Source organism: Haemaphysalis longicornis, unplaced genomic scaffold (assembly GCF_048455015.1).
Source record: "Haemaphysalis longicornis isolate Haplotype H1 unplaced genomic scaffold, Haemaphysalis longicornis Haplotype H1 scaffold_5, whole genome shotgun sequence".
NCBI classification, from domain to species: Eukaryota; Metazoa; Arthropoda; class Arachnida; order Ixodida; family Ixodidae; genus Haemaphysalis; species Haemaphysalis longicornis.
The window spans coordinates 185,662,180-185,806,358 of record NW_027526385.1 but is presented as its reverse complement, the minus strand read 5'-3'; the positions used below and the strand labels follow the sequence as shown (position 1 = coordinate 185,806,358).

At 47.4% G+C, this 144,179-nt stretch overlaps 2 protein-coding genes across 3 annotated transcripts; one reads left to right on the top strand and one right to left on the bottom strand.

Annotated features, from left to right (window-relative positions):
* Window positions 1–2,571: 2,571 nt before the first annotated feature.
* On the bottom strand, window positions 2,572–3,186 carry LOC144140044 (uncharacterized). The gene has a single exon (XM_077672252.1). It carries the CDS (start codon window positions 3,184–3,186, stop codon window positions 2,572–2,574), a length of 615 nt encoding a protein of 204 aa, XP_077528378.1.
* Window positions 3,187–60,725: 57,539 nt separating this feature from the next.
* On the top strand, window positions 60,726–128,827 carry LOC144139553 (uncharacterized). 2 transcript variants are annotated; one of them, XM_077671857.1, is made up of 10 exons: window positions 60,726–60,845; window positions 62,443–62,489; window positions 81,404–81,442; window positions 83,982–84,011; window positions 84,521–84,620; window positions 96,983–97,092; window positions 98,422–98,460; window positions 107,311–107,346; window positions 127,732–127,876; window positions 128,695–128,827. In XM_077671857.1, exons 1-10 carry the CDS (start codon window positions 60,791–60,793, stop codon window positions 128,751–128,753), a joined length of 660 nt encoding a protein of 219 aa, XP_077527983.1. In that variant the 5' UTR covers window positions 60,726–60,790; the 3' UTR covers window positions 128,754–128,827. The 2 variants fall into 2 exon arrangements, with proteins under 2 accessions (XP_077527983.1, XP_077527984.1); XM_077671858.1 differs by lacking the exon at window positions 81,404–81,442.
* The last annotated feature ends 15,352 nt before the right edge of the window (window positions 128,828–144,179 follow it).

Genomic DNA, 144,179 nt, shown 5'->3' with positions numbered 1-144,179 from the left:
CCTGCATCTGTGCTCGTCGCGCACCACGCCGAGCCGACCCAGGTTACGGCCGATGTTTGCGCTGCCACACCACCCCCCATGTGTGTCGGTGCTGTGAATTATTCGCAAGAAAACCCCGCCGCAACCATGGAGGAGCCAATGGACGAGACGGCGCTCCTCAAGCGCACGCTGGACGCCTCCAATGGCTCGGATGACGAGCGCGGGGCCAACGACGCCATGCCGAAGGAGAATGGCCGAGTAGCGGCCATTGCTCGCTCCTACAATCACCCGGGCCGGCTCGGGCAAGCCGTCGATGCGTCACGAGCCCATGTGACCACCACGGCCATCCTTGCCCCTCTCTCGTCAAACGACATGGCTCCCCCGGATGAGCTTCCACCGGCTTCCGCCGCCCTCCCAGTGGCGCCACGAGCCACCGTGCATCGGCGTTCGCCTCAAGCACCACCGCCGCTGCCTGCCCTGCTGATCTGGCGGACGCGCAAGATGGCGGCACCCAGGACAACAAACAGCCGAGTGAGCCCTTCCCCATGGAGACCGCGACCTGCGGCGGCTCTTCAGGCGACTCCTCGGCATCGGAACTTTCCCCCGGACATCGTGAAAGCCAGTGCACCATCCAGCAGAGCCAGGCAGTACGACGGAAGGCCAGGAAATTGGCCGCTCGGCGCCGGATTGCGCAGCCGGCCACCGGCACCTGCGTGTTCCGTCCCACAGACCGAGCCGCCTCCTTCCTCACGGCATCGAGGGAGGTCATCGCCCGTGAACTCGCCGCCACCCCCGGGGTGTCCAAGGTTAGAGTGAACACCCGGCTGAACGTGGTCGCGGTTGACGCTGAGACGGAGACGGACGAGTGTTTGGCTGCCCTCCTGGCCACTCAGAGTGTGGCTGGGATTGCTGTCCGAGCCGGCCGCACCGCCAGTCGAGGCACGAGCCGCGGTCTCGTTTAAGGGGCGAAGCTCCTAAAGCCATGGGTCTGTCCATCTCTTGTGTCTCGTGGTACGTGACCGCCGCATGCTTTCGGAGAGAGAGAGAGAGAGAGAGAGATAGAAAACTTTATTGTAAACAGAAGACGGTCCGGTGGCGCCTAATGGTGACGCCCGTGCCGACACTAAGAGCCACAGTTCGGGCGGCCGGCTCGCGGCCCCGAGGGACCCGCCGCGCCTGCCCGCTGCCTCTCCAGGGCCTCCCGTACGCACTGGACGACTAACTTCTGGGTGTTGTAGTCGGACGAGGTGATTGCTCTACAAACGAAGGCTGGTAGCTGCCGGAGGCTAGAGGGTGCGGGGTCTTGGGGAATGCACTGAAGGATATGGGCTAGCGTTCCACGCGCGGCACAACATACGGCACACACTGCACTGGGATACACTTCCGGAGCCACAAGTTGGCCCAACACAGGGGTGAGCACTGAGTCCGTTTGTATCTGGCGCAATAACACTCCTTCACTGCGGGTGAGTCTTGCGTGGGGTCTGGGAGGCGACGCCTGCATTCCGTGTACCAGCGCAGTGTAGAACCGTAGTCTCCGAGCGGGGTTGGTGATTGTAGCCGTGTCTCCGAAGGGTCCAGCAGTTCCGACCCAGGACCTATTAGTGGCCCGGGGGACCTCGCCCGAGGGGATGCTTGACTGGTTAGATCGCGGGCGGCCCGGTCCGCATCGACGTTGCGGTTGTGGGCTCTGTCCCTAGTCAGGGCGTGGTCCAAGTGGGCTTGGAACTAGATGAGGTGCACAGGACTGCTGGAGGGGGTGGCGGTGTTGGTGAGAAGTCTCGCTGTCGGCCACGTGATTGTATTGGCTCCAAAGTTGCGAATGGCCGTCTTAGAATCACTAAGGATCGCAGTGCAGTGCGGATCCGTGGCTGCCAGGGCGATCGCCATCTCCTCGGCTTGCGCCGGCGTGTCGGCACGAAAGCTAGCCGCTGTGGCAATTGTTCCCGAGGTCGCCGTCACGACCGCGGCCGCGACCCAACCCGGACGGGTTTGGTAGGCGGCAGCGTCTACGTAGCGGGCTCCTGTGTCGTTGTTGTAGAGCTTGTCCAGAGCTCGCGCCCGAGCCTGGCGTAGTGCGTCGTGAATTCCAGGGTGCATGTTCTTGGGCAGGGGTGCAACACTGAGGCGTCGGGCAAACAGCGAGGGAAGGGATTGCACTTCTGGTGGCAGGGCACGGATAGGGCGCAGGCCCGCTCTGTCAAGTATGTAGCGGCCCCTGAGCGTGTTGGAGAGGCGGTGGAGTTGATTGACTCGCTGGGCTTCTGCAATTTCAGCAATCGTGTTGTGGACCCCCAGGGCGTCGAGGCGGTCCGTCCGGGCGCACCGGTAGAGACCGAGGGCCTCTCGGTATGCCCGGCGGAGGGCCGCATCTAGACGTTGCGTTTCCGTCTGCGTCCAATCGTGGTAGGCCGCTATGTAGGCAATGTGGCTCACGACGAACGCCTGTACCAGTCGAAGTACGCTGGCCTCCGGCATTCCCGCGTGGCGAGTGGCTACTTTGCGGATGAGCGTCATGCTGGCGGCGATCTTGCCTAAGAGCCTTTGCACAGTGAAAGAATTGGCTCCGTTAGCTTGGATGTGCATGCCCAGTACTCAGATACGGTCGACTTTGGGAATGTTGTTGCCGTCTGCCGTGTAGAGGTTGATGTCGGGGGGGACCGTGGAACGGGGGCGCCGAGGGGTGATGATGAGCAACTCCGATTTGGGCGGCGAGCATTTGAGGCCCGTGTCCGTGAGGCTGGTCTCCACAGCTTGCCGCGCGCGTTGCAGCGTGTCCGCAATGTGTCCGTCGCTCCCACGCGCAGTCCATATGGTGATATCGTCCGTGTATATGTTGTAGCGCGCCTCCGGGATGGTGTACAGGGCTGCGGCGACTTTGAACATCACTATGTTGAAATGGAACGGCGAAATGACCGCCCCCTGTGGCGTGCCAACGCTGCCCAGTCGTTTGGACGGGAGTTGCATTTCTCCTGCGTGGAGGGTGACGGTGCGATCCGATAGGAAGGCTCGAACGTATGCGTGGGTCCGTTCCTCCATGTTGAGGGCCAAGATCTGCTGGAGGATGGAGACGTGTCTCACATTGTCAAAAGCCCCCAGCAGGTCTAGCCCAGGGATCGCCTTGCTGTCCCCTGTGGGTTGGTCGTAAATGTCTCTTTTGATGAGGAGCATGGCATCTTGGGTGCTGATGCCATGGCGAAAGCCGGTCATAGTGTGTGGGTAGAGGTGATTGGACTCGAGGTCGTGATTCCAGCGGTTCAGTAGTACGTGTTCGAGACGATGTCGCAAAGTGGGCCGCGTTGCACGCGCAAGAACCGGCTGCAACCGGCAGCGCAAACTCGGCACCGGGAGCGCGAGTTTGTCTGTGTTCGCCAACGGAGGCGCGAGCGCACGTGCACTGCGAGGGGGAGATCACGCAAGAGATCACACCACGAACGCAGGCAGTCGTTCTCGGAGATCGAACGAGACGCAAGGACCTTTGCTCGTTTCCTCTAGTCTTGTTCGGGCACACGTTCGCCCTAAACAAAAGTTCTTTCTTTACCGTTGTGTCCCATCCTACGTGACAAATTGTGGTGGAGGTGCGGGGTAGTCCTCGATGGCGCGGGGTCTTTCACCAGGTCTGGGCCTGGGACATTGACTCCGAAAATAAAAGTTTATTTGTACAATGTACGCACACAGTCTTACGTCTTTCTTAATGATGTAATGGGCGAACTTTCACGGGAGAGTTACGGTTACCGATGATCTCCCCCTCTCGAGCTTCGCCCCACTTATCATAATTCATTCCGTGGATATGGCGTGATTTTTTTGGTGTTGACCGTCAACTCACCGTCGAGGAGATCCAGGCCAACATCGACAGTGAGGAGGCGGTGAGGGGTGTGGCACGGAAGGCTGATGGGGCTGTGCTGATCACATTTGCGGCCCCTTGCCCTCTCCCGTTTGTGGCTGTGTACAAGCTGCTGCTGCGTGGGCGTGGTTGTCGGCCGCGGCCAACGCAATGTGCGCGCTGTGGTCGACTGGACCATGTGACAGCCTGCTGCAAGGACAAACAGAGGTGTGCTCGCTGAGGTGGGGGCCACGCCGCGCAGCAGTGCCCTGCCTCTACCCCACGCTGCACCAACTGCAGTGGCCCGCACCCCGTCACCGACCCCCGCTGCCCCCGCTGGCAGCACGAACGCAAGGTGGTCGCAATCATGGCCCGCGCACCACAGCCAGTACCCCGAGCGGAAGCCGCAGCGTCAGTCCGCACTGAACAGCCACCAAGCTACGCGGAGATGGCCAAGCGACGTTCTATGCAGCAGCAGGCCAGCCGCCAACTGCAGCAGCGTCCTGCCACACAGGAACGCCAGCAGCAGCAGCAGCCTCCAACTACCCAGGGACGCCAACAGCAGCCACGCAAGCCAGCCGGGCGCCCACATGCCCAGCCGTCCGCACAAACAGGGGTGGAGCAGCTGCCTGCAGCTTCAACCGCAACCGGTCAGGACCAGTTGGTGCCCATCCTTCTTGCCCTGGTGCACAGCCTGGTGGGTCACCTGCCTACTGAGGACCCCGCACGCCTGGCGGCCACTGCTGCCCTGGCACACCTGCGCCCCCCCCCCGCCCCCAAGCATGGCTAAGAGACCCTCCTCTCGAGCTTCGCCTGCGATCGCCGCTGGGGGTGACCAGGATGGGGTAGTGGTCAGAACCCCAGGTGACCGGCCAGCGGCCACGTAGGACCGGCCTGTAGGACCGGCCAGCGGCCACGCATCTTGTAGTGGAACTGCAACCACTTGGGGCCTCGCCGCGCGGAATTGGCAGAGCAGCTGCTGCGGGAGCAGTTCGATGTACTGGCGCTGCAGGAGACCAACGTCTGTGGCAGCACCCTGCGGCTTCCAGGGTACGTGTGCCACGCCAGCGCAACCTGCTGCAGCCTGCGCTCTTGCACCAGCCATTCGTGCCAAGACGCCAGCCGCCCACCAGGCAAGTCCCAGGCAGCTGTCTACGTTAAGGCTGTGCTCAACAGTGCCCCAGTGAACCTGGACTCGATCGTGGATGCCCCATGGAATGTGCCGCTGTCACAGTGCGCATGGGGTCCACGGACACCACTGTGGCCAGCGTCTACGTCCGTCCAACGCGGACCTGGGATGCCACAGCAGAAGGATGGCTGCGCGCCGACCTGGGCCCGGACGTTGTCGTGTGCGGAGTTTTTAACGCGCAGAACTCAGCCTGGAGCAGCCCCCGCACCACCCGCAGGGGACGAGAGTTACTCGACGCTACCACAGCCTGCGGACTGCTCGTTGCCAACACAGGCAGCCCAACCTTCACCCGCCCTGGTCCCTTGGGCATGGTCCAGCTGTCTCACATTGACGTCACACTGGTGTCCCAGCAGTGTGCCTGCACCTGGGAAACCGCCACCAGCACCTGGGGATCTAACCACTACCCCATCCTGGTCACCCCCAGGGGCGATCGCAGGCGGACAGACACCAGGGTCTACGCCATTACCAACTCGACCGCCTACCGCAAGGAGATGGCAGAACGTCTGGAGGACCCAGAGCCCGATTTCCTGGCAGCTGTCGTGCAGAGCGCCAACAAGGCGACATTGCGGGGGGAGGTACCCCTCTACACGGCACTACCGGACCTGGAGCTCCTGAGACTCCGGGCCAGGCGCAACCAGCTGCAACGGCGGGCCATCCGGAGCAGGCGTCCGGAAGACTGGACGGCGTACCGACGGGTGGATGCACAGTGCAGGAGGAGAGCCAAGCAGCGGCGGAGGCAGAGCTGGGAGTCGCTCTGCTCCACCATGGACTCGCGTAGAGATCCGGCCAAAGCTTGGACAGTTTTCCGGGCCCTTCTCCAGCCTTCCGTCACCAACCGGCACCCCCTGCTGGCCTCCGCCATTTCCTTGCGCATCACTGAGGAGGCCTTGGCAGAGCGGCTAGCCGACCAGTTCACCCCGGCTCTACCCGCCGCTGAAGTCCAGGTGCACGTGTTTCCGGTGTATTGACGGGGTGACATACCAAATGCTCCGGAACCTGGACATCACCCAGCTGCAGCCGCTGCTACAGCTCTTCAACCAGGTATGGAGGGAGGGCAGCCTTCCACCTACTTGGCGGGTGGCCCTAGTCAGGCCGATGCTGAAGGTCGGTAGGCCGCCCACCGAGCGTGCATCGTACTGGCCGGTCTCCCTGACGTCCGCGGCGGGAACGCTGATGGAGAACACGATCCTGGCCCACCTCCAGTGGATTGCTGATCGTCGGGGCGTCTTCAAGGAGCAGCAAAGCGGCTTCAGGCGCCACCGCTGCACGGATGACTCCCTGGTAGATTAGGTGTCTATTCTGGAGCAGGCCCGCCACGACAAGGAGGTGGCCTTCTTGCTCCTGCTGGACATGAAGTCGGCCTTCGACTCCGTCCCTCACACGGCCATCCTGGACGCCCTGGACAGCATGGGCATTTCGGGGCAACTCCGAAGATACGTGAGGGCGTTCCTGACTAACCAGACCCTACGAGTCAGGGTGGGCCGAGCAACGAGCAGCCCAAGAGATGTCAGCTCGGGGGGTTCCCCAGGGGAGTGTGCTCAGCCCATTCCTTTTCTACCTCGTCCTGGCTCCACTCCCGGACTGCATCCCAGCTGGGCTTGCATTTCCAGTGGGGATGGCAGTCTATGCTGGACGAAATCGCCATCTGGGCGCACAGACCATTAGGCTGCTCTCCAAGGTGAAGGCGTGTCTCCAGGGGGTGCTGTGAGCAGTCGCCGCCTTCCTGAAAAGCCGTGGCCTGCAGCTGTCCGAGACGAAAACGCAGGCCATGATCTTCCACTCGAGGGGCTACAGAGCACAAAAGACGACACCGCCGCTCACCTTGAACGGTCAGACCCTTCCGTGGAGCACTAGCGCGAAGTATCTGGGGCTCCTGGTCGACTGCCAGTTGTCCTGGCTACCTGCGGTGAAGGCGCTTCGGAAACGCACAACGAGGGTCCACCAGGGCGTGCGGAGGTTGCTGGCGCATGGACCGGGCTGCACACACACCGTGGCCCTGAAGGTGTTCCATGGGATGGCATCGTCCGCCGTCCTCTATGCTCTGCCTTTAGTGCAACTCAAGCCGCGCCGGTGGGAGGAGCTGCAGGTGGATCAGGGCCGGGCTATCCACCTCGGCTTGGGTGGCGGCGACATACACGGAGGCAGGCTTGTGGCCCATCCAGATGCGGGCCCTGCAGGTGGGTCTCCACCACATCCACCGCCTGCAGGGCACACCTAACGGAGTGGCACTCCTTGAGCGCTACCGCAGCTGGCCCAACTCTCGGATGGGCCTACTGCTCAGTACGTATGAGAGCCACATCGCGTGGCCGCAGCGGCCACACCTGGAGCCACCACCCCCAGGCACGGGGCAGGCTCTACGCATTGTCACCACATTGCCGGGGGTCCGTAGTAAGAGGTCGACTCCACCCCAGGCCGTCCACCAAAAGGTGGCTGCCCTGCTGCAGGGCGACGCTGCCCGACATCTTCAAGTGTGCACGGATGGATCTATACAACAGTCGATGGGCAGAGCCGGAGCCGCCTGCACGGCCCTAGAACTCGGCACCAGCCAGGTGTGCAGCCTGCCCTTCACTGCCTCATCCACCCACGCAGAGCTGGCTGGACTCCACTTGGCTGCAGATCTTCTTCTCAAGCAGGGCACCCAAGCCCGGGGGGCCATCATCCTGACTGACTCACGGTCTGCCCTCCTCCGTCTGCGTGCCGCCGACCAGCCAGCCAGCTCTAGCGGCTCCGTTGAGCGGTCGCTGGCGGCCAAGCTTCATGCGGTGGAAGCGCAGGGGTGTCCACTGCGACTTCACTGGCTGCCATCGCACGTGAACATCACGGGCAACAAGGTTGCAGACGCCATGGCCAAAGGTGCTGCTCGCCAGGCAGGGGTTCCAGCCTCCCGGAATGTGGTGTCATTTGACGCTGCAAGGACTATCCTGGCACGAGTGGTGGAGGTCATGCATCCAGATGTCCGAGTAGTCAGTGGCCAGGCCCCACGGGTCTTGCCCGGACGCATTAGCAGAGACGCCCGGTCGCTCCTTCGCCTGCGGCTCAATTGCTGCAACGTGGGAGCGCGCTTGCACCACCAAGGCCGCCGAGCATCCCCTACCTGCGCCGACTGCCCAGAGCCCGAGACGCTCGAGCACTTGCTGTGCTCTTGCCCGAAGCACGACACCGCAAGGGCACAACTCCGGGCCGAACTCCAGCGACTCGGTGCCCCAAGCCACAAGCTAGAAGACTTCCTGTTCCCCACGGGACCGGACGCCATCCGACGGGAGGTCTTCCAGCACCTAGTCAACTTTCTGGTTACAACAGGACTAGCGCTGCGTTTGTAGCCATCGAGTCATAGACTAAACGAACGCGATATAGACTATCTCCCACTCTCCTACCGCTCTTCTTTTCCCCCTTCTCTCTTCATATCCTTTGAAGCCCCAATCTCCTTCCCTGGACTGGGTCGCATGAGGGTGAACTCCCCGTTGAGTTCAACAATATCCCCAGGCCTTTTCTCTTCCCTTCTCTGTTAATAAATCACCACCACCAGCCCGCTATTGTACAGGGCACTTTAGACTCGCCAACTTCACGTGCGTGCCTTGGCTCGCGGGGTGAAGGTCGAAGAACCGAAATTCCAAGGAAGGAGTTCCGGGCGCCCCGCGGGCCAGTGACGGTCGTCATTGCATTGGCGTGGGTCGAGGCTCCTCGACCCACGCACCATGTCGAGGCTCCTCGCTCTTGTTACTCGCCTACCTATCTCTTTATCACCCCCTTTCTCCTCTCTAATCTTTATATCCCCCTCTTCCTCTTCCCCACCGCACTGGGTTGTATGCAGGTGAGCCCCCAGTTGGGCTCAATAATATCCCCAGTGCACTTCCTTTTCCTTTTCACCCGATCCACCTAAGAAGAAGAAATTGGCGTCGGTCGTCATCTTTTGGAGGGGAAAAACTTGATGAGGTGGGAAAATAGGAGTGTAGACAAAGACGTTGACCAGAGAGGTCGGCCGGCTTGATCTGATAGCTGGCGGGTAGCCATAAAGTAGTAATCGCCTTGCAATATACGCAAACAAAGTTGTAATAAACGAGTGATTGCACAAGCAATGACGATTTAATGAGCCGGAGAGTTCAATCTCGTCTAATCATCTAATCTAATCTAATTCATCGTCCGTGCAGCCGCAAGGAGTCCCAGTGTCCCCACGCAAACAAAGTTGTAATAAACTAGTGATGGCACAAGCAATCATAATGTAATGAGCCGGTGAGTTCAATCTCGTCTGCATCGTCGGTGCAGCCGAAACGAGTCCCAGTGTCCTCCTCGGGGGTCAAGGAATCCGCACAAAAATAACGTCAACGATATGACGCGAGTAAATCAACACAGCCGCTGCTTGAGCTGGCGAACATGTGTTTGTCGTGCCCGCTAATTAAATTGACAAAAATGACTGGAAACAGAAGCAAGAAGAGGGCCCTCCAGCCGGTATCCGGACATTTCGGTGTAGGACATGTGGTGCAGGACGTTTCGGTGCGGACATTTCGGTGCACGGACATTACAGTGGGTGGACCACGGAACAACCCGAACGCCCTTTGCCAGTCTAAGAATGCCCCTCTCAAAACAAGCGCGCTATTCGCCTCGAGCGCGAACACAGTCGGCCCCTGGCGGCGGCGGGACGAACCGCTCCTAGTGTGGATGGCGCTCTCGCGTCGTCTGCTTTTTCATGTTGCGTGCGCGCAAGACGCGTGCTGCACAGGACAAAACAACCAATATGTGTGCTCGTTTGGCAGTAAGCAATGACATAGTTACCTCTGCTTGCGCATTTCCTCTAGAAACGCTAAAATCAGCGGCCGTTGCGGGTTAATGCGCTGGTTTAATTCCACGAAACATCTTCGCCCTGGTCACCGCTTGAGTGTGAAACGTGTTATCAACATTGCATCCACCCATTGCACTTTCCTTATTGTTGAGTGCACTCGCCTGCCTTTTCGGGATCATCGAATGGTTATTTTTGTAGGTGGCGTGGTGATTATTTAAAGGATAAAATTTTAGTACGCGAAACGGGTAAGAAGCGACAAGACCTGTGCATACGCGTGCAAATTCCATACCCTTGTAAAATTGCGCTGTGTCCTTATAGAAAGAAGAAACAATAAAAAACATTTATACTGCACATGACCAGTGCGCTATCGCCCATACATTACCGGACACGTATTTTACACCCGCAAGCGCCTGTGTAATCGTGTCCTTCCCGTACATTTTCTAAAATAAATTCCATTTTTGGGCAGTCGCTGTTTATACTGAGGAGCAGGAATAAACATTTATTCAACTGTATCGGGTTGCTAATTTTACTTATTATTTAAAATATGTTTCTATGGATGTGCAAAAGTATTTAGGGGGCATTTTTCGGTAAAATTAAGCAGTTGTGAGTTTGCGTCTGTCATGTGGCATTTCGTGTGTCATTTTCATATATACCATTGTCAAATCCGACATGAATCACCTTGTCCAGAAACGTGTCTCACTCAGCTTAACCAAATGCCTAATATGGTCACGTCTTCACCTCTTAAGGTGGACGTAAGTTTAAAGAAAGAGGAGAAAACGCGCAAAAAATGCACGTTGTTGCCCACATGTGCGAGGGGTGTGTACCATGACTCGCTGTTTTTTTTTAATGTTTTCCCACAATGCTTGCTTTCAATACAAGTTTGAAAAAGGCGAGCCAGAATTCCTGGACAATCCCGGACCAAAGGAGGGTTAATTCAGTTTTGAAAACACGTACTGCTTTTTCACCGCTACAGAACACGACGCCTAGTGTAGTTTCGAATGTAAGTAATACTGATAACCATAGTCTGGCTTTTCGCGTTACATGCGTTCTCTTCTCGCTGCTCTTGAAACGTTGGCAGGACCCCCCCTCCTTCCCAAAAAAACCTAAATGCACAGAATTTCATTTTTTAACCAATCCTCAAGAATCAGGTGGCAAGACAAAGGCGATATTCAGTTTACAAAAGAAAGTAGTTACCGAGAACCCGTTGCGCTGATTCTAAATGAGAAATCAAAAGGAAATGTTTTACTACATCTGCAACAGCGCAACTTCATTTATTCCCATCTTTAGGGTTTGCAAGCGACCTTACACGTAAGAATGCAAACACATCTCGCTGTTGCAGGCACCTGTTAGATTTTAAAAGGAACGCAAATGGTCAACAGAGCAGCCGTAACAGAAAATTTGTGCTCACAGTGATGTCCCAGAAGCTTAGTTTGCACACTGTAAACCTGCTTGTCACTTTGCGAAAACCTAACTAAACATGAGATGTTGATTGTACTGCGTGCGTTGACAATTCAATTTGCAAGTTCACTTGCAACGAAAGCCGTAAAGAAGTGATCCAAAACCGTTATTCATCAAACCTTGATTCAGAGTCGTTAAAATTTTATTTTAAAGACCCGTTAGAGAGGTTACATTTATATCTCTGCGCTGATCAAAATTCAGTAATTTTATGTTGCCTTTTGTACACACAAAAAATATCGTAAGCTCTTAGAAAGAATTTCGGGGCAGTTAAGTAGTGTTACAATTTCAGGGCATCCCACAAATGCAAGAATGCGTCATGCTACCAGTGAAAGCGATTGAGATTGCCGTTGTAAACTGAATTTCAGAGATCGAGGCTTCCTGATATGGTTCTATTTATGCTTTTATTGAAGGCTCAAAGCATAGTCTGGAAAGATCGAGCTTGCTACGAGCCACAGCGTACAAGTTCATTGTCACAATTACGGCCATTCTGAGATTCCCGATGAGTCGTCGCTTTTTTGGCGTAGTAATGACAACTGACTGCCGCTTCCATGCTATACATTGAACGTTGAGCATACCAATCTTGTTTGCACCTTTCGTGCGGACATACGACGGGAAAACGGCACGAAGCGCGCCCACAGTGTGCATTCTTACGGGCCGCTCAGCGGAGCATCCACACTAGCAGCGCGACGCTGTCGCCACCTACATGTCGAGCTCGCGGCGAATAGGGATCCTGCGCTGGAGCTTTTACTGACAGATAGCGCTGCCCTAGTGGGAGCGCCATTTTATTTTGGGTAGTACCTGCAGCAGACGCTCAAAACTAAAGTGGCTGCGAACGCTAGCGGGGGCGGCGGTTGTCGCGACGTTCCCCGCAGAAAGCCATGTAAAGTAAGGTATTCCTGTGACTACCAGTGCCACAATCAGGAAGGATTCGATACGAATATTCGTCGTAAAGATAATTCATAATTGCAACTTTTGATCACGCACCGCTGTACAAATGGGAGCTACTGGGGTCGCCGTTAAGTAGCTTCATGTACATAATGCGCCCTCTGGCCAACTGCCCCGCGATTCAGCCGCGATTCAGCCCGCGATTCAAAACGCGAGTGCGTACGTCCCGTTTCGCTCTCTCCCGTGTACGTGCCTTCGCGCAGTGGGAAGCCCTACGACAATGCACCGTGTAAAACGTTTTCTTCTCGGGCTCCTCTGTCCTGATGTATATCTAATCTCAGTAATTCTAATTAGTTAAACATTTTATTTTTTCTGTTTAGCCTTTCATTCGAGCCACGACCTAGCTAAGATGTTGCAGTCGACAGGATCATGATTTAAGGCCGAGCGGAGGACGAACGGACGCACAACCTGGACGGACCGCACCACGACTACGAGAGTGCAGCACGCAGACATGGGGCACCGACGCAGTCCACGCCAGCGGTGGTCGACACAGTGCTGACTTCAACGGAACGCTACGTCCTGTGCACTACGAAGATACAGCAGTTCGTGAACGCAGTACGATTACGAGGGCTACTCTGCTCTGGCCGTAAGGACAACATCATCTTGCGTCTTCTAGAGGACAACGAAGAACGTCGCCATCTCTCCAAACGAACCAATGTGCCAACGATACTTCAGGCTGCCTCCGACAACAAACGGCAGAGGACCCTGCAAGCGGCGCTGTTTGAGAGCAGAAGGCTGCGTGATGAACGAGATAGTTTTCTGAGATAACTGGCGAGAGTCGGCCGCACGTTGTCCATGGTGCCTGGACTGCACGAGATCAGGGCACAGGCAGAATGCACGACGACACGCACATGAACGAGACGACGCATGCAACATTGTGATTGCGTGTTCACCGGACCTTTCCCAGGTAGTCGCCACGATTATGGAGACGCATCGAAGGTGAGTGCATTTCTGGCGAGATCACGAACACACGTAGCTCTGCTACATCGCCCACGAGTTACATCGGCCACGCGCAGGTCATTCCAGCAACGACGAACGAGACGCGCAACGTACGCAGCGCGCACGAGCCAGAAGGCAGCACGTTCTTGGCACCCGCTCTTCCGGTACATACGTACACGAACAGAACGCTGAGAGCACGGAATGCAGCGGAGCCGGTACGTACATTTTCCGCACGTGCTGTCCCGGTGCGGGTCCACGCAACCAACGACATCGCATCCGGATTTGTGTATATGGCCACCACAAGCGAGCAAGATGCACGGCGCCCGAAATGCACCATACGTGGCGAACGACCGCACCCCAATTATAGGGGAGTTTCGTAGATACAACGAGATGCACAGCGCACGAAACGCACCAGAAGTGACGAACGACATCCAACTTGAACCAGTGGAGCTGACCACGGAGAACGAAATGCACAACTCCCGGAACGCCACCAAGCCAGCTAACACGGAAGAAACTGCTGTACGCGACATCCTCCGCTCCCACTGCAGGTGCTATCAGGACTTGGCCAGCGAATGTTACAACCGCTGCAAATCTCCTGGCCACAAGCAAGCAAAGACCCAGCGCACGCGGTTCAACCCTACCGGAAAGTAGGAGCTCTCCGACACCCGCTGCTCCCGCCCTAGTCCAGCAGACGAACGACATGACACTCGTGCAAGTAGGTCCGTCAACCAGCAACGACACGGCCAGCGCATGCGGCATGTCCGAGCCAGAATTAACAAGATCACCGGCACCCGCGCTCCGATCGAGACTCGCACGACAAACACTATTTGGTACAAGAGGACGCAACCGCGAGCAAGCGGACTCGCGATAAACGGAGCCTGCTTGTATGGGAGAGATAGCGATTATAGCATTTTGGAAACAACGGGTAAAAGACGAGGTCTTGAGCGACGACACGGAAACAGCAAGAACGGCAACGAATGAACTCGATCCAGATGTAGCATCGAATGCCCTGACGATGAAGTCACGCTTGCGACACCGAGGAATGTGGACCGAACGGACGGCACGAACTACGCCCACTTCCCCACCACAACGGTTTCACTTCCGGAACAACCACGGCGACTGCGAGCACGGAGCCGCAACGACTTTGACCGATCAGCCATGCCACCCTACGAAAACGCCCCGCTACCACACACTAAACGAAAAGCCAAACGGCTCCCGCACCATACGCAACGCACGCGTCACTTCAAGCGACGTCCTCAACGGGCCGAACTATGCCATCCATACAGAGCGCAGCTCGCCACAGGACAAACCAGACGTCTACGCCCCCACATGCATCAAGCGCGCGACGAGCTACACGAACACAATCGCCGACAGAAGCGGCGCAACCAACGCAACGCCGTAAACACTGTCAAGTTCAGGTCTGACGAAGTGAATCCCGCGGCACACACACAATAAAATCAAGCAGATTTGAAATTCACTGAAACTCCACGAGACGAAAACCCTCTTAATGAAGTTTCTAGTATCTGGGACAACAAAAAACAAACGCCAGCATCGAGCATCTGTGAACAAGTGGACAGTGATCTGGATACGAACGGACGTCTACGCGAGCGCTTCATTGTGCCTGGGGGCAGGCGCATTTCGGATTCAGAGCACGATTATGATACGTATCAGCGCGCCCAGAAACGAAAACAGACGACAAGAGCTGCCACCCGAGGACACGCAGGAAAACGCAGTTTACGGCCACGGCCGCACCGACAAGCTCCGAGCTCCCCTGAGCCCGACCCGGCCTGAGAACAAGACGAGACGCCAGGCGCAACGCGAGTGCTTACGTTCCGTTTCGCTTTCTCAACAGTGTACTTGCCTTCGCACAGTAAGTCGCCCAACGGCAGTGCACCGCGTCAGACGTTTTCTTCCTATGTCCTGATTTATATGTAACCTGTGTTTTTCTAATCAATTAAACAATTTAGTTTTTCTACTTATTCTTTCATTCGAGCTACGACCTAGCTAACAGTGCAGATAAGTTGATTATTCGTGAGTAATACAAATTGAGTGCTCATGAGTACTGATTGAGTACTCATGAGTGCAGAATGAGTAGTACTCATGAGTGCAGAATGAGAAGCAGTCGTGAGTGCAGAATGAGTACTACTCATGAGTAGTACTCATGAGCAGTAGTACTCATTGAGTACTTATGAGTACAGAGTGAGTACTCATGAGTAGAGATTCAGTACTCATGAGTACAGATTGAGTACGAATACTCGTGATGACAAATGAGTTTGAGTACAAGTGAGTACGATTACAAATGAGTATTTGATGAGTGAGTACGGAGTGGTTTTGTGAACAGACGATCTTTTTGAGTGAGTTTGATTGAGTACAGCGTAAATAAAAAAATAGTGATCGAGTTTGAGTGAGTTCTTTCTGTTTTGCCGACCTATGCTCACGAGTGAGTAAGCAGACCTATGGTCACGACAACCCTCGACGCAATGCTCCCTGTCGACAACGGCATGATAACCGGCACTGAAATTGACGACATCAAGCAGAGAGTGGAAGAGGCCCGTCAGCTCGCTAGATTCCGCATTCGCAATAAACAGGAAACGGACGCTCGACAATACAACTTGCGACGACGACTCAAGCAATACCGACCCGGCGATTTCGTTTGGGTATGGATGCCTATCCGCCACCGCGGGCTTTCAGAGAAGCTACTTGGGCGCGACTTCGGGCACTATAAAGTTATCCGCCGTGTGTCAGACGTCAACTGCGAGGTTCAACCAGAGAGCGAGGCACCTATTTCCCCTAGACGGCAGACACATGCCAAAGTCGTTCGCGTGGTGCGCCTTAAACCGTACCATGCCCGGACGTTTGACACTACCTGTTGACCTGCTGTGCATGCACTATTTTTTTTCCTTGTTCCCGTCCCCGTCTTGCGAACCTGCGTTTCCTCCCCCGTCCGTTTGTTCTGTGAACTTCTTTTCTTCCCTCGTGCCCGGCGTGCTAACGGCATCGGGTCGATGCCTACTGGGAAGGGAGAGTAATTTAACATGTTTGAATATTACGCGTTGAATGGACACTGACGTCACGCATCAGCGAACAAGTGAAAGGCAAGGAAGAAGAAGACCAGTGGCACTAGAGGTAAAGAAGAGGAGGTAGACGACATTCCAGCTCTGGGTCTACGAGCAGCGCATCATTTCTGGGCACAAGTTCGCCTTGTAAATAAATTTTTTCCAGTCCTCTTTCGTAACCATCGTTACAATATCATGGCATAAGAAATCCCAGAAGGCGATCGCATGGCAAACTCCAACGGCTGCAAAATCGTCACCCTATAACGACGTATGTTATACAAAATGTTGGTTGACCAGGTTTTCTGTATTGCTCATGCCGTGATAAACTCTCTATCGATTTATTTTGATTTCGTTTGAATTGCAAACCGATTTTATTACCAATTGCCTTAAGATGCCGTAAGAAATTTATTGAGTTAACTTTTAAAGTAACAAGTAAAACTTCATCGCCAAAGTGAATTTGATTGACTTTAATGCGGCTGCCCATTTTTCATGTGGATCCAAATCATTCTAGTATTAATTTATTTTAATGTCTGTTGAGTGTCTGTTGTATTTATTACGTGGGAGAAAAGCACCGTTTCACGTGTACATTAACAACGTAATGCGAAATATTCTTTTTACTGATTATTCTTTAGATGTGCTCCCATATTAATGTAGGATTGCAATCTTTTTGGATGTATTTTTATTTGTAGGGTGGAATACGTCTGCATAGAATAAATAAAGGAATGTACTGTGGAAGAGTATGGGAGTCTTGTATTTCTGACTCAAAATATAAGAAGACCCAGCGCAAATTCATTGTAGCCGATGTTAAAAGTCAAATGTCGCCTCAACATACCGACTATTCAGAACCTTTTGCACTGACACCTTTGCAATGCATGGTTGTAAGAAAAGAGGTTACCGCAAGGGTGGAAGTGAAATATTTGTTGGTGTAAAACTGTTTCTTCAGACAGTCAATTTTTATTACCACAACCAAAGGGCGTCCCTGCCACTGTAAAAAGGCGCCGCAAGTGTACATTATAGGCAATGCTATGCTTGAAAAGCAAACAATTCTTACTAATAAAATTCGGGTATAATAACATACCCTTGTTAAAGAACAGAGGCTCGTGCAAAGCGATGCGCTCACAAACAATCCCGACTGGAAACTTTGAACAAATGCGAGGAATATATTGGGTTTTAAAATGGTACAAATTATGAGCACGTTTCGGCCAATTTAACATAGGCCGCTGAATATATCACGAAATATTTCTAGATTGTTTTCCAAGCACTCCGCCATAGGGTAGACGTGATTCACGCTACAGGTTTCCGTGGAATAGCAAGTCACAGCGTGGGTGACAAAAGCGCAGAACAGAGAAACGTATTACTGTAGCAATAAAGCATCATTACTACTCTATTCGTACCAAATAACCTTCTATAAAACATGCGATATGGGTACAAACGAGGAAATTAGTAATTACACACCATATGTGTGCCTGCCGCATCGTTGAATATTTTTAAACACATATAAATGCTTGTCACCACAGCGCACATAACAGAAACCGGGCTTTATTTTTTCCAGTGCAGAACAGTTGTCTACCATCATATTTCATATCATCTGCTTTCTGTGGGTTACGTATATACCGCAAAACAAAATATCTCATCAGCCCGTGATAGTCAGTTTTTAAGGTATTTTTTAGTACAAACACAGGTTGAGAAAATTACTCGCCTGCTGCCAAACGGCAGAAATATTCTACATGTTCTACAATGCTACAGTTCTGCGAGGGTAACAATGTCAAAGAAAGTTAAAAAATACGTTTCCAGTAATTAGGTTCGAACAGTATTCTTAAAATCTATACTCCGAAACGTACTAAAGTACTGCTGCGCAAATTCATCCAGATTGCAAAGAGCAGGAGGGAAGTTCAAAGAAGTCCAGAAGAAAAGCCAAAACATATTAAAAATTTAGCGGCTTCAGACAAAGCAAAACGAGACACGCTGCCTGTACAAATCTAGCTGCACACAGTTCGCAGTTGAACCTGCGGTGTTTAGGATGGGCTTTATATACAGTTACTCTAAGCCATAGGTAAAATTTTTTTCCACTCATTGCTTGATTAAGAGATCTGATTTAGTTTGTGCTCTTCTTTTTTCTTTCATGTTGTGTTTTAGGCCTGTAAAATCTTCTACTACATGATTTCCTTCTTTCAGATCCACTGACCTCGTGATTAGGGATGTTAGCGTAAAAACAAAGAGCGGCCGTGCGTAATGATGAAGTTGCCAAGCACGCCCTTCCTGCCAAGCAGCTGTAATATTCCACGCGAGACGATCATTTTTCTTGTTTTGCTCTACAGGTGTACCGAAGCGGCTGGCACTTGCGCTCTTTTTACATATACTCAGAATGCCATTTGTTACCCCTTTTCCGGAAACAAATAACCACTCAAATACAGGCCCAAACAATCTTTTTTGGGCTCAAATAAGGGTAACCGACGACCACTACCGGAAATTGTGCAATTACGAGCGCGGCAAAATCGTCTTTTGCGGGAGGCCGGTAATAGTTGAACAGTTGGGACAAACTTCTTGCTACTGCGACGCTTTGCCTGCCTTAAAAATTTGTACAAAGAGGCAGACAGTATACTCTATATATAAAACCCATTAGCACAGACTATATAGTGTTCTAATAGGTTTTAAATAGCATGCATGTTTCTCAGTGTGCCCGCCTACATCGTGCTTTAAATGAAGTGGCACTTTGAACCCTTAGTTGGGGTTAGCGGTGCTTTATTATTGTGCACGACATCTAAACATTTCAAGGAGCTCTCGATAGCACACCCCAGGGCGCTTCATTGACATCCATAATAATTAAAGATAGGTGCGAAACTTAACAGCAAGTGTAGGTGTAAAGGCCAGTTGAAACGGCAAACTCAACAAGTCTGTTCAGCAGGTAATTTCTAAAGTCAATTAATAAAGTTTTTAAAAGTATCGAAATGGTTGACTTTGAGTAAAACGGCTGTGGGTCGAGCTGTAGCCGCGAAGATGAAAGGGAATTTAAATAACGTATTGTTTTTTTGCAGAAATAAAGGGCGCACATTTTGTCGTTCAATGTAACTCGCTTACTCGTTGATAGACCATAGAAGGAAGGCTTATAAATGACTTGCCGTGTTGAGCATTTTCAGCAATGAATCAGCGTTATTGTCGGTGTTGCCTAAATAGTAGACAAGTCTTTTTTGCAGGCATGCAGTGCGCCGAGATGGTGCGTCTAAATTCTTTGAGTGAAATAATTTAAATCAGTCCTTCAGCTGTGATTGCAGTTAGTGTCGGAAATTGATGCATCGATGCCCGGCTGAATATTGCAAAAAAAATATAATGCATACATAACATTGTTTCACCTAAAATTTGATACGCATACAATATACGCACCTTCCTCATATTGCGCCGAGATGGTGCGTCTAAATTCTTTGAGTGAAATAATTTAAATCAGTCCTTCAGCTGTGATTGCTGTTAGTGTCGGAAATGATGCATCGATGCCCAGCTGAATATTGGAAAAACAATATAATGCATACATAACATTGTTTCACCTCAAATTTGATACGCATACAATATACGCACCTTCCTCATATTTTTAAATGTCTTTCCTAGCTTTCCACTCGTTCAACTCAAGATAGTGCGGGACGCACACAGCCATCTACTTGTATTATGGGCCACAAACCTAATCTCAGGATCAGCTCGCCGTAAAACCTATCTTTTAGTGCAACTCCCCATAAAGTAAACAATTCGCTTTGTAAATATGTTTCGAAAGTATCTTAATTTTCTCGTTTTCTTGCCATTACCGAGAGTAGATACAGTGCATGCAAAACACACTCTCTAGTAACCATCTTGAACATTTTAAGTATACAGCATGGACTGTTTTCTTTTTTTTAAATTTATAGATGCGTTTGGCAGCTACATACAACAAAAGCTACTTGTTCAGGCACACCTAACAAGTGTGTTGTAGAGAATTTTGCTAGTTGGGTACAAAATAAATAATTAGTGCCTGTTTCTTTGTTTAAGCAAGCTGGAGAAAGAATCCTGATTGCAGGTTTTAGCTTCATTTATGCAAGGCTCATGTATGAAACCAGTCTGTATTCACATATTGAAATTAACGAACTCTCACTTATGTAGTCCCCCAGAACAGTATCATTACATTTTTCTTTCTTTTGGGTATCTCTCTTGCACTTCTATTTTATTCAGATGAAAACTATACTGGGAATTCCCGTGCGATTCCCCGTACTCTGAGCTTTCTACACAAAAAAATCAAAAGGTGAGCAGCCGAGAGCTCAGAAAATATTTGCTGCAAACGAGCGCAGGTTAGCATGTGGGTTGGGACAAAAGCACTCTTAGAGCTTCGCCTACAGAAAGCGCGAGGCTGGCGCCTACAAAAAAGAGCAATTATACTCTTATGTCGCCTAGCATCTCCGGTCGAGGGTAATTTGCTCTCAGCCTCAGCCTCAAAGTCTTAGATTCATCTGGGAAGCCCTGATCTCACTCAATCAACAGGTTACATCCTTCGATCTCGCTTCAAGATCACCCCCTTGGTGAGGCTAAAGTATATTTGGGTTTGATGTGGCACTCAAAAGGTCAAAACCAATGCAAGTAGCCCACCGAAAGTGTAATGTGTGTGTTGCGTTTATAAATGCATAACCTCGAGCGGGCATATGTAGTGACCACTACAAACTGCCATTTCAGAATACCAATCCTCAGTGCATACCGGCCCGTCTAAGCTCATTGTGCTGACGGGGTGACGATGTTGCGGATAACGCGAAAATGTGGTGAAAAACACCGCTGGGAGTTCTCAAATCACAGCGCTGGTTGTCAAGAACGAAGCCGTGCACGTGGGCATCATTGCCTACTCGAAGGCATAGGTCGGCGTACTCACTCGTGAGTACACTCATTTGTACTCAAACTCACGAGTGAGTACGATGATGAGTGATCACACACCCAGAAAAAAATAGTGAGTACGATGACGAGTGAATACAGGGGTACGTCCACTACTAGTGAGCACAGTACTCATGAGCACACTACTTATGAGTATCAGTACTCATGAGTAGAGTATTCATGAGTATGAGTACTCTTTTGTACTGTGTACTAATGAGTATGAGTACTCATGAGTACACAGTACTCATGAGTACACAGTACTCATGAATACACAGTACTCATGAGTACACTGTACTCATGAGTATACCGTACTCATGAGTATATGCACTCCTGAGTACCGTAGTGCAAACAAGTTTTATCACGAGTTCGAGTCCGTACGTGCGTGTACGAGTCGCAAACATTTAGCGGTGCCGCTGTGCAGCTTCACTGTCAAGGATGGTAAAATTAGACAACGAAAACTGCACCTCCCTTCTTTCCCGGTCCGTGTTTGACGCGGCAAGCGTTTTTCGGCGGTCGCTCACAAAGGGGTCACGGTGAAGAGGGAAAAAGGAGGGGGTGAGGGCCCGGGGGGAAACGCGGCCGCAGTTGCTCTTCTCTGATGGGACTGGTTGACTGCCGCAGTTATTTTTGTTGACGCGGCTTGTGAACGCGTGGCGGCTTCATTGCGCCTGCTCCCTTCCAATTGTTTTAGGGGAAGGCGGTGGAGGCTACTAACAACGCACAAACTAGGCGTACTGAAGTCCCTCTTTTGCGGTCTTCAGAAGTTTCCGTAGACGCATGTCACGCTGTGTACTCGTTTCGTGAGCCGAACCGCTAATTTCAACAGTCGCAGTTAATTTACGTAACTCGTGTCAAACCGACTGCGTGGTTTGTAGCGTTCGCTGTGCTTATTCAAGCGACAGTTTGGCTGATGTACGTGCGCCCATATGGTTTTTATTAGGTTCCCGTTTTGAAACATTTTGCTCAGGTTCGCTAGTAATATGGTCTCGTAGTATCATTTACAAGTGAGCATATAGCCCCACCGTGAACTACGGCGTGCGAAGCGGCGGTGGAATTTGCCCCAGCAATGGAAATAAAATATCCGAGTACACCTAAGCACGTTTGTGAGTTGTGAATCGGACATCATAATATCCAGTTCAACGCATGCGGCGCCTTGTTTAGCCTCGCATATTTTGTCGAAGAGCTGTGTCATCTTGCCGCTGGAGGAGCGTTTTGCTTTCGAATGGCTTTACTTTCGACTGACAACCCCATTCACCGCTTCTCGTTTATTCCACCGTGTAATGAGGGCGCTGACGATGATGGTGAATTTCGGTGGTTGTTATTCTCCTACCTTCAATACTGTTTACAGGTGGGGCGACCCCCCCTCACTAGCAACTATACCGCCGAGTTTAAGCTCGCACTGTGAGAGGCCTCGTGAAGGAATTGTTTTGCATTTATGAACGCGAACGCCAGACGCCGGAATTGTCGCTTAAGCTCGCATCTTGGAACGTCTTGTAAAACATATGGATTGTACATAACGACGTTACCGCACTTTTTGATCGATCGCTGTCGGCTTCATCCGCGTTGCTCGAGATAAGAGCTGTAGATTTCCACTGTGCAACAACCAACCCACCAACACAGCAATACAGTGACGTCAGTGCAAGCTATCACGCCTCCGAAAAACGCGTCTACAAACTTTGTTCTCGAGTACACAAAGCACGGCAGAGCAGTTCTACACTGCTGTAACGGCTTCCAAGTACCGGCAGCAACTGGGTGCCCTGCGGCCCTCGACTGCGACCGATACCCTCTCCACACCACCGCCCCCCCCCAAACACACACACACACACACACAGACACACACTGTTGGGACTGGGCCATTATAGCTCAGTCACCACTCTTCGATTCACTTCACTTTATTTCCTTAAAGACCCCCAGGGGCGTGTTACATAATGGGCGCGTTGTACAACATAGATACAAAAGCCACAGGTTAACAATAAAGATGCATAGATGTTGCGACGTTACCGTGCTCAGTCCGCCATCGACGCGGCGCAGAGGAGAGCGATGCAGTTGTCGAGCCGACGGTGATTTTAAGCTGCGTTCATATACAATATATACCAAGGTAGCAAGAGCGTTACATGGCTCGCACAAAGGCAGTTCTCAACTCAGTGCCTCCGATGAAATGCCGCCGCACAGCCGCTGATCCAGAGCTGGTTTCATACCCCAGGGGTTCTGTTGCAGCCGCGTGCAGTTCGAATCGTTCCAATCAGGACTATCACTGGCCGCAGTTTGAATCCGGCGAATGCAGGCGAAGTGATTGCGTCAGCCGAGCCACGAATGGGAGAGGAGAGGCGACTCAGCGTCGCCGTCTCCAGAGTCTACTCGTCGCTGCGTGTCTTTTGCGGGCCGGTCGTCGCAAGCATGACTTGGTGCGGCCGTCTCGATGGGAAAAGGAGAGTAGACTCGGCGGCGTCGCCAGTTGCGGCACGTCTGCCGCGGGCTGGCTGGCCAAGGCGCGAATCGGGCCCACCGTCGGCGCGTCGCCAGGTGCAGCAAATTTGTGTCGGGCGCAATGGTTAACCGCACACACACGCATAGAAAAATTAGTGAGTAAGATCAGACCCGTGTGGGTTTTGGCCTAGCTGTTAACGGAAATAGACACAACGACGTGTAGCGCCCGTCCTATCCCTTTTTCGCGGCGGGACGTCCCTCTTTGGCTTTTCGCGCGCTAGCCGGTTTTCGTCTTTCTGTTTATCTCTTACTTTGCGGGCTAGCGGCGGTTGCGAGGGGAACGGTTGTGCAATGTTCGCAGAATTCGGAACAGCGGCGGCAGCGTCTCTTTCCAGATGGTTTTAAAGACGATAGTCTTTCTTTGGCCACTTGAGTGCGACAATGTTGGCCTGTCAGTCTGTCTGTCTGTGTCCGTCATAAAGATAATTCATTATTGCAACTTAATATCACGACCCGCTCTACACATGAAACCTACTGGGGTCGCCGTTAAGTAGCTTCATGTACATAATGCGCCCTCTCTACAACTGGCCAACTGCCCCGTGATTCAGCCACGATTCAGCCCGCGATTCAAAACGCGAGTGCGCACGTCCCGTTTCGCTCTCTCCCGTGTACGTGCCTTCGCGCAGTGGGAAGCCCTACGACAATGGACCGTGTAAGACGTTTTCTTCTCGGGCTCCTCTGTCCTGATGTATATGTAATCTCAGTATTTCTCATTAGCTTAACATTTTATTTTTTTCTGTTTAGCCTTTCATTCGAGCCACGACCTAGCTAAGATGTTGCAGTCGACAGGATCATGATTTAAGGCCGAGCGGAGGACGAACGGACGAACAACCTGGACGGACCGCACCACGACTACGAGAGTGCAGCACGCAGACATGGGGCACCGACGCAGTCCACGCCAGCGGTGGTCGACACAGTGCTGACTTCAACGGAACGCTACGTCCTGTGCACTACGAAGATACAGCAGTTCGTGAGCGCACTACGATTACGAGGGCTACTCTGCTCTGGCCGTAAGGACGACATCATCTTGCGTCTTCTAGAGGACAACGAAGAACGTCGCCATCTCTCCAAACGAACCAATGTGCCAACGATACTTCAGGCTGCCTCCGACAACAAACGGCAGAGGACCCTGCAAGCGGCGCTGTTTGAGAGCAGAAGGCTGCGTGATGAACGAGATAGTTTTCTGAGATAACTGGCGAGAGTCGGCCGCACGTTGTCCATGGTGCCTGGACTGCACGAGATCAGGGCACAGGCAGAATGCACGACGACACGCACATGAACGAGACGACGCATGCAACATTGTGATTGCGTGTTCACCGGACCTTTCCCAGGTAGTCGCCACGATTATGGAGACGCATCGAAGGTCAGTGCATTTCTGGCGAGATCACGAACACACGTAGCTCTGCTACATCGCCCACGAGTTACATCGGCCACGCGCAGGTCATTCCAGCAACGACGAACGAGACGCGCAACGTACGCAGCGCGCACGAGCCAGAAGGCACCACGTTCCTCGCACCCGCTGTTCTGGTACAGACGTACACGAACGGAACGCTGAGAGCACGGAACGCAACGGAGCCGGTACGGACATTTTCCGCACGTGCTGTCCCGGTGCGGGTCCACGCAACCAACGACATCGCATCCGGATTGGTGTATATGGCCACAACAAGAAAGCAAGACGCACGGCGCCCGAAATGCACCATACGTGGTGAACGACCGCACCCCAATTATAGGGGAGTTTCTTAGATAAAACGAGACGCACAGCGCATGAAACGCACCAGAAGTGACGAATGGCATCCAACTTGAACCAGTGGAGCTCACCACGGAGAACGAAATGCACAACGCACGGAACGCCACCAAGCCGCAGCACACACGGAGGAAACTGCTGTTCGCGACATCCTCCGCTCCCACTGCAGGTACTATGCGGACTTGGCCAGCAAATGTTACAACAGCAGAAATCACCTGGCCACAAGCAACAAAAGACCCAGCGCACGCGGTTCAACCCTACCGGAAAGTACGAGCTCTCTGACACCCGCTGCTCCCGCCCGAGTCTAGCGGACGAACGACATGACACTCGTGCAAGTAGGTCCGTCAACGAGCAACGACACGGCCAGCGCATGCGGCATGTCCGAGCCAAAATTAACAAGATAACCGGCCCCCGCGATCCGATCGAGACTCGCACGAGAAACACCATTTCGTACAAGCGGACGCAACCGCGAGCAAGCGGACTCGCGATAAACGGAGCCTGCTTGTATGGGAGAGATAGCGATTATAGCATTCTCGAAACAACGGGTAAAAGACGAGGTCTTGAGCGACGACACGGAAACGGCAAGAACGGCAACGAATGAACCCGACCCAGACGAAGCATTGAATGCCCTGACGATGAAGTCATGCTTGCGATGCCGAGGAATGTGGGACCGAACGGACGGCACGACCTACGCCCACTTCCCAACCACAACGGTTTCACTTCCGAAACAACCACGGCGACTGCGAGCACGGAGCCGCAACGAATTTGACCGATCAGCCATGCCATCCTACGAAAACGCCCCGCTACCACACACAAAACGAAAAGCCAAACGGCTCCTGCACCATACGCAACACATGCGTCAATTCAAGTGACGTCCTCAACGCGCCGAACTATGCCATCCTTACACAGCGCAGCTCGCCACAGTACAAACCAGACGTCTACGCCCCCACATGCATCAAGCGCGCGACGAGCTACACGAACACAATCGCCGACAGAAGCGGCGCAACCAACGCAACGCCGTAAACACTGTCAAGTTCAGGTCTGACGAAGGGAATCCCGCGGCACACACACAATAAAATCAAGCAGATTTGAAATTCACCGAAACTCAACGAGACGAACACCCTCTTAAGGAAGTTTCTAGTATCTGGAACAACAGAAAACAAACGCCAACATCGAGCATCTGTGAACAAGTGGACAGTGATCTGGATACGAACGGACGTCAATCTACGCGAACGCTTCATTGTACCTGAGGGCAGGCGCATTTCGGATTCAGAGCACGATTAGGATACGTATCAGCGCGCCCGGAAACGAAAACAGACGACAAAAGCTGCCACCCGAAGACACGCAGGAAAACGCAGTTTACGGCCACGGCCGCACCGACAAGCCCCGAGCTCCCCTGAGCCCGACCCGGCCTGAGAACAAGACGAGACGCCAGGCGCAACGCGAGTGCTTACGTTCCGTTTCGCTTTCTCAACAGTGTACTTCCCTTCGCACAGTAAGTCGCCCAACGACAGTGCACCGCGTCAGACGTTTTCTTCCTCTGTCCTGATTTATATGTAACCTGTGTTTTTCTAATCAATTAAACAATTTAGTTTTTCTACTTGGTCTTTCATTCGAGCTACGACCTAGCTAACAGTGCAGATAAGTTGATTATTCGTGAGTAATACAAATTGAGTGCTCATGAGTACTAATTGAGTAATAATGAGTGCAGAATGAGAGTAGTACTCATGAGCAGTAGTACGCATTGAGTATCATGAGTACAGAGTGAGTACTCATGAGTACAGATTCAGTACTCATGAGTACAGATTGAGTACGAATACTCGTGAGCACAAATGAGTTTGAGTACAAGTGAGTATGATTACAAATGAGTATTTGATGAGTGAGTACGAGTGATTTTGTGAAAAGACGAACGTTTTGAGTCTGAGTTTGATTGAGTACAGCGTAAATAAAAAAATGTGATTGAGTTTCAGTGAGTTCTTTCTGTTTTGCCGACCTATGGCAGGACCAGGATAATTCGTGCACGGGTTCCCCGAAAGTCAAACATGTTTGGGGCGTGCCTTACTGCCAGTTTAGGATCGCCGTGGCGGCCGCTAAGAGGACCGGTACTGCGAAAAGGTGTGCAAAGTAGTTAGAGTCATGCCTCATCACCACTTACGTCTAAAAAAACCACAGATTTTGTTTTTGCGTTCCTGTGACGAACTTTCTCAAGTGACAAACTGGCCTATGAAGAGTGATCCTACGTGACCAAACGGCCTATTACGAAACGGCCTATGACGAATGATCCTATGTGACCAAACGGCCTATTACGAACCCGCCTATGACGAAACGCCATGTGACGAACGGGCCTACACCCCCAAAAAGGCAAGTCTGGCGGCGTGGTGCATCACCTTGCATCAACCATTGGCTTTTCATTGAACCATGACAAATGACTGTCTTTGGTTCTTGCAATTTCTGGGAATGTAAAGCCATCAGAAACACGAGCGAAAACATGTTTTTGTATTTGCGCAAATAAACTGCATATAGTTGTGCTCAAATGCAATTCCGAACAATAAAGTTTGTTGTTGACGTGGGTGACCAGTTTCGATGAGCTCACCCGTTGCCCTTAGCAATTGTTACGCTCCCGCAACACGCCGGAAAAATAACAAATCATGTTAGCAGCAGTCTTCTAAACCTTGCAGCAAGATACGAGGCGTAATAATAGCTACATTGCATAGTTTTGGACAAAAAGAAAAGTATCTAAGCTGCAAGCTCCCAAATTATCAATGTCCAAAATCATTATTAGCGCCGCTTCGCTTGATCCGAACTGCAGATATCCAAGCCTTTAAGATGGAGAGCGCCGTAACGCAGCTTAGCTGACGAAATATACCATTCATCGTGTAATTTTTTTTTTAAATAGCGATAAATCGGCGAGCGTGATGCACTAGTACAGCTCTATGTTGTCTGATATTCAGCACTACCGGCCCACTCACATTTTTGATACTTCACATATCCTAAATAATACTGCCACTGTAAATAGGCTCCCTGCACAGGCTCAAGTGGGACTCGCTTCACAAGCTTTAATAAATAGAAGAACAATGCAAAGGAATCACGTGAGAAAATAAACGTATGACTACAAATTTATATGCAGCATTTAACTCAAGTAAATTCAGCCTTAGCAAATATATTATACAGGGTGGTTAAAGTTAAGTCGACAGGTTTTTTTTTTAATTAGGCGTTCAATATTACGTGAAGACAACCTCTACAATGAGGTTATGCGTCCAGAGGGACACAGAATGAGGTGCTAAATATTGATGTCGGTGGCTTAATTACCTAAATTGAATAAACTTTTTTGTGGCTGCAGTAAGCAGGCATGTTTGTATTGAAAAGTTGCTAGTAGTTTTATTTGGCAGAATTCTTCTAGCGCATCCGTACTCCGAGATATCGAACTGCGAAGTTTAATTACAGCTCGCATGTTTACGCATGCCAGACAGTGATGACCGGCGCGAAGCTCCTCCCCTTTGTTCTGTTTTGATTGCGGTTCTGAGTACTGTAGATTGCAAAAACGCCAGCCAAGACTGAAAGGGTGCCAGTTATAACTTTTTCTTATGCCTCCTCCTTTTCGTCGTACTAAACATCGTACACAGCAGGCGCGTCACAAAAGGTGGGATCTTTGCGCTGGTCTTCACTGTCTTGCATGCGCAATTTGCGAACGGCAAATAAACTTCACGATTCGACGTCTCAGGGCACGAATGCGCTAAAAGAATTCTGCCAAATAGAACTGCCTGGAAACACGATTGCCTTTAAATGTTCAATACAAACATGCCTCCTTACTGCAGCCGCTAAAAAGGTAATTAATACATATAAGTTAATTAAGCCACGGAAATCTATACGATTACCACCTCACTGTGTCCCCCTTGGCGCATAAGCTCACTGGAGCGGTGGTCTTCACGTACATCTAAGCGTCTAATTTTAAAAATAAATGACGACTTAACTTTGATCACCCTGCATATATACAGATGCAAAATGCATTGTGCACAAATACAGACATGTAAATATAAATACACTGACCCCCTCCCTCCTCTCATAGAGGCACTCATGCATAAGTGCAGTAGTAGCGGGGCCATTTTTTACTACTTTGAAGTTGGGACCATTTGTTCCTGGACTATTTGTTCAGGGACCATTAGTTTCGGGGTCATTTGTTCCGGTCCATTTGTTCCGGGATCATTTTTTCCGCGAACGGGCATGGTGTAGCACCGGTGAACGTATGTTGCGAAAAAATCAACACGGCCGCTGGTTGAGCCTCCGCGCGTGCCCCTGTCATAAACGTGAATTGAAGTGTTGAAAAAAAAACAAATTGAGCGAACGCGTGCCTCAAACGACCGCGTAATTCGCGTTTGGAGTGGCAGAGGGCAGCAATTGTTGGATGACAGAGATTAGAGCAGTGTGGGGGCCGGAATTTCTAAGCCCGACCCGGCCCCGCATGGTAGAGACACGGCCTGGGCCAGGCCCGAGTCCGACAAAACAGTAAGATAAAAGCCCAAGCGCGGCCCGAGCCCGACAGCATTTAATAAAAGAAACCTGAACCCGCGCACTGTTTTTTAAGCTCATCCTGAGTCCGCGAGACTCCAAACATGAGCCCTCAAAGTTTGGTCTTTTTAGCCTAAAATAAGCATAGAGGGAGTAGTATATTGAATTTACACTTGTTCAATACTTAGACCTATATCTGTACAACATAAATATCCTGACCTAAAACATGTAGTATCTTTAGGAAAATGTTGGTGAAACAGGCGCTGCAACTTAATGCACCATGAGGATCGCTTAAATCATGCTGAGAAAAGTGGATATTTTTATTTATGCATTTATTGGACAGATGTACCACGTTTCGGTATTTCATTCAATACGTTTCCCAAAGAACTCTCTTTCCTACTTATTTTCGACACCACCACACTCTGCCGACAGCTAGTTTAACTTGTAGTTCTCTCAATTTAATTTGCCAAGGTTCTTTGTAGGTTTGCACCAGGTGTCTATCCAAGTAGACATAAGTTCCTTTAATGCTCACGAAGTTTTCTACTCAAAAAGTCGCTTTATGGGCAAAAAGGTAGGTGTATAAAAGCTTTAAAGGGGTCCTGAAATGCCTTCAGCCGATGCATGGATGTACATGTAACCAAATAAAGCAATGTATTAGCAATCTCCTCCTGCAAGAATTTTGTTAAAGCGGTGAGTATTAGCTGAGAAATCGTAAATCAAAAACCGCGCATAATCGTCGCGCCGTATTTCCTCCTCCTTTCAACTGTTTCTTCGCTGTTGGCCTCCCCTCCCATGATGCTCCGCTCCTCAGCGGTGACGTACTTCCTCTATTGCGCTCCCACAGACTGCCGTCTGCTACGCGCCAGCTCTTTCGGCTTTTTCATCTTTGTAGACACCATGGACACTCCGCTAAAGGCTGGAAAAGCGAACGAAAGACCTGGCCGCATGTGTGCGGCCTGGCCTTGCCCTTTCGCGGTGTACGTAGCTGCAGTTGGTATCGGCGGCGAACTCGCAGCCGCGCGGGGAGAATCGTGCGCTCGTTCCCTTTGGTGCACCGCGCACTGTTTATCCAAAAAGTGCGGTCTCAGATGTGGCCCCGCTGGTGCCAGGTGTTATTTTGCGGTGGTTGTAATTCTTACTACCGGCGGCATGTGAAAAAAGACATTTTCAACCGACACAGAACCCGTGCACAAAACGCGCCGGATCGGATCGCTTTATCAGCGGCGATGAACGGGAAGGCGCAGAGCAAACCAATGCCGCACTCGATCAGCGAGAACCAGTGTTCTGGCAAGCTGCACCCATGTGTTGCATTCAATACTGACGGGAAAGCGTTTGTTTGCACTTGTTTGGATAGTCGTAAAATGTCCAAACACTCCGGCACTCCGCTAGCAGATCAGCCGGCGAGACATTTCGGAAAACATTTGACAGATGGCGCCGTATGCATTAGTGTGTCGCTACGCAAAACTGATGAGACGCTCTACTAAAACAAACTCCCCTCGCGGTGTTTACGTAGCGGGACGCAAAAATTTAGCATTTAGCGTATGCAAAGGCCACAAACGATGTACTAAAACTCTATTAGCAGCAAAATAGCGTGCGTATGTGAGACCGCTTGCGTTTACAAAGCTGCACGCCGAGCGCGTACGTTTCAAACCTAGTGACATCGTTTAAATACACTGGCAAGCACAGTGTAACGTAGTCAGATATCAACCGTATGCTCAGGCGACAAGCAAGAGCTTGTTTTATGTGGGGCGGAGATTGCGCATAAAGGCCCGTTCGCACTTGCGACGAAAGCGAGTGAAAGCGGCAGGAATTCCGTCGCTTTGTCGCGCGACGATCGTTTTTGTCGAATGGTCGGGACAAATTTTCGTCGCGCGACAGAATTCCCGTCGCTTTCGCTCGCTTTCGTCGCAAGCGGGAATGGGAAGTTCTGCCGCTGCCGTCTGCTACGCAGCTCGGAGGTAACCGCGCGATCTGCTCGGGCCGGACGAACGCGCACACTCCCGCACGGCAGCGCCCCAAGCGGCAGCCGTCCGCGTACATCGCTCCCGGCGTCCGCCTGGAGCCCGCCCTCGGCACAGTAGCCAGTATATTTGAAAGACACTATAATGGAGGAGATTTTTTGCTTCCGATGAACGTAGTTCTTTGCCCCTGTGTTTTTAAATACGTGAAGTGGTTAGCACGTCGTCCTCATGCAGCTCTGTATCGTCGTAGAATCGCTGATTGTCCGAACGAAGCTTGCAGCTAAGCCAATGCAGCGACCGAAGCTGTGTGTGTGTGTGTGTGTGCATCGCCTCCTGTGTGTTGTGGACGCCTTCGTTTCGCGATGAAATGCGACATTGTACTTCCGCTGGTGGATAGTGCTTCCCATGGTCTGGATTATCTTTCTCGAACGACGTACCACTCAACCTCGCGTGGGGTATGTGTAGTGTGCCTGGCTAAAAGCCTTCTCGCTTGCGCGCCAGGGTTGTGACTTGCTGTTCGTCCCCGCAAACCGGGTGTAAGGTGAGTGCCGAATTTACGACGGGCAGGAGGAGGCAACCCATCGTCTGTCAATCGCGGTTCAGACTTGAAAACGCATGTTGTGACGGTGCGTTCGTTCGAACCGCATCTCTGGATTGTTTTGAAGTTGAATAAAATGTACGCGCCAAACCCGGGCATTCGGTTTAGGGCGTTCTCTGCGATTGCACCAAAGAAGTGCCACGGGGCTTTCTTTATGGTACGTACTCACGTAAGATAAAATCCATGTCGTGTTATGGCCGTGTTGCATTCAATACAAACGGTTAAGCCTTTGTTTACACTTGTTTCGTTTGTCGTAAAATGTCAAAGCACTCCGGCACTCCGCTGGCAGATCAGCCGGCGAGCCGACGCTGAGCAGACGACACATCTCTTTGCCGGAAGTGCGTGAAAAAGCCGCCCAATAGCAGGATTTCTACCTCGTGACGAACATCAGGGAATAGATGATGTTGACATGTGAAGATGGCGGCGTCCAAAACACGAAGGAAAGGGTGAGAAAAGGGCGACAAACTTTGCAACAAAAGTGTGAGCTTTCCGCTGCGCGTAAAAGAGTAATACTTGGCACAGGTGATGTTGACGACCCAATCTAACGATTGCGCTATTTCATTTAGTGTGCTCAAAATGCCTTTCAGGGCCCCTTTAAGAAAGACCCAAGGGTACGTTAGCTAATCTTTGGTAATGTGGTCTTTACAAAGTGCAATGTCCAGGTCACATTTGTTAATTTTTTTAGTTTCAAAAACACAGGAAAGAGACAATCATGTACTCTACTATCAGAGTGCTCTCGTTTTCTGACCCGTTCTCTCCCACGTTGCTGATGAAGTCCGTACGTTTTAGTTTGTAGGCTCGAAGGCTTTATAAGTGCAATACGTCATTTTGTTATTTTTTTAGCGTCGCCACGGTGACAGACTGACACCACTTCGCTTTTTTTGTTTTCATTTCACCTAAACGATGAATGAGCCGAATTTTTGTTGTCTACATTCTAAATTTGCGGCACACGACTGCCGGGATTCAGGGTCTGCCCGGGTCGGCTCAGCCCAAAAAGTGTTTCCGTTCAAGCCCAAGCTCCGCCCGGGCCCGAAAAAATGCGTGCTGCCCGGCCCGAACACGGCCTGCGGGCCGGGCCGGGCTCGTCCTTTTGGACCGTCCCGTGCCCGCGCTGTGCCCTAACTAGAGCACTACCCGGTCCGAAATTTCTAGGCCCGGCCCGAACCTGCCCGATAGAGACACGGCCAGGGCCTGGGCACAGCCCGGGCGCGGCAAAGTTTTACTAAAATATGGGCCCGAGTCAGACCCGAGCCCGGCAGAATTTGATAAAATAAGCCCGAGCCCGCCAGACTTGTTAAATGCTGCCTAGTCCGACAGGCTATAAATATGAACTCAAAAAAGTTTGCTGTTAGCTTAAAAAGCGTAAGCACAAAGCGAGTACGACTAATTTGGATTTAAATTTCTCTTAAACTTGGACCGAACTTTGTACAACTTCAATATCCTCACCTAGAAACTGTTCTTTCAGTAGTCGCGAGCTCCATTTGCCCCTTCGTTTGCCAGTTTTCGAAATCAGGACACACCTAGGATACTGTAAATGATTCGGAACAAGAGGATAATTTTTTTTAATATTGCAATTCTTTAGCAGATACTGCAGCTTTCGCTGTTCCATTACTTGCCGAACTTTGAGCAGACGATGCGTCCGGTTTCACTGCTGCATTTTAGTATTTTCCTTCAGTTACGTTGGCAGGAATATTTTATCTGCGCTTCTGTTCGTGTTTGCCCCTTTTCATGGTTTTGAAAAAATTCTTCCCGGAAGAAATCATGGGCTCTGCTTCAAAAATTGCTCCTTCAAACTTCGCACATAGTCCAAAGTCCTGGTCACATTTGTTCTGTTTGTATTTGTTTGAAAGCAAAAGGGAAAAGACAATCATGCTGTACTGTGTGGCTAGAGTGCCGTCGTTTTCTGGCCCACTCTCTCCCACTATGCTGATGGGTCCCAGATACTTTTTTTAGTGATGTAAAGGCTTTCTAAGCGAAGTCATCTTTTATCATATCCTTTACAGCGCCTTAATGAATTTACGCGTCACTTCTTTTTGTTCTCACTTAACCTGAGAGATCAACAAAAATATTTTTGTTGTCAACAGTTTATAATTTGCAGCACAGGATTGACGGGCCTCGGATGGCACGGCCCGAAAATTTTGGTTAAAGCCCGAGCCCGGCCCGGGCCCGAGAAAATGCGTGCTACCCGGCCCGCGCTCGTCCCGTGCACTACGTCAGACTACCCAGCTACGCCACCACATCCAACTGTTTTAGGGCTGTGCCCTTGCGGTGTGCTGTTTTGTCGTGTGCTGTTTTGTCGCCGTGCTATTCTGCGCGTGCGCTTTTGTCGCCGTGCTTATTTGTCGCTGTGCTTTCCTGTCGTGTGCGCTTTTGACGCTGTGCCCTTCTGACGCTGTGCTGTTCTGTCGCGTGCTGTTTTGTCGCGTGCCCTTTTGTCGGCGTGCTGTTGTGTCGGTGCTCTTCTGTCGGGTGCCCTTTTGTCGCGTGCTGTTCTGTCGGTATACCTACCTGTGGAGGCGGTTGGTCGGCAGTGGCCATGGGGGTGACCGGCGTTGGTAGCTTCCGACTGCGGAGTTCCAGGCTGTACGACGGTTCACCTCAAACCCCGGCTCCTCCACAAATTGCAAAGGGGTTTATTGGAAGGAAGACCGAGTTCGCTGGAGAGGGATCAAGAGGCAAAACCGTCCAAGGTGAACCAGCCAGAGGATCAGACTCGAACCGCGCGATCACGCACCGGTGATGACAGCCGCTGATCCGTGCTACATGTTTATTTGGGTATTGACCGGTCGGTGAAGAGGAATTGGATGGCGAGAGAACTTCAAGCAATTCCCATTACAGAAACAATACTGCACAGATCTCATAGAGATGGAAAACAAATGTATTTCAAGGTTTCCTCGGTATGTCATAGAACCTGCCACCATGCGTACTAAGAACGAAGGATCTCGTGCATTACCAACATATATTCCAATTTCCGGTGTGGAATTAAAGCACGTACGCAAATTTTCACTTGTTGTACATTTTATTGCAAAAACATCATGTGACACTGAAGGCTTGCTTAGCAGGCTCCTACAACGATATTATGATAGAACAACGCCTTACCGGTGTGTACTTTTTAGGCGTCGCTCAACCAAAGGGGTTTGCCACGCGACTGGTTGACAGTGAAAGTAATTCCTGTTCCGAAATCAGGAGACCCATTAGAGGCAAGAACAAATGAGCAATTTATTGCTTAGTACCTGCATGAAAATATTCTTGATATAGCGAAACCCCTTCAAGGTAAAAATATTTTGTTGAGTTTCAACATAAATTCAGGCGTAAATTATTTGCAGTAACAAAACTAGTAATTGTCAGTTATGACTACGCAACAAATATTGATAAACAAGAACAAGCAGATACAGTAATTTTAAATCTGCCAATGGCATTTGACTGGGTGCCGCACAATTTACTTGTGACTAGGTATACAGGGACTGGTTTAGCCCATAGAAGAGTTTATTATACAAAGACTTACATTGCAATCCGTGCCCACTTGGTTGAATGTCATCCTAGTATGTGAGATAGTCGGCATGTCTCATCAGCACAGACGTAGGGCTGAGTTTTGGGACCGCTTCTCTTAGCGTACATATTAATATTGCTGACGTTATTGGTGACAACATCAAGGTTAAATTGTTTTCAGAGATTAGTGTTATTTACACTGCGGATAAGAACGATTCTTGTCAGGCTGCTATAAATGAAAATATTCATAAGCTCGTGGACTGGGGCGATAAGCAGGGAATAGAAATAACTTTTCCATATCGGTGTCTATGGTCATAACAACATGGAAATATCCGCTATTTCCACTGATTTTATCAGAAGCTGTGTCCTGACGGATGATGATGCTTAGCTGCTGATACTTGAAACAAGGTGGGGTTGCACAGCGACCTTAGTGGTAACACAATTGTACAATCATCTGGCTATAAAAACAATTTATGGTATTTTTGTGGTAGTCTGACATCTTTTCGAGATGTCTTCCCATGTAATTTTTAGAGGTCTCAGCAATAAAACTTAGCACTAAATATTCCAGTGTAGCAGGGAATAAATACCCCTGGAGATTTTTTGTCTGGTAAAACAACATTCAAAGCTGAGCAGTTAACTTTTCTGTGTGGACGGTGTAGACGGTGATCATGAGTACTACACGAGGAAGCAGAGGGAAATGTTCAGCCGCAATCCTTAGAAAAAGACATTTTTCAGGACTTGCTTTGGCGGCTAGGCGTGATCGGCGGAGAAGTTTAGTGGCTTTGCCTGAAGAACAATAATACCACAGCCGTCCACCACTAAGTTTGTTCTGAGAATTACGTTGCGGGAGCAGTTTGGAAGTATGATAAAAATAGCAGGCTGCCTGGTGCCATTCATGGTGACGCACGATTTACGCGTTCCACTCGGCGTTACGAGGTAACCTCTTGCTGTGCGATATGCGGATCATCCTAGCTGGTAGAGTCACAATTTTTTCAGCTTGTTAGCGAGTGATCCGCTCATCCCTTAGTAGTCGGCTCCCGTGTCTATTAGAGCCACCACTTTAAGGTGGTCGCTGCACCGCCGTACGTTGGACGTTGTCGCCTTCCAATTGAGGTTGTATCGGGGTGTCGTGTCTCGGCTTGCGGATGTTGTCGGTCTGTCACTACGCGTCCTCGTTGCAGCTCTGATGATTTTGCCATGGTTGGGTTTTGTTATAGTTGAGTTACATCGATTCTCAACTATGCGGAGTTTTTTTTTGTTCTTTACACCAAGCTGCCGGCCTGCAATTATGCAACCAGAGTGCACAGATCTGACTGGCTTGTTGCTTTTTTCTTTCGGCTTCTACGAATACAATTGTGCAGTCATTTCCGCAGCGCACGAGGAAACCCTGCCTGCAGCCGTTCTTTCTTGTGTAAGGCCACGGTTACCTCTGCAGTTATTTCCACAGCGTACCAGGAAAACCTGCTTGGAGCTGTTCTTTCTTGTGTAAGGCCACGTTCACCGGTGCAATTATTTCGACAGAGCCACAGGAAACCCTGCTTGCAGCCGTTCTTTCTTGTATAACGCCACGTCCACCTGTGCAGTTATTTCCACAGCGCCACAGGAAACGCAGCTTGCGGCCGTTCTGTCTCGTGTAGGGTAACATTCACCACCGCAGCTTGATTGCATCTCTAGTGTCCCGTTTGCGCGTTATGTCTTACATTTTGAATGACTCATAAAGTGGTAATTTCTTATTTCGCCCTACGTTTTAGTGTCGAGCCCCTGAGGTGGTTTCGTTGTCCGTATCTGGAATATATCGTGGGAATTTTTCCCCGCGTTTATGTGATTGCGTCTTTTTAATGGGGTCTAAATGCGAATGCAATTAAGACGTTATGTCGGATAATTCTGAGTTGTCAATTCCGTAAAGCGAAAGTTTTAAAGTTATTGGTGATAGTGTTGATTATATTATAATATTATTCGTTGTTATACGCCTCGAGCGCGGCCTGTAGGGGCGCCACTGAAATCCCCCTAGCGGCCCGTTTCGAAAGCAGGCGCGGGAGTCCCCGGCCCGCTCCCCCCTGTCGCCGTTGCTTTTGGGGCTCGTTCAAGACAGCGATTTACCGTTTGTCCGCGTTCGAAATACCGAATAACGTGTAGCAGGCACTCTGTTTGCAAGCGTGGTGTGTTCACGGGAGTATAAACGTTTATGACGCGATCTTAGTGAGATGTATATGAGCGCCGGGCGTGTGTCACAGGCCGGCGTCCCGAAGCCAGCATTTGCATGCAGCTGATTGCAATTCCGCTGCCCTGAAATTTAGTGGCAGTGTCTCCGTAAGCAGTGTTTCCTCCGATGGTGATGTAGCGGCCATACACACTATGATGTAAATCGACTTTGTGCACTTAGAAAATCCAGCGGAGCACTCATATCTGACAGCACGCAAGTTACGCCTGCCAATATCACAAATCAGATATTGATCAGTACCATGAACAAGCCAATGCGGCATAAATTTCACAAACATTTTACCAAAAAAGTACGATGGATAATGCAAAATTACACTCCGGAGTCAGCACACGACGACAAATTTAATGCTGTGTCGTCTTGTCCCGAGGTGAGCGCTCGCAAAGATTCATCTGTTACATTTATCCTCCGCAGAAGCGCGAAGATGGGCTTGTAGAGTAATCCGCGTCCGTGACCAAACTCTTCTTCGAAACATCGTCATATGACACAGGGAGACTGCAGAATATAGCATAAACCGAAATCAGAGACTCTTATCAGATACGACACTCTTCCAACGAGCCCGTGTGTACGAGATTTCGGCGCACGTTAAGGATCTCCAGGAGGTCAAAATTAATCCGGAGCCCTCCACTACGGCGTGCCTCATCGCCTCCGTTTCGTGGGCGCGTTAAACCCTGCAATCAATCAATCAACTCTTCCAACGACACCTCGTATCGCTTGTGAACTGCCTACCCTGTATTCTTCAAAAAATGAGTCCGCTGAGTGATCAGCCATTTTTCAAGGCGAAAAACAAACGAAAAGTGAACACGCAGCTTGTGTGTGTGATTACTAAAACGTCCATTCGTTGATTTCGCTCCGCATTTTTAAACAACTATAGTTGAGCGTCCTCCTCCTGATGCCCCCCCCCCCCCAATGTCTAGCGAAATATCAGTGCATTTCGTATCTAGTTGGTCTGGTGAATACTACCTTGCTCAAACAAACGTCTTTAGTATTTCACAGGCTGCACTCGGTTTTTTTTTCATTCCCGTACGACTATTCTATTCATTCCTGACTTGCGGACCATTCATTTTCCCGTGGTTTCATTAACTTATATCTTGGTGCTTGCTATAAAGCTTCATTGGGCACATATTTGACAACGCACGGCCTTCGAGTGTACTTAACATTTTCGCGTGGCTTATACTCCCATAAAAGGCACAAGTTTTTGTCAGCTATTGGGTTATCACATCCCCGAAACATTTTTCTACGGCGTACATATTCGAAGCAAAGCCGCATTTGTTGTCTGCGCTGCAAAACGAATCAACCTCTTACAGTGCCAATATCAGGTCTAAACGAGGCGACAATAAATAGAATTCACTTGTGCTGACGTGTTCGAAGGTGACAGCGGTGATATGCTGCTGCCGTCGCCGACGCCCGCAAGAGCGCCCAAGAAGCGCGCAGAACCGCCTCCCCGGGCAGCTCTTGTTGGCGTTAGAGCGCTCTACCAAGACACAGCTGTTTTTTTAAGTGCCCTAAACGTGCAGTTTGCTTACAGACGTCACCATAACAAGTTGTTTAGTGCGCGGAAAGGCAAAGATAAGCGAAAGAGAACCAAAACACTGCATGACCACCTATCAGCCACGCAGCGCTAATCCCGCAAACGCCGCGGAGAAGCGGCGGCAGGCGGCGCAGCGATCGCGAATCTCGAGGCGTATACTGTCAACGTCACAGTAATATGAAAATAGAGATACTACGTACGGTAATATTGCCTTTGATTCTATTAGCGTACGCGGACTTTTACTCCATTCTTGAGCTGACTGTCCCAATTGTGGGCCTAAATTTGAAAGGGTCTGACAACCTCCAATAGTTTTTCTGGGGTCGTCATTGTTGCACGGCTAAAGAAAACACATTGAACGTTTCCCTGGGCATGCGGGGTTCTACCCGAAAAAAGGGACCAAAGAACAGTGCCCCCGGGTGTCTGAAGAATTTACAAGAATAGACTGGAGAAGCGAAATATTAAACGTTTCCCGGTGACGCTATCCTAGACAGTAGTATCAACATATTTCGCACTTAGGTAATCCCCCTGACTGAATATTGGTTGTTTTCGTCGTGTTTGTATATTTATATTTCTGCTTCTGATTGAACAAATCATAACATCACAACGTTCATATGCCGTCGCAACTCCGCGAGGTTGCCCGGGTACATGTGGCATTTCAAGAGTTCCATTTCAACTCCCTCTTTTACCATGGAAGATAAATATTGCATTATGGTCAGTCACAATCCACTCAGACTCTATTCCGTGGAATTTAACCTTCCTCGAATAATATTTTTCTTCAGTTGAAACGAATGTCATTATTTCGCCCATTCTGGCATCTGGAAGAGCGTAGCAGTTCCTATCAATCCCTGTAACCCACAAAGACGTAGACACTGCCTTCTGGTACATGTGTTGAGGTACTAACGGACGCAACATCAAACTGCAGTTATTAGAGGTGTTGAGAAGTTTAAAAATATATACAAGCTGCCAACATGAGCAGTGGTTGCAGCTTTGCGCAACCTTGACCAGAGCCACCTCCTTTTTAAATATACATATGACCTGTATTGAAGATTCATTTTACAGTAGTTTCATAATGAGCACGTCTTAATAATTTCATATTGGCCTGCTCTAAAGGAAGAATATATTCGGTCTCATTGTTCCAGTCTCTGCAATTCTTCTAGCGTGTAATCTTGCTTTGTGCTTCATTTATCAAGACACCTGCACCATTACACACCCGTAGCAAACTCAAGTGCACATCCTACATACATACACGTTTTCCACGTGTACATGCAGCCAAATTCCTCAGACTACTGATTACAGTACTTGTAGAACACTGAGTGGAAATGCCATCGTGCCAACGAGAGAAATAATACGGCGGCGTTACGGAACCACTTTAACAGTTCTCCATGCATCCGCCACCTCTGATACATTGGATCATCAGACTCTCTGCCTTCTCTGCTGCCATCAAATTAACGCTAACTGTTCCATTCAGGTAATCATTTATGACAGCTATCGTTACCCCGAGAGAGGTGCCACATTCATGCGCTTTTGTCCATGAGGCTCACTCAATGCTGTACCAAATGTAGGGCGCAGGCAGGCTTTTAGAGGACGTTTCCGGGGACGGCTCCAGCACCAGCTTGTTTTCAACCTGACGGCAAGAAATCGAATACTCCGATTTGTTTATTATACGTGTGGCGTTCGAGTTTTTGTGAGGACCCCAAGAGCTTGCGTCCGCTGTTTTAAATCTCGCTTAAGAGAAATAACGTTCGGTCTCGTAGCAGCCAACGCGTACATTAGGGTTCACATACTCACACATTTACATTCTCACAAGTAACACAAACATACAGCCAGCAATTTGAAACTGCCATGCCTTCCAAGTAGGTAAGTATATTTTTTGGTGTTATATTAGTTAAACTATCTTCATCCGTTGACATGAAACGTTTTCACTATCAAAGTGAAGCAACTGTGCCATTTATTTTCAAGCAGAATCATTTCTTCGTTGCTTTAAGTACAGTTAAACAAAGGCATTGGTGGTAGTTATCTTTTAAGTAGTTATAAGGCATAAATTCCTTTCGGTTTTTGTAATTTCAACGAAAGTCTACATAAGAAAAACGCGTGCACCAGATGGATGTTTTGGACGAGGGGGACGAGGTGGATACTATATCTTTTCACATTGTAGAGTACCGATGATGTGGCTTTGAACAAAGCGGAACACCCCATAAAATCTTCTATGATTTAGCAACGACTTCAAAAAAGTAAAGAATGTCACCCACAATAACAATGTACGTGCGTTCACACTTTCTTCATCGGACCGATGTCTGAATGACGTGGTGTTCTGTGGTCCGCATCCACGGAATGTTTCTATGTTGTTTTAATGTGCACACGAATGGTGACTTAGAGTACACTAAAGGTGACTCAAAGCTTCTACATTTTAATCTTCGTCATATAGGCTAACATAAGAGCCACCTTCACTCTCTTCACAAGTCGCTGCATTAAGGGGGCGAGTAAAGTTGGGAGGACAGAGTAGTAAGCCATGATGAAGGCTCACATGCGCGCAAAAAAATTCCCAAATCAGGGTGGCTTCCGCTTTCTCTGCTAGCCGCAGTCACAGAGAGATGTGAACATAAAAATAAGCGGGTATATTCGAAGTACCCACAACGGACTTCACCATCGCTAGTGTTGGTTGAGTGAAGAAAGATACATTCACTAACGCGGTCATCTATGAGTTTGCATTCATTGCGATTGGTTTGTGTCCACAGCAAAGCACAGATAGAGAGAGAGGCAGAGACTTTGAAGTAAGGTGCATTTCTTTTCAACACTAAATAATTTGAGAGTGATAACATGCATGTAGAGCGAGACAGAGAGAGAGACTCTTAAGTTGCATTTCTTTTCAACACTAAATAATTTGAGAGCGAGAACAGCTGTGTACGCTAACGGCGCCCCACACTTTCTAACAGACTGCTAACTCACCTACTCGGGCGACGGCTTAGCAATGTTCGTACAGGACACATTTCGTATAGAGTTAAACATCGATGTAAAGAACCTCTACGCAAAGAATTCCTGGGTTTAACGAAGCTTTTCAATTCCCCATTGCCGGCGCCACTTAAGCCCATGTGTTTGCGACCTCGATGTACCGAAGGCGTTGCCACGGTAACCTTGATGTAAATAATTCGCTACGCTGAACAGTCGTTGTTTTTTGCGCTTCTGAAAAATCGGCTGGAGAAATGCACCGTTTTATTGAATTTCTCTGCCCCGCAAGCTATTGTGTGTTTCCACATCTGAGCGCAGTGTCGGTTCGAGACCTAAGTTTTGAGGTGCTGGGCGAGCCTGTCGGACTGTAGTCACGCGTCTGTACTGCTATCTGTTCTGTCGGTTCTTCGGTGATAAATTGTGTGGCAAGGAAGGAAAAATTGTCGTCTTTTAAAGACAACTCGCAATCCTCAATGCCGTCTCCACCACTTAGAAAGAATTTTGTAGCCAGGTACAGTATCCCAGTTCGCACCCTTTCGCTAATTTCGAGTGCGGAAAAGAGCGTCAAATTCGCAAAAAACGCGGCCTTTCGTCATGCGTTTGGTCCTTTAAACGCGTTAGCCACCGAGCATTGTCAAAGTGTGGCACTTAAGTTACGTTTGTGAATACGGCGGTAAGTGACCTTCCTTCTTTGGAGGCCAGTGTAGGGGCTAAGCTCGTGGGAAAGCAGCAGGCCCCAATCCCGCACCTTTTCTTTGTGGAATAAATTCTTCAATTGTGTGCTCACCGTCTAGCATCTTGATTTAATTTCTGCTGCATTCACGCGAGCCTTATTTCAAAGCGTTGATGTCGCAAAAACCTGCAGGTAACAAAAACTTGCAAATTTTTGTCAACATCGTTATATCCAGGTTTGACTGTAGATCAACCGACTAGTCTTCCCGTAGTGGTAATCAACGTCATCAATGTTCCCATGCCTTTTGTGATCTTGAGTTAGGTTACGCGGGAATAAAGGAGCATGAATATTTGCTTCAGGAATTCGAAAAGATGGCAGTACATTTCAAATAACTACAGCGTGTGTAAGAAACAAATTTAAGCCAAGGCCGTTCAATGATGCGAGCAATTATTAGTTGCAAGAAAAATTCGCAAACGCAGGCATAGGTACGCCAGTTATAGTGTAGCTTTTGGAGTGCTCAGAGGTCCTGCATTGGCATCGGTGTAACTTGCCCTAATGGATTCGGTGTTTAGTATAAGTGGCAAAGATTTTTGATAAAACTTTGAAATTCCTACTAGGGCAGACCAGAATAAGCCGGTAATCCTCCATGCCGCGGAATGCCCCAACGTATGATTTTAATAAATGTAGGCCTAAAGTTTTACTTTCTGTAGGAATATGCAGTATGTCAATTTTTGTACCCGCGTGGTGGCCTCTATACATCTAGTACAGTTCTGAAAGGCCAATACACGTTTTTTACAACTAGATTTATGCAGTGGCCCATTGATTGCGAAGAAATAATTACATGCGATCGCATCGCAATTTTTATGCTAGGAAGGTCAAACTTTTTATTCCTTTGATAATTTTTTTCTCTTCTCTTGTCTATCATGAAGCACAATGAGTCTTCGTGGCGTTTAAACCAATCACAACAGAAACGGTAGCCAGCAGCCATACTTGCTGTCATTTCATCAATGTAGATGGCCGTGAGGTGGGAGAAATTCGCTATATTTGCTTTATGGCCAAGCAATCAATTATTGTCGCTTGGCGTCAAGGTAAATCTGCTCAAGTGTGAACTTTCATTAAAAAACAGCTCCGCCCCAGATGATTGCACCTTTTCGTGCGATATTGCCAGAAGATATTGTACCGCAAACCGCCCTATCAACATAGATATTCCTTCTTTCCCCTCCAGGTCGGTGGTTTCTGGAGTGGATGATTTCAACGTCATGGGGTTCTTTTGCTTTTATACTTATTGAATGGCCCTCTGAACAAAAAGACCAGTGGTCAAATTCTCTCTCTTAATATTATTGCCCACCCTTTTGTGCGACGGCAATTCCTAAAATTTCTCCTTGATCCTTCCACCTGACCTATGGTTATCAGATCTGTATACCCAAAGTTTTTGCTTTCTACCGCTTCGCCTGAAAATATTAATACCAAACCGGTCTTATCAGCCTTGATGGAAATTTTATAAAAGCGACCAAAAACGAGACGGATATTTGGAACCTATATGGTATCCTCAAACATTGAGTTGAATCATGATTATTGTGGCGCGGTCTGAAGCGTCTCCTTTATGTATGGGCAGCAGAACTGATTTCTTTTTTTTCGTAAATTCTTCCGTCTTAAACTTGGCACCGGGAAAGTCAACCCAAAGGCTCCACCCTTCTTTCACTGTCTCATCTATTTTGTTTCACAACAGCTGCGTGTGGCACCGAACTGATCACAGGCCGACCATGCGGGTAAGACAGGGATCGCGAGTACACGATACTGTAAGGGTAAGGAAGAAAATAAATGTTCAATTATGAGATGAATAAAAGTATTATGGGGAAATCATAGATTTTAGCACCGCAAGACAGGGGAGATGTAAATTTATTGGAGGGTATTTCGTTCTCCTAAACACCAAACAGGCCAATCTTGCTATTGATTGGTGGAGTTGTGCAAAAAAAATTGCAATGGGTCTCCTTTATTGAAGTTTTTAAGTTCTAGATAAACAGAGCATGACAAACACGTTTTCTATAAACGCTGCCGAATTCAGCATGACATGATAGTATTTCATCAAAAACAGCGCAGCCTACTGTCGCCACTAATGATAAAAATCGTAAATTAGAGCTTTCAAATAAAAAAGAAGGGCCAGCTCATTTTTGAATATCTTGATGTTTACCGCCGGAGTCTAAGCCCTGTTTTGCGCGGTTTCTTCCACTTTTATATTGAAAGAACCACCTGCTTGCTCTTTATTGCGTATTTGAATACCCTGTTGAGTCTATAAACCGATAAACAAACCTCCTGACGCAACAAGAGGGAGGTAGGAACTGACTCTGGTAGACGTATTTTGAACACGATTTGTGAAATGACTTGTGTGTCTCAGTTTCTTTGCTCAAGTAAGGCTTTAATCGGTTTTGCATCGTCAGGGAAGGAAAGTGCTCACTTGTCCAGAAATGTTGTGTCTCCGGTCCCCGGATATTCTAATGTATCAGATGACCATCCTAGCGTATTTAGATCGAGTTGTGTTTCCATCAGCTGTAATGGAATTTTCTAGAAAATATACGTTACGAAGGGCTGAATGGTCTAATCCAAAGAATATTCTCATAAAATTTTGTTAGAAAGCTCAATAAATTTTACGTTTCACAGAAAAGCCCTGTTCCCGATGAAATAGCATCGTGCGTTTCGAAATTCGTGCTTCAGTTCGTGCTTAGTACAACAAGATTTTGTTTCGTGAGCACTGAAGAGTATATGTCAGCCACAATTTCCGCACCGAATAGTAAGCGACAAGAGCATAAAGAACAAAGAGAGCGTTCGAAAGATGTGCCAAAGACGTCTAGAGGAGCCGCGAGCCGGTGGCTACTTGGCTGCGCTTGCGCTGTTTTAAAGAACGTCGTTTTTTTATCTTAATAGCGAAAATTTTGGTCTCTCTTGTTGAACCATTGCAGTCGTCCTGGACAGCTAAAGAAATTCTCGATCTCGATGTTTACATCGGCTCAATATTTAAAGACATAATAAATGAGGCAGCATAGTTTTTAATTTTGTACATTGGTCAGAAAATGAAAAAAAGTTACGCATATATTCAGCGAAACATAGGTAACTATTATAAGCAGTGTTCTTTTATTTTGAAATACGAGGGACGGTAATTAAAGGGAAGGGTGAGCGGAAACATAAAAACTCGTTAAAAAAAGCATTTTGGCTACAAATATCAAGATAACCTCGCGCTGTATTTTGCGGCTGGTGACACAAGGGCCTAACCATCTAGAAAATTAACAATACAAGGTCCCAACAGATCACGCGCACGCCGTCCGAGAGCTGGCGCTGATAATTAAAGTCTGGAAACCTCGATAGCGCTTACCTTTGGGGAGCCTACGCCGCAGGGACACATTGTATGAGGTGGGAGTTATAGAGGAATGACAATCAAGCGACAGATAAAGCTGAATCTTCGCATCTGTCGTCCACATTTGCAGTCATGCGAGCACATAGGTCACGCGACCAGGGAATCAGTCACGCTCTTCTGGGAAATTGACGCTCGCCGAACACTACGTAGATGCATACACAAAGAGCGACTTCGCCACGTAATCAGCTCATAATACTCCGCCTCAAGCGCCAACATCGAGTAAATGGAGCTTTCAATAGCTCTCCGGTACCACTGAAGTACAACCGGTTTAATACCCAATTGCAACAGTACAAGAACAGGCCAAACGGCAAAGGATTTTTTTCCACCCGAAGGTGGAGGGAAATTAACAGGGAAAGCTATCTTGCGAGCCACAGCCAGGGGGACGAGCCCGGGGGGACCCGCCTTGTCTCCCCTAGGAAATAGCCGGATGGAATGGGTTGTTTGGAACGGGAAACGGGAATCGGGATATGTTTTGGGAAAAAGAAAGGGAATGGCTGGAGCAATTTTTTTCTGATCCAGATGTCTGACTCTTTTTCAGGACTGATCACTCAGCGTGGGCATCAGGCAGTGCCAATTGCCGAATGTGCGGGCTCTGCCACGGGTTACTGAGCATCCATAGGACCCGTTAACTTGGCCCCAACCGTCGGAGACCGGAAGTACCCTATTTGGTGGCGACGGTCCAGGCACCTCCCCCAGCCCCCCCCCCCCCCTACCGACGCTCAGCTCTGCGGCCGATGCGTACTAACGTCCTCTAACGACGGCCCCACACGAGGTACCAACGAATCACCAGTGAAGCTTTCCACTATATACGGGTACTTGCAACACCTGCTTTTCACGGTCTCCGAACAACGGAAGTTTGTATGCGAAAGTTAACTGAACGACACGTTCGCAAGGTCCCCTTCGGCAGGATAGGGGCCTTTAGCTTATGTCCTCCTCTTTGCCTACTCTGTCGCTCAATGGAACAAGCGTATTCGGGCTTTGCCGTTGGGAACGGACGAAGAGATCGGTCCGGGCCTACTACCCATTACTAAGCCAGGAGTTTCCCCGCTCGGTGTACTAACCTCCCCTTTCCTCATTTTTCCCGTGCGGGACACCAAGTATCTCGTAGTAGCAGGCCCCTGTGGCTTTGGGTGACGAGGCTCGCCGACTTCCTCAGCTAGAGATGATCAGTCCATAGGCCCCTCGCAGCAAGGTCACAGGGGGGCGCTACCGCCCCCACCCCCGGCCATACGGAATGTACAACATCTAGCCCCCAATGATGTCAGGTTACAGGGGTCTGTCACTCCCCCCGACACACTATCGATCAGGTCGCTGGCCCCGCCAAGCTTTCGGTTACAAGGGGTCGCCAGTCCCTAGGCCTCATAGTGGTTTCCCGACTATTAAAATCGATTCGGCCAACAACAAACGACTGTACGCTGGCATCACTCGCTACTTCGCTACTTGACTCGCCGGCCTCCTCTCACACTGCATTACAGGGGTGCGTTATTTCCCGCAGCCAAAAAAACTCACAGGTGGTCGATCTCGACATGATTTCCAACTTCAGCCGCATCGCCAAGTGCCGGGTTGACACCCGACCGCCCAACCTCCGCGTAGGACCTGATTCCAATTGACCAGGAACCTCCGCAGGGTGGCCGTTTTGCTCGCTCCCCAGGCAGGGAGGTGCGGCCTCCCCGATTCCTCGAGGAGGTCCTGTGGAACTCCCCGTATCTCCACGCTCTGGCACCTTTGACATTAGGTTACAAGGGTTTGTCACAATCCCCCACCTGCAGACCAACTCGCAAGTTCAACCCAACGAGCCCCAATCTATGGTTACACGGATGTGCACGCGCCCGGCTCGGTAGTGGTTTACCCATCGCTTCAGCAATGGTACGCCAACACTACGTGCGAACTGTACCGCTTGAGTGCAGTGGTTACTTCGCAACATTGACCCGCTGGCTTCCTCTCACGCTGGATTACAGGGTCGCGTAACCAACACCAGCCTTTGGCCGCCTCCCACACTGGATTATAGGGGCTCGCTACTTCCTCTAGCCAAGAGAGTCATAGTTTATCCACAAATAACACCATCTTTCGAATCTCACGGGGTCCTCTGAGGAACTCCCAGTAACTCCACACTCTTGCCCCCAAGACTGAAGGTTATAAGGGCTCATCACGTTCCCTCGGTCAGCAGATTAGCTCGCATTAAAGGCTCCTTCCATGCTCTGGTTACAGGGGTTCGCTACACCCCTGGCCTCATTGTGTGTACCCATGCTTCAGCATGGCACAATAAAACAAACTGTACCGCATATACCCCTATGACTTGGGTTAAAAGGGCTCGTCACCTCCCTCGGTTCATGTTTGTAGGCCCCTTCCAAGCTGCGGTTACAGGGGTTCGCAACTCCCCCTGCCTCATAGAAGCGCTCACATTGCTTCAGCAACCGTGCGCCACTATAACACAAACTGTACCGCATGAGTGCAGTTACACTTTGCAACATTGGCCCTCCGGCCTCCACCCATACTGGATTACAGGATCGCGTTACAGGATCGCGTTACAGCCCCCGGCCAAAGAGAAGACTAGTTGATCCACATAAATTTGCGACCGCAAATTTTGATCGAATTTCTACTCCAAGGTCCAACCTCGGTAGCCACCCAGGCTGTCCGGGCCTGCGTCCGCATTACGTATCGGTGTTCTTGGAAGGCACTTGCCCTCAAAGTACCTCGGGAGTTGCTCAAGCTCCCATGGGCGTTGAATACCCAATACAGTGGGCCTGGCGCCTCACTGACTCCTGTCTTTGCGACGGGCCAAAGCAGGACAGCCGACCCGACCGACATAGCCCAGTCCAGCCACAGGGTGTGCCGTTTGCAGGCAGACAGTAAGATTTCCCCCCCTCAAGTGCCAACAGCAAGACTGCAAGTCCCTGTACCCGGCGAGCGCTGCGCTCACACAGGATGGCACGCCCACCGCCGATAAAACAATGGTTGGCTTCGCCCTTTTTGTAGAGGGTTGTCCAAAAATGTCAATGAGCATTGAAATCACGTTCAAGACAAATGGCGAAGCGGCTGTAGGTGAGCATCGCCGGACACATAGTTAAGTTTCAGTAATAATGTTTATTTGCACGGTTGAGGTGCTGATAACCGTCGTCATTTGTATCGAAGAGGTCATCGTATTCATTGGGGCGAGTGGTGGATGCAAAGTCATCCTCGGGATTGTGAACTTCCACCAGCTCTGCGTCATCGACTTGAGGCAGCTGTGGCGGTAACTGTAAGTCCTCTTGGAAAGAATTGGTGAACTTGTAACCATGTCTCCAATTATCCATAAAGGCTTCTAGATAATGCGGTGGCCGTGGTGACCTCACCCAAGCAGGCTGCCTTTCATCTTTAGCTTTAGTGCTGGCGATTTTTCTTAACTGCGCGGTAGCACTTGACGACAGCGCCGGAGTTTTTCGGTATTGTCGCTGGGCGACCCGAGGACGCGGCAGTCACCGCGAGGCACGCGCTCACGAGCGCTCGCCATTTTCTCTCTCCTCGGGATTGGGCCAACTTTTTTGTGCTGAAGCCACTGCTTGTGCCAAGGACGCTTGGCCATTGCCACGAGGCACGCGCTCACAGGCGCTCGGCCTTTTCTTGGTGTTTTTCCTGCAACGGTAAACTAGGGGTTTGGAAGACAGCTCTGCTGTTAATAATGATTTGTTTACCTTAGCTCGCATGGTGATAATAGGTGTCTTATTGTCTCCACATGCACTAATAACTGTGTGTGCAAGATTCAAGTTGCTCGTGGTGTTATTTATTTTGATAGCTTAGGTCGTGGAAAGAAATCCAGGACCTAGCGATAAAATACAGGGTTTTAAACGAAACGCTAAGATTTCGTGAAGAGTTCATTGAAAGGTGTCTCCTCGCCTTTGGCGCTAAAAAAGGCAGCAACGCAGCATTTCAGGAATTGATTGACACGCCCAAACGTACCTCGGAGCACTCAGAAGGAATAAGCCCCTAAACATTTGTATTCTGTATTTGTTCTCGGGCGAAGGGGATACATGAACAACAAACTAAACTAGACGACTGAAGTTGGCGAATTTGGCATTCCCGAAATCACTTATTACATCCATTTCGCTTTGGACAAACAGGTAGGGCGCTAAAAGGTTTGCGAAGAACTGTAAGTTCTAGAGAAACTTCAGAAAAGCGCACAGATTTGGTAAGAAAAGAACCCAGCAGCCGCTTCTTGTTACACTCAACTTTTTCGAAAAAATGGCAATGTTCCGAAGCTGGTCCGAAAAGGAACGAACGTATCTCTGGACCATGTGTTTTGCAAAACTACGTGTATTAAACGCTAAATTTTGCGGCGTTATGGCACACCGCGTTAAGAGCAGGGGCGTAGAGTAATGCTTGAGTATGACCTCCTTCGTGTGTACGGCACTACCTATGTTTGAAACGAGGATAATTGGCATTGGTGGAATCAAGGTAAAACTGTTTGCAGATAAAATGGGGATGTTTACTTTGGTATTAGGATTGGGCTTTATAAGGCTAAAGCGTTGGTAAGCTCGAGGACTGCTTGGATGAGAGGGAATTTAAAATAATATTTTCCAAATCAATGTCGATGGTGGTAACAAAACAGACATATCCGCTTATTCGCAGTTACGTTATCAGAAACCGTGCTGTCTAACTTGTGACGTCTGGAAACTATTTTTACTTGACAATTACTGATAATCTCAAATGGAATATACATATCGATAATATTTTCATTAAAGCCTGCCAAAATTTACCCTTCCTGTGAAATAAACTAAAACTCTGTCCGCCCAACAATAATCTGGAAGCCTATCACTCATTGATTCGGTCACCCCTCGAGTACCAGTGAATACTTTTGACCTCATTTCATGTCACAAATAATACCAAGGTTGAGCGAATCCCGCGCGTTGCTGTTCGGCTCATATTTTTGAACTAGAGGACGTCATGCTGAGTAACAAACACGATGAGGCAGCTCGGCTTGTCTCCACTTCAACTCCCCCGCCAGGTGGTGCGCCTAAAAGTTTTGCTCCTACTCTACAACAACCAAATCGGCTTTCCAGCGAATGTTGCATACTTCCCGCACAAGCGGAATGGTCGAGGACCAACAACAACAAAATTAAATGAACGTAGGTCGTCCGAAATACAATGTTCCCGAAGTATTTTTTTCGAACACTCTTGAACAGTGAAATTGTTTCCCCGTCTCGATAATGGATTGTACAAATGTTGGTACGTTGGAAGAAGCTCTGTCGAATTATCCTTTGTAACACACTCATGCCTGGGCAGCGATGCTGCATGCTGTATTTCTAAATAATTAATAAAGATACGCGGCCGTTTTGTTTCAAGCTGGCTTGGGAGCTTCATTTTTAATAGCTGGCGGCTGGCTTCCGGCGCCGGCACTTTAGTTGTGTCAACACTGCTGGACATTAAAATGAGCAGAAAGAGGCCAATGCCTCGACCGAATAAAAAATCTAGTGTCTTTTTTGGATGAGAACTTAAACAAGAACTTGCGAGAAATGCTGAGGGCCGGGTTTCTAAATCCGGACTAAGCCGTGCACACCAAGCGAAGCCTTCAGTTTGTGGAACAAGAACTGAGAGTTGTTCAGTGGGGTTAAAGATAGAAAATGTGCGTTAACTGTAAAAAAGCTGCGAGAATGAGAATTAGTCACACAAAATTTATTAGCGTGAATTTTTCTGTTCCAGAAGAAAGCCTCTGGATAACAAAAAACTCAAGGTGGATCTGTCAGATTGAGTATTTTGCAACAAGTGCTTATATAAGAGGTTCGTTTTATGAAAAGCTTTAAAATTTGCTGCTCTTGGTGACCCCATGACCACATATGAACCGCTTATTTTGCGTTGATTAGGTTATTGGCTATAATTTTAGACCCTGTTTCTATGACCAGTATTAACAAAATAAAAGCCTGCAAAAACGGGGTTTACGATGCATACTATATAACAGCATTGGTTCACTTGTATTTCAACCAGTTTATTAATAAACAGAGTACTATAAATAACTAAAATAAACCGTTTATCTCGGGTAAAGTTACGCATCGAATTGTAAAAGGCGACTAGAAATAAAATGTTTGATACCTGATAACATTTCTTTCCAGGTATACCACTTGACAAGGACACCAATCTAAAATTGCTTCTTTTCATACACCCGGCAAATTTTTAAATACATTATTTTCTGCGAACTATTACTAAGTGGAACCAGCTTATTAACACAGAAATTGAATTGTCTTGACCAATATTGTTCACGCACTATGTAACTTAGCACCGACATTAAGCCCTCTGTTTTATTTCGTACCTATGTATTTGCTGTATGCCTTTTTGCCGTTTTTATCCCCTCTGCTATCCTGCCAACATCCCCAAAACAGGCTTTCAAAAGAAATTAAGCATTTTGTTAGCCCTTTTGTCCAGAATTGTTTCATTTTAACGAACAATTTTTTTGTTTCTTTACTTTCTGCGGTCGGTGATCCCGGAAAGCAAAATTATAGCGGTTATTGCAAATGTTGACGCATTTATTTTTTTGGTTATTACAAAAATCACACATGTATATTTTCTTGACTGAGGAAAAAGATGTGTGCGTGCTTTCCTAAATTTTCGTACGGTATATGCCAACAAGTAAAAATAAAGTTCGTAGAGGACACAATGAAACATTAACATATATTGAAATAACACTAGTACGTGAAATCTAAAGTTTGACGAAATCTCGTCTGGTCGTGCTTCGTGCTCTGGTCGTGCTTCGTGCTTCGGGCTTATTTCATCAGTGAACAAGACTTCCGTACGGAAGCCGAAACGTCTCTTTTTTACGCTTTTACTAAGCTTTTGGTCGGTGACCGCAAGTTTTTAACTATGAACACTAGTACGTCCGTTTTTTAGCCGCCATGTCGTCGTTTTTGTCTTCCCAGGAGATTGTTCTGCTTTGTGGGGTCTCGCCCTTCTAAAATTCAGCAGTGCTAATGTATATCGCTATAGGCGGTTTTAACAACAATCTCCAGGAAAATCGTGATAATTTTCCTTTTGTGCTCTACGTGCTCGATGATCGTTTGTTTGATGGTGTCTGTCGACATCACCACGGCAGAAAATGTTATTAAAAGTAATCAGTTCAAAGCGATCTTTAGTTCAGAGCCGCATCATATCATCATCATAATCATCATCACCAGCGTACCCGGTCCAGCACTAACTGCGACCCATATATCTCCGCAAACTTCTTGATCTCATCTGCCTATCTAACTTTCTCCCTCCACCTGTCACGCTTGCCTTCTCTAGGGAGTTACTCTGTTACCCTTAATGACCAACGGTTATCTTGCCTTCGCATTCCATGTCCTGCCCACGTACATTTCTTCGTCTTAATGTCTACTAATATGTCCTTAACACGCGTTTGTTCCCTGATCCATTCCGCTCTCTTCTTGTCCCTTACTGTTACACCTGTCAACTTCCGTTCCATTGCGCGCTGAGTCGTGCTCAATTTATGTTGAACGCTCTTAGTGAGTCTCCAAGTTTACACCCCGTAGGTGAGTACCTGTAAGACGCAGCTGTCATACACTTTCATCTTCAGGGGCAATGGTAGGCTGCCATGCATTATCTGAGAATGCCTGCCAAATGCACTCCACCGAATTCTTATCCTTCGAATTTGCTCTGCCTCATGAATGGGATCCGGGGCCACAACTTGCACTAAGTAGATATATTCGCTTACCACTTCCACGGCCTCGCCGCCTCTGTGAAATCGCTGTGCTGTCCCTCTTCTCCATTACAATGTAATTCCTTTCAAGCAATTTTCTTACCCGATTATTCTTTCCGTAACCTGCGTGCTGCTTTGTCGGTATTGTGCACGCATAGGAACCGCCCTTATATAGTACTTGCGTTAAAATACTCAATCGTTCTTTTCACGTACGTCTGGTGAACAGACAAACTTGAAGGCGCCCCCTGTGTTCATTTCATACAGTGTACACGCTCCCACAAATTTGGCATATTGTGCGGCACAAGGCCCTTTTTGGGGCTTTACATTCAGCCTGTGACCTGTGTGCTTATTTGACCGTCACCTAGTACCATATGATTTTATTCTAAGCCTAAACGTTAAACTTGGGAGAGTCAAAGCAGTGGAAACCCCACCTAAAACATTGGCTCCGTTTGCGCTGGTGGTGCGAGGACAGAGAAACCGCTGATCTGGCGGCCCCTCTCCCATCGTCGGACACCCGGCTGTTGCACATCGCATGGATTTCCGAACTTGCCGCTGAATGTTCCCTGTAAATGGTATGCCAGCATCGTTTTGTCAGGTTGTCAGGAGGATTTCATACCTCTTTGAAAGTGGACCACGTTAGCACGAGCAGCAACAGCCGGAAACCGGCTTCGCGAGCATCCACTTCATGTGCACATGCACGTGAACCGGTAAAGAGAAGAGCACACCATAGATCACCCCACGAACTCTGGCCAGAGTGCTCTCGAAGGTCGAACGGTGGCGGCACGGGCAATGACATCATAGGCAGGCGAAGCCTGGCTCTTTTGTCGTGGCTGGGCGGAGGTCGGGGGGGGGGAGAGGGGGGCGCCTTATGCTGGAGTAGCTTTTTGTAATTGAATTGTCCTACAAACGCAAACGGACCAATCTCAAGCTTAAGCAGCTCTGGTCTTAAAACGATAAAGCAGCAAACAAAGCAACACAAAGCATACTGCCTAGTGCTCCGTATTTATAACCATTTTCTTCCAAACAAAAGGTCACCTTTTCCACTTTTCGAATGTCACGGCGTATGCACGAGTCCAGGTAACTAGTTTTATTGTATAAGAAAGAAAATAATGAATGTACCTAATTGAGCCAGATTTCAGGTTTACTGGTCATAGCGCTTTTCAAAATACAGATCGAATTGGTCTAAAAAAATTTGCTCCAATCCAGGCTGTGAAGGTGGTTGGAAAGAAAAGCTGTGAATGACCCCCACTTCAATTCCACCTGTGACGTCGCCTGAATTAGCACACGTGGCTCGAGAAAGAGTGAAACCAAAGATTCTGCCAGCCGTTGACTAGGCATCGCGATGCACCATTCCGAACGCAGCAGCGTCGTACGGGGCCCGGATCGAGCGCCGGACGCAGCCGCTGTAGCCCGGCCATGCATCGAAAGAAAGAAAACGGAGAGGAGCGTGTTTCGAATGGGGAGACAGCGGAACCTAGCCATCCTGATGTGCGCGCTCGGACTAAACCAGCGCGCGACACAATCGCAGACACCGAAACAATCCGGCATGTGAGCTGAGTGATTCCCATTTCTACAGTTTAAAATAGTTTTTTTACTTTCGTAAGTTTGAGAATTGCGAGAAAGCTGACGGAACTTTATTAATCGCTATTTATCACAACCAACCTGTTAAAACATAACCGAATTGGTATTCAGCAATTTACAAAACGCAGTACCGTTCGTGACAAGCAGTGCGCAAAAGGTGACCTTTGTCTAGCGGCCAGATGTCTGTAAGTGGTGTCTACATTTTGTTTTCCCGCCCTGCAAACCACTGCTTAACGTATCTTTGTCGTACGACCCCTTAATTCTGTCGGGTCCGGGTTACCCATGAGGTGACGCCAAACAAGCTAATCAAGCCGTGCGAAGTAAGAGCGGAATGGACGCGAGGCTGCGCCAAAACAGGCCCAACAACATCGCTAAAGCAGACGACAAAGCCGACGGAATGGTCCCGCCGATGCTCCCGTCCGGGTAAGCACGGGGAACGCTGGGTAATAGCGCCCTTTCGCCGTGCCATATAGACTGTGGTCCGTGAGTGAAAACCCTCCGCTTCCACAGCCGTGTTGGGAGTTTCTTGTCCCTCACGCCACGAAAGAACCGTTGCCTGGTGGAGGTAAAAAGCTTTGCTTTAAAATCATGCACTGCCATGCCTTGCAGGTCTTTACCACGTACTATGTGTAGTAATATGTCAATATATAGTACTGAAATATTTATTCGAAATTACAACTTTAAGAAAGCGTTAGCCATTTCACCCAGTCGAGAGAATGAGGCTGGCCCGTAAACGCACGCCGTTATCTGGCTCCAGTAGCTTACTGCGGGAAGTTTCTCAAATTGCTCTCGCTCAGTGTGCCAGCATTGATTAGTGTGATAACCATCTTGCGGGTCATTTTATTCTCTGTAGTGAGTGGCATTGGTTGCCACTGGCTCATTTTGTTGCAGAACACTTTCCGTATTTTCTGCCGAAATTTCTGTTCCATCCCGTTTTGTCGCTTGTGGAGCCGTGCGCTCGCGGTACAGTTTATTTTGCTAGGCATTAATGGCCCACTCCACGGGAGCGCCGGACTGAAAGCTGCCAGGCAGCAGCGCTTCCACAGGGCGTCTTCGTAGTATCTGCGACAGCGTTGCCGTGGTGACAACTGCCGTATGCTACTGGTGGCGCGCAAAGCTCGATCTGACGGCGTATCTCTACAGCAGTCTCAGGCATCGGCTTGAGCTCTTTCACTACACCCGGGCTTTGTCGTTGTCTGTCATGTTGCCGCTTGGTGGGGCCGGATGGAAGATGCAGTCTTTCCCCAGGTGACGCATGTATTGCTCTCGGACTAATTGTTAATGCAGGTAGCGTGGAAAGAACAGAAATGGCAAATAAAGGCAGAAGAGCTGAATTCCTCCACGTTTTGCTTAAACAGGTGTACCTGCATTAATGAGTGTTTTACCTGCTTACTATTTGGTCATTCTAAAAAAGAACTTGATTTTTACCTTTTTCTTCTACGACGAAAAGTGATCCTTCATTGAAAATGCCGGACCAAGCAGCCTATATTCGGATTTCAATTTCTCACCGGTAGCACACGACGTTTATCATCATCATTTTCATTATGCTATTCACAAGCTCTAATATGCTCTCGGGTCTGCGCCGGCAGGCGCCCGCTTTTCCTACTTCTCCATCACAGCCTCGTCCTATCAAGACGTGTCGCTCAGCTTCCTGAGTATCGCGCCGCAGCTGGAGGACCCAGAGGTCGAACACATGGTGCCGAGAACCCGGGACTTCTAGACGACGCCAAGGCCATCGACGCAGCTAGCCGCGAAAACCCACAAAAAGACGCGACACCTGCGGCCTTGGTGAGTTCTGAGCTGCATGAGACCGACTAGAACGACAGCTTCGACGGCGCCGCATCATAGTAGCGCAGCTGGATGGCCTTCTATCTGGATCGGAAGACCACATACGGGGAAATCGAGAGGCTGCGGTAGGCGCGCTGAGTGTACTACTCAAGCGGACCACGGCATTTTATGCCCAGATAGAGAAGCTGGACGAGGCGATCTTTGATAAGACGGCAGATGACCTAGTGGACAGCGATAGCTTAGATGCGGGACAATACTTCGACAATGTTGACAGCACGACGACGAATATATCTCAACTCCACGAATTCCAGTCTTCAGCGCCACGCAAGACGACCGTCAACCAAGTAGCAACTTGCAAGTGCAAGCTTTCCCAACTAGAGTTCCTCAAATTCGACGGGAACCGCAGATCGTTGCAGGGATTCTGGACGCAGCAGTTATTGCCTACGCCATCGATACCATACTGTCGGTGCGATCGCTCATTTATTGTGAATGGTGCAGCAGTCTCCCAAAACATCTACGTGTGACGGCATGCATACAACGATATGTTAAGAAAGAAAGTGATTGAAGTGGGGATCTGTCTGAAGCTCAGCAAGCGGAGCGCTACTTGCTTCGCGTTGAGCAACAAACGTACTTCAGTATTGAAGCATATTGCGTCGCTACCTTGAAACCGTCTTCCGCACCAAGTCCCATCGGGCAGTTGAGACCTTTTTCGACAATGATGGGCTACTTCGAGTTCAAGGAATAGCAGAGAATACTGACGACTCTTACTTCTCTCGACATCCTATTCTAATCCCGAAGGACCCTCGCCTCGAAAAATTGACAATTATCAATTTTAATTCATCGGGCTCATACAAACGTCTTCCATGCAGGAGTCCAAGATACTCTGAAACATGTACGGGAACAATTTTGGATTATGAACACGAGGCAGTCGGTGAAAAAGGCAATACTACAGTGTGTCACCTGTCAACGCCTCCAAGCTAAACCAGTCGAGCAAGTGCCATCTTCACTGCCCAAAGACCGCTTTAAGCAAGCCTAACCGTTCCTCATCAGCGGAGACTACTAACGCTCCTTTGTCGCCCTCGTTACGCGCGCAGTAACAAGGGCTGCTTACATCGAATTAGCCGGAGAAAGGATGACAGAAGTTTTCAGGTGAGCCATTTGTGGGTTCATATCCAGACCTGGTCTCCATCAAACTGTGTATAGTGATAATTCACGAACATTTGTGAAGACGTCGAAAAACGTCACAAGCTTTGAAGAACGATTAGATACCCCCCGTTCTTGCCTCCTTTTCATCCTCGACAATTGAATGGAAATTCATATGCCCGAGCCTCCCCTCGTGAAGTGGGTTTTACGATCTTTGAAAAAAAGTGTTAAAAGAAGATGCTTGGAAGGCGGCTTGTAAACGAGACAGAACTGGCCACGCTACTACACGAAGTGAATTCTCGGCCTTTAACTTACGTTTTCAATCACGTTAAGGAACAATATCATGTGTCTCCAGCAGAGTTTCTCGTCGGACGGCGATTGACGGAATAACCACCTTACGACCCAACAATCAACAGCGACTCGACCACCGATCAAATCTTTGGCGCAAAAGAGAAGATGATTGGCAAGCCTTCTGGTGGCGTTGTTTCGAACAGTACATTATGAGCTTCGGAGTTTCACATACAACAGAGCGAAAAGGGCAGATTGATTGAAAAAGGACAGTATTGTTCTATTAGGTGAACGACAGCGTCCAAGATAACTGTGTACCTAGGCGCCAATGGAAGAGTTGATCGCCGGACGAGACGGCATTTTCTGCTATCTACATTTGCCCTGTGGCACTACCGTCAAGCTTCCCGTAGCGACACTGTTCCCTTTGGAAGCCACGTAGCGTCATCTGCCGGCGGAAGAGACTGTTGGGGCGTCCATTTTTTCACCAGCAGCAGACGATGTTGATCATCATCATTTTCATTAGGTTTCTCACGAGCCGTCGCATGCTCTCGTGGCTGCGCCGGCTCGCGAACGCTTTTCCTAGTTTTCCATTATTGCCTCTTCATATGAAGACATGTGGCTCCTCTTTATAAGCATCGCGCCGCAGCTGGAGGACCCACAGGTCCAACAGGCTACATGAAAAGTCGAACCAAGCAGAGCACGGGCTGATTATGAATTAGCGAGAGGATCAGTTTGTTTTGGCCAAAAGAGATTAGTTTGATGAACTGCTGTTCCTATACTTTAAGCAGAGGAAAGATTCGCCCACACCATTTTCAGCTTATTGGATATAGGCCGAATGTGTGCGTTGGTCTTACCGTGGTCGTGTGTGAGAAACCTGTAGAGGTCCGGAGTGTATTTGCCTATAAAGGCACGGAACTCAATTACAATTGTTATGGCTCAGGAATGAAATTATTATGGACCCCGTTGGATTGTTCCACAGTGTCGTTCGCAAACTTTATTCTTCATAATTATGCCGTGCTAACCTAGAGAGATGCTGATAGTCCCACCAAGTGTTTCGGCTGCCACATTGACAAAACGGCCTCGTGAAAGCAGGACACTGAAATCATGCGAGGACTTAGGCGAGTACTATCTCACCAACCTGCATGCTTATTTGTAGGTGATTTCGGAGCCCAAAACAATTCCAGTTGCCTAAAGGCGGTTTCAAGCTTTGATCTACCACTGTCCTGATGCCTTAAAATTCAGTTGACTTTTTTTATGCTGTGAACAAAGAGCAAAGGAACGACAAATATTCCAGCTGGCGCAGCAAGCATTTTCTGTCTCTGGTTAGGACAAGTGAATGTGTAGAAGTACTTGTGACGTAAAGCTCGTGCAACCTAAAACTTGACAGGCGCTTTTCCAGGAAGCACCGGGTTTGGAACTACTGACGTGGAACGGAAACACCTGCTCTTCTTTAGTTTATTCATTCGTGCACTGCTCAGTTTTTATGCATTAAAAGAAAGAAGGCATAAGCTAGACAATTCTAATAGAAGAAAATAAAAAAAGTGAAGCAATGTTAACTGCTGTTGTAATCCTGCACTGCAGGAAAAATAGGGCTTCAAAAGTTTAGAAATACTTGGTATATAAGCAATGTGAGAGGGCCGCATCCTCCATAAAAAAACTGCTCTGAACCGGAGTACTTCAAGGCTTCGTGTTTAGATTGGGCGACTTAATTTTGAGGCCACGAACTTTAAAACATGCTTTGTTTGACGTTAACTCTTTTTTTCGCAACGCTCCCAGGAGAAACCGAACGTATGTAATTGTGAATATACCCAAAAATTGATTTGAATTTTAGGTGTTTGGTGTGTTTTACCCCTTCCACCAGTTCTATGGAATGCAAGATGGAATATTACCCCCCATTTATTCTTACCCAGCGATCTTTTACATTTATTTCATATTAGATATACCAATTTTATCTCATGGATACGCTCTAACTTTTTCTCTAATGGTTTGCCAAAAGATGCGGTTACGCCAAAAGTTGCTCGTAGACACTAATTATGCGTATAACTGTTGCTCTGCTGCATTCAACAACCCCCAGGGGCTTTTTTTGGTATCGCCTATTAAGCTATGTAGGTGTGGTAAAGGCCATTTGAATTCATTTCATAACATATGTCCATCAATGGCGCATATGAGCTCATTTGTCTGTAGACTGAAATGGGAGCTCACCCCATTCCGATATATGCCGCATTTGTTGTTATATAATAGATGAGGCAGTAAGCAAGAATGTCGCAGTTAGTCGTTCTTTTTCGCTCCAAGAGGAGTTTTTTTACGATTTCTATTCGCCCGCGGGAAGTTGCAGCCTTAGGCGTTCGTCTAATATGTATTCAGTGCACCCACTCGACGAGTGGGAGCCTCCTTTCGACAGAGGTAGGAATTCAATCTTTTACACAAATTGTTTGGGACTATTTTTGTTCCACACATTTGCCCCTTCAGTTGTATCGACTGATAGGTAATATTTTGTAAAATTCAAGGGGGTGCTTTTTCTCGGAATGAGCTCGATTTTCTTGAAGTAGCGGGTAAGGCGAGTAAATACACCTTAAAAGCGGGTGTTAACGTGTGACGGTGTTGAATCTCGTGTTCCTTGAATCTCACCTGTTGTTCGTGAGTTCCACTATTATTGCCGCGACTAACGGCAGCTGCCCTGGTGATTGGAAAATTCCTTTGGTTGGGTATTTGATTCGACGGAAGGCTGCTCTAAACTCTGTTCCTAAACAGAGTTTAGAAGCTTTCTAAAACAAGGAAGAAGCACAAATATGGAGCATAGCATACAAAAGCCATAGCGCGTTTTTTTAGGTCACTTAAGAACACTTGTTTGCTTAAAAACGTCCTTTTGTGTGGATTTATTTTAAAGCAGTGGTCTACTAACTGGCCTATACGAACCTGATTAGGTTATCGTTACTACCACAACACTCTCTTCGTGGCAAAGGTGAGGGCAGTTTTTGCCAATGCGCAAGTCACAACACAGGTGGTTTTTACTCGTCGACTAGTACGTGTTTTGATTACAATATTTGTGAATAACACGTCTTCTTTGTGATAAGAATCAGTCCCAAGTTGATGTGTGCGTTGTTTGAGAATTTTGCGTGTAAATAACGAGTGTGCCCTCAGATCTTGCTGCCCAAAGTTATATGCTCATCCCTCCCGTTTTTTATGTAGTTTATTTACGTACTTTTCACTTACCACTTCCAGCTCATACGCGCAGGTATCATAAATGACTCCTACAAATCTAATCATACCTTTTTCAAATAAATAAAACAAGAGCATACTCAATTTTTAGTATTTTGGTGGCTTCGACGGGAAATGTCACGAGTATTTTCGCAGTTATTTACAGAAAACATTTCGTCTTTTTCAGAGGCCTGCTCCACTCGTGCTCTGCCTGACGTTCACGGACTCTCAAAGGTGATGATTGTTCTGTAAACACGTAGAAAACTAGCGGTTGCCCTAAAGTAGTCTAATAGACAGACCTCTGCGAATGGAGGTAAACTCCTTAAGGGAATTCCAACCATTCCAAGTTAGGGGAATTCCAAGTGAAGAAGAACCCTTTATATCAATTTTTTTCAATGTAGGATTTTTCGTTTAGTGTAGGTGAGGTCGCCGGGTATTACACAAAATTGTTTGGGATGCACGCTAGGGCGAGAGGAAATGTTGCAGCTGAGGCAACGGATTCGTCAACTGGAATGGCCACGGTGACTTTTCAAACGACGCAGCACACATCACAAGGAAACACAACCCCACTTCTTCGCGAGAACATGCGTAAAATGTACAGACGGGTATCTAGGATTCGTCGGTTTGAATGAAGGATCTTCGTACTACTCTGTTCGGTGGTACGCTTAAGCCCGCAGCACCCCCCGTTTCTCCGCTAAGCGCATCCCGTTATTCCACTCACTATAATATTACCGTACTATCTTCTCCTTAAAGGAGCCATGAAGACAAAATACAAGTATGTGTTATTCGAAAGATTTCGTGTTTTTAATGCCCCCAGCGCTTATTCGAATGCAAACGCTGCTTTATTCACTGAGAAATTAATCAGTTTATGTTAAATTTTTGATTTTCCCGTTTAATCGTGTGTTTTCGTAGCTGCAATGACATCACAGACCGTTCTGCAGCCTAGGATCCCTTGATTTGCGATCCGCCGTACAGGGTAGAGACACATACACACTGGGGCCGCCATTTTGGATCGCTCGCTCACCGCCGAAGCAAGTCATTGTATCAAAATCGCGCTAAAAGTATCGCCGCAACGCGGTTAACTGGCGAAGTTTGAATCAACTGATTTGTATCGCGTTGCTTGGTCGCGTGGGAAATAGAACGAACAACGCGCTGAGCACGTTGACCCAATCGCAGAGGCATGGGACCGTTCAAAGGGTGTCTCCACCCTGTATGGCAGAGTTGGTATCGAGGTATTCGCGCGTTTGTTTACGTTACTGAACCTAGATGGCGCCACCATACCGTGCCGTGTCGTTTTCTGCCTTTTTTGTCGTTCTGGGAGAAAATGGTTTCGTGAAACATACTGCTCGCTCGACAACAATGTTCACGTAAGACACCGTCGCGTCAATCAATCGGCCAGTGTCGTCTGAGACAACCCCAAAGCCCTCCAGTCCTGTGCAGCTAAACAAGAATAGTGCGCTCAGTACCAACAACAGCAGTACGCAGCGGTACTTCTATGTTTACATGTGCTTTCGTAACTTACACTTACCGCCATTCTTACGGCTTTAAAAAGAATGTGCCCTAAATTTAAGGCAAATAGCTCATTCGGCAGGCTTATACACTGCCTAATTTTCGTTTGCTTTTGCCGCCCTCTGCCAATCGCCGAGCTGTCTCGTGTGACATCATAGGTTCTGTTGCGGGAAATGAGCTAGTGGGTCGCATGGCCATAATCCTTTTTTCCTAATTATGTGGCTTATTTGAGCGAAGTTTACGTTAAAAGTGGTGTGAGTATGATTCTAACGAGGCAATCTTTTGAATGAACCAAACTTGCGTTTTCTCTTCATGGCTCCTTTAAGGCCGATCAACACGGCGGACCGAGTCCATGGTCCAATCGGTCACGTGATGAGACGTCACGGTCCACTGCGGCAAGATTCAGAGCAGAGCGCATCCAGAGCGGACCGCGAATGGCCGACCGTATGAACTCACAAGTTAGAAGGTTTGACACAGGCGCAGTTTGGCCGCCACAACATGTACCGCACAATCCAGCACGAAACGTTTCATCCACACAATAACTGCCACCCGCATGCATGCCGGGCGGGCGCGCTCAAGCAGCCGCCGACGTCGTTCGCACGAAGGCGACACGAGGAGCGGCGACGGCTGGGCGACTCGGGCTGCATACGGCTCGTCCCCGGTCGCTGGAACCAAACTCTTCCCGTAAATTGAGGCCCACAAGCGTGGAACAATGTGATAATGATGGCTAGCATGGCACTAGTACGAGTAATGGGACTCGCTAGTAAAAGCGCGGATTAAGTATGCGTCGCGATTGTAAGCCTAGCCCGCTGCCTACCCCACCAAGGGTGATTAACAGGCTCCTTTGAGCGCCTCGAAACAGCCGCGCTGCCCGCGCCGTTCTCTATTGACGCAACTGGACCCGGCTCCGCCCACGAGGCGTTGCCGCTGCCAGACCACACCGATTGATGTCGTGGTCCGCCATCGAGACTGCGGACCGAAAAGCCCCGACGAATATTTGGACCATGAGGGCCGCGGTCCTGCCCGGTCCAATGGCGGTCCGCGCGAACTGGTGACGTCCTATCACGTGATGTCTGGACCGTGGTCCGAATATTGTTTTTGGTCGGCCGCGTAGATCGGTCTTAAACGGCCCAGAATGGGCGATTGTCTCTCGCGTTGGGCTTCAAAACGTGGACCCGGAGGAACCCATTACAAACACGACATCAAGAAGCGGTACAAACTGTATTCTACAGTCCAGGCGTCTCCCAGTGAGCGTCCCATCATGGGCCATAGCCTGGTCTATATGGTGCACGGGATCACCTAAAACGTTACTTTTTGCTACACCAGTATGCAGTCATGTGAGAAACCATGGCGGGTTCGCTATGCGTGCGCCTGCGTCCCAATCAGCAACACAAACCGCTCAACCCTAAACGTTAGAGATGCAGAAAGGTCGAGCCAAAGAAAAGCAGCGCTGCGAGAAACCTTACTAAAAATTAAAGCCGGTTCTACGCTTGTAAATTCTGCTGAAGCAGCGGATGTGTTGCACCAAATGCACTGAAATTGGAGCCTAGAAGTTGTTTTTATTTTATTTTTATTGACGCAAGTGCACGCAAGAGTATAGTGTGATGAAATATTTACATTTATTTACTTAATTTTTTGCCGTCTTTCTTAATCCATTCCCGAAATTTGGATGCACACAAGCACCGCAGAACGTCACTTTACCTTTCACATTTCCGATTAGGGTTCACCTCAACATTACCTCTATTTGTACAGTGTTTGCTGCTGTTTTTTCAACAGCGATGGAAGCGAGGTCATTTGAGTGAGCCCTTAGACAGTGTTGAAGAGGATTTTACGGCTTCGGCGCCTAAATCTGGCTAAAGGCCAGGGGCAATTTTTCACGGCACTTTGACTGTGGCTGCCTCGCTACGCTGCAAAAATAGCGCAGTCACTACAGCGTCGTCGTCCCCTGCGGTCTGTGCACTGCAGCTGATTTCGAAGCGTTTCTTGTACTGCCGTTTCCTTTGTAGTCTAATGTTCCTTGGAAGGCCACATCCGATGGCTAATAATTGCTGTCGTGGGTAAGCATAGTTGCAGTTCTTTTGCGGCAATAACTCGTCGGTTCTGCGGAGGGATTTTTCCGCCCTCATCGGCCTGCTGGTGAGAAGGTGCGCGTTGGCAGCTTCGGTAAGTTTTTCCGGGTGCGACCGGCAACCCGGCACGCGACACTGAGGCGTCTTGCAAACCACTGCAGCCATCCATCCAGTAAAGTAAAATTCATCGCAGCCGAGAGGTAGCACAAAATGACCTGCCGTGCTGTACGGACCCAAACAGTGCTCCCGTCGTGTGCTTTCGTGTTCGCGAGCCACCTGCACCCCGTACCGCAAAGCTGTTACCAAACCGGAAACAGCAGATAAGAATGGGAAAGAATACTGGACTGAGTGGGCTCATCGACACGGCGGGTGTGGCTTCACAAACGTGACGTCAGGGCCACTCCTAACCTTTTATTTCCTCTATTGTGCTGGCTCAGGCGCTCAGAGAATGCACGGCAGTCGCAGCGGTGTCGCTATGTGTCAGTCCATTGGGGTACGTTTACCTGAGCGCAATGGACCGCCGTCAAGGCGGTGGGGCAATCTCTCGGCCTAGAGGGCTACCACTGCTGGTTCGACGGCATACATATCAGTCGGCCAAGCGTGGTGCGTCCGCCTTACTCGTGGAATAGCGTGACAGGCATCATCGACGCATATCGCGAGCACTCAAATGGTTCGGCAGAACGCGTTGCGCTTGCTAGAAGCGCTCACGGAGCAAAGTGGAAGGCGGCGTTTTGGTTGAGCCAGACAGTGAGGCGACGGCGAAAGCCGCCATGTTGAACAAGCGCGAGACGTACATGGTCCTCACAAGGACCGCCATTTCGAATAAACAGCCCACTTCAATGATGGCAACCGTGACTAATACAAACGCGTAATACACAGCGGCAGTGGGTGAAACAGCTTAGTTGAACATTGGCACCTCCAGGCAAAACACGACAAAGGCACCGATTGGAACCGTCAGGACCACGTGGGTGCCCATTATCAGAAACATAGGCGAAAACCCTCTCGCGAGACGTGCTCTGGGGGAGGTTGCCAAAAACTTCGGTGCATTGCGTAATGTGTGGGACTGTTTCGGAATTCCTTTCGTTTTGAGAAATTGCAGTCGAATCACTTTACTGTGAAAGAGAAAGCACTTCCAGAAAACCACGGCACAAACGTACTGTTGTTTGCCACGTGCAACTGTTTAAATGCGGCAGCAGTGAGCCCTCTTCCAGGATTGAATTCCTCTGGCTACCGCTGCGAGCGGTACTCCTCCCGTTAAATAATATCAGTGAGCGGCTTATTAAAGGCGATAGTCTTTCATGGGCTACTTAGAACCAGAAATTTTGGTCTGTCTGTATGTCTGTCTGTCCGTCTGTCTGTCGGTGACTCGATTCAGCCACCCGGCCAAAGTAAAACAATGCCTGCGCAATAGTCATATATTCACAGCTAAATGTACCCGTCTAATTGCGGTGTTGTGTTCGTACTTGTAAATATTGTCTAAGAACAACGTGACATTACGCATATATAAGACAACAAATTATAACAGAAATGATATTTGCAGCGTTCCTTTATAAAAAATCGTACATGTTTGATTTTGGAGAGATTAAATACTTCATCAACTGAAGAAAAAAATATCACTCCGCCGTCGCCTGCTGTCGCCCGCGCCATATAGCTTGAGGCGGCATTTGAAGAAATCAAGTGGCATCAGTTACGAAAGGTTCCACTATATAGATTCCACGTTCTGCTTGGAACGCATGTGGACTAGGGAAACGCGGTTCTATAAACGTGGAAGTAGGGCGCCTCGATTCACGCGCGTCTTCGCCGTACGGCAGCGTTGGCATCAAGATACCCGGTTTGGAGCAGTGGAAGGCGGGATATTTAAAATTATTTAAGCAAACCTTTGGCGTCTTTACCTTGGGAGGAGCGCGACGCAAGAGGAACAACATGAGAGGTGAGGGGAAAGCGAAGGGAGGCATTTATTTGGCAAAAGTCGATAAAGACTACCGTCTTTTGACGACATTTGCAACAAAAGGAGCAGATACGCGGCCAATTTTTTCATCGTAAATGTTCAGGTCCAGGTAGCTGGTAATACAGGACCAGAAGATTGAAAGCGTAAGCGAAATAGTAAGGCCTATATAGATAACAACAAACAAATTCTGGCGCGACATTTAAATACCTCCAAGACGGTATTCCTGTGCGGTTATCAGTTTTCTTGCTATAAGAGGTCACGGGCTTTACTTGTCGAGCTCTGATATTGCCGAGTATCTATATTTCTTAAACACCGGTATTTACTTTGTTTCTAAACGTGAATAATTTTGTTTCCACGGTTATCTGTAGGTGTGTTTATACTCCTTCATTTGTGTTGGTCTCTCATTCTATCAGCCTCTTAGTAGGTACTACCGGCCCACAAAAATGAAATAGTACCTGAGCAGGAAGTATACACACAATTAGGTCTTCCAATTTACAAGATTCTCTGATACGGCACATACAGACCTAGATTTTTCGAACAGAAGAAAGAGTCAGGGATAATTGAGCAGAAAAGTTGGGTCATAACCGAGAGTTCCAGCATTTTTGTTTAAATTTATAGGCATGGTGGATCTCTCTCAGTTTATTTTTTTCTTGACTTTAGCTGAGGTGTCCAAAAACTATGATTGCTCTTCATGTAAGCTGTCACTTTCCTATTCATAACCGTTACTCTTGCGGTTTGTTTTTCATGGCCCATTCGGCGGACGTTAATAATTTTTATATGTGTTTCGTAAGGCGGGAGGTCTCTCCGGACGTTGTATCGTGGCAGCAGGCATTGAATGTATAAATTTGTAGCTACACGGCTACCATAGTCTTCGATATATAATAGTGGTGGTGGACACCAACCCAAGCCAGGCAAATGTTACACTACAATTACTTCTACGGCTTGTCATAAGCACTAACAATTCATCAAAGGCAACTACCATCATAACTCTCTCTAAGCGTGTCAGTACACAAGGCAAATGGTGGGATTTATGCAGGTACCTCTACAAAAATTAGAGCCGTTCCACTTAATGTCAAAGATCTCGGAAGTGCAGAGTAGGGATTCGCCATAATCGGCTACAGCGCTGTTATCCGCTCCCTGCTGCCACCCAATGGATTTCAAATTTCCCGCCCTCGCAGTGCTCACTCGCCCCCTGCATCAGACTGCGCCAGTGGGAGTCGGTTCTTTTTGCGCTTGTTTTAATTTCGTATGCTGTAGCTGTTCTGCGTCATTTCGAACGTTTAATTTTTCTTCTTGCGCGGATGAAACATTTCTGCGTAATTTAGAACGCGCCATTTTTTCGTTGCGCGGCTGGAGCCTTTTGGGTCATTTCGAACGCGCCATTTTTTTCTTGCGCGGCCGCTGTTTTCGCCTACTATCGTAAAAACCAACCCGACGAGCGTTTCTAACTAAATGAACGCGGGGGCTGCCGGTTTTATACATATATTTTGCCTTAACTGTACCTGAAGTTTCTTTCCTCTAAAGAACGGGAGATGTATGAGAAGCGCCAGCGGTTCACGAGGTTCGAACAGTTATGACTATATAAACCACGTGGTTTACAGAAGTCTCAGCGTTACTCCCTGACCCCGCTACAGAAGGCTCTACTTGGGTCTGTTTCCGGCTGATTCCGGCAGTCTCATTGACCGTTAGCGAGGTAAGATGACAAGGCGAGCCCATGAAGTGTTCTGCACTTAAAATTTTGATTTCCTCATTTCAATACTAAAGCTTGTACGGTGCCTTGGATGACAGTTTCTGAAGCGTAGTTTGCCGGTATTACCTAGGCTGCACGAACTAAAAACACGCCTGCCAGTTTCAAGAGCAGCTATAATTTTAGGTATACTTTTATCTCTTATTTATTCAAATTATGGTTACTAGTACGCTTCCTGACTGCCTGAAAATATGTGGGGAGAACAACCTCAGGGGCTCGGACTGTCGGCGTCTCATGTCGTCCTCATCGTTTGTCGTCGTATTCTCATGGGGTCACTGCAGTAAAACAAGGGAGCACTCGCTTTCAAACGCCTCGCGCTAGAATGTTTCATCTCCCTTGGCAAAAGAGCGTACTAAAAGAACACACCGTGACACTCGTTTTTCGTTCGTGATGAATTGCTTGCTTCTTTTTCGCTTGCCACGTAAAAGCTTCCAACATTTAGTGAATTGTTGGTCGGCGAAGTGAACGTCTCATCTCCGTGCACTGTCAACAAAAGGACTGTTCGCGCAACCAGGATATTTTTTAAAGCGATGTATGTCCTCCGTCACAAATTTGCGATATATGTCCGTACCGATAAATAGGCAGATGCTCAGTTCTGGCGTAACTGCTATGCACAAGAAGTCAGTGAAGGACATCATGTTGGAATCAAGTTCGTGTGTAATTGATTTCTGCGTCAAACGAGACAGGTGACCGCCTATTTTGGGAACTTCGAAGGCCAGTAAAACCCGCAATGGTTTTACTGGCGGGTAATGGCGGGTTGTAAACTTTTTATACGGCTTCCGCTGAGAGAAGTTTTCGACACAAGAAATTTTCATCTGCTCCTCAGCGAGTACCTCAAATCATAGCGTACCCTCAAATCGACGCCGCTTCAGTTATGAAGTTAAGGCGACTTCCTTATTCAAGCAGCCGTCTCCATTATATGCCTGATATCGGTTACCTTGGCCCACACACGTGCCACCTCCAGAAGAGTTTTTTGTGAAGTGAGATTCAGTCGCTGAACTAGTCAAACTAGTAGGCATTTCATATGATGGAGCCTTCCAGTTTGATTCGCACAAGTAAGTGATGGCGCCCGTTGTAAATTTGATATGATAGTCTTCTTGCATTCTTGCAATCCTTGGTGCGATGAAAGGGCCCCGCGCAGTGAAGGCAACATTCCTCCTGTTGGAACTTGACTTCGCCTGGCGTATGTTGTTCTGTAGCGTCATCGCTGATATGGTCATTCGATTCAAATAAACAGCATCTATCTCTGCAGAACCTTGCTACTAGCTTTGAAGCAGGCGTTGAATGTTGTCCTTTACTTGCATCCTTGGTGACGGTTTATTAATTGGCGTGTCATTTGCTGCTGCAGTCATGCTGGAAGTAGCCTTCCTACTGCGTATTTGTAGGTTTAGCGGGTGAACTAACATCGACATTTCATCAGGTAGCTCACCCCCTGGAACTCGTGCTTACCTTTCCGGTAACGTTACCTGTATAAACTTGAGATTGAGCGGATAAGGAAGACTCCGCAATAACGAAGCCTTCAACAAAACCACGTAGAACTCAATCCGCACATTAGTATTTTTAACGGGCCACTAAAGTGCAAATGCTAGTTTGCCTATATCAGCAGGCTGGAGTGTTCTGAATACAATATACTACTCGCATAGGGAGGTGTTGCTTATTAACAAAGAAAGTGCCAAAGATATTTCAAATGTCGATGCCACATCCACTTGCCGCGTTGTACTTTGTGCCGTCGCGAACCACGAATGTATATTGAAACGCGATTGGTGGAGCTTGCCTAAGCGTTTTCTGAAACGAAAATGGAGGCTGCTGGGATGTACAAAAAATATTGTATGCTGGAACTCCTGATGATCAGAGCCTTTGAAAAACCCAAACCACAGCAAGCACACAAAATATATAAAATGGCGGAGACCAGGTGGTTGGCTGTGTTTCAGTTTTAATGTCATTGAAACTTTTCCTTTTGCAAGCAAGCGCAGTCAAAAGATCGATGTATGCGAGGGAACGCCACAGCCTGCCGCATCTACTCCCCACTAGTGCATGTAGAATCGACCAGGAAAACAGGAAAAAGCAGATACAAACAAAGGATCGGCGAGAAAAAAGACGGCCGTGAAAACGTCGAACAACACCAAACGTACTTTCAAAGCTTGCTACCAGGTGGAACCCCATCGGGGACGTTTATAGGAAAACATCGCCCCAAAAAGCAGTGGTCGCTTGGCAGCCATGGAAGAAAATAATAGGAGACCGCATATAGTTATGCATTCACTCTTCGGAAGTACAGCTCTGTTGACGCCGCTTCCTCCCTGTTTCCTTTTCCCGAGCCACCGGAGCTGACCTAGCATGTGACGATGCGCGAGAACCGCGATACTTGTTTTCGTGTAGCTTCATAGCGGCGTTTGTTCAGTTTGTCCGGCGCGGTCTCAGATTGAGTAGGTCACGGGGCACGGTGAATTCCGGACACACTCCGATTATACCTATTATTAGGCTTTGCGCTTCTCCAGCGGCGCCGGCTGCTAAAATTTTTCTTCCACCATGTTGGTGCGCAAATTTAATGTACGCCGCCACACCAGGACGACATCAAACTGCCCTGATTTGCTGCTACAAAATTGAACGCCAATTAAACGGGATTCCAATAAAATGGCGGCCATCGAGTAATAACGGGCAGTGCTCGCTCCGGCCGTTTTGTGACGTGCTTGTAAACGCCTCAAAAATAATATCTTCGGCTAGCACAGCTAACACTGGATGTTCCAAGCGAAAGCTTTGCTTAGCCTGGTTATAAGCTGGTTGCACTGGGTTAGCCTTTGATCTAGCTGTTATTGTTATACTATCCACACAATGGTGGTGGTGGTGGTGGTGGTGTTTATTGACGGGTGGACCTAGGCTTGCGTGGTATGCCGGCAATTACTCACCCGATCAGCACCTTTCACCGCCATGCGCGGGAATTCACCATAATTCGCTGAGGCTTGTGACCCTTAAAAATTGCAGGATCAAACGAAAGATGTCCCTCCCCGTGATCCAATGGCCTTCCGGGAAAATTATATCGTTCAAAGAGGCATGCAGAGTGGCTTTCCTTCACAGTTCTTTAAACGAAGCTAACCGCTCCTTCGCATGCTCTCGGCAGTCCATTATAAACTGACCGATGTCGCCTGTAGCACCACACGTTCCGCACAGAGGTGAAGAGATAATGTTCAGCTTATGAAGCCACGCCGGTGTCCACACTGAGTTGGTCCGGATGCGGAACAGTAAGGTTGCCTCTGTCCTCTTCATTCCTTTGGTAACACAAGGTCGATGTTGTGGTCACCAAAGAGAGCGGAAATGATCTTGTACGGTTGTTGTTTTTAAGATGCGCCGTTCACCTGGGGCCACCTTCAGAAGACGAGTGCACGATGTCGCTTCACGAGCCAACTGGTCCGCAGCTTCGTTTCCAAGCACTCCTACGTGGGAAGGGACCCACAGGAAGCGAACGCTAAATCCGTTTTCCTTTATCTGCTGAAGAAGACGCAGGGAGCGTTGGCAAGTTTTATCTGCGGGAAATCCAAGCTGAAATAGTTGTAGGGCCGACTTGGAATCCGTGAGAATTACCGCATGCTGCACCCGAAGCGATTTGATCTTTTGCAAGGCCGCCTCGATCGCTACTCACTCTACCGTTGTTGACGTCAACTGGTCAATGCGAGCCGCCCAGGAAACGTTCATGCCGGGAATCACAAAGGCCGCTGCACTGGTATCTGCTGCTCAGTCGACAGATCCGCCTCCCTTTATGCACGGTTTTATTGCTCTGAGGCATGTCCCTCCTGCGTTGGCGTCGGCGGCCTCCGCACGCCACCTGCGCATGCGCGACTCTCCTCCGCTCTTTTCTCCGACAGCTGTGCGCAACGCTCTCACTCCGTCTCATTATCATAAACAACAGCTGCGTGCGCGCGCTTCGCTACGCTGGCGTCTGCTCCGGCGCGCAAGTGCGCGCATGCGCGACTCTCCTCCGCGGTCTCCTCTCCTTCAGGCGCTGTGAATATAAAGCGGGTAGCGCGCTCTGGCGCTTCAGTCAAGCGCTCGCTCTCGCTCGACTCCGTGTGACTTTGATTGACGACTCCGTGCGCTGGTACGCGATCCACTGACCATGTACTTAAGCGACCACAAAGCCGCCGTGCTCAAAGTAAAGTGCAACCGCTGAAAATGACAACCAGTCTCTCTCTCAGTAAAAGAATGAAAATTACGCCCATCTTTCCCGCGTATGAGAACACCCGCATGTGATGGAATGCATCCTACGCGTTCACAACACGTTTCACGCGATTTAGAGAATCAATCCAATGGAAACACCAATTGACCCCCCCCCCCCCCCCCCGATGCGTCGCATCACATCAGGGTTCCCCTCGTGGGAAGATGGGCGTAAGTTGTCCCGCTTCCGGCATTTTTTGAGTCGAATGGTCAGGCGTCGCTAGCCGATGTCGGTTCAAAACCTCCAGCTCCTGCAGAACGCTCCCAGCAGACGGTCTGATCACGCTCACATGCTTGATCAGCCCGTCAGCTAACATGCAAGGGGCGGGTCACGTAATTAGTCGGAAACTAGGTGCGGAAAGCGCATTCGCCAAGCTCGCAGCGACGGAGGAAGTGGCGAACGCTGCGTATTTTTTGTTCCTTCTTGTTTGAGCGCAGCCGTTGGGGCAGCTCGGTCAGCGGAGATCGGCAGGGCGAGTCAGGGGATGCGTTTCCAAGGGTGCGGCCTAGGTGCGGTCACCTGAAGGTGAAAAGGAAGGTCAAAAATGGAAGAAATTGCACCGGGAAAGGCCCGTTCTAATTATGTCTTTCTTAGCAGGTAATTGGTCGTTGGCTGCCATACAAGAGCTGAAATGGCTACAGAACAGGGAATGTTTTATTTTATATAAAATTTTTCTAAACCTTTATTATGGGCCTGACGTAAGTATGTACACGTTGCTGTTGCATTGGAAGGCTGTTAAGATCGTCGCACGGGGTCAGTTTAGGGAGGCCTAACAATTTGCTGATATGTTCCTATAATATGAGTGTTTTATCTCCTAAACTCTGCTTCAATTGCCTGTGGGGAAGCTCTCATTGATTATTTGTAGAGCGTTCATGACGCGGCCCGCTTTCCCTTTTAGGTACCTACGCAGATACGTGAGCAGTACATATTGTCTAGCAATTGCTCTTCATGTATTATTTATTTGAATTGGTACAAAAATTAGAGTCAGCGAAAATATTTTCCATCGACAGCCTGTATCTGAAGTTTTGACTATTAAACTTGAACTCGTTCATGAGACGGCGTGACCTCCTCTCTTGCACTAGTTCTCAAGGAGCACGCGCATGCAAGTTGCCTTTGAGAGCTGAAGACTATACTAGCGATTGAATCCAGTTAATGTGCTAGGGTGGCACATTTTTTGTCTAGGTTTTCATCAGGAACAAGCTATTCTGCTTCGTTGTCGAAGTCGGTTGTAACAGTCAGATTCAATTCGAACTTATTGGGTTGTTCAGTCAGCTCACCGGTCAAAGCGGAGTCACCTCCATTATGGACTCATTCTCGCTGATAATCTTTTCGTTTGGGGCACTGCACAAAGCACCACAATCTCGTTTAAGATAGTCCATGATGAGTTGCAGTACCTTGAGATTATGCACTGGCTGGAGATGAGGTGATACGTCGTTCATGACCGGTGGTCTTCAACTGTCTTGTCATTCGATACGGGTCATGGCCCAACATGTTTGAAAACCAGGAAGCGGGTGAAGGTTAGTGGAGCACAAACGTATAGTAAACTTTAAATGAGTCGGGCCATTCAATTGACGAAGAAGATGACACGAGCCTTGCTGCCCATGACATGACTGCTGGCATCTTTGCATAAGCGTCGTCTTCTTTGCAACCGGATCAAAATATGCAACATTGCCAAAACCACATATATAAGTGATCAATATGACCTATTGCGACACGGTATTAAAAAAGACTCCGCTCGACGATATGGTCACGGGGAGCTGAAGACGAGAACCGTAGATGATTTCGCTGTGGTCTCAACCCAAGAAGACGAAGAAGCTGCGTTCCCGTGCAGCCTATGCTACCTCAGTAACCACCGCCATGTAAGTTGTGTAAATACATCCTCCGTATTTGTTATGCTTAATGCCGTGCGTTCTTCCACACTGACACGCTATATTAATTTGTATATATGATAGTTGCAGCCCAAAAATTGGCCATTGTGAGATGTTTGGTTTTTGAAACGTGTCATTTATTTGAAACTTTAACCGTATTTAGAGATTTTTTTTCGTGTAGAAATTTCATAAATGGCTGCACTTTTGGTGGCATGTTCTTAGCGAAAACATAATTTATTTAGCCACAAAGTTGTTGGTGGTCATGGCAACCCGAGTTTCTGGGCGAACTACACGCTATGGTACTGCCAGTGGAAAAATCGAGCGCTTCCAGAGAATCTCGTCGACTCCAGTGACATATTGTAATAAATTTAAGGTAGGAATAATTTTTGGCGGCTATCTTGCGTGGCTCGGCACAATTAACCCGGAATACATGGTAGAAGTTGAACAAGGCCAACATGTTTCACAACTCCATGACTCTGACAGGCTGAGGAAAGTCACTGATCGCCTTCTCCTTCATGACGAACTGTCTGATTTCGCTTGTAGTGACTGGGCGGTACACAAGCACAATGTCTGTAAGGTACTTTGTATTAATCGAGTGTTTTTGTATCCATGCGGAAGTGTATTGGTTGATCTGAGCGAAATAGACTGGCAAGGGCACTTCGCGCTACTGTGTTGATAACCTCGCAATCAAATGGTCATCGGGGTATGTAAATATATGTAAAGACAAAGGCAAAAGCACATGTTTCGTTCATACTAGAAGGTTTGGTGGTCTTGGCGGCGTTTTCGAAACACTATGAATGCGCACATACTCTACGAGACAACATGGGGAGGTGATGGCCTTCTTATGGACGTCTGTTAGGGACCAGCTGCCCCCTTTTGCCCACCACACTCGCGGCAAAATCCTTCAATTGTGTTAGCACCTACCATCCTGCTTTCACTCTGCGCGTAGGGTATCATAGAGATGCACATAGTCTTAAAGGAGCCATGAAGAGAAAACAAAAGTTTGTTTTATTCGAAAGATTAGGTGTTTCATAGTACCCCAAGCGCTTTCCCGGAAGCAAATGATGCTTTATTCACTGAGAAATAAGGCAATTTAAGCCAAAATTTTAAATCTCCCGCTAAAATTGCACATTTCGTCACGTGAACAATGGCGTCATACGAGCCGGTCCATGAAACAGATAGTTAGTATGTCGACTCCATATAGCACCCACACGCAGGAGTCGACCGAGACGGCGGCCATTTTAAAAATACTAGTAAAACCTAGTGCACCCGCAGCCCTAGTCATGGAATCGCCTGATCCGGAGAACAAAACTCTCGCCGAGGAGCTCGGGCTTGCATTTAACAACCTCACACCACTTGAACGCTCCATGCTTCTAAGTGCACGAGCGGCAAGAGTTGTGGGATACGCGGTGGACGGGAAAGCGACCATTCCGCGATAGCCACAACAGACGAACGCCCTGCTGTCGGCAACGCTGCCTCGTCAGCCCCGTCGCGACGGACGAATACAGACTGGTACGTATGTGCCGTATTTTTATTACGGTTAATAATAGTTCAATTTTAGTAGCAGTATCGCTTATGCCAGTTGGCCTTTGTCGTGTATGGAAAGCCGTTCGCGCGAGCTCTCTGCTTCGACCAGGAAGATACGAGCGTCAATGCGCGGTGTTTACGGCATTTTTCCCCCAAGGTCAGAGCGCCTCGAACCCGAAAATTCGTCTGCGCGACGGCGAGATGTCGAGCTCGGCCGACGGTAGTTTCGTAGGCATTGGCGCACACGCTTGCGTGTTCGTTCGGAACTTCAACCGTTTACTCCACCGTTCTTTGTCACAAAAAGAATGTGCAGTATGTTTCACGGGCATTTAGCTCGCTATGCAAACTGTAAGCCCTGCCTAACATGCGTTTGTTTTTGCCGGCCTCCGCCAATCGCAGAGCATTCTCGAGTGACATCATAGGTTCTGTTGCGGAAAATGAGCTGGTGGGTCGCATGGTCATTTCCTTTTTTCCTAATTATGTAGCTTATTTGAGCGAAGTTTGCGTTATAAGTGGTGTCGTTATGGTTCTAACGAGGCAATCTTTCGAATGAACCAAACTTGTGTTTTCTCTTCATGGCTCCTTTAACTCGCCGGTGATCCTTGTTATTACAATATGCGCGGCTGGCGCGATATTGCTTGGGGATGAACGGATGATTCTGAGATATAACATTTGTTGGAACTATAAACACGGGATGATAAAACGTAATCTAGACAAACGATGCGACTGAGAGAGAAGTGGGGTTACCTGTGGCGAGTGGCAAGAAGTAATGGTCGCGTGATTGATTTTCTACTCCCTCGTTGACAACATTGTATAAGCAGAAAACCCTGCGAAGGCTTGATTTTAGATAAAAATAGGAACAAATCCCGAATGTCGCTACTCACCTAATTCAACGAAAAGGTCGCAGTCAAATCGACGTAGAGTTGACAGTGCAGGGTTATGACAGAATTTTAGAACGCACAAATATCACAACCGAAATTAGGCTTTGTGATTTGAAAATTTTTGTAGTATAATAACAAGGGTTAAGCACCTCTGGAAATACCTTTGCACAAGAACAGATCAGCGGCTTGTTCATGCCGTATAGCAGAAGGTCACTTCTAGGGCTTGTCGGTCTGCCACAAATGCTGGTAGCCCTCCGACATCGGCTCGTCCATATACCAGTGAGGTGGGACCTAGATCTTTCTTGATTTCTTAGAAATAGCACCTTGCTGCTTGACCGGAATCACGGGTTTGTTGGTGAACACCCATTTACAGTCTCCTAATTTCGGATTCGCGAGCGAAATCACTAGCCGTCAGTACTATCCAAATTTCGGTAGTAAATATGAACTTCAGAAGTGCCATGTTCCTCGAGTGTTCCAGAGGGAGAAGCAGGGGAAAATGCCTTGGATTCGGAGTACCTGCTCTCGGGATGCACAGTAGTACCCCTGTGGAGAAAATAGTGGGGCTTTTAAATGGGCAATCTCTTTGCACGCCATGCAAGGTATTCTATCCTGCGATCGTACGTCAAGTCTAGAGATAATTGCAGAGTATTGTGATGCTGGGGAACGAGCGTATTCGGGCAAGCAATCATGCAGTTCCGCACACTATTTAAACCCCAAGTTACATGCAGGCTGAACTACTAATACCTTTTCTTGAGCTCAGGTCCGGCAAAAAGCTCCGGACGCAGATTTTGAAGTCGCACGATTAGTTTTCTCTGACCTACTGCGTGCTACGCAGCCGTTTAAGTTGTCATTTTTCGCTTATCTGCTCCAGCCTGCTGCGCTTTGACTCGCAGTTGCTTTCGCTGAACAGGGCCTCAAAATTGGCCTACGGTGGAACCGGATGCGGGGTATAGAATATATATAAAAAATTCGCCCTCATGCTAATTCACAACAAGGTCACAATGCCACTGCATTTCCTCTCACTGTTAGAAATGCGCTGGGGATAAAATGGGTCTCAGTGTCGGTGAATTAGCTCCATTGGTTTAAAGTCCAAAACATACCTAATGCGATGCTCTGCACGAACGGGGCGGTAGTGTTGGTGCAAGAGGCCACATCATGGCTGCTTCAGTTCATTGCGCGTGGGATCTGTGTCGCGGATGCGACGCAAGAAGGGAGTCAGACAGCCGGTCTCTTGTTCGCTGCGCTGACCAGGGCCAAACTGCTACGAGCACGAGGCGTGAGCTTGGCCCGTGTCCCAGTGCCCCTGCAGCACTACCTCTTTTATTCCCCATCATTTTCAAAATCTAGGCCGAAAGGTCCGGCGGAGCAGAAGATTCACCAGTCGCGTAGCCAGAGGAGTGGACTTGAGGGCATTCATAACTGACGAAGTCATCGGTTAAGTTTCAACAGTGTGCATTTTGCAAGAATGCACCCTTGTGGTTGCATCAAGCGGTAGGCTCCCGCAGTCGTACATTAAGCCGCGTTGACTTCACAACGTGAAACGTCCAGTTGCCGTCGTTTTCGTCGCCGGTCGATCCTACCAGTCTCTTTTTGTGACGTCGAGTTTGTTCTGCCATGCCGTAGTAATTTTTTGTACCTGCAAAGCGTTGGCCCCGTGGTCCCTGCTGCCTATGTTTTTGCGCTATACTTGAATTTATTTTGCTGTAGCAACGGAACAAAAAATGGGGGACAGGATGAGCTGGGGGTAAAGGAGTAATGGGGGTCCAGCAACTGAGGGGACGACGAAAGTGAAGGGAGTTCAAACAAGCTGCGTAAGGGGAATTAGGTTCTTGAGAACAAGTCGGCCAAACACGGATACTCGCAATTTAACCCCATACTCTTTTGCTGCACATCATAATGAAAATCAAACACCCAACAAGGCAATCATGAAAAATGAAATAAACCAAAGGGCTCACATATACTTAAACTAGCTCCACAACTCCACAAGGTAGTGGGTTGCGAAATTGCGACAAAGCACTAATGACCAATTGTTTTGTCTTAGCTACTGCTCAGAATTGCTGTACGTGGTACGCCCAATTTTGTGTTTAGTGTTGATTAACGCACGGGAGATATTGGCATATTCATAGATATAATGAATGAATGAATTAATTTATTGTTACCCTGGAAAGGAAAGACCACCAGCAGGCGTAGTTTGTCTCACCTAAGGGTGGACACCGGAACGCATGCTGGTGGGGGGGATGTGGGGAATGGGAACACAGTTGTACAGGAAAGGGAGGAGAGAGAGAAGGGGAGGATACATATATCCATATATACAAGATTGACAAGGACATATTTGTACAATATATACAAGCTAAACGCAAAACACTAAGGAAAAAAAGGAAAAAGCCCGCTCCCCCCCCTGACACACGCACACAAAAACTGCCACAGTTCAGTTTAGCTGGGGAGAAAGCGGAGAGCCGGGAGGACTCCTGATGCGTCCAAGTAGGAGCCCAGTGCGTCACGGACTCCGTCCCACTCTCTGGCGCTGCCTGGCGGCCACAGAAACTCTTCGAGGGGCCCAGCCCCTCCCCTGAAGGTGGCCAACAGTTCAGTCCACCCTGCCACAAACTGGGGCCACTCCAGGACCAGATGCGGCAGGGTCTGGAGAGCTCCCGGTAGTGCTGGCACGGCAAGTCGTCGACGAGCTCCAGGCAGTGTTTTCGCTCGGCCGTCCACACGCACCCCACGAACGGGCGCACGACAGCCAAGCATTGCTGTCTGGGCATCAATGTGGGCCTCACGGGTGGTGGGGCCTCTCCATCGGCCAACCTCGGGTCAGGGTGCTGGGCCCGTCCATGCCGCTGGATTAGCAGGTGGACGTCATCGGCGGCTGCCTGGGCCACCGTGGGTGAAAGGGGCGCTCGTGGGCGTCGGCGGCCCACTCGTCTGCCCTCTCTTTGCCCTCCAGCCCAATGTGGCCTGGCACCCACTGCCGCCGCATGCGAGCTGCCCGCTGAGCTAGCCGTGCCACCTTATTCCGCACGGCCCAGACCATGAGGGAGCGCGGGTCGCCCTCCCGGATCCGCAGTAGGGCTACTCGGGAATAGAACACCATGGGCTAACAGAACAAGGTGGCTATTTGAGAAGTCTCGCATTATTGTTTTGAAATATCATGTTTTCTATAAAGACCCAGGTGCAAGTTAACCTAACAATTTTACTTTGGGCAGCTATAGCTTCGAGTACACGTCAGCGTTTTTGCAATGAAATTAGCAATAGAAATACTTGAAGGACGAAGTATTCCTGTGAGAGATTCCACGAACGGCGTTTTGCCTCGATGTATGAAATATTGCATTTCTGCATGTATTACGTTTGGACGAGAGCAACCTGCTTACTGTCTGCTGTTTTGCGCGCAGTGCTTGGCCTTCTGCGATATTTCCTGCGCTGGCGAAGAAGTAAGTATCTCTGCCGCAGTTCGTGGGGCAGCATCAAACCAACTGCTGCTTTCATTTTGTGCAAATATTTTCTGACACGACCGAACACGTGAACTGACGCAGAATACAACTCCTGCTTGCCATTATTTTACATTACGTTATACTCTCTGTTGGATGGAACCAGCGCAGACAATACGGGACGCCGAGGAGAGCACACAGGACAGGCCATGTCTAACATCTGACTTCTATTAGGATAAAAGGAAATATATAGGCAAAAGAAACCGCACCCCCAAACAACAACAAAGATGCATAAAACCATTGCGCAGAGAGGTACGAAAAACCAACATAAAAAAACGAACTAATCCAGGTGCCAAAAAGCAATTATGAGGCCCTCAGGTATGCAATCTCTCTAGAATGGAGCGGCGAGCTCACCGGGCTTACGCACGTGTCTTCCGTGTCTGCAATGTGAAAAGCTTCAACAACTTTCCGTGTAATGTGCCGACCAAGTTAAACAAAATGATAGTGCCGTGTAGATTAGCCGAGCAGCCAATTGGAATACAGTGTGACCATTGAGGACGTTAGTCTTGAATGTGTCACTTTAGGTTTAACGTCGGCCTGTCATACCCCCCTTTGCACCGTGCAGAAAAGTTTCATGGCACAATTTTGAGCACATTACTCCTATATGTTTTAACAGCGGAGTGTCATGCGCTAGTTTCCAGGAGATGTATGAGCCCGTAGACTGAGCCCGTACATCTTAAATCCTAGTCGGGTCTATAGAGCTAAAGGTAGCTACGCTGCATCTTCTTCACTCACTGTTGTTACGCTGTTGTGCTAGCCTGAGAGCACCGCGCCACTTCGTCACTAACCAATTCTCCGTCGTCGCGCGCCCGCGTACTAACTGAGGTGCACCAATTCGTACTCTCCACTTCTGAGTCGTCGGGGCGTGCCTGGAAGCTTTGGGGTATTCTCCCTTCCCACACTGCGTCGTACATACATCACGCTATATCTTACTCTGTACACGAACGGAATAATAAACTGTGAAAAATACTGCGAATGGCCACTGTGGATCTTTTTTGGTTGGTTACAATACTTATAGCGCACGGCACGTTGTCTCAGTTACGTTCCGGCAGTGGGATGGGTACGAAGGACCACCGCGTTTACCACAGTATGCTTACAGCTCCGCTGGTCATCTGCTTTCACAGAGTGCCCAGGAAATTATTTTTTATACACTGGCTCAAGTCTCTTCTGCCAGCGAGCACAACAGCGATTTCTAGAGTGGCGCCCGATGATATTGGAATAATGAAGACTGTTCGGGCACCAGCAGGTCATCTGCTTTTATGGTGTAGAGTGAAAACACTCTACGAAATTGCGTTTTATGGTGTACGTTATACGGCAATGTTGCCATTGTTGCACTCAAACTTTATATAGCCCACACTAAAGAAAGAACTGCCGGAATATCGAAGAGGAATACGTTGCCTTAAACAGGTAATGATGGAGGCGTGCTACTTCAAATGTTTATGGCCTTAAGCCTGCCCAGTCTCTTGAAACTTCGTATGGCTGTATGACATGCATGCAAAGATACACAACGGACGACCATTACTTATATATGGCATATAATCAAAATACAATACAAACGACCTGAATGGGCAAGAATGCTGAGTGAATGGCTTCACCTAAAATGTTTTTACTGCGCCTTACCCTCAAAAGAGGGTCCGGTCATGTCCTTATATTCTGATTATAGGATGCGGTGTTGTTATGGTCTTATTTTTGGTGTACAAGGGTATTAACGAAAGTAAACTGGTTCGGTGTAGAGGTTCAGTCTCAAATTACTGAAATCAAGTGCGGTGGTGCTAGTGCGGCTCTCGCAGAGTTTAGTTTTCTTTCATGTGAAGTTTTAATTCTATGTTTTATAATTTATACAATACTGTTAATCATGAGAGGCCCAAGCAGGAAGGAGTTAATAATTCATTCATGAGGTAATACATTTCCGTAAACCAGGGGGTTTTTAGGTGTTAAAAGTATTGCTTTGTGTTTGTTTGCTTATCCTAGGTTAGGTTACCTTGCGTTACGTTTGTCAAAAAGAAGTGCGGCAACAAGCTACGTTCATTCATAAGACTGCGCCAGGCGTCTCTATTCAAGTGTTCTAGTAGTCTCAAGACGGCACTCTAGACACAGCCAATTAAAATGACAGTTTCCGACCACGAATGCCCGCTAGGCCGTCATTTTTCCAAGAGAGCAAGTAGGAGCTTTAGGATGTACAGAAAAGCTGTGGTAAAATGAGTTTAGAGTATTAATCGGAGTGAGTGCGTTACGAGCGACAGAAACAAATTTTTTTTCTGCGGAAAACAGATACCATTTTCTTATACGGGTGGCGAAGTCACTTTGTTACGAATGTAAACCTCTTCTTCTATTGCAGTTTCACGGGGAGGTTTCTTTCCAAGTGTTTTTTAGAATTATCTTTTCTAGTGTGTCCCAGTTTCACTACCCTCTTCCTTCAGTTTGTCATGAAACTTGTCGACATTTTGTATGCAGATGATGCCTAAATATTTTTTCATTACAGAATATACGTGGTTTATTTCGTTTAGTATCGGTGAGTTTGATCTGATTTTAGTTACAAATATTGCGCGAATTCTTGTTTGGAAAGATTCTTTGCTGTTTTAAATAGGAGTTCGAGTTACTATAATGCCAGAATACTTGCTTACAGTAACTAAAGTAATTACCTTTTGTGACTCCGACGGTACATAGCTACACCTGGTTCTTATGAATTAGGGATACCTTGATGGAACGAAGGCGTTTGTTGGGAACAATTCTTGGATAATTTATTCATCAGTGTAAATAATGTGGGTCCACAGCTGTTCCCTAAGTCTGCCGCAAATTTATTATAGAGCTGGATGTGTAATGGAAAACAGCGCATGTTGAATGGTCTTAGTGCCGGTATTATATTCGAAGCCTCACGTAATAGAACTATCAATATTCCTTACATAATTAAAAAAATTGAGATCTTCTAAGGATCAACAAAAACTTATTCGTTTCGCTTTGTTTTCTTATTAGGGCTTCAGCTACTAGGACTTTACCTAAAAACTTGTTTTATTTTTTCAGTGCACAAGTAAAATAATGAAGTCAGTCGGATCCTACGAGGTGGCATTAAAGGCACTCGAAGATATATTATACTCGCTAATGAAATACCCACCTGCATACAGTGAGTTCCTTCATTTTTGGTTCATTATACCTCCAATGCTACTCTGCAAAGTTTCGCCTGAGGATAACGGTCCGGTGTAGCGCTCGCTCGATATGCGTTTAAAATAGAATAAAATAAATTTGGCCGTTAAAAATCAGCCCATGTGTGAGGGGTAGAAACCACCGTAGGAGAAGCCGTGTTTTGTGATTAGCGTTTAGGAGTATCAGTATGTCATCCTAATAAATTTGGGAGGCAAAAATGGAAAAGTTTGTAACATAGGAGACGTAATGTGAGCTCACTTTGCTAGCGAAAATTTATGAGACCAAAATCGTTTTTAAGGTAAGTAGCACTAGAGGTACGCGAGCTCTGTGTGTATATAAATTTTGAAGCTTGATGCTCAATAGATTCAAGAAGTTTTCCACATATTTTATTGATATGAGAAACAGACCACGCAAACCTATTCGAGATTCAGGGAAATCGGAATCAGGTATACTAACCCTTCACGAAAGGAGGGGGAAGACGTGAGTTCTGTCTGAGTTAGGAAAGAACACTGTTTTGATTGCTAAAAACAGTTTTATGTGAGATTATCACTTTGTCCGGTCGTTGCACCCATACATAATACTTATATTAACGCACAAAAACTATTTTGCACTTCTAAATACCATTTTTTGGGCATAAATAGAATTTTCTTTGATAAAAATACAGATAGATGTACAGTTGTGTTTTATAGCCGTTTTTTCTCATTTCTAGGCCATGTTTCTTTATTGTCTGTGTTATTTCAGAGAATGTGTGATTCATTAGGCGACATTTTTGGGCGGTAAAAGCATGGCCTCTTAAACGAGCGAATACCTGCCGATACCTTCGTATGAAGGTCGCGATATAAAATAGAAGCACTAATTTATTTGTTTGTTTAGTTTTTAAAATTACATCGATTCCGCTGGAGACGGTGGAGACCGGAGTGGGAAAAGGGTGTAAAATTCCCAAGTCACATGGCATTGGGTGCGGAGATAACACAATGACCAATAAGCAATGAAAATATACACGGTTTTTGACATCAACCCTTCTAAAATAACCTACCGATGGAATAAAAATGCGGAATTTGTGCATCTGTGCCTACTTTGTTATCCCGTATTGTTTTTAAATGTTTCAGGGTCCTCTTGGCGTGATATGTAAGATGGGGCCGACAAAAACATTATGAAGATGCACATGAAGATAAAATTACAGAAAAAGATATTGAAAGCTCTTGCGGCCCAAGATTAGGACCAAGCAATGTTGCGTCTATGTTAAACACACCAGCTGCTTGATGATAGTTAGTTATGATGAAAAAGAACCACTTAGTTGTTGATTGCTTTTTTCCATTACCAGAAATTCGTGGCCTCGGTCTTATATCGAGGCCGCATACCCGAGCTTTGAACGGATAAGCCTTTTGTAGAGTTGTAGTTTGATGTTTGAGGGTGTTGAAGAAAAATTTCGCTTTGCCTATCCTAATAGGACGTTTCCATTGTTTGGTATGAACGTAAGAAGTTCGTCTCATGAAATAATATAGGAACTAAAAATTTCTATATACTTGTAAGAGCTTACGGTGTCGGGAATGTGTTGAAAGGTTATAGGGGGAGAAAGGTGCATTATTGTCTGTAACATCCATTAGTTTACATTTAATATGAATGAATCCTTTATTTCCACTTATATAAATCAATATACACGGATATTTGCGTATAAAATGTATCTCATAGTGTAATATACAGATATTGAGTATAAGACACATTATCACCCATTTCTTGCACCATGATGATTCTGCGTTCAGATATGGCTTGAATGCTAGAAAATCGTTCCTTGTGTTACGATAAGCCGCACAGTCATTAGCCAACAAGGTAATGGAAGTATGCATTCTAGAAGGAAGTGATCTAATTTAAATAAATAAAAATGAAGTGGGCCGAGCACACACTCCTGACCTCGGACTCCTGTCCTCTGTCCAGTCCTGCGGACAAAGATGACTCCAAATGATAAACTATTACGAACTGAAACACATTAATTATAACAACAGAACGAGGCGAGTACATTAATCAAGCTTAGGCTTACTTAAATTCGAAAGCACAAGCTTCTATGCGACTTTGTCGAACGCTTTGCTGAAATCGATACATATACAACCTACCACCGTGCCACCATCAAGAATGCTCTGAAGGGCGTAAGTAAATCATGCTAGCTAAGTTTGACACGAATAATGTTTGCGCCATCCATGTTGTGATGTCTGAAAAAGGTGATCGTCCAGGTGTAAGCCGATTTGATACGATAAAATGTATTCAACGATTTGGCATCAAATGCAAGTTGAGGTTTTCGGTTGCTAGATATAATTTCTTGCTTAGCACCGGGTTTATCATCAGAAAGCACGTTTACAATATTCCACTCACTGAGAAGAATGCCACATTGAAAATATTGTTTAAACATTTTGTTCAAAGCATATAATTAATACATTTTGGTTTTTCTCAAAAATGTGCAATAACATTATCGACACCAAGCGGAAGACAGTTTTAGGGTATCAGGGACATTAGTAGCACCAGCTGGAATAATAACTACAGGAGCCATTGAAGAAATCTTCTGTTTATCAACATGTGCGTCAGCTGTACGATCACCAACTGAAAAAGCTGGCATAAACAATTGTTGAAAGGAGAACAACACCACGATGCTGACTAGGTGTAGCCATTGAAAGAAACAATTGATATTGTTAGCATCCTTCCGGACGCCTTGCAAAAGTCGCCCAAATTGGCGTTACTTACTATGGATTATTGGCGGTAATATGCTTAAAAATCTTTACCTTTCACAACAAGAATGTAATCGGTATTTGCACGGCAATACGCCCGCCATCGTTCCGGCTGTTTGGTGCGCTTTGAAGCGGGAACCATTCGTTTTTCTTGTTGGAGAGTTTGGACGGTGTCCTACTTTACCAGTGTGCTCAGTTGTTTTTTAAGGCGCGCACGAGCACATGATTGGCTGCTAAGTCATGTTTTTTGTTTTGAAATGATTCCAAATTTCTTCTACTCAGCGCCTCGCAACATGTTCGACAAATTCGTCAAATAGGTACAATAATGCGGAATTTGATTAAAACGTACTCAGCGTTGGCATCATCACGGATATAATTGATGTTCAATTATATCCGTGATGATGCCAACGCTGCTCGGCCTTCAAAAGGCCGAGCTGTTTTACCCGCTCGTGAATTATCCAACGCAAACAAACAGAACCTCCAATTGAAAAAAAATGTCCCCCTTGGTGGGTATCAATCCTGGACCCTCGCGTTGTAAAACCGACGTGGATCTGATAGAGCTATCATTGCAACCCAACCTACAAAATTTCGTTTGCTTTACTCATAGCGTTGGCTCTGCACTTGGCCACCGGTTATAGCGCATCCCAACGCGGCCCTCTTGGCAAACATGGTCTACGTCGACCACTTCGCCAAGCATGTTAGTAAAAATTAAAAACAGCTTACACCAAGATATAAGCCTGAGGTCACAGCAGAGGTGTTTGTGCAGCTCGCTGTTTCTTCAGCCTTGTGCTACAACTGCAAGCTGCACCCATTTTTTGAATTGGCAGTGGCAAACGTAAAGCGAAATGGAGCAGTGAGTGGTCCCTGCTAAATGGTAAAACTGACATCGATGTGACGGCGTCAAAGGTCATGTCAGAACTCGGTTAAGAGTGTCAGCGGGATGTGCAGAACAAGTTGTGAGCTGAATGTCTATTTGGGTGTAGTAGAACTCTGAAAAAAAAACAATTAGCTCTGGTTCGGTTGCTTTAATGCCAAGAGCGGGGCTATAAACAGTGTGGGCTATATACTGGTTTATTTGAAGCACGCAAGAGCAAGATCATTGGGTAAGAGAAGCCGGTGGAAATGACATTTAGACATCGTGACGGCTGTTAACAAAGGAATGATGACTGGTTGGTGTCTACAGCATGCTCCTATTACGATTTTATGGTGCTTACGCGGGACTGTTACCTACGTTATTTCAATATTACTAGAGACCGGAACCGATGATGATGCTACACTTGTCAAACATCACAGAAGATCAAGTTTTCGCGCCTTGATCGATCTTCCTAACGACTATGAATGCAAGCGACTTCTTTATCTACAACATCAGTATCAGCTTTCGCGATTCCAATATCCTTACTGTTTACAGATGCTTCCAGCTTCCTTGAGCAGGTGTCAGGTGGCTATTTGTACCCGTTTTTTACGGTTGTACATGTACCCCACTCTATTTCACTGTACGAGAATATAACGGTACCTCCCCGTGATTTTGTTCCGTTTTAGTATTTTTTTGTTAATCAAAGAAACTAGCTCATCCTAGCCCTTATAAGATCCTCATCTCAGGGCCCGGCGCTCATTTCGACATCCATCCCGGCATGCACAGAGTAACAAATAATGCAAAACATTTTGATGGACATACAAAACAGCGCAAAAAACGACGACTGAGAAAGAAGGGCACAGGCGAGCGCTGACAAACAAGCGAGCGTAATTAGTGGCGGCTTGCTTATAAATACGCTTGTCGCACACGAAATAATACAACAAAAACAGAGGATTTACACAAACATGAGATAGACATAACCACATCATCTCGTTTCTAACACTCCCACGTTTACCCTTTCAAGTATTTTATCACTTTTGATGTTAATGCCAACGACGGCTTACTGACGCATTTTTCTTCCTTTATAGTAATTTCGAATAGCACTGCGTCAATAAACCGTCCGGAAACAATGCTTCAGTAAGCCGTCGGTGGTATTAACACTAAAAGAGATAAAATACTTGAAAGGGTAAATGTGGGAGTGTAGAAACGACCCGATGTATGACGTCCATCTGTTTGTAAATCCTCTTTTTTTGTATATTTTGTGTGTGAGAATTGTATTTATAGCCAAGGCGCAATAAATTACGCTCAGTTGTTTGTCAGCGCTCATCTGTGCCCCTCTTTCTTAGTCGTCGTTTTTTGCGCTGTTTTGTATGTTCAGAGTGAATCAACTGGTCCCACTCGAGACGCTCATTCATGTTTATAGGGCAAGGAATGCGCAGAAACCCAGTTATTGCTGGAGCACTTACAATACAAATCTGGGCTGCGAATTACGTGCATGGAGAGCAAAAGCACATTTGGCAGGTCCGCAATCTCGTTACTCTTTGTTGCCCGCTGTCAAAGAACGATAAAAGTCTGGTACTTGTGAGCAAGTGATCCGATGATGTCAAGGACGATGCCGATCTTGAATCCTAAAGGGGGTGAGTTAAGTTTCCAGGGGTTTTTCATTGATGTGCCGGGACTCGTTTTTTAGGCTGGCTGCAGCCCTAGATTACGCAGGAGTGAGCGCCACCAAGATTCTGATGACGCGCCATGCTGCGGTGGTGCATGTCGATAACATCTACATCAAAAAGCAAATGAAAAGTTGGCACATCCTTATTTGAGCTGCTGTTTTCTCCCCGAAATGAACAAGAAGACAACCTATAATTGCCTCTGAGAAGATTATAGCGGAAGAATGTTTGTTTAGCATAGCTAAACGTCTAACGGTTCAACAAAGCATAGTTGAAACAGTTCCAGACGACTTTAAATGTTCAACAGGAACAATTTTAACTACGATAATTTATTGGGTACCATGTTAAATGCTGGTTTAAAGGCTACGAAAACTTGGCAACAAAATATTAGGCTCACAACTTGAGCTAATGGTAATACAAAAACGAAAATTCCAGTTTCACATCAACGCTGGCTGAGCAATTCCTGTTACCCGAAGCGCTGTCTCCTTGTTACTCTGCATACTGCCGCAATATTCATAATCAACTGTTGGAGCGAGGTTGCTCTGTGGCCTTGGGGACATGTCTCTGCTAGCAACGCTTATATCGGCGTTCTACTCCCCAGCTTATAAAACGTTTTACACTTGTTTGTTTGAAAAATATCCCTTTCGATCATTTGTAAGCAATATGTTCGCAAATCGTTCATTCGTGGTGAGGAGACTATCACAACCCCCTAAATTGTTAATGTTGTGCCTCTAAGAGCAATAGCTGGTCTTCGCAGTTTCGGATAGGGAATGCCGCATATTGAGATCGCTGGTGCAGTGTCATCGCACAGGTGTTTCTGAAATTACTGCTGCCAAAACTGAAAACCTGTACGTCAGTGAATAAACTCTCTGATTGTTTCGGGGCGTGAGCAAGTTGCTATAGTGGACGGTAGCTAGAAACTTGTATAAAAAACTGGAGAACTGCAAAAATTTGTGTTCAGTCAGAACACTTTTTATTCTTTCAGTTAGTAAATCAGAAATACAATTTTTTGGGTTGGTAAATTGCAAACTTTATTCATACTTTTCATTCATAAACGTTTTTGGAGTTATAGACTGTTTTCGCTTTTAGAAGACATGTAACACTGTCCGGTTTTAAAGAATGGGGTGTGCCACAGCTAGTGGCTACTCGGCGTAAACTGCAGCATGGCATTTCTTTGTGGGCAGTGACATGATCGCTAGCATGTTTTATCTAAGGGCGGATTGTTTGTCATCTTCAAACACCGCCACACTATTAACGGTACCTATACCCGCAAGGGTATGCACTGACTACGTGGAAACCGACGTAACCACTAGGCGGAGCCAGGAACCTTGTTAGAGTAAGAAGAGGTTCTGGCTGCTTGCTTGCTACCGCGTGTGCCCTATACTGAATAAACGTTTTCTGTTTAGCATGTCCAAGACCATCTGTCGCTCTCATGGCAGTTTGGTGGAGTGTTCTGGGTATCCAACTCACGTACGTCGGTCGAGTACCACCTCAGTGGACACAGCACCAGCTGACAAGGCTAGCCGACGGCTGCGAAGCTTGGAACCAGAGTTTGGGGCTTTCACGACACCTGTCAGGTCAGCCGACTTCTACCGCGACCCAAACAAGCTATTTGGTAGGAGTAGCTCAACCGCTTTTACGGCATTTTACGGGGATAGCTTTGAGGCCGTCGACGATTGGCTTAACAGCCTTGAACAGGTGGCCTCATTCAATTAATTGGAAGATCGTCGAAAACTCAGGAATGTCTATTACTCTCTGGAAGACGCGGCTCTGACCTGGTTCGAAAACCATGTATCCACCCTGAATACTTGGTACGAATTTCGGCGACAGCTTTTGGCTACATGCCGCAGCAGTGAACGAAGGCAGCGGGCTGAGATGGCCCTTCCGTCACTTCAGCAGGGTCCAAACAAGACTGTCGCAAATTTAGTAGAACACAAGTGCCGACTGTGTAGACGGGCTGACACAAATATGCCGGATGAAAAAAAAGGTACGACATTTGATGGGCATGCGAGGATTACCACATGATGCCCCTCGACTCCGCCATGGCGAAAGACCGACTTAAATTAGGCAGTACGTGGCTTCCCATCTCCTCCCTCCGCCGCAGCAGCAATGCCAGTGCTGACTGCCTTCCCCGCACTGTTTCACGTCCCCTCGGTGCCGACTCACGACTACGACGACTTCAGAGGCCGGTGGAAGGTGCCGTAGAACCCCGCCGCTGCCCCCCTCCGGGGAAACTCAGGCCGCCGTCTTCCGGAGGTAGGGTTGCGTGGAGGTGGTCCCTCCCTCAGGTGGTCCGTGCAGTTGATCTCTCCCTCAAGCGAGAAAAGTGCCACATCACCTTCAAAACACTTAAGTTTCTTGGTGATGTGTCGAGCTCTGAGGGAGGAAGCCCAGACCCCGAGACGACGTCTGCGGTAAGCTCGTACCCAACGCCAACTGACAAACGTCCGGTCCGCCGATTCCTGGGTCTGCGCTTATTATCAAAGATCTGTGGCCACCTTTTAAAAATCGCGGAGCCCTAACTCACACGACAAGGGACAATGTAACTTTCGTTTTGGGAGAACAGCAGTGCATAGCTTTCGATGATGTCGGGAGTAGCATGCAAACGATCCCTATACTTGGTCAGTTTGACGACGATGCCAAGACGTTGCTGCACACAGATACAAGCAACGTTGGTCTCGGCGCCATCTTAGTACAGTGACAAGAGGGAATTAAGCGAGGGGTTGCCTAGGCAAGTCGCCCTGTGTCACGGGTGGAGAGAAACTACTCAACGACAGAAAAGGAGTGCTTAGCGGTAGCATGGGCGATCAAAAAGTTCGGACCCTACTTGTACGGTTGTCCATTTTGCGTCGTTAGTGACCATTATGGCTTGTGCTGCGGGCAAGTCTCAAAGGTCTTTCAGGATTACTTGCACTGTAGAGCCTCAAGCTTCAGGATATTTCGATATCCCCATTGTGTATAAATCGGGGTTTTGGCACACCGACGCCGACGGCTTGTTCCGAGCTCCCCATGAGGATAATCCTGATAACCCGGAACAGGGCAATGCTTTGCTTGGAGTTTTTTAAGTACAGATCTTGCCCAGCAACCAAGAGAAGACTCGGAGCTTCAGCCACTCATTGAGTACCTCGAGGGATGTAGCGCGCTTATTCCTCGATTTTTAGTCGCCTATTTTCGTCTTTCGTTCTCCAGGAAGGCGTGCTCGTTAAAAAAGGGTTCTACCCTGCGAAATACGAATACCTTCTGGTTGTACCAACATACCTGCGCGAGGTTCTACACGCTTGCCACGACCAGCTCTCGTCGGAGCGCTTAGGCTTCGCTCGCACAATGTCGCGAATCCGCCAGAAGGGCTACTGGCCAAACTTAGCCGTGAAAATTACGTCACAACGTGCCGGGATTTCCAGCGCCACAAATCTATGTCTACTCGGCCAGCCGGCTTCTTACAGTCTATCGATCTCCCCAACCTGCCATTTCAACAGATCAGAATGGATTTACTCGGCCCATTTCTTTGGTTGTCAACTGGAAACAAGTGGATTGTGGTCGCTACCGACTACCTTACACGATACTTAAAAGCAAAGGAACTACCATCACGAACGTCAGCGGAAATTGCGAGATTATTCCTTCACAGTATCGTGCTCCCCCATGGTGCCCCAGCAGTCGTCATTACTGACCAAAGAACTGTGTTTACATCAGCGTTTACTAAAAAACTAACGAAACTTACGTACACCTACCACCGCCGCACAACTGCATACCACCCCAAACGAACGGTCTAACCGAGCGGCTAAGACAATTATAATATGATTTCCCTGCATACGTACGATGATCAGAAGACCTGGGATGAGGTACTACCATGTGTTGTATTCGCATACAACATGGCTCCGCAGAAAACAACCGGCTTCACCAATTGTCATCTAGTGCATGGTCTGGAGGTCGCCACAATACTTGATGCGACGCTTTTGCCCAGTGGAACTGAAGCACCCATTTCGGGCGCTGAAGAAATCACTAGGTGTGCCGAAGCAGTTTGCAACCTCGCATGATATAGAATATACAATCAGCTAAAAATCTATGCATACCGATGTACCAGCCGGCGCACAGACGTGGTTTACCAGTACGAAGAGCCTGTGTGCCTTCGACAGAAATCCGAAAAACTGTTGCGCCGCTACTTCGACACCTACAAAGTGGTGCGTCAACTCAGTGAGGTTACGCACTACGTAGTTTCCGAAGTAACTGTTCGATCTCGACGGAGAGCCTTTCAAGAAGTTGTTCCTGTGGCCACGATGAAGCTGTACTACTCACGTTATGTGCCAATGCCCGTTCAACGGACTTGATGGAATTCAGCGGCCCAAGTTGCAACCTCACAGACACTTCCAAGACTGTGAAGAACTGTCGGAACTATACTAAAATTGTGTTCTGTTTTCAGCCTTCGTGTTTATTGTTACACTTTTCGTTCGCGTCAAGTCAATGCTTTTTGAAGGAGAGGGTAGTTCCCCACCCAGCACGGTAATTATGCCGGCAAGGGTATGCGCCTAATACAGGTGAAACCGCCATAACGACTAAGCAGAGCGGGGAACCTTGTTAGCGGAAGAAGAGGTTCTGCGTGTTTGCTAACTACCGTGAGTGCCCTATACTATTTAAAACTAGTCTTCTGTTTCGCAAAACCAAGACCATCTGTTGCTCTAGTGACAATGCATAGTGGTTCATGTATATGTTGTCCATCTGGTTCGAAATATTGACGTTCGTTGTTTTCACCTTGAAAAGATTGACGCTGTCCTGCACACTGCTATATCCCAACTATGTCCAACCGGACGTTACTTACTACAAGCAGGGAACTGGACCTCCCCCAACTTCTACTTTTTGGTCATCACAAGCGGAACACGCGAAGGATAGCGCTATCTCGTCTACCTTGCCGCCTCCCCCTCACTCGCTTTAATGGGCCGCAAGTGGGGTACATGGTGAACAGCTTGACGACGTGTAACATAAAACCCTTCGGCGAGCCCTGGCAGAATTCAGAAGCAGCAGCTGCCCGGCAACACTAGAAGGAGAGTCAAAGAAAACTGCGCCTAATTTATTGAACAAAAACACTCATATTAATTCCCTGGAACTCAAGAGGGTTCGTCTGCGAGACCGTGTGAATTAAAAGTCAACATTTTCGGGCGTGATCTCAAACCATTGAGTTGCAGTTGTCCTTAAAGAAAAATGTAAGGTTATGCTCGGTTTTAAAAATAGCATACAACCGGGGCTATGTCGCAGATGGTGAAGGTTGTGAGGGATTCTACTTCAGCGCGAACACCATTGTCGTTGCAGAGCCCCGAGGATCAAAAAGCATCCGTTACGTATTGATACGCATATAAATTTCACTAGGAAGAGCACGTCAAATTGTACTCTCCTCATTAAGTTGTGAAACAAGATTCAACAGTTTTTTGCGAATGATCATTCGCATAAAGGATCACAAATAGAGTATCGACATTGTAGCTTTGTAGAATTAACGGACTCGTGAGCAAAGCCATTTGTTGCAAAGCTGTGAACTTCTGGAATCTGTAGCGGCATCAAACCTTAGTATTTGCCTGCTTCCTACGGTAATCTAGAAGATAACAAGGTGCACTGGCTGGTAGTCCTGAAGTTGTTCTGCCTGCTGTTAGAGACACTCGCCCCAGTCATGACGACAGCGTCAATTCTTGTCCTTCGCGAAGAAGCCGATCGGACAACATTGCTACCGCTGCCAGATAGCTGACCTCGCGGCAATGGCAAACCCTGTCGGCATCTTGCTACACCGTCCTTGATAACTCGGAGCACGAAACTGTTAATATGCGAGGATCTCAGACTTTCTTGCTTCTTCATGTTTTTTTTAAAGCAGAGGTTTCTATGTTTCACAGGTTATGACTGTAGTTAACTCAAAACCCACTGCAGGTAAGCCAACTTTCTCGGACAATGATAGGGAAAAATAAAATTTTGGACTATGATGATGATCGTGGGTGAAATAAAAGAAACAAAAACGCTCCCTCAGGTTAGAACACAACCTGGTTCCCTCGCTTAATGGAGCCGACGTTTATCCAATGCTTAGCACGTTTATCCAATGCTTATCATCATTCACTTCGTGGAGATTTCGGGATTTTTTTGGTTAGCTCCGACCCCAAAATAGAAATCAATGTCCGCCGACTGGCCGAAGACGCCGCTCGCTTCCAAGGGCCGGAGGCTACCATCTGAAGGGGAGGAATCCAGGAAGAATCACACCCCTTCCCTTTTAAGAAAATTTCGGAAAAAAAATTTCGGTTAAACCTCAAAGTTATCACGATGATAATCATCATCATAATGATGCTATCTTCAATCACGGCGAGCTCTTCAAAGCAGCATTGTTTAGGTGATTGATTTATTATAGGAGTTAACTCGCTGACGCTACACAGGCGATGAGGTGCGCCGTAGTGGAGGGCGCCGGAGTAATTGACTACCTGGGGATCTTTCGCGTGCAGCGAAACGTCGAACTCACGGGCGTTTGTGTTTTTCGCATCCATCATACAAGCGGCCGCCGCGGCTGGGAATGGAACCCGAATCCTTGCGCCCACCAGCACAACGCCATAGCCACTGAACAACCACAGAGAGTGGTTGTTCAGGTGGGGAATGCGTTTCTACTCCTGTGGCTGCTCGGCTTTCCCGTTTCCCTCTTCGAGGTTAATCTTAAGCTCTTCCGGCGTTCATCACCACGCGTAGCAAACCTTGCTGACCTTATCTTTCAATCTTATTCTCCGCTGACAGCTCACCAAAATCTGCGCTGACAGCTCACCAAATACATCTCTGTCCCGTGTCTGCAGAGATATTTTAGAACCTCTGCAGTTAAATCGTAAGGAATCAGCTAGCATGTCGTACGAAATGCCATTTACCAATACTGAAATTTAAAGGAAGGGATTCACATGTAGCTTAAAAAACGCTGTTGGTGCATCTCTTGAGCACTGCCTCATATATTTGAACGGCAATGTTCCACCTCGGTGACTGTTGCAAAGATAACACCACAAATATAAGTAATTTACTAAGATATTAGGTTGTATTATGTGTAAATTCTGGAGGATGTACCTAATAAACTGTTTTCTCTCTACCTTCGGACGCGTTGCTCCAGGATATTCCGAACGCTTGAAAGGTGCGCTTCAATCTGTAAAGAAAGAAGTTCCCTTTCTCAAGTCGGAAAAAGAAGTACATGTGCCTCTACCAAGCACCGTTGCTAACCAGGTAAAGTTGCAAACACTTCCCAAAGAAAGCGGAGGAATCCTCAATCACACTTTACAACGGCACAATGCATGGTATAGAGCGCCAGAAGAAACCTTTTCTAGTAGACACTGCTATGCTGACAGAGCAATGCATACAACAATGCCATGTTAACGCCCACATACGTCAGGAATTGCAATAGCTCTGCTATCAGCAGAATATTATGCCCGCTTAATCACGCATTTGCTTCAGCAGATACTAGCAAAACCACTGATAATTTAGATCGTTAATTATGTGCAAATCAGTGCTGGATAATCTAGGAAAACAAAAGGAGCAAAAATTGCATAGCGCCAATGTTGTGTTGCTTTCTCTTGCTCATCTGGTAATTTCTCAAATAATGCCTAAAAGCCAGGCAGCCGCAATACCCGTACTAATCAGATTTTAAAATTGGCGCTAATATCGCACTTACGAACGTTTTAGAGACGGCGAATTGTTCTCTTTTAACAAAATTCTATTCATTGTGGGCTCTTGCATGCCAATTTTGGTACAGTGTACAATGCTCACTTAAAATATTTCGGACACGGGAGTTGCAATATTAGGCAAGTATTATTTAACCATCCACAATTGTACAAGCGAAAGCCGTAAATTATGCAGAGGACCACTGGTTTAAATGTTACACCAGAAATAACCCTACATGGATTCCTAGCTAATAATTAGCCCCTACCAGGACGGTTGCTTTGCACCGAACCAGCAAACGTATTCGCGTGGGCTGTTTATTATGACATCTAAAAGACCAGAGAAGGAAAAGGCACTGTCTGGTCCACACGCAGCACAGGAGCACGGACTACAGAGTTCTCTTCAGCAGTAAGCTTCAATGTGACAGTATTATAGCAATCTGTTATGTAAAAAACACAGGTGGTGAAGAGGGTGCAACAACAATAATGTGTTATACTTCCTTTTTGGGGCAGTAACTCGCTTTGGGAAAGATGACAAAGGAAAGTATTGAAGTGTGTTGAAGGTAGACATTTATGTAGCGAAAGTTTTATGCTTTTTTTTTCCTTTTGAGAGGCTCCAAACGTTCACATTTAATTCCGTGTGTGGCCAGGTTAACTTCTGGTTCATGAATAAATGTCCTCATAACATCGGTCCAGAAAGAGGAATCGAAATTCGACATTACGGATTCTTTTCGCAGACAAGTGTTTAAGAAAACGTATTTTCGAAAGGGGAGAAATTCTGAAGAGGCTGACAGAATGAAGCAAATATCTTAGTTCAAATTATATTGTGCCGTTACACTCAGCCGCTTTCAAACTTTCATGCTTCGTAACAGGGGTGCTCTTTGTTTTATTTGGACAGTGTTTTGACAAGAATTATGACGGGTGTCGTAACACAAAGGTAAGGTTTCTTGTCCACAAAACAACTTATTTAGTTTTTCATCGAGTAGTTTAGTATATACAGGACGTATGTAATGGCCTTGAACTGAGCGGAATCCATCAACGGACATCAACATAGGCAGATTCACAAGGTTTCAAAGGGGGTCATGGAAGCGAATACTACACTACATGTCAGGCTTTATTCCCCTTAATGGTCAAGCGCACTCAAGAAGCCAAATGTACTTCTGGACTTGTATACAGGGATTTCTATTAATTTGTAACAGCTGCTTAAACTATCCCATTCAAATTCAGCGGCGTAAAATTTTGACACCACACTGGAACAATAAGCCAGTGCCTTCTGCGAAGGCTATTTATGCTGCCTACGGTCAGGTGGACAAATTGCACCGTTGTTATAAGGGTGCCAAAAGGTGCAGTGTCACTATGCGGGGCGGAGAAAAAAATAAGTCGCCAAATTCAAATAATAGTGCACTTTGCACTCACAATAAGCTTAAAACACTTCAAATTTGACAGACCTTTTCATTTGCTCTATTTTGCACCATATGCATCTCAATACAAAATCTTTGGGCGCAGGGGCTTTTGGTTGTGGCTTGAGTATACGAACTTTGTAAACTAATGATTTCATTCATCGACCATAAAGCAGAAGTGACAGCGAATCAACAGAAAAGCTTTATTAAATTTCTAAAGTGAAACTCACTTTGAATCCCTAAAAAACTGAAAACGCCTATGAAATGGTATAGGAGAGCATATTACGTTGGCGTGTTTTGTCATTCCGAACTCTGTAGCAACCTTAAACAGAAATCCTAGTCCAGCTTACTTATATGTACTGAATGCACATTCTTACATTTGCGTTTTAAATTTGAGGGAATAGCTCATGGCCTGTTTTTTCAGCTGTCCCTAAGTGCTGCGTGTCCAGATTTACGCAACCAAACAAAATTTGCCCGACATTCTCAATAAAAAGCTGGGCCACAACACATCACGCGGGATGTTTCTGTGCGGGAGCTTTAAGGCAGGGATACAAAAAGGTTTCAGGACAGTGTTAATTTCATTTAGGGCAGGATATATTAACCGTACCAAAAACCTTTCCAGATGTGCATTAGTGTCAGGTATTCAAACCAATTTCACCAAGGTTGTGATACAAGCTGGGTTTCTATAACATAGTTTTCCCACATTGATTGTAGGAAGAGTATGGTTTAAAAATTGTGTTGTTATGTTATTGGCGAGATCACAATGCCTGCACCTAACTAAGCAGCACAAACCGCTTTGGCTCTGCAGTAAGCGCATAAGCAGACAAAAGGACGTTCTCTTGATCTGCACCAGAGCTAATGGCTTAGGTCGCGTTGTATACTCAGCAGTAGAATGCATTACTGTGACAGCAGCACACTTCCAGAGAGAAGTCTCATCAATGTTGGCTTACCACAAAAACGTTCGCGTTTCCAATATTAAATTTACACTCCGGGTCAGGTAGCATTAAATTCTGCAATGTAACTGTTTTCTGTTCGTTTCAATAAAAAAGCCTTGCAAAACAAAGCTTAATTTGCCCCTCTCGCGGCATTTAGTGGGTTCTTTTTCTGGTATTCCCTCTAAGATTTTCCCTCTCAGGCAAGGCGGATCCCTCGCGCCCGCTGTTTTATGGGCGAGAAGGAGCTCCAAACTTCCTCACAAAATCGCCAGAAGGCGCGAACCTCTCCGTAAAGTCAAAATCCTCGCCAACAGATTTTGTTATTGTAACAAAAGTTTAGGCTTACAACGTACATCAGAAATGGTTCTTCATAGGCGCAAAGCATCAGCCTAGCAGGAAATGTGCCCTTTCAGAAGGTGGATGCAGCCAAGGAACCTAAAGCTGAGCATGACGACGTCGGAAATTCAGAGGCACTAAAGATCGAGAACAACAAAGACCAATGTCACGGACAACGCCCCCCCATTGAGTACTAGCAACAGCGACAATGCCAGGGGCACTCTAAACGGATTTTGAGAAAGCCCAAAAAACGCTCATCCTAGGAACGGCAGGAAACGACAACCTCGAAGACCTGTCAGGTTCGCCTGGTTAGCGACGCAAGCAAGGCCACGGAGCCGATAACTATGGCAACAGAACCCAGGCAACAGGCCGCCGATCAAAACGAAGGCAGCATCAGACAACCAATGTTTCATTAGAGACAAGCGCAACATATGAAGAACCCTACCCGCAGGGCCAGTGCGCTTAGACGAACCAACCGTAGCTCTCATCAAAACCTCAGGATGTGCAGAAACCACTTCACTCCGCTACCAAATGATGCCACATGAAAATGGTAAGCCGCTGCGAGAGTGCACCCGCCAAATAATAAACAGCGGTCAAAGTATGCAAGCAATTTCAAATTCAGGGGGATCAAAATAGTATTTTCACAAGGTAATCATTAAACAAAGGACGAGGCTCCAAACCGTCGATCCCCGAGCACTAGGAATCTGCAAGCAGAAATACCTTGTCGAAACGACAGACTACAAGAACAGGGCACGAAGCATGCAGAGACCTGCTACGTTGCGTTCTCGGGCGACAAAATCACACATGGGTTCCTACGAAGGACTTCACCCGAAGAACGTATGCAAGGCCAGCAGTGCGTATAGAAAACATTGAAATGTGACATGCCCGAATGATAGAACACACCCGCATGGCACTTGTGACTTTGAAAAGAACGTGGTGTTACGATTTATTGCGTTGGACGGACATTGCGAATAATTAATTTGAAGAAGAGGATCTTCAGGAGTACATCCATGGGTCAACAAGGGAACTGAAGAAAGACGACGAACTCCGACGACATGTTTATAGCAACAAGATATTCAGACTAAAAAATTCGGTTATGTGGTCTTGTGTGGCTTCTAACTGTTTCGTCAAAACGCCGCTGTGGCAATACCCGGGAAGCCAAAAAATTTGGCTCCAATCCTCACCGGGAAAGTGGTTGGAAAGTGGTTTGAACGACATCCACAACTATCCATGCGACGTCACTTCAATTCAAACACCTGGCTCTACAAATCGTGCAAGCAGAGATTCTGTGAGCCATTACCTGGAATTCGCGGGGGCGGTGTCCCAACTTATGCAGCAGCGTCGGCCACAGCCGGGCTAGAGCACCGAACGCCGCCGCTATAGCCCGTCCGCGAGTCGGGAGAAAGAAAACAGAGAAGAGCGTCTTTCGAACCGTGAGACAGCGTAACCTAGCCATCCTAATGGGCTAGACTGGGGCTACACCACAGCGCAGCAGAAGCGTAGACACGTAAACAATTAGGCAGGTGAGCTTAGTGATTCCCATTTATACCAATTTAAAATGGTTATTTTACTAAGTTTGAGAATCGTGAGAAAGCTGAGGGAACTTTTATAACCCTTATTTATCAGAAACAGATGCTCCTTTCGCCTTTTGTAATGCCTCTTAAAACACAAGCGAATTGGTATTGAGCAATTTAGAAAACGGAGTCCTATTCGTGGCAAGCAGTGCGCAAAGGTAGCGTTCCCTAGAGGCCAGATGTCTGTATGTGGTTTGTACAATTTTTTTCCGCCCTGCAAACCAATCCTTAACATATCTTTGCCATACGACCACTTCATTTTGTCGGGTGTGGGATGCCCATGAACTGCTGTCGAATAAGTTAATTAAGCGGTGCGAAGGAAGCGCGCAATGGACGCGAAGCTGTGGCAAACCAGGCCCAAAACTACCGTCGATAAAGCAGACGACAAAGCCGTACAGCCGGTACGCCTAGCGGCGAGCAGCACATCCGCGCTGTTTACGTTGGGTACATTCGCCAGGCCATCTAAAGGGCGCTCCGCGAGTAAAATCCCTCCGCCCCTCTGCCTCCGCCTCCACCGCGTTGGGGGGTTATTGTCATGCACGCCGTGAAAGAACCGTTGGCTGGGAGAGGTAGAAAGCATTGCTTTAAAAGTCTGCGCACTTCTCTCTAAATTAACCAAATTCCCGGCTACAGTCATCTCGCACCCTTCCTGCTATCCCCCCTTTCACACAAACTTCCTCTTCCCCCCATGGGCCTGTTAAGGTGTCGACAACCCCCCAGACAGACGGTTTTGGGCCCCTTTCCTCCCCTCGTTCCCCAACCCAAGAACGTGAAAGCAAAGGGGCAAGTACGACGGATAAGAGAAGGCCAACCGCAATGTGAAAGCATCGAATGTGCCCACAAGGAGAACGAGGCCTCGGTATAGTGCGAAGCGCAGCATGCATAAGGTAAAAGAAAAGAGAACCCCTCATCGCCAAGCTATCACGCGTCTTATAAATAAAGCAAAAGCGGTTTTGCACATGGCTCATTTAGAATATATCGAATCACACGTGCAGCATCTGCAGTCCAACAATAATAAACTGAGCAAGCTTAACGCTGAGCTGAAAGGTGCCATACCCAAGGAAACTTTTGCGACTAGGTTTGATGGTATTTTGAATTATGAGAGAACGCCCCCATAGGCAAGCTGCGCCAGCTAAAGGCTAAAGAGAACACTGCGGAGTGTACAACGCCTGTGAGGATCTACAGCTGGAGCGCCTTGGGTAGTCAATCACCCTTGCTAGTGCAGTCATCACCATGAAACCTCGGTGAAAATTCCCAAATTACAACTACAAAGTTTAGGGATGAGTTCTGCCAGTGGCTGTGTTTTTGGACGCAGTTCAAGGACGCCGTCTATGATAATCACGGCAAAACCTAAGGCGGGAAATATTTATACATTCGGCCTTTTTCGGGTGGCTCAGTTACTGCTTCTACTGCTTGGTTAAAATCTATTGAAGACGGTTACAAAGACGCTGCGGAGATGCTTTTTCGGCGCTTCGGTTAGACATAGGGAATCGTGCAGAGCATTTGTCACATCTTAGGTCGCTTCCTTAAGTAGTGTCATCCAATGATATGAGCGTTGTACGGTGGTTCCTGGGCCATATTATTCCAACGTGCGCAGATTTGCGACACTCACAGTTTCTTCAGCATAATGGCAGATATTCTGAAAACGATAATACCATCGGATGTATTTGCTGCACAACATCGACAAATAGCCAATAGCTTGTTCAGATAAAAGTCGATAGCAGGATGCCTCCCGAAGACAAATCAACTGCATTGATAACGTCTTTGCATGGTCAACATAAAACGCTTTTGGCCCACCTTCTAATTAAACTAGACTGTAGAGAGAAGTAGAATCGGCACCGCAAAAGAACAAGCCCACACAAAATCAAATGGTGGAAACTGAAATGTTTGCACGCCCACAACTGCCGCTGTAATAATCGTAAATTTTTCCTCCAATTCCAAGTGTATATCCTTTTACTCAGGCAGCCACCCTACAGAATATGCGATGCTCACACCAACAATCTGGATACACTGCAAGAGCTCACAACCGAAAGACTATGCTTTTGTTGCTCAGTGAGGCGCATCCTTCTAGAGATTGGCGCGGTAATGTGAAGTGCGGGAACTGCAACGGCAGAGTAGTGTCATCGATATGCAAACCTGGCCGGCGGCGCACATGAGTAGGTTGAGTAATAAGACCGGACATGAGTAGCCTCCAGTCTAGCACTAGAAGCATTCTGCCCATGGAAGTACTAGCGCTTCTATTTATGTTCTGGATTCATGGAAACTGAAAGTGTGTGTATGTCCGTCGTATTGTTGATGGGGGAGACAGCGCCCTTTTATACGCATAGATTGCTCCAAGTACTGTTCCTCTGTAAGGAATCACAAAGATAAGATTACAACATCAAAAGTACGGGAAAGGTGTACCAGAAACAAGGTAAGGTTGTCTAGGGCACGCTATCATCCACAGTGCATACCGCGAACGATTATTATCGACAGAAACGATTGATGTTCCCTTCATTTGCAAGGACACTTAAACGAACCCACTGGGAGTTAGACGTTTGCCTTCATTGACCCCAGCTGGAAGAATATTTATTTCAGACCAACCTCTTCACTAGGACACGGCTGCTGGACATTAAATATGCCTTGTGCTTGGAGCCGACAACCTCTTTGACGTCATAACCGGAGGAGTGCGCTATTAGCGCAGGAAAAAAAGGGTGGTTGTTCTAAACTCGGACTTCGGTTGTATGTTTCAGGTGCCCCTGTCAGTACTTAGTTCGTTAGACGTGCAATCGAATGTCAGTGTGCTGTGAGTTCTCAAAATGATGTGGTGGGCAAGGATTTACAGCGATCAGGGGCTCTTGAAAGTATAGAACTGTCAGATAGGGTGATGATACCAGCTCGTTACGTTGGAACGAGCGTATCCCCTAAAAAGAGGGAAAAAACGACATTGGCGAATACCTTCTGAGTGAACAGCATGAAGTTTGCTCCAAATTTACGGCGAGGCAGAGAAGAAGGTGCAGAACTGTGGATGAGAAAAAAGACGAGAAAACATTAGCATCCAGTGAAATACAGCGACATGAAACTGCAGTAGAGAAACCCATGCCTTTATAATACCACCTTCTACACAACAAGCGTTGCAAGACCCCACCGCACTTCGACAGTCCCATGTGAGCGTCCTAAACTCGTAGGAACGCGGATATTGTAATTATAACAAAGGCAGCCTCTAAGTGCCTTCGGTAATCTGGAGAAGAGCAAAATGAAGCGTAATCGCAACGAGTAGCACCAACAGCGACATATATGCCTGGAACACTGGTGCAGACACAGTTTAATCTGATGAAATGCGGGATTTCGAGCTCAGATAACTCGAAAGCGTAGATGTTTCGACAACGAACCGCCCCGCCTAACCGAAGTTAGTGTGATATGAATACCTTATCCACTTCGCATTGACCAGACCAGATGATTTCTCGCTGTAGAAACGCAAACTTAAAGCGATATCACAGGAACCAGGACAAATTAAAAGCTATAATTTACGCGCAGGAGGACTAAACTGTGGTGTGGCATGAACTAAACAGCTCTAGAAGAAGTAATATTAAAAGAGACCTAATAAAAGGGTCATGCAATGCATCTCTCTTCTCAATATATGTAGCTGTCCGAGCAAAAAAAGCAAAGGTCCTTAGAGGTTTTTCCGGGAGCTACGACAGTTCAGTACGAGCGCCAACGTTGGAAAGATCAGAACCTTTAAAACACCACATACACATCGTCACCGTACCTATGATACTATTGAAAAAAAGCTGCCGGGATTGATAGAACTACACAAATGGCAATATTAAAACGATCGGGCACAACCCACCAGGTTAGGTGAAGAGAAAAAATTGACAGCAGCCCCGACTTGACATTGACAAAATATTCGAATAAAAAGGTCAGCTAAGTCAACTAATGGAATACCCTTGGATTGACGGCTGCGTAATGCGCCTACCACACACCACAGCTAGAACCTGTAGCCATTTAGGGACCGATCAAATTAAATACTGGGCCAAGTTCAAGTCGAACAGGAAAGTACACGACAGAGCAGAGAACATACCGGTCATTTTTGAAAGGTCTCAAGCAATAAAAGGGGCGCACTCAGCACTGACTAAAAGCAGTGGTCGAGTGGGAAGTTACACGGAGGCGGACGGCAACATGTCCAAACTATGGAAAGAGAATAGGAAACCGACAAAAAAGTGCGCATGAAAAAAACGCACCAAACATAAAATAGCGAATACCCTACCCGACAAACAGAGCTCCATTACATGTACAAAAACTAGCGATGCAGCATCCAGTACGCTCAGCCTGGTGCGTCTGATAGATATCGAAGCCATTAAAGCGAAGCATGATTTTCAAGACTTCCGATAGAATTTCTGCCCGGGAACGCAAACACACTTTACTTAGTTCGTAAGCAAGCAGCGTTCGTGCCTTCGGGCTGCATAAGGTTTACCTTGTCACAGTAAGGGGTGCCCGACAGGTTGGCTAATTTGCACAAGTTTTAAAGGTAGAGTCCCTAAACCACAAACTACTGATATACCGACCACTTTTCCTGCTCTTTCGAGTTTGTTACCAGCGGGTGTAACTGTACTACTATAGCAGTCTACTTGAAACGATGCGACTTTGCTAGGTGTTTTTTTATATCCGAGCAGTATTTAACACCTCCTAATGAGTAGTAGCAACACCCGACCATCCTTTGGGAAACGTTTCTGGGGCCGTCGTGGGCTGCCATTAAAAAAGGTAGGTTTGGTGTTCGACAATTGCTTTATCCACAACACCAAAAAAGCGTGCAAAAAACCTCTTTGGTTTGGCTGCGACGATAAAGAAAGCCAATGAAAGTAGGCTTCTTTAAAATACTGAATATTTATTCGACTCAATCTTGGAGATCTGTGACGTGCGCTGAAGTGTCAGAAAGAATAAAAAGACAGCTAAGGGAAATGCAGGCTACAAGAATTTATTTTTACCAAAGGCGCATCTCTTCAAACATAAGACATAAAAATGTAAAATAATAAAACTTATTCCGTTTTTACGGTTTTTGTGAAGCTTTCTCGAAAGAGCTCACTCTGAGCCAAACTTTGTAAATTTTTTTATAGTAAACTTTTATCCGCGAAATTGTGCTTCTAATATCGACAAAACGGCCATAAGTAGACGCAGCTTTTGCACCTCACCGATCACGGCCTGTAGAGAATCTTTCAGACTTCACGATCTCACAAAAGTTTACATAGTTGTTAATTAGGGTCCGCCACTAAAAAACTTTTACTGGGGTTTTCAGACTTCCTTATCTCACATATTCAGTCATAATTTGTAATGAAGGTCAGCAATCAATAAAAGTTTTATTGAGCAGAGAAGATATACGAATGACGCAGACAAGCGCAGTTCCTTACCTAGGCTAGAAATTTGTAATTATTAACCCATTTGGACACGCAAAGCAGGCTTTACTTTGAATGCTACCTCCCCGCGTGTTCGTGTGTTGAAGCATTTTTTTTTTTTTTAAAAAGACTTGATTTCCTCTTGTAATTTGTTGCTTATGCTTCCGTTGCAGAATTCAACTTTGGAGGATCTTGTGTGCCGAGTCACGGTAAGGTTACTGAAAGTTTTGCTTTGCATTCGGTGCTGTCATGTATTCATACAAATTGATGGTAAATCCTAAACGTTCGCCTATTTTTCAGCGTTATATACACAAGTGACGAAATATTGCGTAATATTGCAAATATAGCTCAAATTTTTCTTTTATTTACAGTAGGGCACCAGACTCCATCTATACCCGTGAACATTTGTAACCGATGTGAGAAGAAATCTGGTTACTTGTGTTGAAACAAGGGTAAAATTCAAATTTATGAAACGAATACTGAGATGCACTTTCTTACGGAAACTCCTGATGTCTGATAGTCTTTACCTTGGAAGAAACCGCACATCTGTTACAATGAAGAAGTGTGAACTTCGGTAACAGATAGTTGCTAAATATTTTACCATTACCACTATATTCCTCATACAGCTCCAATTTATACCAAGAAGGTCGCTAAACAACGTCGAGACAATGTTATTGCACTGTGCAGTCAAACATATTCTCTTACAAGATCAATAAATTTCTATACTCCATTTTCCGCGACTCACACGCGTTTAATCTAACAATGGGCGGTCATTCTCTACAACCTTTATACCTAGATCATGTCTCTCTGTATGCATCACCACAAAGTTCTTAGCTTCAACAACGTATGGGTACGAGCTAGTTGGTACTCCATCTAAACACCGTAGAACGCAGTAGACAAGACAAAGCACGAAGCGCTCGTCCGTGTCACCTTCGTCCTTTGTCTTGCCTACTGTGCTGTACGGTCTTAGCTTCAAACTAAGTAGACGCTTCTGCCCACAACGAAGTTGCGGAAATACAGCTTCTTTTAAAATATACATCTAAAATATTTAGTATACATGCCATTGTTTAGGAGTGAACTTCTGCCTCAACAAACCAAAGGGAGTGCTTTATCCGCTATTACGCGCGCTTTGTTTACTAGGTTTGTAAATATTCAGCAGTAGTTTTAAGCCTGAATAGCTTTAATAACATGTCTACTAGCACCGATGCACATTCTTTACACATACTTGCACAAGGCAGTCACATAAAAGCGTCGTGATATTGGTTGGTTCACCTAAAATCAGCAAGAAGCCTTACCACATACAAATGTACAAAGCACTTCGCATTGTTCTTTGTAAGATTACACAGTAGTCCGCAATGACTGCGCTGGTTGTGCGACCACAAATTTTAAAACCCTTAATCGGCATAAACGCGCCATATTCTCAATATCCAGTCGTATAAAAATCACCATTACAACTACATTATTCATTCACCGTTACAAATAGTATTTATTATTGTCATTAAAATTGAGCCTGGAGAACACAGAGTAAAAAAATACGGCTGTCGAAAAGTATTTGGCACTGCCTAGGCTTTAACTGACTTATAAAACTAGAATACTGAGGCGGAACAGGCAGGGTTTGTTTAGGAGTTTCTCACATAAGTAGGAGCGTGCGAGCAAAGTACTAGAATGCGCTGGTTGCGCACAGAAACTGGTGATCTTGTAATTACAGAGTAACAAGTTTTCCAGCGGCTAGCTATTACACAGAATATGAGCAGCAACTATAAATTACACCTAATGTAGTGTGCGATATATTTCTTTTCCTGAAAGACGCCCTCTACAAGGATGCCTTTGGCAACATGACTGCGGGTCAGGGGATACACCAACGGTTGGTGATGTAGCTGCAGGAGGTATTTGCATATCACCCGTTGTACGGGGTAGTCCTGGTCACCCAAAACATTACCTCTGTAGTATTGTGTACCTACGTTAGCAGTGACACTGTGTTCCGTCCCCACAAGAAACGGACTGCAGTTAGCCGCAGTTCTCGGTCAGTGGAACACCAGCTAAGGTTTTGTCGGATACACCAGTGTGAAGTACAAGGCACTTTATTGGGTCTGATGCCCGTGAAGCGAACGACATATGATAACAGCTATGGCAGTTCGCTGCAGGACTGTCTGTCTCCGGATAAATTAGCGGAGTGTGCTCTTGATACGCGTCACAATATTTCACATATCTATTCAGTGCGCATAGACGCCCGCAGAAAAAAGTGCTCGCAAGACCCTAGCGGCTATCGTCTGGCAGCCTCATTGTTCACCTGCTATGCCGTCGTGTCCAGAGTGAAACACAGGTTAGCCTGTAGAAGAGGAGCCCGTCAGTAGTGGTTGTGCCTGCCGGAAAGATTGATATTCGCAGTAGAACAAGACCTGTTCTCGGAACAACTTGTAACTCTTCCCGCTCGTGAACTGGAACTTGATTCAGGTTTTGTGGACGCAGTCTTTCTGCGTGCGATCCCTTTCATTAATTGGCTTGAAGTTCCAACTTTAAAATATCCCACTTGTCAGGCCAAAGTCAGCTTGTAAACGTTAGTAATGTGCCTTTAGTGTGACGCGGATGGCGTCACACTAAAGGCACATGTCCGAGAAGTACGGCGTGTGTACTGTAATATGCGGGCCTTTCAACAGTTAGTGGTCTTGTTTCAAAGCGAAACAATTTTTGGACGCGTGAACAACATTCACGAACCGAGCTTTTTGAAATAGCGGGAGTCTCGTAACACTGTTTTTGGCCTTTTGGTAAGCTTTCTCAACGCAGCTAGAAAGAAATAAGCCAATAATACGGTCTTGATTAGTCTTGGTGGACTTTCAAACATTTTCCTTTTCGCGTCTTGCCCTCCGCGCCTTGCATTTGAGGCATGTATTCGAACTATTCGACCTGCCAACACACCAACGGTTGAAGTGTTGGCCTTATCTGTAGGTTGCTTTACTTGAAAATTATTTGCTCTTTAATAGCGGTTTCCACAGTTGAAGTGTACCATGTGTCCTGTAGACATGCGGCAATGTGGATAACAGTGTCAGATTATAGCCCATAAGAAGCACGTTGTGGCTTCTCTTGACGGCGCAAAATATTCACTTAGTGACACTACGCTTTTACTTCAAGCTCAACGAACGTTTTTCATTTAAGACGATTGATTGAAGTTTTCCATTGGCGGAATGTACTACGATCTTCGAGTGCAAGTATTTCAGACAAGGCTTTGCGATAATTGTGTCCGGTACCCTTTCAAGTGCCTTTGGTGCCTGCGATGCTTTTATCTACTGATTAAAGCAGCGGAATATACTCGACACCAACTGTGTCTTTATTTCGTTGTATTTCTCCTCTCCATTCTAAAACTTCCCTTTCTATCCTGGAACTGTCAATTGGAACTGGCAAAAAAGGGTAACTTTTGTTTCCAATAGTAAAGTGAATTCTTATGAGGTGTCCTAGTGTCACTAGATAAGGTTACAGAGTATCGGCACTCTTTTCTCTTATTGTTCTGTGCCGCCGCCGTGATCATTGGTCAATTCGCATCACGTGACATTTGTTTACACTGCGACGGTTCATGGGCATCGCCATTTTGTTGCTTATGCGTTTTATGTCGGTCAACTGTGGTATTCTCATTTTGTCAGCCCTGCTCTGCGGCTGCGCACGACTGCCGTCGTTCCGAACGTGATTCAAAGATAACGCGCTTCGCAGCATTTCGGCTGCGGAAATGTGTCCGAGGATGCGGTGTTGCGGCGTCTTCAGCAGGGTTGTTTACAAATGACCTCGTCAAAGTGAGCGGTGAGGCCACAGAAGTGGCAGTCTGGCAACACTGATAAGCACCAAAACGGCCGCCGTTGCTCACTTGCGTGCCTCAGTGACGGTACTCTAGCTTATCTAGTGACACTAAGGTGTCCTACTAATCTCAGTCAATGTTTTAGTAGTAAAGCACACGGTGAGCTGCCTTATTTTGAGAGAAACCTGGTGCGCACCTGAAACAGGTTCAAACCGCCCGCCGAAGATAATCCTCCAGGTCGTCTCTGGTAGCATTATGTAGCTTTGAAACCTATGCCACCTCATACGTACCAATGATTTTGCAGATAATTGGGATCCTCAGGGGGTCCCTCCTTGCGAATTAGTTCTTGCCTGATCTGAAGTTGTAGTTGCAGCAGCACATTAGGGTTTGGCCAATGCGCTGCCTCAAGTCTATCTTGCTTTCCGGTACTTCTTTGTCGCCCATGCTCAAGGGCTCCGATGTGATAAATTTCTGTGCTAACACCAGACAGGCTAATTGCCATAGTCAACAACAGCTGCTTTTGAAGCCTAGAATAGGGTTCATTGATTCCCAAACTTAGCTTCGTCCTCTTTTTTAGTACCTAAATAAGAGGTCCTGCGGCAGGAACAATGAGTGACCGGGCACAGGGACTCCTGTTGCAGAAATGTGACACGATATTTACAAGTGCATTAAAAACAAACACTGACATTTTTCTTAAGAAACGAGTTCACGAGATGAACATTGCAGTGCGCAAAAACAAGTCGCTAAAAGGTGGTTTTTAGAATCCAAATTTTAAAAATGTGAGATAAAACAGGCAAATAACAACTTTCAGTACAGTTACAGCAAAACAAGCGGATAGTATATAAGTGTCCTATGTGCAATGGCCGGAACTCTAAGCATCATCATCATCAGAATCAGAATCATCATCACCATCAACCTATCTATGCCCAGTGCAGAGCAAAGTCCTTCCGTTCTTCTCCAATTATCACGGTCCTGTGCTAATTGCGAACAATTTACCACCCCAAACGTCTTGATCTTATATGTCCATCTAACTTTCTGCCACGCTTGCCTTCTTTTGGGATCCCATCTGTTACCCTTAATGATCACAGGTTTTCTTGTCTTGACATTACATGCCCTGCCCGCGTCCATTACTTCATCTAAATTTATACTATGTCCCTAACACGCGTTTGTTAGCTGACCCACTCTGCTCTCTTCTTGTCCCTTTATGTTAAAACTATCTTCTTCCGTTCCATTGTTATATGAGTCGTCCTCAATTTAAGTTGAACCTTTTCAGTGAGCCTGCGAGTTTTTGCACCGTAGGTGAATGCCAGTAAGAGGCGGCTATCATACAATTTATACTTCAGGGACAATGGTAACCTGCCATTCATTATCTGAGAATGCCTCCCGAATGCACTCCACCCCAATCTAATCCTGCTATTTATCTCCGCCTCGAGGTAGGGATCCGGAGTCACTACTTGGCCGAAGTAGATATAATCTCTTACCACATTCACTGCCCCGCCACCAACCTGAAACCGCTGTGCTCTCCCAAGGTTATTGATCATTACTTTAGTTTTATGCATAATAATATACAGGAACAAGGTTCTACTCTCTACTATACAGTAAGCATGCTTGGCAATAAGTACCGCGAGTTGCTTTACAACGCGATGTCATCACCAAATCCGAGCTGATTAAGGTATTTTTCATTAAGGAAGGAAGGAAGGAATAGTACAGGAAAGGCAGGGAGGTTAACCAGAATACTGTCCGGTTGGCTACCCTACTCGGGGGGGAGGGGATACGGGAAATGAAAGGGAAAGAAAGGACAGCGGTACATATTAAAGGAGAAAATGAGAGAAAGAAAAGTAGAAAAAACACAAGGCGTGACCAGGCAACTATAAAGGCGGTACAAACAACGCACACAACCAGAAAATGCACAAAACTAATACGGTCCACTGATAACATGGGCGAACTAAGGGCACTGCACTATAGTAATGTCCCTACAATCGTTCAGACAGGCCCGTGTCCTTCAAAAAGAGCAGTAGGGCGTTTATAGCCTTTTCGGCCTGTGTCGGACAGCGCCTATGGCACAAAATTGTCTGCGCTGTAAAGGGGAGGTCGTCGAGTCGGCGAAGTGTGGTGGAGAGCTGTTGCCTCGGCGTTACGAAGCGGTCACAATGGCACAGAAGGTGTTCAATCGTCTCGTCGGTGGCGCACGCATCACAAGCAGGGCTGTTGGCCATTCCAATGGTGTAGGAGTAAGTACTAACAACTCTTCCCAATCCAATGTTCTGAATATTTTTTGTAAACATGCTGTGAATAATATTGGAGATATTGTGTCTCCTTGTAGGACTGCCGTCGCAATAGATATTTTACTGCTCCCTTTATGGATGACGATGGTATGATGATGATGATGGATGGATGTTAATGGCGCAAGGTCAACTGGGGCAAAGAGCGCCGAAACAGTGGTTGGTGTGAGAGGTAAAAATATAAACTATAAACTCACTGAATAAGGGCGAAAGTAGAATAACTAAAAGAGAGTGAGGTTGGCTGCTGTAGAAGGCCAGGTTGTGATTATGCATTGCAGGAAATCAGGTTTAAAAATTTTGCTTCTGCTAAATATTTAAAAACACACCGTACAGAAAACATGGGATCGTCAGAGAGGAAAAGAGCTGGGCGTAACGGCATGTGTAGTCTGTACGGTTGTGGAAAGTGTTCCCGTCGGTTTGTCTGAAGTCCTTTTCATTGTGATAGGATGTGGATCACAGATAGGGTCTCCCCGCACCTGCTGCACAGAGGTCTTGGAGATCAAGTGAGAAGGGGCGAGTGCATTGCATGTGTGTGTCCTATCCGGTATCTAGCCAAGGCGACTTCTGTGTATCTATTGCGCGTGTCGGTGGAGTATGGTCTCAAGTGTGGTTTTATTTTGTGAAACATGTTGTCTGCTTGTTTACTCCAGTGTGTTTGCCATGTTGTCCGAAGTTGTCGGATGTGTGGCTTCACGTCGGTGTAGGGTAATGCCGTTATGTCAACTGTATTTAAAAGTGTAGCAGCAGCAGCCATTCCTTCGGCGGATTTGTTCCCGGCTATACCACAGTGGCTAGGAACCTAGCAAAGGACCAGTTCAAATTTTTGGATATACGCAGGCATAATACCATTGACGATCAGATTGACAACGTGGTTTTTGGAAGACTTTGTTGGCGACAATGCCCGCACAACACTGAGGAAATGTGTACAGATAATGGATTGTGGGATGTGACTTTGAAGTATCTGACTATCAAAAATAAGTACACCACAAACCTCTGCCTTAAAGATACTAGTATTACAATTCACAGTTTTAGTGACAATAAGGCCGGGTCCATCCGCAACGCAGGACACAGAGCTGGCAGTTTTAGAGGCGTCCGTATAAAATTCAGAATACTGATACCTCTGCTGCAAATACAAGAAGTGCTGCAGAATTGCAAATGTGGGAGCTCGGTTTTTATCTATATGTGTCAAAGATGTGTGGCATCATACAGGGCGGAGATGCCATGGTGCAATAAAATATGTTAGAAAAGTTTGGATGGTATCTGAAAAGCAGACGGCAAGCTCTGACGCTTCCTCTCTAACTCTGTAAGAGAAGAGCACAAATAACGATGGTCTGTTCAGCATGAGTTCAGTCATAGATGTATCATTAAAAACTGGTTTAAAAGGATGGTGAGGCATGGATGAAATTTTAAAAGCAATAAGTAGATCTGTGTATGGCGGCAGACATTGTAGGTTCCAGTTATTACACTCCATATAGAGGCTTTCTACCGAGCTAGTGCGGAAGGCGCCACATGCCAGGTGAAGCTTCAGTTGAAGCATCGGCTCCAGCATTTTGAAGGATGTTTTACTTGCTGACCCGTAAACAACACTTCCATAGTCCAATCGTGAACCTATCAGGTTAGTTAAAACACGTAAAAGAAGTTGTTTTGTGAGTATCTTATGAAGTGGGGGAGAGAACCTTGAGTATAGTCACAGCGTTTAAGCACTTATGTTTAAGCTGTTTTATATGTGGAATGAATGTGAGCTTTTCGTCAAGGACCACACCTAAAAGCTTGTGTTAATTTCTGACACCATTGAGTTTGAAGTCTGGATCCCGCGGAATGCCACGCCTTTTCGAAAAAAACACACTCACCACAAAGCACAAAAGCTACACTTTCCTAAATTAAATTTAAAACGATTGCTATCTGGCAAGACAGCTAGCTTGTTAACACCACGATGGACCTGACGCTCGAAGATAGGCAGGTTACAAGACTTAAAGGGTAATTGTACGTCGTCTACATAGAGTGAGCATGAAAGTGATGGTGGCAATGCTTTCTGAGTGAATTCATTTTTCAATAAAGAAAATGGAACTCAAAACTCTGCCTTGCGGCACGCCATTTTTTCAGGCATGAACCCTAGAGAGTGCACTTCCAACTCTTCTACGAAATTTTCTTTCAGACATGTAGCTCTCAAGCGTGTTTAGCATGTCACCTGACAGGCCAAAGTACTTCAAATCGCTGAGGATACCATACCGCCAAGCTGTATCATGCGGCTTTTCGAGATCAAATAATACTGTTATACAGTACTGCTTGTGGAGGAAGCCATCTTTTATATGCGACTCCAATTGAACGAGTTGATCGTTGGTAGATAGCCCAGCCCTGAAGCCTGCCTGGCCGCTCTCGAGAAGTCCATTGTACTCTAAAAGGTACACGAGTCTCCTCTTTGTCATCTTAGATTCCTGGGGCAATGGGACGATAACTGGCCGGAGAGGCATAGTCCTTCCCTTCTTGCAAAAACGCTACTACTACTATGGCCTCTCTCTAAGAGCATGTAATGTGCCCCCAAAGTCATATTTCATTGTATAAATGTAGAAGTGTTTTAAGGGTGTCAGAGTGTAGTTTGTTGTATCATGGTGTATGTGATTTTGTCTGCACCTGGAGCTGAAGGTTTACATTTGGTCAGAGAAGCCTTCAGCTCATTAATTGAAAATGGAGAATTGTAAGAAGTGTGCGACGGTTAGTGTCACGCAGGGACTTCTTTTCGCAAGACTTTTTGTGTTTCATGAAACTATTTGTGTAATGTACGGAACTGGACACGTGTTGGAAGTGTTGTGCAAGTGTGTTAGCCTGTCTTCGAGTGTGTGCCCTGTTGTACTAACCAAACCAGGCTTTGTGTTTGTTGTCTTTTGAGTTTTCATTTGTGTGTCTAGACAATTTGAGGGTCGGTGTACGAATTTATGAATTTCAGGAAGCTGCGCCAACTCTCCCTTTTTGTCTTACGGCACACACGTTTCTCAAGTGCTTTTGCCCATTTAAAGTAAATGAGGTTATCCGACGTGGGGTGCTGGCGAAGGACACCCCATGCCTTTTTCTGGGGCCCTCGTGCTTGCCTGCAGTCCTCGTTCCACCAGAGCCTCTTTTGGTTGCGCGGAGCACCGGAAACGTCGGGAATAGATTTTCTGGCCGCATCAGAGAGGTGCTCCCTCAAGATTTGGGCGATTTCCTCTGCGTTTAATTGTGCGTTGGCTGTGTGCTGTAGATCAGATGTATCTGTGAAAGTACTCGTATTAGCTTTTGCTTCGTTGAACATGGTATGGGAAGATGAACTGTTGGGGCCTTTAGCTGTATATGTTAATGGTGTTGGTAAGTGGTCGCTACCGTATGTGTGTGCGCCCACATCCCAATCGAGTGATGAACAGATAACTGCATATCCCAGTGCCAATTCAAGGTATGAACATGTGTTGTGTCCTAGATTATGGTATGTAGGCTGTTTTCTTGTTGAAAAGGCATGCAATCGATGATATTAAAAACTTTTCAATGAGGCGTCCTCGGACATCCGTGTGAGAAGAACCCAAAGGGGGCTATAAGCATTCAGGTCTCCTAATAAAAGAAATTGTTCTGGTAACTGCTGAGATCCTGAAACTCGGAGCGCGATAGCACGTGATCAGGACGAATGTAGAGGGAGCATACTGTTATTAACCTGTTGAATATAATTGTGCGAATCAGGATACCCGCAAGGGCAGTGTTCAGATGGACAGGGTAACAGGATAAAGATTTCCGGGCAATGATGATATGCCTGAAGACATACCACCACCATTCCTGTCCTTCCTAAACACCATGTAGCTGTTCCAGAAATTTGTGTCGAGAAGTTTAAGTCTGTTTCCTGAATACACATCACACTTGGTTGATACGAATGCAATATCTCATAGACATAATCACGATATTTAAGGAGGCCTCTACAGTTTCATTGAACAATATTCTATTTTCCCATTATGAAGATTTAAGAGCTACTGGAGTGTGTGTGTATGTATGTTCATGTATCTTTCGCGGCTTGTACTCTTGGAGGGTGCTTTTTGGGCCTTTCTGTTGGCTTGGACGTCGCAGGCGGCTCCTTACGGCCTGTTGCAGGCAAGTACAGCCCGACGTCCATCTCGTCGTCAGATGTCCTGGCAGTGTCCGGCGAACCAGGCCCCCTGGACGTGGCCCCCTTTAGGGGGCCCTTCGTTTGATCCGCCGCCGCCGCGGGCGTCGGGGGTGCCATAAGAGGCACGGGCGGTGCGGTGGCGGTGGGAGCCGATGAGTGGCCCCCCCTGTCCTTCCTCTGGGCAGCCTCCCACGTAATGAAGGACGGGGAGGCAGTGGCGGGAGCGGCATCTGTTCCCTTAGAGACCGTTGACACCACAACCGTTGCTGTCGCAGCAAGCGGCGTGGCGACGGGTTGGGCTGCCTGATACAGCCGAGGGGGGGGGAGCGGAACCAGGTCAGACTTGCTGAACTGGATGCCCGTGAAAACCAGACGCCGCTCCGCCACCCGGCGAGCTGCGTCTGCATACTTCCCCAGGGGGAAAGAGGAGAACCTTTTTCGCTCCTCTGGAAATGTGCTGTTTTCTGTGACCTTCAAGCTGAATATTTTTTTTCCTGTTTGAACTTCTCGCAAGCACTGGAAAATGCTGCATGAGGTTCCTGGCAGTTTACGAAAGAGAAGGTTGTGTAGTTACAGCTTTCTGTCCGGTGGTCTTATGCTGCACATTTAGCGCATGTCCGTCTGCCGCGGCAGGAGTTTGTGCCGTGCCCGAACCGCTGTCACCTAAAGTAGCGGCGCGGGTTCGGTATGTAGGCTCAGGCTGGACATCCCAGGAAGCCTGCATTGACCGACTCGGGAAGTGCTGAGCGGTGAAGTGTCAAGATTATGTGTTTGATGTGTATTACTTGGTCGTTTCGACGTATGGTGATCCGCCTCACGGCTGTCACACCCTGGTAACGAAGCACGAAGGCCCTCGAGCAGATCTGTTTTGGTATCATTTATTAGATCCAGTTCAGAAATTACACGGTTGGACGACTACGACGACGAAGAAGGAGCGGTTTCTTAGCGTTCTTCTATGCCCGTTGTTTTCAGCTATATTCGTAATTATCAGATGGTTCATTGCTTCGAGTGCCTTTGATCCACGCTGCAACGACTCTGGCCATTCCAGGAATAGTCGTCAAGCAACAGGATTACCCCTCGGGGACGTCCTCTGCGTCGAACCCCGCTCACTGGCCGCTAGGCCTAGCTCCTCAGTCGCAGTAAGATTGGCGGGTACGGCACCGCTCAGCTATGTCACAGATGTCAGCACAACTGGCGGCGACCCTCGCTGCTACAGATGCGACTACGCACCCGACGCTAGAGGACTTTCCACCAATGGAGGTAACGCCACCATTACCGCTACCTCCGGCTGAGCCCTCCAGCTTATCGAAGCGTCCATGTGACCAGGAAGTTCCCCAAGTCACTACTGGCGACTCAACTTCACCTGCGGCCAAGCGTGCATGTTCCTCGGAAAACGTGATACTGATACTGATTGTAGGGTTTAACGCGACGACGCAACGCAGGCGATGAGGCGCGCCGTAGTGGAGGGCTCCGGATTAACTTTGACCACCTGGGGATCTTTAACGTTCGCCGAAATCTCGAACAAACGGGCGTTTTAGCTTTTCGCCTCCATCAGAAAAGCGGCCGCCGCAGCCGGGAATTGAACCCGCGACCTCGTGCACAGCAGCAGAACGCCTTAGCCACTGAGCCACCGCGGCGGGTTCCTCGGAAAAAGACTAACCACTTCAGCGGTCGGATGAGCGCAGTGCACCACGAGCAGCCGCTTCACCCGGTGCAGCGACTGCCGCTCCACAGAGCTTTACAGCGGCAACCAGCTCCTCTACGTACAAGGTCGCCATCAAACCTCGAGAGCGCTTTAACATCCTGTCTCTTCCAACGAAGTTTCTACAACAGACTCTCGACAGCTGCCTAGAAACCTCTGGCTTTACTGGCTACGCCTACCACAGTCGCACCAACACTATATCGGTGTCGGGGCCTTCTCTAGAGGCTGTCCAGCGGCTATGCTCCCTACACCGTATTCCTCTTGCGGCTGAAAAGCAGCTCCCTATACAAGTGTACCTGCTGTCGGGAAGTGACATCCGGCGATATGTCGTTTCTGGGGCAGACCCGGTAGAGGATCACGAAGTCCTCCGTTCCAGCCTCCAGTGTGGCACTTAGCAGGTGCTTCTTGCCCGCTACATGGGCTCTGGCCGCACGTGCCTTGTTACTCTGCATGGTACGCTAGAGCAAGCGGAACGACTTTTGTACAATGGCTGCGTACTTCGGCCCCGCCTCTTCATGGCCGGAGTGGTGCACTGTTACCGACGCTTTCGTCAGGGGCACATGAGAACTTCGTGCCCCTCCGCGGCATCAGAGCCACCGGCTCCCTCTGAATCCGATCCACCAGCTACCCCGTCGGCCGCACCGCCAAAGGTCACGTTTGGATGCGCTTTCTAAACGGCGAGCGTGGCAACACCGGTCTGAGCACAGCAGAATGCATACATCCAACCGCGTCGAGTGCTTGGCGGAGAATAACGAAGACGCTATGGAGGAAGGAATTGCAGAGCCTGCTGATTACACACAGCCCTCGTACCGTGATGTGCTCCGTCGCTCCAGCCGCCGACAGAATAAGCACAACAAAACTGGGAAGGCATCTCCAGTTACGGACGAGCTAGTGGAGGAGGACCAACAGTTGGCTGTGCTGCAAGCTGAGGTCACCAAGCTCAGCCAGCGCCGTTCTCGGCTAATTCGTTGGTCACAACGTCAGCTGCCAGAACAACCAAGCCATTCCAGTTTGCCCCGTCTGTTACCACCGAGCCTGCACCAGCAAAAGCCAGTCCCTTCCATCCTCACCCACCAAGAGCTTCTACAGTTTCTGGTGCAGCAGCTACAGAACTTGGTGTCTGTGTTAGAAAACTTTTACTGTGCCTGACCCACAATATACTGTACAGTGGAACTGCCGGGGGCTCACAACAAAGGTTGGTCAGTTTCGTGAACGTCTTCGCCTAGGCATACTTCGAGCTTGGGCGTTCCTGCTCCAAGAGACGAACGGTTTAACTCGCCTCCCCAATTTTAGAGCCTATGCTACGCCTTCCATACCTGATGGCCGTTGTGGCTCCACCACGTCCATACCAGGCAAAGCCGCAATTTATGTGCACACGGCGTATCCACAAACTTCGATTCCACTGGAAGCATGGTGCACGGCCTGGCAAAAAGTGGTTGCGGTGAAGGTGCAACTGCCCAGGTGCCCAATAATTCTTGTATCGTGCTATGTGCGGCCTCACAGCAGACGTGCACCCCGGCTACGATTGGGCTAGCTAACATCTCTGCGCCGTTCGAACGCTGGCTGTCCCATATTTGTAACGGGAGACTTCAATGCGCCCCATTGCTATTGGGGATACCCTACCTCAAGCAAACGCGGAAGCATGTTGCTTGAACATTTCAACAATGCTCAATTCGCACTAGTTAATGATATAGCATGTCCTATGCGTCGATGCACTCATCCCCGGCTGCCACCCTACTCACCCGACTTAACCTGGTGGCTTGGGAGTGCAGTGGTATCTTGGCAGCGAGAGTTTGACTTCTGGGGTAGTGATCATCACCCAATCAGGGTTGGAATTGCTCCGAACTCGACGCTTCGGCTTCTGCGAAGCGGCACTTTAGTAAACTGGGATGAGTTCCGGTGCAACATCAATGCAACCGTGACGGCCCCCAGCATAGGCCCCACCACTGCGATTAAAGAAGCTCTGAGCAGTCCCAGTCGGAGGACATGGGTAGGGGAGTCCCGGCCAAAGCTTGACCTCCGACCTTTGCAGCTGTGGGCCCAGCGCAAACAGCCTGAAGTGGCTGCCTCACGAGATCCCTCGTGTGCACCGGCTCAAATGCGTTTGCGACGATTGACCGCTGTGGCTAGACGACATGAGAAGCGTCTTTCACGGCAACGATGGGTTAGCTGGTGCTAGTCACTCAGCCCTTCGTCCACCACATCGTCTATTTGGCGCACTTTTCGGGCAATGGAATCAAGAGGCCGCACTCCGGATGCAGCAGCGATTGCGTGCCTGTCATCAGGCAAGAACCCAGACCAAATTGCCTAGGATGTGGTTTGCGCCCTGTACCCTGCATTTGAAATCCTCCTGGCTAGCAACCCGTGCCCGATGATGCAGTTCGTGGAATACAATCAGCTTTCACCATTGCAGAGTTTCTGGCTGCGATAGACCAGGCAAAACTTCGGTCGTCTCCCGGCCCAGACGGCGTTATGTACGAGGTTTATAAAAACCTCGACGATCCGGCCATGAGCGGTCTCCTCGACTCCATCAATGAGTTGTGGCTCTCGGGCCAAATACCAGATTTATGGCACCGGGCAGATATCGTGGCTATACTGAAGCCAGGAAAACCACCCGAGCATCTCCCCAATTTGCACCCAATTGCATTAATGTGCACCTTGTGGAAACTGTTGGAGCGAATGCTGGCTACGCGACTTCAGTGGTGGATGGACACTTACCAGTGGTACCACCCGGCACAGATTGGGTTCAGACCTCGTCTGGGGACAGAGGATGGACTTGAGCACTTATCATCAATTGTGCTACTTGGCGGCCGATCTTACAAAGTGCAGACGTTGCTTGCCATAGACATTCACAAGGCATATGACAACGTCAGCCACACCGCTATCCTGGAAGTTCTCCAAAGCCTACTTGTCCCTGAAAAGGTTCGCTCTTTCGGCCGGACCTTCTTGACTAAAAGATCATTTTCCGTACGGATTGGTAGAACAAGGTATGGCCATTGTACGGCCGTCCATGGAGTGCCTCAGCGGTCCGTGATTTCACCCTTCCTCTTTATTGTAGTTATGCTGCCACTTGCTTGGCATCTTGGCTCCATATCAGACCTACACCTTCTGGTGTATGCAGACGATATTACAGTATGGTCTGTCCACCCAGACCTGTCTGGGCAAGCCGCCAGCCTGAACGGACACACAGAAATGGTGTGAATACGCTGCTTTCTCGCTCTCAGTCGAAAAGACAGCCATTCTGTCAGTGGCCAATGCTTGGGGCCGTCGTAGACTGAAGATGTCACCGATCTCGCTACAACTCTCCGGCCAGCCTATGCGCACTGCCACCTCTTTTCGCGTGCTGGGATTGGAGATTTCATCGTCAGTGTCAGCTGCCTTATGGCTTCGATCTGCCCGCAAACAAACAGGTGAAAAGCCAAAACTTATATGACGCATTTCACAAAAGTCTGGAGGCTACTGCTTCAAAATGGCGCGACTTTAAGTGCGGTCAATACTTCAGCCTCGACTTGTCTACCAGGCCCAATTCCAGCATATCACCCAAGCGCAGTGGGCCTGATTTGAAGCAATTAATAGAGCTCCAATGCAGATGATCACCTGCCTCCATCAAATAACGGCTATACCAGCTCTTCAGGCCGAAGCTCAACTTAACACCCTGGATGAGCTTGTACACCAACGCCGCTCCGCACGCCAGAACCAACTAAATTTTGTTCTTGAGCAGCGGCGTTGGCGATCTACATGGGCCGGTCTCTGCCCGCCTTACAAGCCCACCCTGTAGCTAGGCCGCCCTGGCTGTACCATCAAGTGACCGACAACCGGCCTCTCATTCTACTCCACAGTCGGTCGATGGGAAAGGCAGACGAGAGATCCGCGGGCATGCCATTACTATTGACTGCGAACATTCCCCAGGTTGTCGAGGCATTTGTGGACGCTGGGGCCCAAGACGGCGTTTTAAATACAGCGATCATATGCCCCTCCCAACCAGTAGCAAACCAAAACTGCTTATCAAATGCTCCGCACCTGGCCTTCTATGCTGGCGGAGCTTACAGCCATCCGGGACGGACTGCAAGCTCTACTACCGGCCCATCTTGAAGCTCCTAGAAGTTTTACGGCACAAATTTACACAGACTGAACGGCGGCCATACGGGATTTGCGACATCTAGCCTCCAACTCGTCTGTCTCAAGAGACACTCATGCCGTGCTGGACACGCGCCCCTGCCCTTTCCGACTGTCGTGGGTACGGCGTAATACTATCACTGCTCATTTGCGGTGGTGAGTTTCTCTCACGTTACGTCGGTTCCACGACCCCTGCCCTTGTGGATAACTGACCCACATGACCAATTTGTCCAACTAAACGAAGATCTGCGTCGCGGCTCACGTGCTCGCATCCCACCGTGTGGAATAGACCTTCCCAGTGTGTTTAACAAGATGGCAAGTTGGGCGAGTTGGTGCTGATTCATATCGACAACAGGCGCGGAAAGTCGTCCTGTGTATTTCTTTCTTAGTTTACGTCTTTCCGCGCCTGTTGTCGATATGAATCTTCCCAGTGTGCTCGCTCGCTGGGAGGAGGTCCTGCAGCATAGACTACGAGTTGGGGTGGCCCTCTATCCTGCGGTAACCCGGGCGTGTCCACCGCGATACCATGCCCCGTTTTCCACCACCTGCCCCTTCTATACGGCTCCTGCCGAAGATGCCGACACCAACCACCTGCTATGGACCTGCCCTTCCCTGAGTGCAGCGACATCCCGACACCTTCGCGGCACAGGCCTGCATCCGGGGAGACCCCCCGATCTCCAGCGATGGCTGTGGTGCCCCACGGGCCCGATGTTGCTGTTAATACTAGATATGTAGCCGGATCGCCGTTATTTAACCTAAAACTAGCTATCGTACATGCGTCACTCGACGACACAAGCCACGGCAGTTGGTTGCCCCACTACCGCTGTCTTCTGGTGTTGCTCCGGGAAACGGGTGCAAATTTGTACCTGTAGGACCCTAAGCCAAAGGGCATACTGTCGCAATTAAAAAAAAGATATTACACCCTGGTAGCTATTAAGACTGCGCTGGGGCGTAATCGTGATGTCAACATCAACCAAGCGCGTTTGTGCGAAGAGGTTTGCGGACTGCTCTTTGTTGTCTACCTCAATCAGAAGTTCTCCGCTTTCAGTTTCTTAGCCTTGTACGACTTGCCGACAATGCTTTCAAGACACGTGGCAATTAGAAAGATGGACTGAGAAGTGATTGGCTGTGTCTTACCAAGAGATTCCATGATCAAAAAGCGGGAGAAGTTATCGTGTTTTGGGGGCGGATTGATTGCAAATGAGGAAAGGAAACCTCAGTAGAGCCCCTTTTAGGAGACGGATCACGTTTGGGGGGGGGTTAGAAAATATTATGTCCTATGGTATAAAAGCAGGGAACGGGGGTACTTTCTTCGCTAGGGCTACCCTGATAGCGAGCAAGGTCGCGAGCTCCCTGCCTGGTAAACAGACAGGGAGCGCATTTGCCGGAGCTTGACCGGGGCTCCAACGGCCACCGTTCGAGGTTTCTACCCTTCACCTTAAAACTCATTACCACGGTAGGTTACAGCGTGAGTATGGGGGTTCGGGGTCCGTAGTGACGCAAATACCGTCACCAAGATAACTCAAGCTGCGCCGTGTGGGGGAAGCCGATGGTAGCTGTGGAGTCATTGTAGATATCTTTAATTATTCTTGCACATTGCTCGTCTACACCCTGGTTCCATGAAGCCTCATTGACCACTGTGGTTGTGACCGAATCAAATGCTTTCTCAGTATCTATGAAGGCTACATAAAGGGGTTGAGTATAGTCCGCGCATTTTTCTATCAACTGATTGATAATCTAAATATGGTTCATTGTTGAATAGCTTTTTCGAAACCCTGCTTTTCTTTAGTTTGACTGAAGTTTAACTAAGGTGGCAAAACTTCTGTTAGCGTATACCTGGTACGTACCTTGGAGAAGACTGACAGCTGTTCTCGCCTCTTTTTTTAATTCCTTCAAATCTACTTTTTTAAATTATGATAATGTTGGCGTTCTTCGAAGATTCTGGTACACTCGCGGTCATTAGGCATTGCGTGTACAGGTTTGCTAGTTGAACTAGTACAATTTGACCGTACCCTGAAGGGGCTCTTCCGTTATCCGATCTTCAACAGGCGCTTTACCCCCTTGCATTTCTTTGAAAGGCTTCCTCAGTTCTTTGGTCGTTACTGGTGGGATGTCTATCTCCTCTGAACTAGTGTCTCGATCAGTATAATCCTGAATGTCCCGGCTACTGCACAGATCTCTATAGAACTCCTCGGCTAGTATGACTATTTGTCCCTATTTTTGATGACATTGCAGTGCTTGTGTTTAGGTGTGCATACATCTGATTTTTCCTCATGGCTAGGCGCCTCTTCACTGCATTCAGGCTATCCCCGTTCTTTAGAGCACTCTAGATATTCTCCATATCACACTTCCGTATGCCCGCTGTGTTACGCTTACTGATTAACTTCGAAAACTACGCTAGTACTATTCTGTCATGCTTGGCCGTTTCCTAATTAAAGATTTCTCTCCTGGGAAAGTTTACTAGTATCCTGTCTAGCCATCGTGCCCCCGACTCCTGCTGCAGAATTCATGATAATGCATGTAAGATTGCCGCTGGCTGCCTGTGTCGTAAACTCTTCTTCTCGGTAAAAGCTGACTATCGGTTCTACAGCGCAATCCTATATTCTTCAACTATACGTCTTACTGTTAGCTCATTGATCGGCTCCTTTCGTACTAGCTTTTCACGGTCCCTCCTTAAATATAGCCTAATTAGAGATCTTACCATACTGGGGTCACTACAACTTACCGTTCCGAGCAGTTCCCGATCCGGCACGACGCCAGGGTTATCGCATATTATGAAGTCTATTTCATTATTATATTCGCCATTCGGCCTGTTCCACTTCCCCTTCCGGTTCTCCCATTTGCAGCCGGTATTCATGATGCGTAGAATATTTATTTCTGCAAACTCGACTAGTAGGTCCCCCATGTGGTTTTTACAGCACCGACCATTGTTCCCAACTGCTATGTCTCCAGCCTGCTTCTTGCATACTTTAGCCTTGAAGTCTCCCATAACTATGGTATACTGTGTTTTTACTATAGCCATTGCCGATTCCGCAATTTCCTATAATCGTACAACCAGCCCTGTACCATTTGAATTTGTACCTGGTATTAGGCCTAATTACAAGACCGGCTACCCTTTTGTTAATGCTCTAGCATTCCTTTCTGGTACCAGCTGTGCTTTTATTGACTAGCACTCCCACTCCCAGTTCTCGTCTGTCGAGTAGACGACAGTAACATAGGACGTGTTCATTTTTAGGCACCGTAAAGCATTCACCGGTCCTTGTAACCTCACTTAGTTCTATGGAATCCCATTTATTACCCTCTAGTTCATCCAACAACCACTCTAGACTCCCCTCGCTAAATAAAGTATCGTATTAAACGGTGCCAGATTCAGGTCCCAATGGCGGCCTGTCCGGCCAGAGGGATTCTTAGCACCCTCTGCTGCTTCACAGATCTGACCGCCACCGTGGTCATTTGCTTCGAAGCCACCCGACTTCCGTAGTCCCGCTCTTCTGGGGACATCGTCAGAACGAACAAGAACTTCAAACTTCACCAGGTTCCAGTGTTGTCGAATTTCACCGACTGCTCTGTTGAGCCTCTGGCCTCGATCGATTGTGACTGCTTCTAATTGAATACAGGAGGAAACCCGACCTGCTGGGTCAGCTTTAAAGTAGGGAGGGCACGCAAGGAAAATTACCTCACCTGATTAGAGTTCCATGACCAAGCCCATTAACCCAAGGACCTTACTCAACAGAGTGTTACTCTACAGTCAGAACAGCACACCCGGGTATGACCAGTTTCAATTGTAGTAAAACCGAGAGTGACGCCTATTCGTTTGTTGGTTTGCTCGCTGCCCTAAATAAAGAGATGAAGAAAGTATCAGTTAACTTGCACAGTGCGAAATAACACATCTTCAGCACATAAAACACACGCAAAATGTCCTACACATTGTTTAAAACATGGTGGAGGGTAGAAAAAAGAATGAACAGGGCAATTACGTTGAAAACACAGTTCTGCATATTTGCGCGTTAGGGAGCAATTGGAACCAGGTACTATCGGGATGCAAGACAATCAGGCGCCGATAAAGGTACAGCACGTTCGCGGCATTGTTTTTTATTTCAACATAAAAATGTCTCCAAAGATTACGTTGCCTGTCCTGCGTGTTTAGCTGATGATTGCTGAACTGGCAATAGGTGTTGCAAATCATGGCATAAATAAACGTTCCTCACTCGTCGAGATGCCAACACGCGCATATGCCCGGTCTTAATAACTGAAAGAACGAGAAAAAAGACGCAAATGGGAAACAATAATGGTAAAATTGATAGTAGCAGCCGCGTATCGATGTGACCTAATCTACATTTCTTGCCACTTCCGAACTTGAGTTTCTGTATTCTTGAGTTTATCTCTGATGTTCGTGGTTTTTCTCAATATTTCTAGGAAATTCTGCATGCGATATTTATCCTGATGGTCCAGTATATTTGATCGCTTTTACAAAAGCCCCATAATTATCTATGACTGATGCTACGTTGCCCTCGGCCTCTAGATAAACGTTTACTGCGTTTATCTTAGTTGGCGAAAGCTTCATATATTTCATTTCACCTCACTTTTCAGTGCATGGTGAAAAACTTGAGTGAGTTCCCACTTATTAATGCACAGCCACTGATCTGCGAAATCGTGAAAATGGATCCGGTGAACCTGCCCAGTCGAATGCCCGAAGATCTAGGCCATCATATCTTTCTTCTACAGATAGAGTTAGGTAAGCATATTCAATATTAATGAAACACATTGAACAAACTGTAAAACACGTAACAGATATACACCAAAGGGGACATTTGTTCGTTTTGTTAAATTGCTTGCGCTTGCCTACGAAGTGAGGTCGTCGTTCAGGATGTTTGAAACGGTGCATTTATAGAAAAGCGGGTGTAGCCAAAACCTAGTGGAACACTCGGTATTTGTGAACAAGCTATCGCTTGGCGCTGCACGAGAAGGCATGAAACAATCTTTAGCTAGCAGTTTCGGTACGGACAGTTTAAAGATACGGCATATTCGACTGTGAGAGGTGCGTTTTAGCGCATCTGCGTTACCTTGAAAGGTCTGAACGATATAATATTCAGGATTCTGAAAATGCGACATACCGTAATCGTAAAACTAATGTTTTAATTACAAAAGGAGTATAGCTATAGCGATGTTCACTACGAGGTTGTGTGTACTTGTGACTCTTTATCCAACACTGCTCCTGTCATGTTTGTTAAAAGTATTCTACATTAGGAATGTCCCAGTCCCGCCACACCTGGTCGGGAGAGAAATACAAACTAGGACTCTGTGTTAAAACGTATTAAAATTTAAGTGGGATGATAAAAGCGAACTATTTCGATTACTTACATTACCAATGTTTTCTTCACAAGACACGGTATTTAACAATTATATTACAAAAAATAACACGGTTAGCAATGTAAACAACCGAAATAAAGGCAAGATTCAAAGTGCTTTTTTTAGCTTCGAACAGCGCAATTCTGACAGTATGGAATTGTTCTTCTGCATGAAAAGACATAATACTTTTCATTCCTTGTGCAGGCTGCCTGAGCGAGCACAAGGCCACGAATAACTTCATGAACGCGCAGTGCGCGTACTAAACAGTTACTTCTGAGACCATCTCAGAGGAACTAAATGGTGGAGGAAACTACGCTTAAACATTTTTTTGCTCAAATTCATCGTCTTGTGTTGTTACTTGAAAGTGCAGTGCTGTGCAATACCGCATGCGGAAGCAAAGTTCTACCATGCTTGTTAGGGAGGTGAACTTTTTGGGAAAAAGTCAAACAGCCTCTTGACGATTACGCCTTTTTATATGCTTTCAAGGCAAGTCCTTTAAGGCGCAGGACCGATCCGTTTCACTACCATACACATAACTGCACACACTTTCCAAGAATACAATTTCATCATAAGTCAGGGACATCAGTTTTCCCCAAAGGCCATCAGATGCAGTATTCCCGAACTATGACCTCAGCTTTGCCCGATATATGAAAACAGAATATGTATGTCTTCGTGCCTCAGGAGTGCCTGTTTAAATAACCTGCTGCTACCTCCACGGGCACATGGTAACGTATTATGGCGGAACGCATTGGGCTAACTCCTAATTTTCTACCTTAAGCTAGCTCCTGCTGAACAGTTTTGTGTGCCGCGAACCATCATACGTAAAAAGACTGCAAATGTTTCCCACAAAGGGGCACTGAAGGTTTCCGCCCTAACATTTGGCATAACCGCGCTTTGGAACCCGCTCTAGAGCAGACATTCTTTGCAGAGCAAAGTAATGCAGCATTGTGAAATACTCACTAAATATATCATCTATGATAAATTTCATGACAGAAAAAAAAGCTTAATCTTGAAATTGATATTGCGTTACTAGTCAAAAATTAGCTCCCAAAGCAAGCTAGAAATAAGACCCCTTCTTTATGGGGTGAAGAAATGAACTGAACAGAAATTGTCCAATCCGAGTGCACGTGTGTCAACCAAAACGCAAACATTGAGGTCGTGCAGCCAAGCTAATAACGCGATTACACTAGAAACAATTATGATTTGGTCAATAAATACAAAAAACCTAGAATACCCAATAATAGAGTCACATACAAGTGGCACAATTCTTGTAAGATTTGTGTTCTTTACCTTACATCTGGTGTCGCCTGTCTTACCAGCGGGGTTTTTTATGCAGTGCCAGCGTTTCTCCGAAGTGTTTTAATTTTTTTCAAAAGAAAGGTGACCATGATTCGGAACCATCTCGTTTAAATAACCTGAAGGCGAGCGCCACAGCTGTACCACCGACAATTAAATCAAGCGCATTCGCATTAGTGTTTTGTTTTTGGTGCAATTTTGTGAAAGCGCAAAGCAGTTCTTTATTTTACACAAGCCAGTTTTTTAGACATCGTTTCAGTGTACGCTCAAAAACGTTTTCCTAGCTACACGAAGTGCATATATTGCTTATGTTTTGTGGCGGATTCAGCCTAATTTTCAATATTTTGCGTATGCTTTTGCGTATATTTTTATTGAACAAACTCCGAAATAACTTTTAAATAGAAAAGTTCTACTCTTCTAATACACGTTTTTTACGTACGAGATATGCATAACTATTCAGCGAGGCGGCCCAGTCACCCAAGTGGTAGAGGCGTTGCACTAAGCTATTTTCGGCATTGCGTTGACACACTGCAGCAGTTATTTGACGACAGCAAAACGCGAAAACGCTCGTGTGTCCATATTTCGGTGACGGTATAAACCTCAACGTGGTCAAAATTAATCACACGCCCTCCACTAGGGCGCTTCTCGTAGACGAGATGTTGTATCGCAGTGTAAAACACACTGACGTACAAACACTCAATGCCCTGCGTAAGATCATTTTAGCTTATCAAAGAGTATGCATGAAACACGAGCCACGGATTACGAAGCCTGCATAAGTTTTTGAAGAATGTACTTCTGTTTGAGGCTCTTTTCGAATAAATGTAACACAAATGATTTCGAATGTTGTTGAAAACCCGGCTTCAACAAAAAAGGCGGCGCCGCAAACTAATGTTAAAGAGCTGCGCACGTTCGCCAATGTGGCAGGTATTCGTTAAGAAAAAAAAGGCTTAAAACCATATTGCAATGGCTGAGAATAAAAGCTAAAAAACTGGTTCCCAACGCGGAATATAGAAGAGTGTTCTGGTGCACAACCGAACTTTTTCGCTATAGAAAATTCTGACTTGAAATAGTGCACAATTACCACCTCCATCAACTGCCTATTTCTTCTCCGAAAAGCAATTCGCTATGTTCAAGAGATGTCTTGAGGTTTCCCATCTCCGGAAAAAGAGCAAATCCTATCTGCTGTGATCCATTTTAGCATCCGTCGATCGTTTTTGCATTGTCATTGGTGCCATTTTTGAAGGCAAGTGACATATAAGAGTACACCTGTTTACATTCTGCTTTGGCGCGGCATTGCGATCGACGCTGTAAGAAGAGTGGACGCGTAAGATTCTAACTGCCCTGGTTCAGTCCGCTGTGACAAACATCGTTTGTGTGCTACTTACTCTCATTGTCTAAACATCATACACCAAAAACCATCCGACAAAATCCCGCTAAGGTTGCAAATTTCGGTGAGAACCTCATAGAGGTACATTGCCTCTTTACCACAAATTTTCGGCACCCCATTGCTCAACGGGTATTCCTATTTAACATAAATGGTCATGTGCATCCTAGAGCAAAACTGTTTCTGCTAACGGCTCTGTTTCGAAAAAAATGCGCCTTCTGTAGCAGAGAAGATTATCTGTTTCTCCCCTATTAACACAGTGGCTGACACGTCTGTGTGCTAAACCGTGAAGCAGCGAATGGAAAATAAGCTGTTATAGTGCGCAGTTAAAAAGGAAATGTTTAATACGTTTGTGTGGAGAACATGTCAAAGCTTTGTCAGAGAGGCCAAATATGCCACCAAAGACGCCGCTACGGTTTATTCCAATGAGAGCGGCCTGCTCTAAGTTCATTCGGGGAACTTCAGAATCATATTCTTTGAACTAAATTTACGATCCGTAAATTTTTAGGACCAGGTTCCGTGTTAGCGCGTTGGTGGGACAACATATTCTTTCTACTTTTTCACAATACTTGACAATACTTTACACTTGTTCCTTCCGTTTTCATGAGTATTTGTGGGCAATTTAGGTTGGAGAACGAGCTGATGCGCGTATTGCGTAAACAACAGTTATAGTGGCGCGTTGCGACGTAACTGTAACAGGACTAAAACGCAAGTATACCGGCTTGCAAAACCAGAATTAGTAACCCAGAAATAAGTTTATTAATTTATGCTGACTTCTTAATGCACAAACGTACCCATGAATATTGTTCCGGAGAGCGGAGAAAAGGGGTTTATTTAGAGCGGCGACCATGAAAAACCATGCCATAGCAACGGCTGCTCAGCGCTTAATCCATTTAAACGGTCTTTGTCCTGCTGTGTGCAACTCACATCATCGAACTTCAAGCAATGGGTGGAAATCACAAAGCAATATTTGGTTAAACATGCATGTAATATTTCCCTTGGCGCATACGAAGCCCGCTGGGTGAGTTACTTGGTTTCACAGCGATAGCCCTGTGTCAGACGAGCTACATGAGACATGAGCACATTTACGTTTAGATGGACACCGGCCGCTGGTAGTGAGCGGGTATAATACATAGTTAGTGCCCATTAAGCTTTCGCACAGAAAAGGACCATCGTGCTTGGAGAGCAGATTCTGGCCTAAATTACGCTTGAGCAGAGGCGTCCAAACGTACACCTTGTCTTTCCGTTCGTAAAAAAAAGTCGCAGTGATGGCGGTCATGACGCCACTTGTGAGGCGAGAATGCGAAGATGGAAAAATCGACTGGCTTTTTCGGCACGACAACAAATATCAGTTATACCAGGCCTGCTATGATCGAGTAAACCAAATATGGTATCGAGATCAGTTTGAGGCAAAGGAGCGTAAACGAGAAAAATGTAGCTAATAGTCCAGTATTTTCCGGCATTAAATGCACAAGTGATAATCCGCAAGATAGCATCCCAGCTACACCTATGGAAAGCGAGGTACATAGACAGCATATTATTTAGTGTCCCGTTCATGCACTAGGTGAGGTGAAGACGTGGGTCTGCAGGTGATAGGGGGCGGAGTGTCGACTGTCGGTAGTACAGAGCGAAGAATTTCTTCGATTGCGTACTCAATGCACTGGAGTCCTCGGTCACTGTTCATTACAAAAGCAGGTTCATGGCGGAGTACAATATGTCGCATGAAAATCTTGCCATTGCCGAAGGTGTTGTAGACGGTAATGTAAACGTCTCGACATAACGCAAGAAGTAGTCCACGGCTATCACGACCGAGCCGTTGCCCCATGAGAACCGCGGGAGTGGTCCCAGTATATCTATCTTCACTTTTCTGAATGAGATAAGCAATTCTACATAGTGAAGGTGTCCAGTGGGAGCAGCGGTTAAACAATTGTGACATTGGCAAATGGAACAGCTGTATACTTACCGGTCAGTTCTTTGGTGCATCTTGAGCATGCAGAAACGCTGCTGTAAGCGATGCAGTGTTCATACACCTTCCGCCTACACAATCGCACCATCATAATGCACGACTTAGAGAACAGAGGGAGGCAGGCTTTGCCACACCACAAAGAAGTGACAAGAACCCTCGGCAGATAGGCCTTTTTATTATTCATACTTTCACTCAGGCAGAAGAGTTTTTGTGACGTCGGTTCGCGCGCAGAAACAAAAATGGGCCCCAGAGTCTTACCGTAATGTAGTTCATGCTGTATCTATGCACGATTGCAAACGTCGCGTCAACAGAAGCAAGGCATTTGTCATCAACATCAGCGTCTCGTCAATGCAAGGGAACGTTTCCAGCGCAATGCGCCTGGTAAAATCAGCCATGCCGGCATGACAATTGAAGACCCAGCTTCAGATGCTGGGCTCATTAGCGAGTCGACTAAATTCTGAAGCGATACGGTACATTCCCGGATTTCCATATCCGCACAGTGTTAGGTTACATCTCAAGCCGTTTTTGTAGTATCCCGGCCAATCTAAAAGTGGCTGACACCTTCTGCAACGCCATAAAGCAAAAGTAGTAGCCTATCCTTCTCGGCCATCTCGGATTCCAGGATGCTGGAAAGCTTCCGCACTTCTTTCAAGTTCACGTTCCCCGGCGGTCACGTTAACATTCCCGGGAGCTTGAGGCTCCCCAGAGGTTTCAGCCCTCGCAAGTGGTGTCTGGCAAGTGGTGTCTGGGGCCTTGATCTGCTCTACAAAGTCGTCCCAACTCAGGAGGTTCGCTTCATTGTACTGAAACCAAACCAACGCACTGCACTCTCAGGAGAACACGACAGTGTTTAAAGTATTATATCGACTCACGCGTTGACAGTGCGTCAACTAATCATCGACGTCTTCGCCAGCTCTGGAAACAAACGTACGGGGACTCTATGATGAGTCAAGTTCTCAGTAGGTACCGGTTTCTTAGGCTTCTGGTTCCTAGTCGTGATAGCAAGCGATAGCGGAGCTCTAGTGGGGTGTGGTTTTCGGCGCAAGTCCTGAGAGTCCATCGTACCCTACCCAGCACCTTACCAAACTGTTCTGTGGTAACGACGCCGTTGAGTTTATTTACAATGTTGACCATGACCCAAAAGAGAAAGAACCGGCCACTCAGCTGTCAGTCATTCACGTTCTATTCTTGGCGATCACTATCCTGCCGTATGTAACTGTTATCATCGATATTGATAAACTGGGCGAAAATTCCTATGCGAGGTCTTTGTTCAACATAGGTGTATTTGTACTAACATAAGTGGGTAGGGTAAAGCGGTAGAGGATAGTCGAAATACTTTCGCGAGCGATATTTGTAAGAAGCCTATACCGCTTTTTATGAGATATATTTAGCTGGTCACAACAATACGTCAAACAACCTAAATCCCCCGGGCCGTTATTCTGCAAAGCTAGTGCTGCAAATCCCAATGATCACCCTTAGTTTTTATGCGCGGAGCAATACTGGAAGCATGGTAGGAAAACATTGCCGCACTTGATTGGCGGTCATGCAAATAGAGAACAGTATACAATGCCGAGAGCACGCAGATATAGAGCTTCCAGAATGCCTTGAGCAGTGAGAAGGTCACCATACGGTTACTTCGCCACTGGCTTCGCCGCGCTGCCTCTGCTTGATGACTACGTTCCCGTGCTTCTCTCTGCTGCCCATCACTGCTCGATTAATAGTGAATTAGAGAGGGATGGCGATGCAGCGCTGCGGAGGCGTCAATATAAAATTTGATTGGAAGAATGGGATGGCAATGACAGCTAACAAGTTCCGACTAAGGTAAAAGGAGGCGAAAAGGGGACCTAATGGCTCCTTTGAAGCACACAAGTGACCACATGAACAGTGAGAGCATAAGGCCACGTGCTGTCGCGTCTGAGGGACGTGCTAGAAGCGCCACGTGTCGTCTTATAAGAAGGAGTGAAGCGTGCGGATTGATTAAGTCGATGTTCTCGCAAGAGAGAAGAAATGCCCTCGGGAACTCTTCGACATTCACCATTTAAAGCTTCCGTATTTCGAAAGGACTGCATGAGGTTATTGAAGCAGATGGTGAAGCCTCGCGGAGTGGTGTTTGCGGTTATACGTCTCGCAGATTCCGCGCGCTGAAACAGTCCACATTAGTTTTTTAGGCCAGCAACCATGGGGTAAGATTCAGTTAATGTGTAGGGCTTCGTTTGTAGGCTAAAAAAAAGTGTAGTTCTAAATTACCTTACATTGTGACTGTTCCCCTGATTTTGCACAACTGCAAGCTCTGTTGTCCAGTTGGTATACTTCACTGGCAAAAGCACAACTATAAAGACCAGCACGTATAATTAGTGAGTAATTGTATAACAAGAAAAGGTAGGGAAGTAGTTCTGTTCACAAAATTTAAATGTAGCGCCCTTTTGTAGGCGGGTGCTTCCGTGAATCGCCTAGAAAAGGCTGAGGTCGGCACCAAAGTTCCTCCATGTAGACCGCAAAAATGCTGTTAAAGCAGCGACGGGTTTTCAAAGAAAGCCAGCTACAACAACACAGCGTAATTTTGGCATAGCCCAATGAAGGCAGCGAGCACTCCATGGTAGCGAACCCATAGCTGTAGTTTTCCCAGGAAAGAAAGATTGCTTTTGTAGCTGACATCCTGATATTCAATGTACTCAGACTGAGCTGCTGCTTTTGGTGCATGTTATCCATTTCGCGATGACGGAGAAACTTCCTGCCCTGGTGCCCAAATTTATTGTCAGTTGTATACCACCGTCCCATAAATATTTCGCAAATATCTGGACCCACAAATCATCTTGTTGCGATGATTGTGTCCGGGTATGTGACGTGTCTGTTTCCAGGCTACATGAGCCTACTGCAACCGCGGCGCTCATGGCGTTAGCGTTGTCTCGTTGGCAAGCGGCGTACAATTTTTGCAGTTTTGTTCAAGGTTACCTGTCTGCCCAGGTATCACGGAGTGCGCCATTCCGCAAAAAACAGTTTCACGCTTGTATTTATACCCTTGTCACGGTCAAGAAAATGGCCGGCATTGAAAATGGTAACTACATAAAAACGAATGCATAACCTCCAGGGTTTTAAACCCTGTTCGCCCCTGTAGCTCCCTGTTGCACCACCAATGATGCTATACCATCACGATCTTGTTTTATTATAATAAATTCAAACAGTATTTCCCTTACCAAAATGTGTCCTCGGAGCTAAAGAGGAATAAAAAATTGACATTTGTATGGTGTAAGTATATCCTCGGTTTAAATAAAAGCAATATGCTCATTCCTCACACAAATATATGTACGATGCGAAAATTTATATCTAGGGTTTCTTTAAAACGTCGCACAAGGCGAGGAGTAAATTTTAAGTTTCACGCAGTCAGCTGGCTCACACACCGCAGTATTTGGCACCGCGCTTGCAGCACTCCTTCACACAGATTTAATTCACGTGGAACCAGCATTTATTTCCGCATATTTACAACATACCTAAAAAATCTGGGGTTTCCAGCGGCATTTTTAAGACTCCTACCTAGTCAAGGGTTTCACACAACGATGAAAATTCACTCTAATACACGCTGCCATCCTATCAGAAATACCCCACGGTGGGAGGTGCATCAACGAGAGCAATTTATTCTTCTAACCCAGTTCTATATAGACAATACATGCCAAGCAAAACAAAAATATTCGTACAGCGCATCTTAGCGTGATTTGGAAATCTAACTTAATGCATCCGTACCGCAATCCCAGAGATATCGCAGTTGAAGAGGAATTCGCCCTGCTCTTGGATTAAAACCCGGGTCCACCACCTATAATTTTTATATGCGAAGCATCTCATGGTCGAGCCTTTGTGCCCCCCCCCCCCCTTGTCGTTGTCGTTGTTCCGCCGTCCACGCCCCCACTGCGCATGCTCGGCTTGCTGAACGCCTGGTGATGTCTTACCCTTCTATGGCTCCTGGAGCGACGGTGTTGCCGGTGCCTTCCTGGGCCGGCACGAGACGAGCACGCTTCCCCTTTAAGGGCGCCTGGAGCGACAGTGTTGCCGGTATTTTCCTCGGCTGGCACGAGACCGGCACGCTTCACGGGCCTTCGGCGTTTCATCGCCGTCGGCAGCGGCGTGCGTCAGCGAGTATCGGCGGCCGTGATTAGAACCAGCCCACAACCAACCGGGGAACGTGCATCGACCTCCTCTTCAGCAACTTTAGGGTTCATCCACTACAACAGCCGTTTACTTTGATTTCGCAGAATATAAGGCGGTCATAATCAAAGCGTAACGCAAACCACACTTCAATGTCAGCTACGTTGAACAGGATGATAATAATGCCTAAATAAAGACAACCTTATACCACGTGCAACGTCTCTCTCTCTCTCTCTCTCTCTCTCTCTTTATTGCCTCTCCCCTCTAACAGCCCCCACCCTCCTCCAATAAAATTACACCATCTGCGCGTAGGGGAACCCTGAGTAGCATGCTAAACAGCCATGGGGTCAACGCAATCTCTCATTTCGTAGTTCCGGTAAGTGAAAAGTGTGTTAAATACCATGTAAACTTAACGGTAAATATAACGGTAGCTAAGTACCTCAACCTCTGTGAAACGACGACCTGAAAACTAATGGGCACTTGAATCGACCCCATGCCTGCTTCACATACTACTCAGGGCTCTGCTACGGGAAGATGGTGTAATTTTATAGCAGGACAAATCTTTGTTCAACAAGAATGTCTCTGGGAAAGCTATACAGCCTTCCATGGTTATTGCACGACTGCCCTGAGGTGGATGTCAAATTTTCCTTCGCAGAAAGTTACTCCACCTTGAGGATTTTCTCTAAATCTGATCGACCTTCACGCCATCCCTCAGCCCAATAGAGTATAGATCACACGCTGAGGATAAACATCTTTTACAGATTTCTTCTCCAGGTGTCCGAGATAAACACAGCAAGTTGTCAGGGCACAAAAGCTTGGTTTTAGTTTTGGGGCCTCCATATAACTCACAATTTAAAAGTGGGACTCCGCCGTCTCCATGCAGAATCAATTTTACGAACAGTGGTGCCGAACGTACTTTATGAAACCAAGTTTTAATTCCTGGTACAATACGCCTACGCTTTCACTGACAGAACATCCCAGTCGGTATGACTTATATGGGAAATTTGACATGAAAGGAGGAATGAATTATTAATGTCACTATTCAGTGTTTCTGTTTCATTTTACGGAGAGCTAGAGTGCCATGAAGTTTACAGTCTCGATCCCTTTAAAAACGCGCTTGCTTGGCGGACAGGGACTGATACTGCTGAGACTACCCATGACGGAAGCTACTTGGCCATCGCAATATACACCGTGAAAGCAGAAACAGAGGGGAAAAATGATCCATGAGGAAACGTCACTGCTAAAAGTCGAGACATGCAAAAAACTCCTAGAGGCAGTTGAGTTAGCTTACGTGCTTTGTAGGGGACCGCCAGGCGATACGGATTTCTTCTCCCCTGTTGTATAGTATTTGCTTCTTCTTTTTTGCTTTCGTCATGTTTTGCTGTGGAGCACATTACTTTGACCATACAAAAAAACAAAAATGGAGAAACAATAGAAAATGAGACGTAGCAGTAAAAACTTAGTTACTCAGTGTGGCCTCGCGTTTGCCTACAAACCAGAGGCGCAGACAACTGCCTTGAGAAATTTATGCACGCCTTAACTTTTGTGTATTGGCGCTTCCTCAACCTTACTTTTTCGCATATTCTTCGGCGGCCTTAAAAGATATTCTTATCGCCATTGCTTGCTCAATTGTTAATTCCTTTTGAGGGCACGCACTTCGGCCGCCAACAATGAGATTTACCGGCGGCGATGACCCATGCATTGAAACAGACCGACCAATGGGCAGACCAAAGACAGAAACAAATCAGAGGAGGAGAGTGTCACGAAAATGCTAGGGGGACGGCATTTTGTCGAGCCGGCGCCAGACGCTCCTGCAAAAGTGTGAGGGGTCCGGGTGGCCAGTAGCCCAGTGCGCATCGGATATGTGTGTGAAAACCACCCTCGGTGCTTTGGGGCGGGCCACAAAGGAAACCCAAAACCAGTCATTCATGAGCAAGTGTAATATTATATGAAGTGCTGCGTGCTAACGTTCATCGGTCCTTCCGGTTCATCGTCGTCGTCCTTGTTGCCTGGCTTATATGAACCACGTGACATTTACGCGGGAGATTCAAACACGATTTACAAACCATGCTCGGTTGCCTTGACGCGCTGCGATATGACGGCAGTATAGCGCGCCACCATGCATAGCCAATAATACGATCACTTCCTCAGACACAGCAGCTATGCGAATTGACCAGGAAACCTGCAGTCCGCGCTGCGCACATTTTTAAGGAGTATTGGAATCGTTAGGCTTTTTTTTTCGGAAGCTTTATGAACAGCGAAAATAATGCTGTCCAGTAACAGCAAGTACCGAGAGCGCCCGAAGTTAGGTTGTTCATTGTTCACAACATTTTCATGAAGTATGTGAGCATCAGCTCCCCCTAAACTTGAAACCGTTTAAAACTATTTATAGCTTTCGCCCATTTCGTTCTTTTTTGGAGATAATTCGTGTTCAGTGTTGCTAATGGTTTTCCGTGTGTCAAGAAATTTCCGTTCGCGGGCTTGACTCCCTGGCAGGCTCTGCCACAAGTGCTTGCTCTCTGCGGCAGCAAGTACTGCCCTCTCTCGGTTTATTCCGTACCGTCCGTTTACTTCGAACAAAGCTTCGACCTTGCTGTGGTACAGTATGCTCTTACCATTGCTTTTGTAAAATTCTGCAAGCTTCAGATTGCCCATAACACCTTAAGTCATATTGCGGTCCTGGTTACTTTCTTGTGACAAGTGCGTCGTCAGTCATCGGCGCCACTATCGGATAGCTATGTTCCGCCCAGTGGTTCGAGGCAAAAAGAAGATCCGAGGCAAAAATTGTCAGCAGGATGGCGAATCACCGATTTATTTCCGAAGCCACGCTCGTGTTTACACCATAGGTAACGTGAAAGTATAAGAGGCACGTGGAAGAGCAGAGATGGTAGGTGTTGCCACCCAACAGACACTCTGTAGCGATCTCAAAACAACAAGATCACAAAAGAATTAGGTGACATGCGATCCCAAGAAATCTCACCAAAGTACCGTCTATGTGCCGCACAACTTGACCTGGCGTTCCAGCAGCACAAGGGGGGAACATGGATGAGACAGGTCTTGCGCGAAGTACTATTCCTACCAGCGCAGTCTTTAACGGAGTGGCGGCATAGTGCACAGAGGGCTAACTATATTCGATGGATGTTTATAAATCCCGCTGCGTATTCCGCGTGCATTTCAGTCACTCCATACTAGATTTCGTTAGTAGTTGAGGGTACTTCAAATGGGGACATGAAATTCGAAGAAAATTAAGGGCTAATAAAATCTTGCCTGTAATCGGCGTGGGATCGTTGAACGTAGACGGAAATTGTTTTGGCGTTGAGCTTTACAATGTTCACGTAGTGTCCATACCGCAGAAAGCCTACGGCACAAGTGCTTGTCCCTTATTTGACCGCTTCTTACTTCTTTCTGCCTGTGCGCGCTCCTTAGATGAATCCACAAAATGCCGTTGCTGCTTTGAACGACATCATGGTCAATATGAGAGAAGAGCAAAGTCTTCCTTCTGCTTTTTAAACAGCTCGATTATGTGGCGTCTCCATTGTGGTTCCCCATACAGTGCGACTAGTCCGCTGAGAGGACAGGCCTAGAACAGTATCGTCGTAATATTTTTCAAGCACCTGTGGGAGGCAAGAATCGAAGAACACGGACGTAAATGTTTGAGAATAAATCACTCGGGCCCATTTTCCAACTCTCTTGGCAATGTGATGAGACCATCTTTCAAAAACGTTCTCTTTATAAGCATACATATTTCATTGCGAAGAGCCATCATCTTCATCATAATTATCATCAGACTGTCTACACCCATTGCCTGGCAAAGACCTCTCCCATATATCTCCTACTATCCCGGTCCTGCGCTAACTGCGACCAATGTATCCCCTCACACCACCCCTTGGCCCGCATGCCTTCTCTAGGGATCCCCTGCGTTACCCTTAATGAAAAACGATTTTCTTGACTCCACAATACATGTCCTGCCCATGCCCATTTCCTCCTAATTTCTACTATATGTCCTTACACGAGTTTATCCCTGACCTACTCTGCTCTTTTCTTGTACCTTACTATCACGCCTATATTCTTTCGTTCCATTGCCCGTGGAGTAGTCGACAATTTATGTTGAACCCTATTAGTGAGCCTTCAAGTCTCTGTGCCGTAGCTGCGCATCCGTAGGATGCCGCTTTTATACTTCCCCCTTCAGTGACCATGATAGGCTGCAATTTATTTTCTGAGAATGCCTTCCGAATGCACTCCACCCATATTTAAGCTTCTAGTTATCTTTGTCTCTGTGTTCGAATCCGGGATCAATACTAGAGTAAGTAGATTTGTTCGCACCCCACTTCCACCGCCTCACTACCTATCTCAAACCGCCTTGTTCTCCCGATATGCCGTTTAAGTCGTGACTATTCTAGGAGGTATTGGCTTGATTCTTTCAGTTTTTTATGTACATTTCCAAAAAAAGCCGACCACAAACTTTGAAAGAATTTAGACTTTCTACTTAACCGAATACACCAGAATAAAGACGATTGCTCTTGAAGCAAGCCAAGAACTGAAATTTGCATAAGTTGAGGTCAACGGTACCCCGTAGGAGCGTGCCACTATCCGAGGAGCTCCCATATGGTCCCAGAAACAACTCCTAAGATCAGAAGCAGACGAACCTACAAGGAGGCACAAAACAAAGACTGCACTTGTAGTGCAATCAAACCTTTCTCCCATAAAAATGATTTATGAAATAAGCAAGGCCATTGAAGCCGCTTACATATGCCAGAAGCATGTAAATACCTTGCCGTCAAGAGCCGGTTAGTCATCTCCTCCCCTATTAAAACAGGAAAAGACAAACATAAAATAATTATCAAGATATATGACAGCTCGAAGAAAAAAACCCGGCGCACGGCACCTTTATGAAGTACCCATCCCATCGTGTCCTGTCCCGCTGCTTTGCTATGTTTCCACGCACACCCGGCGTCCACTCGTCCCGGCGAATTTCCAACGCATTGTTTTCGATGCCTTCCATAGACCATCGCACCCTGGAATACGAGAAAAGCAAGATCTTTTGACGTCGAGTTTTGTTTGGCCAAGCATCTACAAGGACGCACGCGAGTGAACATGCTGCTGTCTCGTATGCCAGCAGTCAAAGGTTAACCGGCACACCAAGGCTCCTCTCGGCTTGTTTACGGCACCAACTGAACGTTTCGACAAGCTGCACGTAGACATTTGGGGCCCTGGCCTCCTTCAAAAGGCCACACAAACCTACTAACTTGACTGTATCGGTACACGCGTTGGCTCGAGGCTTTCCCTCTTCTCGACATCCGTAGTGAAACCATCGCCAACGCCTTCGTTGCCGGCTGGGTTTCCCGCGATTGTGTCCCATCAACAGTCACCACCGACCGAGGTCGCCAGTTCGAGTCGGCACTCTTCAACAACCGTCTGAGCCTTCTTGGCACTTCCCGCAGTCGGACTACAGCGTACCACCCGATTGCCAACGGGCTTGTTGAGCGTTTTCACCGCTCCCTCAACACTGCACTCAGGGCACAGCCGGGCGCTACCCATAGGTCCACCTCGCTTCCATTAGTTCTGCTGCGTCTTTGCAATACTTTGAATCAGGATCGGCACTGCACGCCGGTAGAGGTGGCCTTTGGTGCGCCGCTACGCCTGCCGGGGCAGTTTTTCACTGATTCCGAATCATCACCGTGCCCTGATCCCAACGACTACCTGAACAAAGAACGACTTTCGTTTCGCTCATTACGTGCGCCCGCACCACGCTGCCATCAGCGTGCGGATGCCCTCGTTACCAGCGAGCGGACAACATTCCCCTACGTTTTTGTCCGCCGTGACGCCGTGCGCAAACCACTTCAGCGCCCGTACAACTGGCCCTACCGTGCCATCCACCGTGCTGATAAGCATTTCACGGTGGATTTGTACGGCAGACAGGACACTATTTCCGTAATCGCCTCAAACCAGCCATCATTAAGGAGCCGCTCCCTACACAACCAGATGAATCCCCAATACTAATTGCGGATCACCCTCCCCAGCCACCCCAGTCGCACCAGCCAACAAAACCCTCACGCCGACCTCCAAAAGTATCCTTCCGGCTTACTCCACGGCTACGCCACTAGAGAGGGCCCTCCTGTAGCAGCATCAACGAAGACGAAGAAGGCGAAGCACCATTCAGCGGCTCACTGCGCAAGCCTCCTGGCGCGAGCGGTCAGTGGTCCCAGGAACTCTGGGCGTTCGTCCAGGCATAGCTGCCCGCTGGTCCGTCAGCTGCTGACGTGTTCTAAATATGTGTTTTTCTCCGGCTAGGCGGTTTCATTTCCTTGTGTTGCCACAAGCCCATTCCCACTCGCTTCTGGTGCCAGGCGAAACCAGAGGAGGCCGTGGTAGGATGAGGACTATAGGCGGGTGCGAGAGGCACAGAACAAGGCGTGGGGTATCCTTCATCTGTACCCCACGTCGGAAAATCTCCTGTTGTTCAAAAGGGCAAAGGAAAAGCGATGAAAAAACGTGTGCACCGTGAGGGAAAACAAGAGAGTTGGCGTTCATTCATAACATCAAATAAATCCTACACAGACACACGAAAAGTATGGACATGAATACTCAAACTCAAAGAACAAATACACAGCCTGCCTCTGGTCAGCACAACAGGGGACACACTTGAAGACCAGGCTGACAAACTTGCACAACACTTCAAACACGTGTCTAGTTCAGCACACTAAACAAACACTTTCATGAAACGGCAGCACTCAGCTGAAAAGAAGCCTTTACATGACAACCACAGATCAATCACATTCTATAACTCCTAGTTTTCGCTCCATAGGCTGAGGAGTGATCTGAGCACCTGTAAACCCTCAGCTCCAAGCCCACACAACATCCCATATACAATAACACATCACTTACACGCAGACACTCTTGCTACAC

What these genes read in the sequence shown, in the direction of transcription:
- LOC144140044 (XM_077672252.1), bottom strand. Translation starts at nt 3,186, where the DNA reads ATGACCGGCTTTCGCCATGGCATCAGCACCCAAGATGCCATGCTCCTC.
- LOC144139553 (XM_077671857.1), top strand. Translation starts at nt 60,791, where the DNA reads ATGCTTTGTTTGACGTTAACTCTTTTTTTCGCAACGCTCCCAGGAGAA. An exon ending in GCTCCCAGGAGAAACCGAAC is followed by an intron (nt 60,846 to 62,442) that starts GTATGTAATTGT and finishes CGTCTTTTTCAG; the next exon opens with AGGCCTGCTCCACTCGTGCT. An exon ending in GAAATACCCACCTGCATACA is followed by an intron (nt 84,621 to 96,982) that starts GTGAGTTCCTTC and finishes GCGTTGCTCCAG; the next exon opens with GATATTCCGAACGCTTGAAA.